This window comes from Gopherus evgoodei, chromosome 3 (assembly GCF_007399415.2).
Source record: "Gopherus evgoodei ecotype Sinaloan lineage chromosome 3, rGopEvg1_v1.p, whole genome shotgun sequence".
Lineage (NCBI taxonomy): Eukaryota > Metazoa > Chordata > Testudines > Testudinidae > Gopherus > Gopherus evgoodei.
In genome coordinates, this window is record NC_044324.1 from 90,336,511 (window position 1) to 90,438,686 (window position 102,176).

Genomic DNA, 102,176 nt, shown 5'->3' on the forward strand with positions numbered 1-102,176 from the left:
TATTAATACCAATTTTAATAAAAATAGCCTTATCTAAACTACATTCATTTTGCTGAAATTGCTTTGACTTCTGACTTTCCTCCTTCTGAAGGTATTTAATTAACTTTCCATCATCACTGACTCAAATACACACACACATATGGCCAAACTTTAGGCACCTGAATAAGTGGCCTGCTGAGCAGCCGCAACCCTCTGATGTCGGTGAAAGTTCTGAATGTTTAACAGCTCAAAAAAATTAGGCCACTTATTTGAATGCCTAAGTATCGATTTTGGTGCCTAACTTTGAAAACATTGGCCTAGGATGCTGTAGAATAGTACTATCTATCATGTCCTGTATGGTATGTCCACATGAAAGACTTGTTCCGCTTTAATTTTAGACAACATATTTAATACATATTTGCATATTAAGGGCCCAGTCCTGCAAACTTTTATGAGTTACGTTAGAATTGCAGAACATATTAATCGACTCTTCATATTTGCCGAGATACATCTAAGCATTGCATGCTGGTGCCTGATTTAGACAACACAACAAAAAACAAAAGAGACTATTAGAGGGCTAGGAAAAATGTAAAGGAGAAAAGAAACTTAGTGAACAATGGAGAGAGTTTTTTATTTTGTAATACAGTATATAGAAATGTTGCTCTTATTTCCTCAGTTGCTCCTCGTTCTGCACTTATTCCCTGGCTGGACAGAAAGATACCCCACCCCCACCTACCCAGCCCTGTTGTTTAATGAAGCATTTGCAAACTAGCAGAAGTAAGAATTACACTATGTGCATGGGATGGGGAAGGCAGGGCAGGCATATTCACCCCAAGAGTCTCAACCATTCTGCTGCCAAGCAGGCAAGATAAAAACGGTTTATCTACCTTTTGTAACTGTTGTTCTTTGAGATGTGTTGCTTATGTCAATTCCATTCTAGGTGTGCGCGCTCACATGCACAGTCACTGGAGATTTTTGCCTTAGCAATATCCACAGGGCCAGCTGTGGTGCCCTCTGGACTGCCCACTCATGTGTCGGTGTATCAGGTGTAGGGTCAGCTGTGGTGCCCTCTGGACTGTCCCACTCATACGTCGGTGTATCAGGTGCTACCAGCCCCACACCCTCTTAGTTCCTTCTTGCTGGCAGCTCTGACAGATGAGCAGGAGGGCAGGTAATAGAATGGACATGAGCAACACATCTTGAAGAACAAGTTACGAAAGGTAGGTAACCGTTTTTTCTTCAAGTGCTTGCTCATGTCAATGCCATTCTAGGTGACTCACAAGTAGTATCCCTGGAGGTGAGCAGCTTACAATACTGCTCTACCAAAACCAGTATTGTCTCATGCTGGCTGGGAAAGCACGTAGTGAGATGTGAACGTGTGAATGAATGACCGAATGGCGGCCCTGCAGATATCAGGAATTCGCACATGGGCCTGGAAGGCTGCTGAAGAGGCCTGCACCCTAGCTAAGCGGGTGGGTTAGGTATAATCGTCAGTGGAGGCGCATTCACCTGATCATAGCAAAACCGGATGCAGGTGGTGATCCATGATGAAATTCTCTGGGTTGACACCAGACAACCTTTCATCCTATCCACCACCGCAACAAACAGCTGCGTCAACTTACGGAACATTTTGGTCTTTTTGACGTAGAAGGCTAGTGCTCTCCTGACATCCAGGGAATGAAACCTCTGTTCCTCCTCAGACTTATGAGGCTTTGGGAAAAAGACTGACAAGAATATGTCCTGGCTCATGTGAAATTGTGAAACCACCTTTGGCAGGAAAGCTGGACCTTGTCCTTGAAAAACACCGTATAGGGCGGCTCCAAGGTAAGTGCCGTAAGCTCAGAGACCCCTCGGGCAGACGTTATCACCACCAGGAATGACACCTTCCAGGAGAGCAGAAGAAGGGAACAGGAAGCCAAGGGTCCAAATGGAGCTCTCATGGGCCGTGTGAGCACTGTTGAGGAACGTTCTGGCGGTCTAGATGACTGCAATGGATGTCATGGACAAGGTCAGTAGGAGGATGACTGGTGCCGACAATACAGCGACCAGCACCTCCCTCTGGGTGAGTCTTTTTCGAGAGAGCAGAGACCAGGAGCACAGTGCCAGTGATCTGAAGTGGTAAACTGATGTGGAGACCAGGGGCCTGGCAACAAAGCTCTCTGCCTCGGCTGTGGAGACTGGTAACATTCACTCACCTTTTGGGGGCTTTCACAGTTGGCTTGCCCTCGTAGGGAGCCTTTGCCAGGTCCATCACAGCATGCGGTGCTGGCTGTGATGGGAAAGCCCTTTGCTTTCTAGGTGCTGGGAGGGGCTCGGAAAGCGTTGACTCCACCATGAGTTTAGGTCCCCTATTGCTCCCTGGATTCGATGGCAGATCCATTGGGGAGGGTAGGAGGGCCCCTTGGGAATGCATGCCCCTATGCCTCCAGGGTGGGTGGGAGGCCCAAACAGGGTCCTTTACCCAATGCCCCTTGGTCCTTCTTGCTTGGTGATGGGCCCTGCTTTTTTTACTTTTTCTTGGGCATCGGAGAAGAGGATTGGTGCCAGAGAGAGCCCAGTGCTGGTGGTGTGCCTCACTGAGGCCGAAGTACAGGCAGTAGAGTCCAGGCAGAATGGCTCTGAGCCTGGATAGAGAGCAGCCTCCAAGAGGAGGGCTCTCAAATGGATGTTGTGTTCTTTGTGTGTCCTGAGATGAAAGTTCTTCCAGATGTGATACTTTTCTTTTACATGAGTGTGACACACTGTACCTCAGGGGAACACCCTGCACTCCCATGTTCATCCTTATAACACGATTGTGTGGTATCCAATGCAAAGTTTACCATGTTGGGTGTCTTTGGAAGGTTCACGATGCACTGAGCATTGTTATTATAGTATGTTATAGGTTGTAATTTCATGAAGATAGTCATGAGGCTGAAAATGTATCCTCATAGCTTAAAACAAGCCCAGGCAAAACTCTCCAGGAACAGAGGGGAAGGACACACCTCATCAGGGCATGTATGAGACAAACCCAGCCTCACAGGAACAAAGAACACTGGCTTAGGCAGGAAAAAAGGATCTACTGGACTCTGGAGTGAGTCACCTCCCATTCCCTTGGCCAGTTTGGGACTGCGATGAGGTAATGCTCACCTGACCCTGAAGGGCGGGGCGAGGAGGGGGCAAAGCCAAGAGGAAAGAAAGAACATGATAAAAGCAAGAGACATTTGCCATGCTCTTCCTCACTCTTCCACTTCCATCTTCAGAGATCACCACCAAGCGACTGAACCGCTGATCAAAGGGGAGAACCTGGCTGAAGGGCAACCAGCCAGCCTGTGCTAAGAAGCATCTAAGTTGGTAAGCGCACTGAAAATGTTAAGATCAGCTTAGAATGCATTTTGGTTTTATTTCATTTGACCAAATCTGACTTCTTGTGCTTTGACTTATAATCACTTAAAATCTATCATTTGTAGTTAATAAATTTGTTTGTTTATTCTACCTGAAGTAGTGCGTTTGGTTTGAAGTGTGTCAGAGACTCCATTTGGGATGACAAGCCTGGTACACATCAATTTCTTTGTTAAATTGATGAACTCATATAAGCTTGCAGCTTAACTGGACACTGCAAGATGGAGGTTCCTAGGGTTGTGTCTGGGACTGGAGATATTGGCTAGTGTCATTCGGTTGCACAATACAATCAGTGGCTGGCCAAAAGTGCTCACTCATGTAGCTGGGAGCAGCTTACATGCTAGAGGCTGTGTGTGAACAGCCCAGGAGTGGGGCTTCTCACAGCAGAGCAGGGTAAGGCTGGCTCCCAGAGTCAAGGACTGGCGTGACCTAGCAGATCACCAATCCAGATAACACCAGGAGAATGTCATAATGAGATTCCCCCAAGGACTTCGGATAGCTGCCATGGGGGTCACTAACAGGCATAGGCCTGTTACAGTCAGCGCAGGGTTTAAAACCTGGAAACTGGGGCATGCCCTGCTTGGGGCAAAGTCCCTGGCAGGACCTTAACTTACTAACTACAGTGCTTAACAATTACAACTACAGTAAACAAAACTATTTACAGCTCTAATACACAAAGCGAAGAAGGAAACCACTGACCACTTGCTAGGCAAGGAAGAGGCTCTCCGACTACTCACCAAAGGCAGTAAGTAGGAACTGAGAAGGTGTAGAGCCAGCAACGCCTGATCTTCCATGGCAAAGGCACTCCAGAGGGCACCACAACTGACCCAATGGATAACGCTAAGGCAAAAATCTCCAACTGTGCATGCTGGCACGCACACATCTAGAATGGAATTGACATGAGCAACAAATCTTGAAGAAGAATCTCCTTCCTCCCTGGCAAAGTGCCCATCCTCCCAGTGGCCCCAAACCAACCCTAGGAAGTTAGCCAGTCCCCACGTGATGTTCATATGAGGATTTGACAGTTTTTCTACGGGTTAAAGCAATTTTTGTGGAAGATGGGAAAGGGCTCTTCCCTTTTAGCCCTGCCCCTCAAAGCTCATGTGGCCTGGGGATCCCTCCTCTGGCTGAGGAGAGCTGGAGACATTTTTATCCAGAGGAGTCACTTAAACATGAAAGACATGACTTCCCACTGAGGAGGCTGACCCTGCTACTGGCCAGTGTTTCCCAGCTCACAAGCAAGCTCAGCATCTGAACCCCAATCCCTAACTCCTTCTTCAGTTGACTGCATAGCTGCTGGACAACCAAACCAACTGAAAGAAATCTCAAAAACAAAGATAAAAAGGGTGGATAAAATATTTGTGTTTATTGAGACTGGCTGTATTTTAAGCTAAGAACATCAAAGTTCTGGATACCATCAAATTCTTGAGATCATTCATATTCATTTTCGGTGCACCATCCCTGCTGTACTTAAAGTCTCTAGCAGCATTTCCACCCAAACTTTTCTCTGAAAATTTCCTATAAAAGTTTGTGCTAGACAAACTTTTTTTTTTGTAATTTCTACACACCAAAATAACCTAATCCCCACCCAATCCTCCCAATTTAGTATAAGTGCAAAAATTTAGGAGTTACAAATTTCAAATGCTCCTTTAACTCTCACATTTTTATTGTTTAGAAAATAAATGTTGCAGTCTTGTCCCTAACATATATCAAGTCCTCTGGCTATCTACAGTATTTTCTTTTAAGAAGGTAATGCTGTCCAGTTATTGACATTTGACAATAAGCTACCATAAAACTGGCATAATGTTTTTCATGTCTTTAAGTTTGTCTTGATTGCTGATATTGCTAGTACAGGGGTCAGCAACCTCTGGCACATGGCTCGCCAGGGTAAGCACCTTGGCGTGCCGGGCCACTTTGTTTACCTGCCACATTGGCAGGTTCGGCCGATCATGGCTCCCACTGGCTGTGGCTCGCCGCTCCAGGTCAATGGGGGCTGTGGGAAGCCACAGCCAGCACATCCCTCATCCTGCACCGCTTCCTGCAGCCCCTTGGCCTGGAGCGGTGAACTGCGGCCAGTGGGAGCTGCGATCAGCTGAACCTGCCAACACGGCAGGTAAACAAACTGGCCCGGCCTGCCAGGGTGCTTACCCTGGCGAGTCACATGCCAGAGGTTGCCAACCCCTGTGCTAGTACCACACAACACTCATTGATCTTATACCTAGCAACGGTGATTTTATCAGATCTGTATCTTTATAACTGGTTTAAGTATTATACAAGAGATGGCAATGGGTCTAAAAGGAGCTCTTATTGTCTACAAGGTAAATAAAGGTTTTTACAAAATTCAAACAGTGAATTTATATGGTAAGTTATCTCCACTCCAAAAGGAGTCAGCGTGATTTACTGCATACATGATGAGATGTAAAATGTATTTAACATATATTTACATAAACTGGTAACTATGGCTCACTTCAATGAGAATTTTTAATATGCACAAAACAAAAACCACAAGACATACTGAAGTAGCATTAAAAATTGAATTTAAAACCACAAAAACAAGTGGTGTGCTTTGGCATTGCAAGAGCTTCAGAACAGTGTAAAAACAGATGATATACCATAGGCACAGGCTGATTCAAGGACACTCTTAGGCTTAACTTCACTGCCAATACTAGGACGATGATCACAGTAAAATGCACAGAGTGAGTTTAAGCCAGATTCCGACTGTTATCCAATCTCATTATTTGTCATATTCTAGTCTCCACATTCTGTCATCTTCAATTGTTACATAGAATGCTGTATCTGCCATTATGCTCATTGACAATGAATACAGTTTATTACTGTGTGACCAATACACTGATTTTATTTATTCATGTGCTCACACTATAGGTGGAGCTGGTAGTGCCACCTATTATTAAGGCTGCCCAACACTTTCCATTATGAGAGATCCTTTTTTCAGCTACTTATAATTTGGCCAAACTATAACTCTTTGGGCTGAAATTTCCCATACTAGGTGTCTCCCTCAGGAGAACTACTTTGGAAAACTTTAGCCAAAACGGTGCAGCTGTTTTCAAGAACAAAACTAGGGAAAAATACATTATTTTGGCCATGTTTAAAATTCTAGTGATTTTTTTTTTTAAGATGCTTTAGAATCCCCATGCATTAGAGCAGAGACTTGAAATTTGGCAGAAGGATGGCCTTTGTGTCAAATCTATACATTTTGCCAAACTCTTGTGGGAAACAGAATGTGATCATGTAATTAAAAATTGCATCATAATGCATACACATAAAGGGGCCAAATATAGGTTGCATGGGAAACTTAATTCTGGCCTTTCCTAACTTTTGAGTGCTTAACTTTGCAACTTTAATGTTCTTTTAAAATGGTTTTCTCTGTCTAAAATATAAGCACACACATTCATGCAGACACAAAAAACTATATGTATTAACTTCATTTTGAAATTACAAAATTAATAACTATGGTGTTGGGTACAAATGATATTGGGTCAAATTTTCAAACATTCCCATTCACTTTCGGTGGGACTTAGGCTCCTAAGTGGCTTAGAAAAATGGGACTTGGCTGATTTTGAAAATGGTACTCAATAAGCGAATAAAATTTCAGACTAGTCTGTTGCTTAAAACTGAATTTAACTTGAGAGAGAGCCAAAGTAAAAACACAACCATTCAAAATCCTGGCCAATAACTAAAACTACAATCTATGCCTTTTTTTTTTAAGGAGAATAAATAAAACTTGGCATCTTTATCTAGAAGCCACTAACACAGGTATATTGTGGTATAATTCTCTGAAAGTAAAGGGTGCTGATAGTTTTCAGAATTCCATCAAAATAAGCTTCTTGCTTTTGCCATGTCTACAGCGTCCCTGGATGTTCGAGACCGTCTATTCAAGGCAGTCACTGAACTTCAGGCTTAACAGCAGAGGGTAGTTCAAAGACATCATCTTCACCACTTTCTTCTATTGGTTTCATTTTTGCCGAAGTTCTCATATAAGGTGATGTGCGGCCTGACACAATTTCAAAGAGAAGAAAAAAGTTAAACTGAAGAATGCACCCCCGTGATACAGACTCATTGTGATAAGGACACAGCAAATCTGATGATTCTCCCAACTGTAAAGAATTTATATTTTCCCAGTTAAAGTCAATTAATTTGACATCTGTACTATAGCATCAGAAAATCATGGATGCCAGGTAAGGGGGACAGGAATCATTATAATATTTTAGGGCCAAATGCTACTGTCCATACTCAGGAAAAACTCCTTTTGTGTCAATGGGATTTTTCTGCACTTCCTACTCAGGGAACTGTGTTTCCGATAGGTATTTCTCTTATTGTTGTATTCATCCACAAATTGGTCCAAAGAAATAGAAGGCTGACTTAAGCACATAAGGTATCTTTGAGTACTAGCCTCAGGACACAAAGTCATGACAAAATTCTTAAGTTTACTCAGGCAGATCTCAGCTGGAGTAACTGATCATAGCTCCACACTGCCTCATAAGCAACAACATGGGATAAAACATACTGAGGGGTAAGATGTAACTCCCACTGCATAAACAACTGTAATGAAAAACAAGTATGTTATGTTATTAACAAATGTAGGGCTAAATAATATGCACCATGTAACCAATGACTGAAATTGGTTCACTGCTCTAGCAGTAGGTGGTAGCCTTCAGGCAAAGCAGCAATGAATAAAACCCTCTAAAGCAGAGCACACAGAAGAGCACACTCAGTTGGAAGTTAATGGGCACATTGCCTGAGAATGGACTTCGAGATTTGAGTCTATACGAGTACATATTGTGGAGGGGATTTAGTTTCATAACTCTCCTTAACACTTGTCTGACAGGTAAATCTCTGTCTTCCAATCTGAAAATTGTATTTAACTCCCTGTCATCTCTCAGGGTATGTCTACATCTACAATTTTGCAGCGCTGGTTGTTACAACTGTATTAGTACAGCTGTATAGGGCCAGCGCTGCAGAGTGGCCACACTTACAGCAACCAGCGCTGCAAGTGGTGTTAGATGTGGCCACACTGCAGCGCTGTTGGGTGGCTTCAAGGGGGGTTCGGGGAACGCGAGAGCAAACCGGGGAAGGAGACCAGCTTCGCCGCGGTTTGCTCTCGCGTTCCCCGAACCCCCTGCAAACCGCAGGGAAGGAGACCTGCTTGCTCAGGGATTCGGGGAACGCGAGAGCAAACCGCAGGGAAGGAGACCTGCTTGCTTGGGGATTCGGGGAACGCGAGAGCAAACAGCAGGGAAGGAGACCTGCTTGCACGGGGGTTCGGGGAACGCGAGAGCAAACCGGGGAAGGAGACCAGCTTCGCCGTGGTTTGCTCTCGCGTTCCCCAACCCCCCCTGCAAACCGCAGGGAAGGAGACCTGCTTGCACAGGGGTTCGGGGAACGCGAGAGCAAACCGGGGAAGGAGACCAGCTTCGCCGTGGTTTGCTCTCGCGTTCCCCAAACCCACCTGCAAGCAGGTCTTCTTCCCTGCGGTTTGCAGGGGGGTTCGGGGAACGCGAGAGCAAACCACGGCGAAGCTGGTCTCCTTCCCCGGTTTGCTCTCGCGTTCCCCGAACCCACCTGCAAACCGCAGGGAAGGAGACCTGCTTGCACGGGGGTTCGGGGAACGCGAGAGCAAACCGCAGGGAAGGAGACCTGCTTGCTCGGGGATTCGGGGAACGCGAGAGCAAACCGCAGGGAAGGAGACCTGCTTGCACGGGGGTTCGGGGAACGCGAGAGCAAACCGGGGAAGGAGACCAGCTTCGCCGCGGTTTGCTCTCGCGTTCCCCGAACCCCCCTGCAAACCGCAGGGAAGGAGACCTGCTTGCTCGGGGGTTCGGGGAACGCGAGAGCAAACCGGGGAAGGAGACCTGCTTGATTACCAGAGGCTTCCTCAGGTATGCTGGGATACCTGCTTATTCCACGGAGGTCAAGAAAAGCGCTGGTAAGTGTCTACACTTGATTACCAGCGCTGGATCACCAGCGCTGGATCCTCTACAACCGAGACAAAACGGGAGTACAGCCAGCGCTGCAAACAGGGAGTTGCAGCGCTGGTGATGCCCTGCAGATGTGTACACCTCCTAAGTTGCAGCGCTATAACCCCCTCACCAGCGCTGCAACTTTGTGATGTAGACAAGCCCTCAGTTCCCTAAGAGTTCAGCAGTCCTGCATTCATAACTGGTGCAGGCTTTGGACTGGCAGAGTTTATAAACAGCCTGCATATGATGACTGAAAACAGTATGAAAATCTTTGAAGTGTTAAAATATTATCCTAGAAGAAAAACAGTAAAAGACAAACAGTCATGCCAGCCAGATGCTATTTCTATATATGCAGATAAGAAAAACATTTCTCTTCAAGAATCTTTGCAGCCATAACATATGGTTAGTACACTGACTTTCTTATTACAAAAACTACTTAAACTTCAATCCATCATCTATGCAATAATTAATAATGTTTTACTTTTATTACCATGGCACCTAGGAGCCCTAGTCATGGACCAAGACTCCATGGTGCTTCGTGCTGTACAAAGTCAGAGGAGAAAGATGGTCTCTGTCCCGAGGAGCTTACAATTCAAGTATATGCTTTGCATTTCTGTATTCAGATTTAAAAATTACACTCATGCAAATACTGGAAGGTATTAATTAGCGCTTTTAGAATACCACATGAAGTAAATGTATTATGCAGTACTTCTTCTCTCCCAAGTATTTACAAACTATTTAAATTACTCAGCTGGCTTTATACAGAGATTAGTCTGTATATTATTAAAGACAGGGACTACAAAGGCCTTGTTTTCAGATACTTATTTTTGTGAATAAAAATTGCAAGTACAGGTTAGGCCACTTAGGATACATCTATACTGCAACGAAAACGCCACAGCAATAAGTCTCCAAGCCCAGGTCCACTGACAGGGACTGGCACGATGGGGCTAAAAATAGTAGTGTAGACATTACTGCTCAGGCTGCAACGCAAGCTCTGAGATCCTCACTCCTCACTGGGCTCCAGAGCCCAGGCTCCAGCCCAAGTGGGAACATCTACACTGCTATGCCAAGCCCTGTAGCATGACCCTGAGTCAGTTGACCTGAGGTCTGAGACTTGCTGCCTTTTTTTTTTTTTTTCAGTGTAGACATACCTTGAGATGTTTAAATCTAAGATTTGTGGGTGAAGTTATGGATTTAGATATCTAAATACCTAAATAGTGGGCACAAATTACACTCATTAAAATTGAGGCCTGAAAACATAGGCCTAAAGTTTCTAAAGTTTTTAGATGTTACTAGTAGTTGTTGTTAATTTTGAGGGTGATATGAGCAAAGATGACTTTCCTTTGTTCAGAAGAGCCCACGTCTCTTCATAGTAGTCAGAAGCATGGTGGCACAAGCCTGCTGAACAGAGTTGGCAGTATGCTCTCATACTGTAAATTTCTTCTGCACCACAGAAGATGACTTCTGAAAATGCCAGTGGATGCTTGACCCCCAGCTCTGTCCCAGGCCCCAACTCCACCCTTCCCCCAAGGCTCTACCCTGCCCTGCATCTTCCCACCCAGTTCTGCCCCCTCCCCAGAGTGTGCCACATCCTAGCTCCTGCCCCCTTTCTCCCTCAGCCTCCTTGCTTCCTCCAAATGGTGAAGAGTCATGTAGGTATGCCTCTATCCTTTGTTAGGAGGACATACAAAAGCCTGAATGAGCCTCAAACCTGGGCCTCCAATACAGTAGTCTATTGCACTGCCTCCAGTTCCTAAGTTCAAATGCTTATAAAAAAGGTATTTCTTGTGAAACCCAATCCTGCTTTTAACCACAAGCTGGGTATAACATTGAACATACTGAGTAACACCAACGAAAGCATTATTGAAAAGAAATCCTCAAACTATCTTCCTCCTTAGCTTAGACTTTAGAGCAGGGGTAGGCAACCTATAGCACGTGTGCCAAAGGCAGCACGCGAGCTGATTTTCAGTGGAACTCACACTGGCCAGGTCCTGGCCAACAGACCGGGGGGCTCTGCATTTTAACTTAATTTTAAATGAAGCTTCTTAAACATTTTAAAAGCCTTATTTACTTTACATACAACAATAGTTTAGTTATATATTATAGACTTATAGAAAGAGACCATCTAAAAACATTAAAATGTATTACTGGCACGCGAAACCTTAAATTAGAGTCAATAAATGGAAACTTGGCACACCACTTTTGAAAGGTTGCCATCCCCTGCTTTAGAGGGTTCAAATATAGAATTTGAAGAGACCAGCAACACTCTTGAGTGAGCTAAACCAGATACTTCTTTTTTTTTTTTTTAAAAGAGACTCCGTCACCCTGCATAATAATTACTGCTAACCATTAGGCTTATTTTACAGCAATAACACTGAAACATCATCCAAGATAAAATTAGCTGAAATTATTTGTCTGCTCCAACTCATCTTTTGCACTAACTTACATTTTAAAAAAAATTACTGCACAGTTTCATTTACTAATAACTTGTGCACAGATGCATTGTGTATTACAAGTACAAACCTGGCATAAGCAAACTTTATTTTAATACCTTTTTTGAGGATGTTGGGTTAATATGTGATGTTATCAACAGAAAACATCATGCTGCAAACGACCCACTCCGTAAGTATTATAGAAATCTTGTTGGTTATTTCCTTAATATAAAAGCAGACAGTTAGTTTTTTGTTTTTAGTTATTTAAACTTAAAACACAATTTATTAGTACATGAGCAGACTGGTTCTATTAGCAAGAATGTTTTCCCTCTTTCTGTTATAAAACTTTGATAAAGTCTTTATGTGGATTTCTTTTTAGAAATGTATTAGAGAATTTATATTTTTAGAGCACAGCAGCAAAGTCATAACTTACAAAAAAAAATTCCTTCAACTCATTCAAAAGATGAAGTTCTAGTTTTTACAAGTGTATTCCAGTAGGTTCATTAAACTTAGAAGAGTAGGATTTTTCTACATTATAGCAGCCAAAAATAATCAGATCTTTGTACTGGGAAGCATTTGTCTACACAAGAACTGGTCACCTAAGAGATTATAATTTACGCAGAGCCTTATCCAGATAAACGTCCTTTTCTTGTTTTCTGCTGTGGCAGAAGACACTTGCTTTTCACTTGATGCCTTTCTCTAGATAATCTGTTGGGGGTTTTGCAACTATTGTTTGTTTTTACGAAAAAAAATGTACATTGGTTTATGCTCTAGGCCACAGCTGGAAGGGGAACTCAATATTGGTACATTTATGCCACAATTGGAGGCATACTGCACTGGCATACATCATTGGACTAGTCTGAAAAGCAATTATTGAATATGCTGCATCTACGGGTGCGACAGGGCTATCTGAAACAGACATGAAAGCTAAATGTCCACCTTTTTGTTCAGATTGCTTTTGGGACCTGAGGAACAGAGAGCCATGGCTAAATCTTCTATCTCAATACCTACATTCAGGTAATGCTAACCTGTGACAGTGAAACTGTGTCATATAGACAGTGTTAGATAGGGGTAACAGACTGCCCAGCTATCTAGGCAAAGAATTTAATTCCATGGAAGCACTGCATATCAATGAGACAGCTAATCTCCTTCTATCAGTTTTGGAAGCTCAGACACTTTGTTAACTAACACAAAGAAATCTTATTGAGAGAAACAAAGAGATGGAATAGTAGGAATACAATAGAGAAGAGGACCAATTATTATTAAGCTCAGGTTTATCTTAAATGGATTATTATTTCTGAAAATTGCAAGCCTTCAGATTAGTTTCTCCCAATGCTGAAATACTGGAGTAAGTACTTTGAAGCTGTTAGCTGGAAGTGAGGTTCTCTTCCAAGCTGCCCATGGCTGTCTCTCAATTGCACACATATAATCAAGCAGTTTCCTACATAGGAGAGAGAGGAAGCTGTATGTGGGAGAGCTCAGACATTAATGTCCCCCAAAGTGACAGGACATTTCTGGAAAACCAGGACTTTCTGGAAAAAAGATCATAGGAAAATTAAGAAAATGAAACCTGACCGGCTGCTAACCCCCCAAAATGACATCCTGTCAGTCACCCTCTAACAATCAGGGTGAAACACTCCTAGGGCTTGTGCTCCTATAACTGTGATGACACTATATATCACTGGCAAAAAGTAGAAAGAAAAGGACTCTCCAAATCTGGAGGCTTGAATAAGAATTGTAAAGGAGACAGTGGAGAATGGATAATTAAGGTGGTGCCTTAGGGTTAAATAAAAATTATTAAGTCATCTGGTTTTTTTTGTACATATTAGAAAGAGATAATTTAGTATTGGTGGACCACTGACAAGTTCTTATATATTAAAATCCGAACAGCTAAACAGTGAGATCATGAGCGCCACAATAGTTAATTCTGTATGACCCTGTTAAACTAAGGCCTGGTCCACACTACAGCGTTTAAACCGATTTAACGCTGTACCCGTCCACACTACAAGGCACTTAAAATCGATTTTAAGGGGTCTTAAAATTGATTTCTGTACTCCTGCTCAACGAGAGGAGTAACCCTAAAATCGATATTACTATATCGATTTAGGGTTAGTGTGGATGGAAATCGAAGTTATTGGTCCCATTCTTTTACTGAGCTACCCAGAGTGCACCGCTCCAAAAATCGATGGTAGCCTGGGACCATGGACGCACACCACCGAAGTAATGTGCCCTAGTGTGGACGCGTAAAATCGATTTTACAAAACCTGTTTTATAAAATTGATTTTATTAATTTCGATTTTACTCTGTAGTGTGGACGTGGCCTAAGAGCCTGTGCTGGCTGGGTTAGGCACCTCTACTTTTTTTTTTTCCTAAAATCTGATTTCAGATTAAAATTATTACTAAAGTGGGAGACAAAAGGCAAGTATTGAAATGAACACATATAACCCAAGTAGACGTGATAAACTATTTTGGGTGAATGTAAATATTGCAGTATGAGAGGAGCCTATTTTACTAAACAAAATTGGTTAGATTCTGTATGTTGAAAACAAGTAATATAGTATGATCATGGAACCTGATGATTAAAAGAAATTATTCTTAATAAAAAAATCTGGATCTAAAGTGTGTATTTGGAAAAAAGCAAAGAAATTCTTGATTTGTGTGTGTGCCAGAGGAAGTGATCATCTATTCTGGTGCCCACATAATTTAGGGATTTGGGCTCTCCTGTGATAGTGAACGTGAATGTAACCACACAGTTGTGGGCAGGTCAGCATAACATAGTAAGACTTTGTGTCTTTAAAACAGCTCCAATAAATTTCCTATAGTTCTACATGTAACACAGAGAAAAAAGTCAAATTAAATTGAGTTTTTTAAAAGATTTCTATAAGGTATAAGATCCTGATGCAAAAACACAGAGCCTGATCCTGGCTTTCCCCATTCCACCTACTTTGTGCTGCTCTAGGGGTTCGGAGCAGATGGAAAAACAGTTTCCCATGTGGCACTTGGCAGGCATTGGTAGCTCTGTGTCACATCCCCCTCTAGCTGGCAAGAAAGGGTATGGCGGGAGGAAAGAGCAATACCAGAGTGCTGCTGTGCTCTGGCAATTCTTGGAGAGCAGAATTATCAGTAGTATTTAAATGCCTTAGGATATGTCTTCACTACAAAAAAAACCCAAACCCATTGGCAGCAAGACTCAGACCCTGGGTCAACTGACTCAGGCTCACGCTGTGAAGCAGTGTAAATGTTAATGCTCAAGCCGGAGCCTGAGATCCAAGACCCTCCCTTCCTGCTGGGCTTCAGAACCCTGGCTCCAGCCTTAGCCTGAATCTCTGCATTGCTATTTTTCATCCCACAGCACAAGCCCAAGTCAGTAGACCTGGGTTCTGAGGCTCGCTGCCTTGGGTGGACGAACCCTAGGAGACCTAATCATGGACCAGGGCCCCCTTGTTGTTAAGTGCTGGACAAACAGAGAACAAAAAGACGGTCCCTGACAATGACTCTTCATGGGCATTACCAGCCAGCACAATGTAGAACAGCCCTGAGGCTGCTCTAAATTGCACTGTGAGCCAAAGCAGCCCCAGCATCAAAGAGTTTGTAAAGGTAACATAAAACCACCATTGCCCAGGCTGCACCAAGTTCTGTCCAGTGCAGCTTAGATGCAGCTAGAGGCTGTAGCCCCTGTGTACATGATTCATGTATTATTTATACACTAGATTAAATTACTGAAACTTTCAGTGTTGTTTATACGTGATGCCTCCCTTTCTCAAATATTATATCTGTTTGATATTATAGATCTCAGACATTATAATATAGGTCATTATTTCTAGTATTAGTAACACTGCCTAATTTTTAAATGAAGTCGATTCGGTTGCCATCCAAAGCCACTATACAATGTCTCAACTTCTCTACAGCTTAGTACAAAAGCTCCTTTTATTTACAGCAACACACAAATGGCCCAAAACTTGCTCCCATTGAAGTCAATAGAAGTTTTGCAATTGTCCTTAATGGCTCACAAGGCTGGGCCCAAAATTTGCTTCACTTTTTTTGAGGACTCACGAAGAGAGGAAGCAGTGGAAGATCCACGAAGAAACTGCTGCAAGCCATCTTCACTGTCACTGGAACTAGCCATGCTGTTTCTCATCTGCATCACTGAGAGCTGTGAGCAAAGGCTGGGCTGCTGCTCCATTTTTTTGGAAGTCTGAAATAAAAAGTTTTACTATTACACCTACATTTTAAAGTAAGAAACAAAAGCGAATCTTCCTCCATCGCAGACTCTTTGGGCTAAAGTATGGCTATTAAAGTCAGAGTTGAGCTGAGGCAATGGGTTTCAGAGGTGCAGTTCCTATGCCTTATGGCCATGGCTACACTGGCGCTTTACAGCGCTGCAACTTTCGCGCTCATGGGTGTGAAAAAACACCCCCCGGAGTGCTGCAAGATACAGCGCTGTAAAGCCTCAGTGTAATCAGTGCCGCAGCGCTGGGAGCGCGGCTCCCAGAGCTGCACGCTACACCCGTAAGGGATGTGGTTTACATGCAGCGCTCCGACCACACTCACACTTCAAAGCGCTGCCGCGGCAGCACTTTGAAATGTCAAGTGTAGCCATACCCTATGCATTAGTGGCTGCGGGCAGTCCATGCAAGTGAGACTGAGGAAAGCATAATAATTCTCAGGGGCGGCTCTATGTATTTTGCAGCCTCAAGCACGGCAGGCAGGCAGCAGCTTTCGGCGGCATGCCTGCCAGAGGTCTGCCGGTCCCGTGCCTTCGGCGTACCCGCCGAATTGTCACTGAAACTGCAGGACCCACAGACCTCCTGCAGGCGTGCTGCCGAAAGCCGCCTGCCTGCTGCCCTCACAGCGACCAGCAGGCTGCCCCCCACAGCTTACAGCCCCAGGCACGCGCTTGGTGCGCTGGTGCCTGGAGCCGCCCCTGACGATTCTCCAGTGAAAGAAGTGAGCTTGATTCATTGCTCCAGAGGCAAAATGGGGAGTGAGCTTGGAAGAGACACTTACTATACTTTTAAAAACCATGGAAATACGACGTTAAAGAGAAGAGTATGCTGCATTCATTCATATTGCTCACACCGTTGTGAATAACACACTCTAACACTCCATTAAGATTTCAGTTCCATCTCCAACAGATAACAATAAAGCAGCCAATACCCCCAATTTTATCCAACTTGTACTCCAACATCAAACCTTAACAGCCACTTCATACACTCTCGTGGCTAGATAAGCACATTGGACTGTCACGTGCTGCAAATATTTGGAAAGAGAATTCATTCTGCCCCACAGTGCCACTATGAGAACCATGAGAAAGTCAAGAGCAACAAACTTTATCTATTATTTTATCCAGCATTCATACTGCCTTTTCAGTCTTAATGTGTATTCGTGTTGTCTATGGTCACTAGTGAGATGAACTTGTGTGAAGGAAGACTAAAGTAATCTCTGGATTTCTCATTATTATCAGGACGGCACTACAGGACAGAATTATTATGTAAACAACCATGACCCTAGATGTGCATTTGAATACTTTAAAATATTCTGGGAGTTTTCTGTAAAGCAGAATGTTAGTTGGAATTTCCTGGCTGACCTTTGCATTTGAGGCTACTGAAGTCTTCCCACTCCTCCCCCCTCCCACCACCTTTTGGCAGATATTAATGATACATTCAGTCAACCTTAACTCCAGGCTAATGAACTGCTGCACCTGGGAATATATTAGCCAGGTGTTACAATCTAGCTTTGGGGTTTATTGAATACAGATGAAGTATATGATCCCAGGACCTTCCCTTGCTTTGAGTACTCTTCTTGAGAAGGCTTTGGACTATAAGGTTTATATGAAATAATCACGCTCTAGCCTCTTTTAAATACTACTGTATGTCACAATGATATGTCAAGTGCATATGAGAGGTGGTAATCAGTGACAAAGATGTAATGGGGTGGCACTCTGTTCTATTGTACTTTAATATTTATGATTTAGTAACTCTCTCATAAAAAGGATAATGAATCACCATTTTCTGCACAAAAAACAAAAGGCACCTTTGAGAGAGAATAGGAATTTATAAATGTGAATTTGGCAGTGAATCCCATCCAGGTTGACACACATATCTAAGGCTGTGTGTCATATGGAAATGAAGACAAACTAATTGACTAATCATTTTGTTTTACAGCCCTCAGAATGGTTTACCCTCAAGGGGTTCAACTTTGAAGAATAAAAAGATTTTTTAAATTCCCCAAACCATACATTTGACTTTAATTTTTTGCTAATGTAATACATATTTGTATCAGTTGTACTAAAATATAGTAGTAGCAGCAGTTACAATAGATCTTAAATTCATATTAGTACTTCACTATCAAAAGAGACTATGAACAAAATTATACATAAATTTAAGTTTTTAAAAAATTCCCCTTTCTTTGGCAACAAATAAAACCTAATTCACATTATCAATATGATTCTAATCTTCTGACGTGACCTGGAAAACAACTATGAAATAAGCATCCATTGTATTAAATCAAAGGCTGTAAGATATAACCTCCAAAATGGGTATTAGCCAAAACACATTTACACTAATCTTTTCTCTTCATACTAAATGCATTTGTATTTAACATAGGTGTATTTGAACTAAGCAATGCTTGTTTACCATTTTCAATGTATCGGTGGGAAGGTGCAGAACTTGAAAAAGTCACTCTAGAGAATTATCTAGCCCTGCCTACAGTGCTGGGAGTCCAGTCAACACTCCCTTCCCATCAGTCACAAGGAGCATTTCAACAACAGACATTGCAATGTAGGCACAGTGATGAGAATGGTCCCAACACCGTGGGAAGCAGGAAGCCTAGTTAAGGATGGAGAGCTCATTACTCCAACGTACCCTTCAAGAAATATTGGATTATATACATTTGTATTATTATTAAGGTGATGTAGAAAAAAGCAGAAAGGATGGGAGGAGGAAGTAAAATGGGAAGGAAGGGAAGAGAGAATGGGAAAAGATGGTGGCCAAGATGAAAGAAAGAGGAGAGGAGGCAAATGAAAAGGGCGGGGGGGAGAGAGGAGAATCAAGATGGGAAAAATCCATATAATAAGATTTTCTAAAGTGCCCAGTAGTTTTGGGTACTCAGTTTTAGTTATATCCGATATCTTGTGAGGTCTGTTTTTAAGGAGGCAAGTGCTCTGCAATTTTTGAAAACAGAGTCCCATTAGAAGTGTCTCAAATGGGATGCCTGAAAACTAAAGGCATCCAAAAATCACAGGTCAATTTTGAAAATTGTGTCCAAAGTCACAAACAGGAGGCAGTTGTTCTCACTGCTTGAATCTGCTCTGCATGGGATAGAAGTACCAGAAGTAATAAGAACACGCTAATGCAAATGAACTAAGCTAGAAAAAAACCCGAAGAATGGAAATATGAGACAAAGAGCAAAATGAGATTTCTTTTAGCATTTAAGTGCTTTTAGATTGTGTCTAGGTTTAAGATTTTCGAGGGGATGGCCTGAACCTCAGATGAAGTGAAGCTCAAATCTTTCAGTAAATCAAACTTTCCCCTCTGATTTCTCCTGTAATTTGCAAATCCCATACAATGCAATTCCAGTTATAGCTTCCGACCAGATGTTTTTAGTTGGACCTCATTAGGGCCTAAGCAGCCAGACTACAATAACCATCTCTCTTGGATGTCCGTTTAAAATATCCCAGTAGGGAGAGTAAGAGCCACTTGACTTCCAAACACCAGCTACACAACTTGGAGCAAATGGACAAGTATTCCATGTAACATTTTACTTTTTATTTAAGAATGGTTGATACTAAGACTTTGATCCTACAAGTCCTTGCATGATGTACAACAGGAAGCACAAGCCAATTTCAAGTGAGGGCTGCAGTATGCACAGTACCCTACTCTGAACAGAAGTCAGCCTCAAATTCCTGCTTCCATGCTCTGAAGAGTGCACAAGAGAAAATGGGTTTGCCTGAGGGAACTTAGCATGCAAAGGAGGTGCTTAGATAGGTATTCTCTCCTTAGGCCACACTCCAGATAGGCAAAAAGCACTTGCTGGCTGTGCAGTACCATCCTCATTATTGCAATACAGAGTTCCCCTGTGTGCTCCCTGTCTCGTTCTTCACTTTTTTTTAACTCTGCTCTGATATGCCCAAAACACCAAACTGTCCTTACAGGATCAGGCCTATGTCTTATATTCTACTGACTTTTAGCAGCAGAAAGAGTTTGTATTTATGCATTTATTGGCCAGGTATAATGTAGCAGGGGACAGTATAGGCACTGCTACACTGGTAAAAAAATAAATACTATAATGTTATTTCTCGAATAATTCTTGCAGATCTGTCTGGAGGCAGAGAAGAAACTCAGTAGAATTACTGATGCTGAATTCCAGGGATGCTCTTGGAGTGAAATTTGTTGTATAGTATGAGTGGCAATTAATTCATTTTGGACTATTTTCCACTAAGTTCATAACTTTATTATAGCAGTTATAATATGACCTAGTTAGGAGATTTTTGATGAACAACCTGATAAGAAAGAATTTAGGGTTGATAAATCAGAGTGGATTAAAATCATGAAGCCAGAGCTAAAGTGACTAATTGAAGTTGCTGCTAAACCTACTAGTAATTGGGAGTTATTTAAGCGGTGCAGAAGAAGTCCACTATTACTAGAGTAAATGTTTATCAAAACTCTGAAGCCACTACATAAACAATAAGAACCATAAGCACAACATCACTCCTCTATCCAAACAATGCAAAGCCATGTAGCCATGTAAGGAGATATAATGAAAGTAACACAAGGTTACGTATATATTTGTCCTCACATAATACCTGAATCTACTGTATAAACTAAAATCCATGAAGACCTGTCTCCAAAAAGTCTAACAGTTGAATTTAGAGATGGTAAAGTCCCCCTAGTCACTTAGTCCAACCTCCTCCCAATAAAAAGATATACACCAACTTTTTTTGTATAGCTAGGGCCCTATCAAATTCATAGTCCATTTCAGTTAATCTCGCGGTCATACGATTTAAAAAAACACAAATTTAATGATTTCAGCTATTTAAATTTGAATTTTCACTGTGTTGTAATTGTAGGGGTCCTGACCCAAAAAGGAGTTGTGGGGCAGGGGGCACAAGGTTATTGTAGAGTGGGTTGCAGTACTGCTACCCTTACTTCTTGGCTACTGCTGGCAGCGGTGCTGCTTTCAGAGCTGGGCAGCTGGAGAGTGGCGGCTGCTGGCCAGGAGCTCAGCTCTGCAGGAAGAGCCGCCACCAGCAGCAGCTCAGAAGCAAGGGTGGCATGGTATGGTATTGTCACCCTTAGTTCCGTACTACTGCTGGCAGGACACTGTCTTCAGAGCTGGGTGCCCAGCTAACAGCTGCTGCTCTCCAGCTGCCCATATCTGAAGGCAGCGCAGAAGTAAGGGTGGCAATACTGCAACCCCATAAAATAACTTTGCGACCCTTCTGCAACTCCGTTTTGGGTCAGGACCCCCCATTTCAGAAACACTGGTCTCCCCCATGAAATCTGTATAATATAGGATAAAAGCACACAAAAGACCAGATTTCACAGTGGGAGACCAGAGTTCACCGTCTGTGATGCCTTTTTCATGGCTGTGAATTTGGTAGGGCCCTATGTATAGCAAAATACTATACATTGTATTTCTGCGGTATCTTTCTATCAGTGGTGATTGTTGGTTTCTTTAGAATAAATAAATGAAAAATCTAAAGAAATGACTAATCTGAATTGTGTTTATTATGGAAAAAAACAAGATTCAACCCGATATATGGTTAAAGACAAAGAACAGTGTATGTATATAGTTTTCACAGTGCACCAGGTACTTTAAAGACAAGGGTCCTGCCCTGAAGAGTTTATAGTGTGAATAGAAAAATAATGTACAAATGAAATACAAAAGGATGCAACAAAAAGCCATGTGATCCATCAGAGGAGAAGGCTAACTGGCTCCATGATCTTCTTTAAAGAGCTTTTTTGGGGGGGGGTAGGGGGATGCTCTAATATCTCTTTTTAGTACTTTGCTGAGGGGAAGGTTGGGGTAAATACACCCTTTGGGAGGAAATGTGCTCTAAGGAGGGCCTTGGTAAAGAGGGCGAGGAGCAGGATGGACTGGTTCAGGAAAGATGCACCAGGGTACATAGGTGCTGGAGCTAAGGGTGCTGTTGCATCCCCTGGCTTGAAGTAGTTTCCATCATATGCAGGATTCGCAATTTGGTTCAATGTCTCTCAGCGCCCCGACTATAAAAATTGTTCCTTCACCCCTGCCAGGGTAGGTGTTTACATAGAAGGATGGAGGCAAGAATGGGAGGACACCAATGGGGCAGGCTGTAATGTGGTTGGACAAAGTGAAAAGGACAAGCTGAGGAGCAAAAAGAGCAGAGTGAGAGGCATGATCTAAGTTGTGAAGGGCTTTGAAAGCTGGATGGGTTATTACCATTCCCACTTTAAAATGTGCCTAGGGAGGACTGGATGATGCAGGAAACAGGCAATGGGATACAGAACCTTCACCTCTAAATACATGGGTCAAATCCAGCCCAGATTGTCAAAGACAAAGTAATTACCAGCTGGTGGATCCACAAAAGGACTTGGTCACCTACAGCCCAGACTTAGGCACCTCAGTCAAAGTTTTGGCTCCACTGCAATCCACAAAACTCCCTGTAGTTGCCTAAACTCATTTGGCACCTAATTTTTTCAGTGTAGAAGTTCCCTAGGCACATATGTTCCTGCTTCTGGGTATGTGCACTGCTGCCTTCTAATAAGCGTCCAGACACCTCTCTCCTACCTAACCCCAGAGCAGTCCACGAACTGGTGGGAGAAAAACATTTAGCTGCCTCAGTTGGGCGAGGCCTAATCCAGAAGGTGTACTCACAGGGCACCATTCAAAAGTGAGCTAGAGGAAGAGGAGGTGGTGCCCATCTTATAACTTTTAGCCCAGTTGTTAATCACTGGGATGTGGGAGACCCAGGTTCAATAACCACCTGGAGTGGGAGAAGGGATTTGACCAGGGGTCTTACACCTTTCAGGAGAGTGCTATAAGCGTTAGACCACGTGATACTCTGATGTGGAGTTTCCCTTTCCTGTTGAAGCTGATACATTGATAATGAAAGAGTGATTGGAGCCAGGGGACTGTACTCAGGGTCTCCTACCTTCCAGAGGGGTCCTCTAACTACTGGGCTACCGAATCACATTCTCTCTGGCCCAGTGACTGTTCCACAGTGGCTAAATAATCCTGGTGGTAGGGCGAGAGAATGACTCCATATTCCAATGGTTAGGACACCTAGAAGGTAGGAGACCCATGGTCCCGTTTCCACTGGTCCAAATCACTCTTTCATTATTTATCCACAGTGGAACAGTTTCAACAGGAGGGAGGAGGCGGCACCTGCTGAGCCGGTAGTTGAATCTTTCCTTGGTGCTGTCGAGGTGGCTTCATAAGCGAGGGGAGCAAGAGTCATTTCAACATCACCAGTGGTAATCTGCCATTTGGGAAAGGAAGTCCAAGCTTGTAGCTTTCCGAACAGTCCTGTGTTCTTAAAGACAAGAGTGTTATGCACCTTCTCTGACCAGTCAGCACTGATGTCGGTGAAGTGTCCCTGGTGATCTACCAGTGCTTGCATTACAATTGAAAAGTAGCCCTTTTTGTTAATGTATTCTGTGGCAATGTGATCTGGTGCCAAAATAGGGATATGGGTGTTGTCTGTTGCTCCATAGAAGTTTGGGAACACTATTACTGCAAAGTTATCCACTGTCTCCTGCACACCAGAGTCACAGTCCTGAATAGCAGGACATGATTAATGGTCCTGCATAATTGCATGACAAAGGTCATCACAATGGATTTTCCAATTTAAAAATGATTTCCCACTGAATGGCACCAATATGGCATTGAAAATTTCCAAAGTACTATTGCCACTTGCTTCTCCACTGTCAAGGCAGCTCTCATCCTAGTGTCCCTGTACTGGAGGGCTGGGGTGAGCTCGGCACACAGATCCAGGAATGCGGCCTTGAACATGCAGAAGTCTGCAGCCACCACTCGCCATCCCAAGCCTCTATTACAATGTGATTCCCACCAGTCAGTGCTTGTTTCTTGGGTCCAGAATTGGTGCTCCACCATCTGTAGCTGCTCCAGAAATACCACTAACAATCTTGAATTGGCTCTTGCTATGGCCCACAGCTATGGCCCACTCCAAGAAATAGTCCTGTCCCCCAAAAATCAGTGGTTCTTCTTACGGCTCTGCAAGTACCAGAGGATCATGTGTCCTGTGCTTGCAACACTTATGACAATAGTGCAGAGCAGTGCAGGTTCCATGCTTCTGTCAGAGATAGTGGACAGTGAGGAGGGCTATGCTGTTTTGTGAGACTTTTAAATATGGCATGAAAATGATGGGATGTAGATGACATTATGGGATGGAGACAGTTGCATACTGGGAAGTTGACCCCTTGCGCCCAGTCACCCTGATGACTTGTTTCTGCCCCACCATGCACTGCCAAAACTTCCCAAAGTGTGTTGGGTGGTGGCGGGTTGTACACTGGGATCCCTACCCATGGTGCACCACACTGTGCATCAACACAAGCACTCCTGATGAGTATGCACAGCACCACTGCAAAGAGCCAAGCATGCATGGAAGCGATATACTAACTGCATCAGCTTTATGCCAATGTAACTTGCATTGGTGAAAGTTTGTAGTGCAGACATGGGTCTCAACCACACCTCTTTTTTCTTGAGCACTGACCTGACATTGATCAGCATCTTTACCATGCAAAAAACCCAAATATTCTGCATTAAGAACATTTTTGATACACAAAAAAAATTCTGTCTTTGGATGTGTGTGTGTGAATGTAATGGAATGGAATATATGAGCGGGATTAAGAGAATAAAATTAACTTGTCTTTACAGCATCTAACGATATAGCACAGGGAGGGGAACTCTCTCCAAAAACTCACCTTATCATTTAGTGTTGGATCATTCAATGAGTAGAGTTTGTTTGTAATATCTTTACCAATAAGATATCTAAATATTTCATATAGGAATGGTTCAGATTCCAGAAAGTAAGTCAGTCGTTCCCTGGACCAGCACAGGAACTTACAGTTGTCATCTGCAGTAATGGTGACCTAAGAAAACATATATACAGAATTATTGTTTGCAACCATTTTATTGTTTGAAAAACAGGCCACACCAGATTTTAATTTGGGGATGCAGCAAAAATAACTAGTGCAGTCATGACTCGACCCATGTATATCCCATAAGATGCATACCACCTACAAGTTTAAAGGTACCCAAGATGCTTCTTATTGTATTTTTAAAATTTCCATTATTTGTAAGTGCAGTAAATGTTTTCAGCTGATTTTTTTCATTTGTTTAATGGACTGGTGGAAGTGTATGCCATGAGAATCCTTCCCTCACCAAACAGAGTTGTCTCTATATATACAGTTAAGATCAGCATTTGTAATCTAGAGATATATTTAGGAATAAAATGTAAGAAACACACCTTTTAATTCCATTGAAATTCATTGGACATAAAACAATCAAATTAAATCCAGTGACCTTAATGCAATTCTCATCTAATTACATGAGAGCTAAATTTGTTCTAGGAAGATTTTTGGAAGGATAGTGTGGAAAAAATCTCTCTTTTCTCATGTGAATAGTCCCACTGATGTTCTAAGACTACTTACGTAATTAGAATTATTCATAGTTACTACGTGTTGGCACAGCTGGTATAAGAAAAAGATATTATGAGTGATATTTTAATGGTCTGAAATCTCATACAAATTGTTACAGCTTGATTTGCCCTGTCTTCAGCTACAACAGAATTCATGACCTTTTCATAATGCAAGTGCCTTCGACACTTGTGCTAAACAATCAAATCAATTAGTTATCAGTAGTACTGCTATGGAAGTACAGGAAGACAGTTACAAACTTATAAACCAGGAGTCAGCAACCTTTCAGAAGTGGTGTGCTGAGTCTTCATTTATTCACTCTGATTTAAGGTTTTGCGTGCCGGTAATACATTTTAATGTTTTTAGAAGGTCTCTTTCTATAAGTCTATAATATATAACTAAACTATTGTTGTATGTGAAGTAAATAAGGTTTTTAAAATGTTTAAGAAGCTTCATTTAAAATTAAATTAAAATGCAGAGCCCCCCAGACTGGTGGCCAGGACACGGGCAGTGTGAGTGCCACTGAAAATGAGCTTGTGTGCCGCCTTCAGCACGCATGCCATAGGTTGCCTATCCCTGTTATAAACACTTGAGTAGGTCTCGCATTCTAGCCAGAAGAGGGCACTAGCACACAAAAACCACTATATCACAGTTTAGTACTGCTGTAGCCATATTTAAATCACTTATTTTACAAAAACAATTAAACAATTAAAAGTTGGAATCATATGACTACTTCTTTTCTAAGTTACTTGTAGCCTTTTTTCTCCTTAAAATAAATTAAAGAGGTTTAAGTCTCGAAGGTGAGGGAACACTGCCACATACTATATACAGGTTTTAAGTGATACATTTTAGTCTCTATTTTTTTAATAGTTCTTAAAAGTACAGGTTTGGGCAGAGTATTTGTTCATCAGCACTGCCAGCAGATGAAGCACAAAAGGTTCTATAGATCATTTGAATATAAGTTCTGCATGAACATTCCTGATGAGATTTTTTTATTTAACATCAGAGTATTGAGATTAAAAACAAAACAAAAACCTAGAAAGTGAAGGACATACCATACTAGATTATAGTAATTTTAAGGTAAGTGAAATTTGATGCTAAACTATATTTCCCTTCAATAGCATGAATCAATGTTTGATCATCTTTTAAAGGAGAGACTGCATGACAAGGACTGCAAGTGCAGAGGATTCCTTTAGTGAATATATCTTCACAGCCATCTCTCCTTGGCCCTATGCCGAGTTCTTGACTGGAACATATTATTATCTCAATCACTGACCGAGATGCCATACCAACCCTGCCTCCCTTCCTGGCATGATGAAAGTCACAGTCCAGTAACTATTCAACAATCATAGTTAGGAATAACAACATGTTAAGGAACTAGCCAAACAGCTGGTACTGATTTTAGTATTTTGGGTAGAAAACCTTCCCTCCTTAATATTTTGTTATTGGCAGCACACCAATGTATAATACTTTCAGCCATCTGTTCATCTTCCAAAGCTTCTAAAGCAACATAAGCTAACTGAGAAAAAAGCCACTGTTATTCTGCATAGGTGTCTGCATGGGGAATTATACCAGTAAAACTATAGTGGTACAATTATATTGGTATAGTAATTCTGGGAAATTTCCCCATGTAGCCAAGACCCTTAGAAACCATGATCACTGCACACAGCATGCAGATAGAAAGACAGGGAAGTTCTGAGACAACAGCATCGTTCTATAACGTGGCAGGAAAGGTTTGATCCAACTCCTACTGAAGTTATTGAGCATCTTTCCATTGACTGTAATGGGAATCAGATCAACCAGTAGGATCAAGTCCTAAGAGATGTTACAACCACACCGTTTTCCTTCAGAGGGCAAGGCCATCAAGTCAGTCATGTTAATCTCTGTTGGCGTTACTCTGGATTCATACCAATGTCATGAGACCAGATTGTAAACTCTTTGGGGCACGGACAGTCTTTGTGTTCTGCATTTGTACAGCGCCTAGTACAATGAGCTCCTGGTCATCTGTCCTAGATGATACAATAATAGTGTCGCTCTAGGTTATAGTATCAGATCGGCTAAACCTAAAAATGAGAATCCCTAAGATCACTCCCTGTCTCCAGTGTGGTACTCTATGGCATGTTATACTAGGCGTCAACGCCTGCAGCCCTCACTTATGTGATGCTCAGGGGTGAAAATAATATAAAAGACATACCTGGTATGGGGGCCTGGCTCTGGACCTCCAGAAGGGGAGGGGCCTTGGGCAGAAGGGCCAGGAATGGGGTCAGCCTCCCCCAGCCAGCCCTTCCACACTGCCTGGCCCATGCCGTTGGGGCTCTAGCAGTGATTTAAAGGGCCTGGGGCTCCAGCTCCTGCTGCGGTAGTGGTGGCGGTGGCCAGGAGCCCTGGGCCTTTTTAAATCGCCAGGCCCTGGTACAACTACCCCTTTTGCGCCCCTCAAACCCATCGATGGCCCCGGGGAGGGGGCAAAAGGGGCAGCGACGTTAAAGTCAGCTGTGTATGGACTGATACCAGCAGCCACTTCTTACTGGTACGCTGTACCGGCCCACTTTCACCTCTGGGTAAGGTGACTCCTGTTGAACTCACTGGGAGTTTTGTCTGAATATAGACTAAGTTTTGCACTTAATCATAAGGACGATTTTTGTGTGCATGTGTTCAAAAAGGAGGCCTGCTCCTTAAACACAATGTGTCATATAATAAATTAGATTTACATTTTTGGGAACACAAAAAGGAAATAAATGCATGAAGTGACTCAAATATAAGTAATTATTGCTGAATGACAACTGTAATATATGCACACATTAGCTTTTTTTTCATTGAACACATTTAAAGGGACACCAACTTCACACTTGTAATAGTTTTTTTTTTAAAGCAGATACAACTAATGCCTAAAATTACTGTAACTAAAAGAGTTTAAAGGGGGTAAAATATTTTTTCTGATTGTTTTTTTTGTGCATTTGACAACATGTTGCATACAGCCAGTTTCATACTTTCCCAGTAGAGTCAGTTAAGCCCAGAACCTGCAAACACCCACCCACAGGGACTACTCAGGTGCCTAAAGTATGTGCATATTTGCAGGATCACAGCCTTAATTGTGAGCGTGACACATAGAGCAATAGTAGAAAGGGGAAAAAATTGAAAATATAAAAAAGTGTGATTGTAAACCAGGGGAATCAGAGATAGATGTAGTACCTGAAATTCACTTTTTTTTTTTAAAAAAAACTTGCTAGATTTCAGTTCGATGGCATCTTTTTAACCTATACATATGTCACTCAACATTTTGTTGACAATTTCAAACCTCCTTCTAATTTATATGTCCTGCACAGGGAGTGCCGATCCTATTAAACAGAATTAAAGTATATGAACCGTAGGAGGGGAAAATAGCATAGAACAAGCCAATATTGAGGTTTGTCAGTGAAAAATCGAATACCATTTTGAAATGAACTACTAGTCAAGAGTATCTTTTAAATGGCCCAACATTAAATATTAAAAAAAACCCTAGCAAAACTGTGTAAGTCAATAAATTCACTGTTCATTACATTCATATCCAGTGACAGCCAAATAGAAACACACCTGGAATTTCTCACCCCGGTTCATCTGAGTTGATCGAAATTCAGGAGAATCTATAAAGGCACAGGGGTAAATATTATGCAGAAAATGCCCTCGATAGGAGACCTTCATTCTGATGATAAAAATATTTATTAGAACAACATATAAAAACCATAAGGTAGAATAACAATCTAAATTTGAATATGATTATTGACAATGATAATACAGAACTCAAAGTCACTGCATCCATGTCTCCGGGAATTTTCACCAAGCATCTGACCTAGTTCTCAGCCAAATAAACTAAGTTTTGTCAAAACTCTCATTGATTCTAAAGGGAGCAGTATCACTCCTTAAACCAGGCAACATGGTTTGAAATAATAAGAAGCTATGTGAATAATGGATTTTGTTTTGTTTTGTTTTGCTACTAATTCCAAACAAACAGCACTGTTGTGGGTCAAACAGAAAACAATTTTTTGGACATTTTTGGTGAATATTTTGTCTCAGTTTCAGCCATTTTAAAAAGCTTTTTATTTTTTTCATCAAAATTAAAGAGAAGCAATTGTCCAAAGAAAAATTTTGAAATGAAATTGTTTTGAAATGAAAAATTGAAACACTGTTGAGAAAAATGTCAAAATGAAAAGGTTTGGGTTATTTATTTATTTACTTGTTAGGGTTTATTTCTACTCCAACAACTCAACAAAGCCTACACAAATTCACTACACATTCCAGTGTTGTCGAATCTGCATATTTCACTGAAAAAAAGTTTTGGCCAAAAAAATTGCCCAGGTCTACCCGGAAGGCAGCTCCCAGTAGGCAGAATACTACATTTATCAGATGTCCTCTGAATACCTTGGGTTTGATCCACCCGTAAAGTGACATAGGGTGGATCAAACCCTAGGGAAAGAGGATTGATGTTGGTACCACAACTTACAAGGGAATATCAGCTTTAAACTCCAGCTAGAACTTATGAATCTAGCTAGAATTTATGAAGTTATGAATCAGTGCATCTCCAATCAGTTCCTGGCCAATGGGAGCTGCAGGGGCGGAGCCTGGGGGTGGAGGCAGCATGCAGAGCTGCTTATCCACATCTCCGCCTAGAAGCAACAGGCACAGGTCACCACTTGGAGGGAGCCACTTGAGGTGAGCGTCCCCCCTGGATCTGGTACCCCAAAACCCCTTCCGTGCCCAACCTCTAACCCTCCTGCACTCTGAACCCCTCATGGCCCTTCCTCCCCATGTCACCGCTTCCAGGGAGCCACACAGAGCCAGGTAGGAAGCCTGGCGGCCCCGTGCCAACCGGACTATAAACCTGACTTTCTATGAAGATTAGAAATGTCAGTTTATAGTGCTTTCCAGCTGGTACAGGGCTGGATAACACAGCTTTTACTGTATATTGTGAACAATTATTTTTAAAATGATCTTCCTTTGAATTTGTTTTTTCATTCCACCATCATGCAATACACAAGACTTTCCCAAACTTTATGCAGCACATACTTTCCCTTTAGCAGGATACTTAGTCGATCATCAACTGAAGTTTTGTCCTCTGCAGCATATGCTTGACCTGTTTTTAAAGTCTGAATGTTGCAGAATTGTCCAGTTAATCTCTTGAACAGTTCTGGAGGTACATGGAGTGGTTCAAACATTCTCTTGTACAGACTACTGAACTCCTTCTCTATCTTGATCTGGAATGCAACAACAGTTATCATAAAGGAGAATGGGTCAAAGAAGAAACAGAAGTGCAAGATTATTTTTCAGTTCCACAGGTTCCTATGAAAGTTCACCATTTGCCAAAATGGTTGTAACTGAGATACTTCAGGTTTTGTCTAAATATAGGGCAGGAAAGAACTGGCATCTGTCCACAAAGCTTGACTCTTAGATGGTGACCACAGCACTCATTTATGCAGAGCTAAAATTGGGTCAAGATGTTATGCTGGCACTTTAAGCATCTTTTCCATACCAGTAGAACTTGAATTGATTTAAACAGTCACTTGGATTTACACTGCCGTAAGAGCAAACGGAGTTTGGCCAGAAAGGCATCTGGAACATCAGGACCCCTGTGTCTTTCACTATGCATCCCTGCTTCAGGACAGAATGAGGGAGCACCTTTGATCCTTCATATTCATGGCTTGTAAGCAGAGGGAGAGCAGGCCTGCAAGCCCTGAAAACAGAGCCAGCATGCCGAAATCCACCATAAGTATGTCATGAATAAGGAAGAAGTCATTGCCAGATGAACATCCCACTCTTGGGAGACCACCCAAACTTCAGCTGCAGGGAAGAGGGAAAGGAAGCTGGCTGAAATCCTAAGCCTGAAAGTATTTCCTGAATGAAAGCAACTGGGAAGGAGATAGCAGTTAGTGCTTTGGGTCCTTGTCTACCCCAAAACACAGGAAAGCTTGAGCAGAAGTCTGCTTGGTGGTGGAGCAGGACACACAGATGAAGGGTGTGGACATGAGAGAATAAAAAAAGGAAGTAAATATATTCAGAATGAAAAATAAAGAAAAAATTATCAATAAAATTATAGGTGGGGCTGGTAGCACCACCTATTATTAATGTTGCCCAATTTCAGTCACTAATAACTTTGCCAAACTTTGTTGTGGAAAATTTCATCAAAAACAGGTCAGTCATTTCCAAGAATGAGACTAAGGAAAATAAAATTATTTTTCAATGTTAAAAATATTCCAGTGACCTTTTCATTGGAAAGGTCCCTATGCTTTGGAATAGGGACTTTAAATTTGACACAGAGGTGGCCTTTGTGTTAGGGATGCGTTTTTTGCCATCACTGTGAAAATCCGTCCAAATTTGGTCACGTTATATTTCTGAAAGTCACATTTGCACATGTTCAGTTGAAATTTTCTACAGCTTAACAGCAAAAAGTCTTGAAAGATTCTGTCCTCCCTGAGCGTGCTCGAGGCCTGTCACAGCTCCTTGTGCTGACCAGATAACACATGTGCCAGCCCCACAAAGCAATGGAGCATGTTCCAGTCCAGGGGCAAAGCTAGGCTTTTAGCTACGGCTGCTAGGGTTTGTCCAGGCACTGGCACTGAGAACAGGGAAGTGGTCTCTCCTGTGCTCTCAGTGACCCCCACCCCCTACTCTATTGGCACCCAGGCAACATAGTGGAAGGAATAGTCTGATTCTAATGCAGAGGGGACAACAGCCAGACATAGGATATTGTGAGTGAGAGCCAGGGAGTAGACTGGGACATGGAGCAGGATGGAGACTGGGACTGGCTGGGCAATGAGCCCGAGAACCTGTAGGGATGGGAAGGAATAAGGATGCTGGTGAGAAAGATTGGACAAGAAATCAGGATGTATCTGACTGGGCAAAGCAACCAGGACAAGGAACCAGGGGAGATGAGGACACTGAGAATGGATAAGAACCCTGGGGAGGGAGATTGGGACTGGGAGCATTGAGTCCTATGGAGGCATGGGGAACACAGGCAGGGGAGTACTGGAGAAACACAGAGACAGACTGTGGGGGAGAAGAGAAATCTGGGACCGGATGGACGAGGAGACTAGGAATGGGAAAACGGGGGGACCTGGGGCTGGGACCAGAAGCCTCTTAGAAGCGGAGACTGGAACTGACTAGATGAGGAGAATGAAACTGGGATACAGAAGACTGGGGCAGAGACAAGGGGAGGAGGATTCATGGAGGTGATGGGACAGAAGGGACAAAAGAGATCAAGCTTGGGGGGAAATGAGCAGAAGTGCCAGTGCCCACTGCAGCACACATTCCTCCAGAGTCTGCAACGGAACCCATGATCCCTATCCCTGAGTCTTACCATGACTATGCTGTCAGCAAATATCTTTGAAACCCACTGGCAAAGTGTCCCATCCCCCTCTACTGCTAGTCCACATAGAGGATAACAACCAAGTACTGCTATCAGTTATTCTGTTTGCTCAAGCAGCAGAGGTCTGTGCTAATGATCCATGTGGGTGTCAATATAATGCCACATGAAAGAACTTCCATTTTTCAGTTTGCTTTTTTAAATATCTAGAAAATTACACATAAAAATTATGTTAAAACAACTTTATTAAGGATGCAAAGTCAGGCCCTGAAAAGTTAAGAAAGGCCAGAATTAACATTGCCTGTGCACCTTTAATCTGGCCTCCTTGGCATATGCATTATGATACAGCTATTAAATTCCTGAAAGAGGGTGCTGGAATGGAAACGCGCAGGCAAGATTAACAATAAGGTTGTTAGCACTCAAGCTACAGTAACTATATTTGTATGAGACTCAGATTTTCAATTCCCCCGGCCCTGCTGCACATTGTAGTTCTTAACAACTAAAAGGGGCCTACGCACAGGCAAAGCAAAGCTTCAATTTAAACATACGTGGTAGGGAGAAGCGTGCTAGGGATCATAACAGATCATCAATCACAGAATCCCCGAAAGTTGCTAATATCTGCATATAGGTTCTGTGCAACTATGAGGTTAGATAGACTGATTGCAATCGACATATCTTCTCCAGTCAGTCCCTCCTCTGTGTCAGCAGTTCTAACTTAATGCTGTGTATCTCCCTGCATGTGATCTTACCAGTTTACAGACAGGGTCAAATTTTATTCTTAGATGTGTATGTGCAGCCACCGTGGGCTGAGTTGGGAATTACACAAGCATTTGTGAGGGCAAAACTGACTAAAGGAAAACAAAACGAAGTTTAGAGCTTTCATGATCTAATATGTAAATGACTAAGCAAAAAGCAGACCTAACTGAAGTGCTGTTTTTAAAACGAGTGATAAAGTGGGAGGTATTATTCTACTTTGCTAGCCCTCCCTTTCAAAGCAGTATTCACCCTAACCTAAGTTAAGCACCGTTGACTGCTTCAGCAGTCATCATTATGGGCCCTTTTCCAAATGAACCATATGGGTAGGTATAAGTTTTGCTCTGTGATAGATGAAGCATTCTGGAGTACTGCCAAAGCCTCGAGCCAGAGCGCTGCAGAGGCACTGATTAGAATCTTTTAGCTTCTGAATTAGAGTGAAGTTCTTAAAGGAACCATGTAGGTAAAGCCTCAATAAGCCAAAACCACAGAAGTCATATTTTGGTCAGGAAAGAATCCATTGTTTTTTCCACAGACTACATTTAATGAAATAAATATTTAACTGAAAATATCTATCAATTATTTATTCTGCAATACAGCTTGATTTTTAATTGTTTTTCCATTCTTTCTTCTTTCTAGATTATGTGATGTGTGAGGCTGAGGAAATAAAAAGGATTCTGGGTGGTGGTTGATACTTGCCGCTAGAAAGTCTCATTCAAAAATTATTTTCTAACATCTTCTTTGCTACCTTCTGTGGTGATGTTTAAAACCACCAATTTTCAGGTTCATAGTAAAAGCAAAGTTACATTCACAGCAACTACAAAGAGTGGAGTAAGCAGCAAATGTTGCATCTACAAGAAGGGTTATTGCTCATAATGTATAATGAAGACTACACATATATTGTCTGGCATATGTTTTCTTGTTTCCATTTAATTTTATGGTATTTTTAAAAATTCACATAATGGATGTGTTTATCACAAGGTATTTAGAATCTGATTTTCAGAGGCGCTGAGCATCCACTGCTCCCACTGACTACAACTGCAGTTATGGGTGCACAGAACTACTGAAAAATTGGACCCTTAGGGTCCAATTCCTCATTGTGCTATTGCCTCTCTTCACTTGCTAAGTTAACACAAAGGGGCAGGTGGGAAATTATCCTTTTACTGGGAGCTCCTTATGCTAGATGGAGAGTCAACTCTACCAGGTCTGTACCATCTCATTGGCAGCTCTGAGAATAGGGGAAGCAGGACCAGTGTGGCTCCCTTAACAAGACCACTGCAGCAGAGGCACAACTTTGGTATCCCTGACTACTGCCTCCACACATCAACCCCTGCAGCCCCTTTGACCCTATGCCAGTGCAGCAATAATTGCCCCATAATTAGCACATAAAAAATAAATAAAGCCACAGAGGAGAAATATATATTTTATTCCAGTTCACTCCTGATTTAATTCTACTGATTTTAATGGACTTGGATCAAGGATGACTCCATATATTCTATTCCCTCTTGCTTCCCCCCCGCCACTCCCCATCTCCTCTTTCCCTCCCCAATTTTTGCCATTACCATAAAGCAAACCCCGAACAATGCTGAGAAAACAAAATGAGTAGATATTAAAAAGGTATCTGTAACATTTTCTTAAGGCTCCTAAGTCACTAGAGCACTAGGTCCCACTGTTTTTCTTCCCAATATGACATTGTTGCTTTAGAAAGTTTAGCCAATGAGGTCGGGACAGCAAAGTCCACTTAAAATGCGCTGTGACCATGGGATCTCCCCACAAATTGACAGCAAACATCACAGCTGATTTTTAGGACTCTTCAAATTTGTTCTTAGGAGGTTGTACACTCAAATCCTGTGTACACCCTGCCAAAAGCCGCAGGTATCACAGGCCTGAGGAAGCTAAGCCTCCCTACACAGCTTGGTGTGGCCCCACCCCAGCTCTGCACCCAGTTCCCTGCCCGCTTCCAGTTCCCACTCTTCTAACGGGGCTCGGGCTGGATCCAGGACTTGGGGCATCTAGGGCCACACCGCCCACCCCGGTGCTGGAGCCACATCATCCACCCAGTGCTGCGGGTGGAGGTAGCTGAGGCTATGCAGCCCCCTTGGGACTGAGGGCCATGGTGGAGGTGCTCTGGGCTCATTTAGTGGGGGGAAGGGGCAAAAGATGTGGGACTTCAAACAGAATGGGAGGGGCTGGGGACTAGCTACCCACAATGAACAGTTCACACATGGCCCCTGGTCCTGCTGAATTATGTGGCATCTTCAGGTACAGATATTTTTATTGAATGAAGTTATAAAAAATCACTACAGTATTCCTGGAGGTAGTAGTGTAGATATTAAGTATGTTTTGTGCTGCTCCTACATTGGACTATTTCAATTTGCTGCAGAGTTTTATAGTGACAATACATTATGGTCCTGGGGAAGGTTTTGGTAGAAGGGATAAAGGAATTTGGGTCAGATTTTAGTCACTCAAGTCAGAGTTAAAGTTTTTACTGCTATTTTAATCCTGGCCCTTTGCATACATCTGTTGCAAGGAGGTCTTTTGTTACTTTATCATATAATACAGTGGTTCTCTGTGTTTTCAATACCAGGATCTACCACCCTCCCCCCACACCCTCTCTAATCTAATAGAAGGGTAAGATAGTCATGACATGCGTTAGTGACACCTCTGGGGGTTATGACATCCATGTTGGGAGCCTATAACATAATACATATGAAAATTATTTGTGTAGGTGCTTAGATACAGTAATGGGTGTGGCATAACAGACAGAATATCCGAGTTTATAGGCAAAGGTGCTGTTTTGTCATAGTATCATATCCTGAAGGCCATGTATAAACAGATCAATAAAGAAAGGTTTTCTAAAATAATTGTGCAAGCATCTCAGACAGAACAGTAAGAAACAAATATGCCTACTCCCTTTTTAAAAATCTCTTCAATTTTAAGGCAATGGGCAATTTAGGCTCATCTTGGATAGGCCAAATGGCTCAATATACTGCATGTAACTAAATGGACAGTTATCAGTAGAGCAATATATCTAGTTTTAAAATAGTGACTGATTATGCTTCTAGACAAAGCTAGATAAAGCTTTACTTTATCCCAAGTATATTCCTGTAATTTCTCTTTGATTGGACTTTATATTGTACAAAATCTACGTGAGCAAAAAAGAATTTTCCCTTTTTCTTTCTAAGTCTAAATGTTTCTGCAGTCAGGACTAGCTATTTAAAAATATAAAAATTTATGGTCACACACACAAAAAAAGGAAACATTCCTGTGGTCCACTGGAGCCATGGAATAGGCACATTTCAACCCTTAGCCCCACCCATCCATTGAATTTGTGTACATGCAGAATGGAAAGATATCAGGTGGCAGGATGGATAAAGGAATGGGGATTCCCAAGGATCCTGGCCTCCAACCTCAGTGGCTGTGCTCAAGTCTCTTGATTGACTCCTATTCTACACTACTCTGCAGACTCTTCAAGATTTATTGGCTCACCCCCCTGGCTGTTCCCTTTGATTCTATGGAGGGGAGTCACAGGGTGCACAGCAGAGTTTACGCAGCTTTAACTTTGCTGATTTGACCTGCAAATCATCCCCATGCTCCAAAACTGGTTAAAGGCAGGAATCATGTCACTGAATGCGGCTCTTCTGTCACCCTGCCCACTTTTTCCCCCGCCCATTCCTGGGCATCTCAGATATTTGATAGAGAAGGGAGTAGTATTTCGCTTATCACTTTTCCCCATCTGCAGGGTCTGACCATGAGGGTTTTTTGTGGAATTTACTTCCCTCTGCAAGGCAAGAGAGGACACAGGGTATTTTTATATGAATGGACTGCAAGAAGAACATTAAAGTTGTTTGTATATGGACACCTACACTTATTTCCATGTTTATAAAGAGCCAGAATATACTCTACATCTCCTCCGCACCAGTACACAAGATACTTCTGGGTTTAAACTAAGCAGGAGAAGTTTTATCCCCATAGAGGTCATGCCTTATTTTCCAGGAATGATTAGTTATGGATGTCCACCTTGAAATATGTGGACCTGATTTTCAGAAGTTTTGAGCACCTACCCTCTGAAAAATCTGGCCCCTTTGAAATGATCCAGTTGTGCATCCAAAAAACAAAAAAAAAATCACTAATCACTTTTGAAATTTATGTCCTTTTCATTTAGATAAAAAAGCCTGACCAAAAACAAAAAATGTTTTAAAATGGGAGAACTATATCAGACAGTGATACACAAACAATCAGGCTAACTTCATGCTAATGGTTGCTGGTACCTGCTGGGGTTGATAACTGACCCACCCGGGCAAAGCTCCAATAGAATTCAATGGGAGGCTTGCCTAAGGACAGCCACAAGACTTTGTAGTGACTATACTCTTTACATACCGGTCTTCTCTTGTACAGTAAATATACAAAATGCAAGAAGTTAAGAACCAAGAACACCGAATTCCAGATCATTATATCCAAGGCACAACGGTACAGCATAGCCCAGATGATAAAAAGTACACATCCTGTCAAAAATAAAATAGGAAGTTAAATGATACTGATCAATAATGTATAAAAATATTTCTCCCAGATTTTATATACACACTCACACTTCATTCTTTTAATATAGATCCCTATTTTAGATTACAGTGATTATGTTCAGAAGTGATGCATTTCCCAAGTTTCAGAGTTAGGTAATATGGATCAAGATAAGCAATGCTGTATTAAATGCAAGTGTAACAGTTAATTTTGTTTAGTTACAAGAAGCATTTTAACTAAAACACAACTGCTTCACATAGCTGGCATTACACTGATTTGAGACAAAAAATGATAAGCATTCATTTCTAAGGCTGAAGCTTGTAGACAGACAAGACGTGAATAAGCAAGCACTATTTGCCTGGAGCTCCCTAAATGTCATCCACAGAGATTTTCAGTTTTAAAAGAAACCACCATAACATGTTATGAATCTGGCTTCCTGCTATGAATTATGACATTGTTCAAGACATCATTGGTTAGGAAAATAGAATTTTCAAATACTAATTCCTCCTCTCTGATTAGTGAGAGCTGTTAAACAAGATAGAGTTCTTAATTATGCATCTCTTAGAAAGTTACTCTTTCAAGTTGCCATCTCAGCTTGAAAAATTCATACTCCACATGTCTGCCAGTTCACAATTCAAACTAGAGCCCAAATCAGTGAACCCTCCACATGCAGAACTCCTGTTGATTTTAATGAGAGTTCAACAGATAAAAGGTCTTGCAAAAATTGAGGTTCCTGGCCATTAGAGAAACTCATTTTGGTAAAATAGCCTTTTGTAAGTGTGAAAAAAGATATGGAACAATTATTGTAAAATTCTTAATACAAGCAACATAAAGGTCTGGTAATTGAAATCGATTTTCTCAAACACTGAACATGTTCTATTATACTTATGACCCTGTAAGGTGTATTTTTGAGAAATATCACTTTTGTTATTTTTACAATGTAGAACTTCTATACTGTAAAAATAACAAAAGTGATATTTCTCAAAAATACACCTTACAGGGTCATAACTTTTCACAACACTTCGTCAATGGGCCATGAAGACTTTGGTTCTACATACAGTACAATGGCATAGAGAAAGTTCAGGAACCTTGTAAGTGATTTAGGTTAAGACTTTACAAACATAGTTTGGCCCCACTCAAATCATGTTTGAACTCTTCCTAACAATGCAGCTGAAAACAAGGTTTTGGCATCACCTACTATCATGAGGTGCTTATAATACTTCAGTGGTAAAAACCTAGCCCTATTCAAGTCAATGGCAAAACTCCTTTTGACATCAGTGAGTCCTGGATTTCACCCTAGCTTTAAAGCTAACACTATTTCTAAACTAGCAGCAAATGAAAAGCTAGAACAAAGAGAAGCATCCATTTTTAATGCTTTCAGATAATGTAAGAGAGCAGGAGAACTCTACTTTCTCAGAGCACTTAAGATTGCCAAGTGTGTTGTACTGCATGGTTCTGAATCCAACTACATCTTTATTAAATACAATAGTCCAGATGTTAGTCAGGGCATTTAAGGTGATTAATAATGAATCAAGCCAAGACTCCAATCGTAAATTTCTTTGACTATCGGAAAAAGGAAATGCTAGTTAGCTCTTTGCATTACAGTAGTATTAGACTTGGAATATTATTAATTATTTGTATTTCCATAATGGCCTATCATGGAACAGAACCCCCTTCCACTAGGTGCTGTATGAACAGAATTGGGGGAAAAAATCCCTGTCCCAAAGAATTTACAATCTAAGTATAACATAAGAGTAAACATGTGGAGACTAACAGGGTGGTGTAAGGAAAGAATGAGACAATATTAGCCAGCACGATAGGCAGCAGTCTTAGCATATCCAGTTTTTTGCAGGCTTCATAGAAAAGGAGAGTTTTAAGGAGGCATTAGAAGGATAATGAGTTAGTTTTGCAGATGTTTAGAGGAAGCTCCTCCCAAGCAGGTGGGGCAGCATGGGAGAAAGCACAAAGATACTTGTTTGAAAATGTTGTAAGTGGGCAATGGAGGCTGGCATCACAGATAGATGGGACTGAATATTTCAGTAGAAAATGAAAGATGATAGGCAGGCTTTGATTAGCTATGTAGGGTCTTGAAAGTGACAAGTGGATTATCTTTGATGCAAAGTATGGTCAAAGCAACGGTCTAGGAAAATTATCTTTGCAGCATCACTTGAATGAATGAGTAGGGCAAGCCTGCACTTGTCAAGGCCAATGACAACTGCAGAGATGTTGCAGTAATCAAGAAGCAAGATAATAGCCTGGATGAGCGTTTTAGATGTGTGGGTGTATAGGAAAGACCATATCTTAGAAATGTTACACAAAATGAATCCGCAAGATTTAGACATAGCCTGGACATGAAGACCTAGAGAGAGGTTGGAGAGGATGCCACAGTATGGGCCAGAGTGACAGGCAGGATGGTGGTGTGATCTACAGTGACCAAGTAAGGAGGTAACGGGGTGGGAGCGGGAGTTAAGATGAAGAGATCTGTTTTAGTAATGTTCAGCTTGAGTGGAAAGCTAGTCCTCCTCAAGAAAATATATTTACTAATATGTTCACGCTTCACTCCCATGGTGTGTGAGGTCATCTCAGACCTCATATTTTAAAGAAGAATATTCAAGAAGAGCTGGGGCTAGTCACTACATGAAGCTCTCCAAAGAAAACTTAACTATTGTAGGTGTAGCTGGTATTTACTATTATATCAGTGGTCTGAGAGCGCAAGAGATTTATATTGTAGAAGGTACAAGCTTATCTTGCTATAATTTAAATTGAGCTCTACTTTTTTCCATTTACTCATAATAAAAAATTTGGGGGCCAATTTTTTTCCATATTTTGTCCAAGCATATATTTTTTTCTTATAAGTTAAGAGAGTGGAGAAAGACAAAGAAAGGGAAAACAAAACAAAATAGCCCACACCACATAAACAAACCCTACCCTTCCACACACAGGCAGATGTTTCAGGAACTGCATAGATGCTCAAAATTCTATATGCAGTTGTTGTGGAGTTTTATGAGACTGGGTCTGTATTACCTTATCCAAGTAAGTTCTGCAATGTCAGAGTGTTGACCAGGCCCCAAATCATGCTAAAACACACCTCCAACAAAATAAAACAAACAATTAAAATATGTTGAAATACCACCAAGGAAGACAAGTGAGTCCAGGACAAAACCTTCTATTAGGGCTGTCGATTAATCACAGTTAACTCATGCTATTAACTCAAAAAAATAATCAGTGTTTTAATTGCGCTGTTAAACAATAGACTACCAATTGAAATGTATTAAATATTCTGGATGTTTTTCTACATTTTCATATATATTGTATTGTGTGGTAATTAAAATCAAAGTGTATATTATTTTTATTACAAATATTTTCACAGTAAAAGATAAAAAATATTTTTCAATTCACCTCATCCAAATACTGTAGTGCAATCCTTGTTGTGAAAGTGCAATTTACAAATGTAGATTTTTGGTTACATAACTGCACTCAAAAAGAAAACATGTAGGCTCTGAAATTTTACAAGTCCACTCAGTCCTACTTCTTATTCAGCCAATCACTAAGACAAACAAGTTTGTTTACATTTACAGGCTATAATACTGCCCTCTTCTTATTTACAATGTCACCAGAATGTGAGAACAGGCATTTGCATGGCACTTTTATGGCTGGCATTGCAAGGTATTTAGGTGCCAGATATGCTAAACATTCATATGCCCCTTCCTGCTTTGGCCACCATTCCAGAGGACATGCCTCCATGCTGATGACTCTCATTAAAAAAAATAACGTGTTAATTAAATCTGTGACTGAACTCCTTGGGGGAGAATTGTACGTCTCCTGCTCTGTTTTACCTACATTCTGCCATATATTTCAAGCTATAGCAGTCTTGGATGATGACCCAGCACATGTTTATTTTAAGAACACATTCACTGAAGATTTCACAAAACACAAAGAAGGTACCAATGTGAGATTTCTAACCAATCCAAGATTTAAGAATCTGAAGTGCCTTCCAAAATTTGAGAAGGACAATGTGTGGAATATGCTTTGAGAAATCTTAAAAGAGCAACACTCCAATGTGGAAGCTACAGAACCCAAACCACCAGAAAAGAAAATCAACCTTCTGCTAGGGGGGAATCTGACTCAGATGATGAAAGTGAACATGCGTCAGTCTGCACTGCTTTGGATTGTTATTGAGCAGAACCCATCATCAGCATGGACTCACATCCTCTGGAATGGTGGTTGAAGTATGAAGGGACATATGAATCTTTAGTGCATCTGCCCGTAAACATCTTGCGACGCCAGCTAAAACAATGCCATTCAAACACCTGTTCTCACTTTCAGGTGACATTGAAAACAAGAGGTGGGCAGCATTTTCTCCTGCAAATGTAAACAAACTTGTTTGTCTTAGTGATTGGCTAAATAAGAAGTAGGACTGAGTGGACTTGCAGGCTCTAAAATTTTAGATTGCATTCAAAAATAAAATTTTTTGTACATAATTCTACATTTGTAAGTTCAAGTTTCACGATAAAGAGATTGCATGACAGTACTTTTATTAGGTGAATTGAAAAATACTCTCTCTTGTTTTTGAGAGTGCAAATACTTGTAATATAAATAGAGTACTGTACATTTTTTATTCTGTGCTGTAATTGAAATCAACATATTTGAAAATGTAGAAAACATCCAAAAATATTTAAATAAATAGTATTATTGTTTAATCGTGAGATTAATTTTCTTAATCGCTTGACAGACCTACTTTCTATTGGTTAGTAAATGGAATTTCAGCCACAATAAAGTTGTAAAAAGTAAATTTTGTTTGGCTTACCCGTAGCAAGCAAGCCTCGCAGGAAAATCATATGGAAATTCAAAGTGGTTGGAATAACCAATCCAACTGCAAAACAAATATTTGCCACATGAAAAACCAGATGATGAACCTCACTCCAGTTTTCACACGCAGTCTCATTGACAGGTACAAGGGTGGCATTTTTGAAATCTGGTATAAAACCTAATGGAGTCATGGTGAATGAATTGATTTCTGTAGTATTCATCTTGAAGAATCCTATAAAAATACAAAAGAGGCATTAAGAGTAATGAGCACCAATACAACGGAAAAACAAATGATTTGGTCATGGGACTTAGGGGTATATTCACTCCTTCATGGGCATACATATTTCTCCTGAATATGAACAAAAATTCTACATGTAATTCAAAAGTTAACCTAAGTCCCTACATACAGTTGCCAACATTCTAATGGCACAAAACTGAACACCCTTGCCCCACCGCTTTCCGTAGGCCCCGTCCCTTCCCTTCTACAAGGCCCCACCCCCTGCTCACTCCATCCCCCCTCCCTGTCGCTCGCTCTCCCTCACCCTCACACACTCACTCATTTTCACCAGGCTCGGGCAGGGGGTTAGGGTGCAGGAGGGGGTGAGGGCTCCAGCTGGGAATACAGGTTCTGGGGCGGGGCCAGAAATGAGGGCTGAGGGTGCAGGAGGGAGCTCTGGGTTGTGGGAGGGGGTTGGGTTGTGGGAAGGGATGAGGGTTGCATGCGCTGGGTGGTGCTTATCTCAGGTGGCGCTTATCTCAGGCGGCTCACAGAAGCAACCGGCATGTCCAGTTCCTAGGTTCAGGAGTGGCCAGGTTCAGGGGTGGCCAGGCAGCTCTACACCCTGTCGTTGCACACAGGTGCTGCTCCTGCAGCTCCCATTAGTCAAGGCTCCTGACCAATGGGAGCTGTGGATCCAGTGCTCGAGGTGTGAGCAGCATGCAGAGTGCACATCTGCCTAGGAGCCCAGGGACATGTTACCATTTCCGAGGAGCTGCGTGAAGCCAGGTAGGGAGTCTGCCAGCCACACCAACTTCACTTTTAACAGCCCGGTCAGCAGTGCTGACCAGATCCTCCAGGGTCCCTTGTCCACCAGGCCTTACAATCGAAAAACCGGACACCTGGCAACCCTGTCTCTACACATGAAAAACATTTTACAGTCACGTTTAGGTGAAAACTAAGGATTTGACGAAAGGATAAAGGTCAATATTCTGACAACCTGCACACACAGTGTATTATCAGATACATGCCCAGTGACTTTCATAAGATGTGAGAGTACAGGGTCCACTCACGCTAAGCAGCTTGCAGGATTGGCACAATAATGGTAACTTCTGCTGGTTGTTAAATGATCCTTAGGACAATCGAGGCATACTACTTCCACTCCCTCATAATCGGAAAATACATGTGCATACCAAGAGCAGTACATAGCTTTTGTATCTGTAGAACAGCAAAGCTAAATACAAATTCAGAGGAACCTGTTTTCATAATTTTTTGTTAAAGAAAGCTTGCCAAAAAAGCCAAAGAGGATTTAGGTCTTTTAATTCTTCTTTATAATGTACAAAGCTGTCCTGAAAGAATTTTATTTCTTTCAAAAGGAGGGAGGAGAATTGATATTTGTAAGGTTAAAGAAAAAAAGAAAAAGAAAAAGAAAACAAGCACCAAGTCTAATCTTCTCCAGTTTTGCTGTAGGACTCCCTAGCGATCAAAAATGTATGCCCAAAGCTCTCTCATTCCTACAGAAGTGTTAGAGTGAAGATTAATAAAAACTATTTCCCTTCTCAGTTAATCAGGTTTCACTTGCTTGGTGTTTCTGATAACAAATGCTCTAGCTCTGCAGTCATCCATAGTGTCTTTCAGGAAAATTGGGCAAAAAAGAACTGACTTTTTAACATAAAACACAGACTCAGATTCCAAGACCAGAACAGACCCATTGTTGTCCTGTAATCGTACCTCCTATGCAACACAAGCCATAGAACTTCCCATCAGAAATTATCAGAACATATATTTTAGAAAAACAAACAATCTTGATTTAAAAATTGCCAGTGATGGAGAATCCACCATGAACTTTGGTAAATTGTTCCCTTAGCTAATAACCTTCACTGTTTTCTTTAAATCTTTATTGCTTCTTTTTGTTGTATGAAAGGCCTAAAAGTTTGTTTCCCTTAGCCCACTGTTTCTCAAACTGGGGTCGCCGCTTATGTAGGGAAAGCCCCAGAGCAGTGAACTGCGGCCAGTGGGAGCTGCGATTGGCTGGACCTGCAGACAGGGCAGGTAAATAAACCGGCCCAGCCCGCCAGGGGCTTTCCCTACATAAACGGCGACCCCAGTTTGAGAAACACTGCCTTAGCCAATATCATTCCAAAACACAGTGAAATAACTCTGACTAAAGGGGTAACTAAAAAGGACTGGGATATATTACCTTTTTTGAAACCTATGTGGACAGTCTTTCCTCATCAAGATTGAGCACAACTTGATATACCTAATAAACAAAGATTCATTTTTCAATTGAAAAAAAAAGATCTATTTAATATTAAAAGAAAGTAAACTAATCTTGTTTTCAGCTAAGTATTTAGGACCCCTATTGGTTGCAATATAAAAGGTTATATGGAGTTCTGTTTGATTCCTATTAATGAACTACGTTTGCATCAGAGAGTGAACACTCTTTTCCCTTTACATATTATGGAGTATGCATTGTAACAAATCCTGTAGGAACATTCCCTCTCTCTTTCATACACCCTCCTGTGACATTATACTCCATATTCTTTAAGAAAATATGCTTGTGATAGGAATATGACATAACTAAGATGTACTTTAAGCAAGATTGGCCTCGTAAGATATCATTGGAAAGGTTATGATTTACTGGATATGATTATCCTATTGGTATGCATGTATCATTTCTGCATCTGAAATTAGGAATATTGACTATATTTCAACTATGTTATTTTGAGTGATGCCCCCTGCTAACAACTTCAGGTACAACAATGAAAAAGCTGGACAGTGCTGATGGCCCATCAGCAAGAGCCAATGGACCGTAAAAGAGCTTAGTCTTCCTGTGAACATGTGGGTCAGCCTGTGAAGAATGGCTGCAGGGGCCCTACAGAGGCATGTGACCATGTCACCGGGCACTGGAACCTATCTTGAATTCTGTACTTTACCACGAGAAGCTGGGCTGGGGGTCAAACTAGGAAACAAAGGACTCCCGCCTTATGCAAATCCTATTTAAGGGTGGGGAGTGAGGTAATCCTGGTCATCAGCTCTCCCCTGCTACCCCACCCAAGGTGACTGCTGGAAACAGCTAAGACTAAACTGGGGGAAAGAACTGGACCCAGGCAGGAAGGGTGTCTGGCCTGTGAAGAAGATTATTAGAACCACATTTAGGGTGAGAACTTACATGTAACCAATTTCTTTAGTGAAACTAGCTTAGTTTGCGAGCTGTTTTATTTTCTTAGTAATCTGCCTTGTTCTGTCTGCTACCTCCTTAACTACTAAAAATACACCTGTTATGGTTAATACATTTATTTCTGGTTTACAATATAACCCAGTTCATGTGATTTCTAACTGGGAGAGGAGGCAAGAAGTTGTGCTTTACCTCTTCCCTCAATGCGGAGGAGGGTAATGTCATACAATTTTGGGTTTGTACCCCGGGGGGGGGGCAGGGAGTGGACATCTGTGTGCTGTGGCAAGCTCCTTAAGCCGAGCCTTCTCAGAGCAGATCTCTGTCTCTCTGTGCAGCTGGGGGTGGCCCTGCCTGCGTGCTTGGCTGGAAAAGGCTGGGGAGCCTAGCCCAGGAAGACCAGGTAAAAGGGGGCCCAGGCTGGCAGAATAGTCTGACTCTGTGGCGTCCCAGCACACCAGGTGACATCCCGGGGTTAGGGTGAGGGAGGGTGTCATCCAACCCATCCCACCACTCCCCCACACTCATACATTCATTACATCCCATGTCTAGCCAGGTGCACATGTGGTGAGTGGGACCCCTTCACAGGTGCCTAAATATGGATTTAGGAACCTAACTTCTGGCTCAGTTTTCTTTTTAAAATCTTGCTCTCTAATCCTCTAAAGTTCAAGCTGACTTATTACTGACACACAAATATAGCAGCGCTACTGACAGATAGCAGAAGGCTGCACAACTTTTCTGATAAACAGACTTCTAAGTGCCTGCAGAAATAGATTTACTCTATCTACAAAGTGACAGATTGTGGTCACTGGGTCTTAAGCAAGACTGCACACTAATTTCAACTGGAGATACTAATTAAACTAGGTATGCAATCTGGATATTTATCCACAGATAGTTACAGGAAAGAAATTGTTAGACATAAGTCTGAAACTTATGCCTTTTCCTCTGGTCCTAGCTCAGACCCTTCAGTCCTAACTTGTTTATAACACAAACATGAAAAATTCTATTTCAGATCTTCAGTATTTCAATATACCAAAAGTTCATAGTAAGTGGGAAGCTAAGGAATATAGGATCAAGCTTCTAGTGGTTTCAATTCAGCTTACTTATAAGCAGGGATCCTAAAAATCCATTTGCCATGGAAAAAACGCTGAATTTGCCTTTTTTTAAAAAAACAGAGATGAGACTTGGGCTGTCAGCCCAGGGAGGTGGGGTTCAGGCTGTCAGATTTCATTTTAATTGCAGAAAAATGTGGATTTATATTTATAAGAGAATTTTGTTTTTTTTAAATCACAGAAAACTAGGATTTCAGCTTAAGAAAGATTACTACAATAGTGTAATTTAAAATATAACATGCTCTGTTAACATAAACTGTAATAAAGAATATATTATTTACAAAAAACCCCTCTAAAACTGATCTTTAAATAGAAGTCATAAAATTTCATCTTCAGAAACTGTTGTGTATTTGGAAAAAATGGATGGAATGCTGTCAACTTAATTCTGACACGTTTAAATGTTGTAAAATGATGCTTTTACAAAAAACTTAATAAAATGTTTGATACATTTTTAAAAATCAAAATTAAAACAATTGCTTTTAACACACACACACACACACACACACACACACACACACACACACACACACACACACACCTCCCAGTTTACAGCACTCAGAATCAGAGACTGAAAACTCAATTTGTTTATAATTAAAACAATTTCATTGTTTTTCCACTGTCAGAGCTAAGAGAAAAGCAAGTAGTAAATAAACAAACAGTGAAAGTAAATTGGATTTTTATCCTTAAATTGACAATGTCTCCCTATATCTACTACAAGATGCTATAATTAACAAGAAAACCTGTTTAAGTGTTGTCTGGAAAGTGGTCAGAATATTAATACCGATATTAAACTGACAAGAGTGAAGATATTTTGAATTAAATATGTTACACAAATATGTTAAAGGGATTAATTTTTAAAAGATATTTAGGCAGCAAGAGATGCAGATAATGAGATTTTCAGAAATGCCCAGGGACTAGACCCACAATGGGGATTTAGGCATTGCAACGCAGAGTATGAGACTTTTAGCTGCCCTGACACTTAGTGGACTCTATAGCTGTGAGTTAGGTGCCCAGGCTCCCTATACAATGCCTGGGAAAAGTTAGGTGCCTAAGGACAGGATCCACAAAAACCAACATTCTGAGCAGGAGCTGCTTTAAACTACTTGTTGGAAATGCCACGAGGGGTATGGACTCCCCTTGTCCCTCTAATGGACATAGGTGCCTAGATCTAGGCTGGATGGAGGCATCTCCTTCTGCTCAAGATTCACACCCATGAACTCTCCCTTGGAGTGAGATGCCTAAGCTCCTTCTCAGCAGAAGATGTGCTGCTACTGCCATCATCACTACCACCATCCTTATACGCAATAACCCAGTAGTTAGCGAATTTACCCGGCCCCAAATCCCACCTCTGCCTTATGTGAAGCAGGGATTTAAGCCCAGGTCTCCCACTCTCCAGGTGAGTGCCATGCCCTGCCCTACCACTGGGCTACTGGGTTTAAGGGTGTGCAAGACCTGATCCAGTAGCCCACTTACCAGATAGGCTGGGAACACTAGGTCTGAGGATTCTGCTGGGGTTTAGGGCACAAATCAGGTACTGGGCATCAGGGATTAGATGGCTTTAAATATAACCACTGACAGAAATTTAGGTGACTAGGGAATTTTACTGATGAAAACTTATGTACCTAGGGGCTTTAGGAGCCTACAGGGTTAGGTGGCAGCTGAGTGGGGATTTTGTGGATCTAAATTTTTGACTTAGGCACATGAAGTGGAAGTTAGATCCCCAAAGGGCTCTAGGTGACTAGCCCCTAGCCCCTAACTGCTACTGAAATCAATCTCATCTGAGTCTTTAGGTACTTAAATAGCTTTTAAAAATCTGGTCCTGCAACTGTATCCATACAGCTGGCTCCCCATGGATCTAATTACAGGACTGGACCTCAGGATTTTTTTTTAATCTAGCTCTAGAACTTTTCTTTAGTCTACTTTGCTATGGTCCTGCAGCACAAAGAGTTGGCAACAGAGCCTTGACTGTAACTATTAATTTTGAGAGCTGAAAACAGACCGCTAGTGCTATTATAATTAGGTGTGTTGTAGTGTAGTTTCCCAATTTTCTTTTACTACTGAAATAGAATTAAAGGGAGAAACAGAGGCACGTGAAGAAAATATGTATTTGGACATGCTATGCAAATGAAGCCCTGCACCCCTTTAGACTAAAATGTCTCTATACTGAAATATCTGTCAGCCTTGGGCTGCGCAATAATCTTGATACAAATTAACAGTACGTTCCTTCTATGTATTAAGAAAATGCATCAATGTTAAGTGAAATTCTTAATATGTGCTCACTGTATCAACAGTCATAAGGGTAGTCATGCGTGCTTGGAATAGTGTTAACTGCAGATACAAATTTGTAGTATGGTTACATAACACACAGATGCATGGATAAGATCCGTTAAGGGAAACATCTATAACTGTCACTTTCTAATCCTCAATGCCTCACAAAATAACAGAAGCTTAATTTTAATTCACAATATGGAAAAACTATAAATATATGTCTTAAATCAGAGCCAATAAAATTAAGATATTGAATATTTGCATTTATAATAATAAAATAATGTTCTTTCTAAAGTACCCGTCCTATCAAGCCACTCAGGGTGCTGCTCAACAATTGTGCACATGCACCCTCCCCGCCCCAAATAATAAGCTTAGGAATATCTAAAAGGTAAAAGCAGGGGGAAATATTCATACCTATATATTTAGAAAAAATTGCTTAAGGATGTTTAAAAGTGGGAAGGGATGAAGGGACTCTCATTTCAAGGATGTGTGTTCCACAATCTTAGCAAAGGCAGGGTTCCTTGCGAATGGAAAACACTATGGTGGAATCCCTAAAAGTTGAGTGGTGTCCAAACATACTAAATATTATCAGATTATGATGATGTTTCCTAGGCTGTTTAGCGTACTAAATTTAAATGCAAAGCCTATTTTACAAGAGTGGCAACCTTAAAAAATGTGCTAGTACTACATCAATGTTTTGAGTACCTCTATTTGAACCAATCCTACACCAAACGAATTTAAACAAGCTTCTACTGGGAAAAGAAAATGTGTTCTGAAGATGCTCAAAAGTCACTCAGCTGTCATCAAATGTTGACTAAATCCTGCAATCTCACGTGTGGTTTATACTCACTGTAGTGAGGTTCCATTTGAATACTGCAGCCTTTGCTTGTCTCTCTTGGCTTTAAATACAATTTGTTTTAAAGCCATTTCAGTAAGAGCTGACTTACTAAGAGCTACAACTTGCCCCAGGGGGAAAAAAATTTCAAATTTTTGAAGCTGTTATGTGAAATTAACTATTTTTCTTGTTTGCCTTAAAAATCACCATCTAGCTAAATTTAACGATCATTTTACTAAACAGAAATTCTTTCCAAAAGAGAGAGACGTGCATGAGAACAGGACAGTCAGGGAGGGTTGCAGAGCTCCATTTAAACTCCCTGGTTTGATTTGAAAATCCTCGAGTCTACGTACGCCTACAGGATTATTCTTACGCTAACATCATTACTTTCTGTGCCGTTTCAACCGCACCCGATACAACTGATGGCCCATTTGCGAGTTTGGGATGAGGAGGCTCTTGGAGAGTGGGGCTGTTATACTGTATGGGGACCTCTACGCTGGACGCTGCTTCTGAGAGAAGGGGAGTGAGGGGAAGAGCAAGAAAGCGGACCGCTCAGGCTCCCAACCCGCTGCTTCGGGGCCAGGACGCCGCCACGGGCGGGGTGCGGGTGCAGGGAGCGCGGAACCCGGCCGGGAGAAGAGCAGCGCTCGGCTCAGCCCGGCTCTCCGCGCGGCGGGACCCCGCAGCTGGCAGGGGACTCGGGGCGGGCGGTGACCCAGGAGCCGCAGCCGCTCCCGACACAGCCCCGCTCTGGCGGGCTCCGGGGGCAGCGAGCAGCTGGGGGTTATAGAGCGGGGCCGCCTGGGGCTCGGGGCCGCTGGGAGCGAAGGGCCGGGCGCGGGCTGCACCCAGCTGACCCGGCCCGGGCGCGTCTCCCCGGGGAAGTTTCTCCTGGTCGCTCCGGGCAAGCGGCGCCTCCGGCTCCGATTTCAGCCGCCCAGGCGGGGTGGGCAGTTCGTCTGCCCCGGTCCCTTACCTGTCCCCGGGGCAGCTGCTCCCCTCCCCGGCTGCCACCCGCGGCTGCTTGGACTGGAATAGGCAGGACGCTGCCAGGGGCAGGCAGCGAACGGCCGCAGAGCGCAGGCGCTTCCCACGAGCACCAGCCGCTGCCCGGCGGCGGAGACACTGAACAGCTGCGGGAGCGGGGAGCGGGGTAAGAGCGGACTAGGGCGGCGAGCAGACGGGACCCGCCAGGGGGCGCTGTCGCGGGGCTGCTCGCCACGGCGGCTCGGCGCCTGGGTGCAAAGGGGCAGAGAACGGTCTCGGCTCAGCCCCAGGCAAAGGCAGGGCAAGTACCAGTGCCCGGAGGCGAGGGGGTTTGCTGTGCTGCCCACCTCCCGCGATGGGTCGCCACAAGGGGCCCCAGACACTGACTACATACCCCAAGGCTCACAGTCCTATGAGACTAGAGCAACAACCCTTCTAGCTCTACAGCCAATGCACCCCCAAGGCAGGGGGCTGGGGGTGAGACATCACCCGCTGGCTTGAAGTGGCTGGCTCACTACAAAGGCAATTTTCCCTCTCTTGATATGGACACCTCCTCATCAATTATCCAGAGTGGAGTGGACCACATCCACCCTGACTGAATTGGCCCTGTCAACACTGGTTCTCCACTTGTAAGGTAATTCCCTTCTCTTCCTGTGTCAGTATAGTTATGCCTGTATCTGTAATTTTCACTCCATGCATCTGAAGAAGTGGGGTGGGGGTTTCTACTCACAAAAGCTTATGCCCAAATACATCTGTTAGTCTTTAAGGTGCCACCAGATTCCTCATTGTTTTTATCATATACAGAGTTTACAGTTTGGTTTAATGGCTTTCAGCATCCCCACTGTATAAATTCTTCCACCCACTGCCCCAAGAGCTCCCCCTCACCTCCCCCCCCCAAACAACAGTACAGAGCTGTGTAGAACTGAACTTGGCAGGATTCCATTGTCCTTTTTTATGACTTCCATGGAATAACATCCATGTTTATTTTCAAGCGTTTTTTTCTAATGTTTATTGATTTTAAATTTTTACAGTTGTGAGAGCTTGGAGGGGTGTCAAACAATGGAGGGGGGTCAGATAGTAATTGTTTAATAAAAGGAGATGGTTAAGAGTAAAAAAGCTAAAGCTTTATAAGCATCAAAACACAAAAGGTCGACATCACATATCAAAATACACAAAGTAAATAGTACATCAAATTCTAAACAAGTTCTAAGCTGCATTTTTCTCATTTTGCCTATCTTATAAATTGCAAGTATTATCCACAGAAAAAATGTTTCTGTGGTTTATGGGTGTGCAGTGAAATTAGAGTGACAAAGTGGGTGAGGTCATATCTTTTATTGGACCAACTTCTCTTGGTGAGAAAGCTTGTCTCTCTCACCGAGAAGTTGGTACAGTAAAAGACACGACCTCACCCCCCCTTGTCTCTCTAATATCCTGGGGGCAACTGCACTATAACAACACTGCATAAAGTGAAATTGACATTTATCAACATTTATAAATAAAAATCTATCCTTCCAAGTCTCTCAATATATAACAATCTCTTTTAGCTATACTGTATAGACAACAGTCTCCCCAGCTAACTAGAAAGCATTCTCTTAAACTGGCCTTGTCTAGTCTAGAAAAGTGCACCAGTTTAACTACATTGATTTAAAACCGAACTAGTTAAACCAGTATGAAGCCTTAATATAGGCACATTTAAATTGGTTTAACCCTTGTTCATATTTATTTAAAAAAATATTGTCAGTGCAAGCTAAACAGCTATAGGAAAGGACTAAAGCAGGACTATCTCAGGGGGTTATGCCAGTTTAGCCAGATTAATTTAGTTGAATTGGTGCACTTTTCTAGTAGAGACGGGCCTAAGAGTCTGTATAGCTGCCTACTGATATATAACCTCTCTTGCATATCTCTTTAGCTATAAAAGTCTATGTAGCTCTCTAGCAAATAGTTTCTTAAATTCTCTAGCTCAGGGGTGGGCAAACTACTAGTCGTGGGCTGGATCCAGCCCATCAGGGCTTTGGGTCTGGCCCATGGCATTGCTACCACCCTGGCACTCCTGGAAGCAGCCGGTACCACGTGCAGGGTGACCACGTCCCGATTTTATAGGGACAGTCTCAATATTCAGGTCTTTTTCTTATGTAGGTGCCTATTACCCTGCACCCCCATCCCAATTTTTCACACTTTCTATCTGGTCACCCTAACCATGTCCCTGCAACCTCTGGGGGAAAGGGAAGGGCAGAGGGCTTCATGCGCTGCCCTCATCTGCAGGCACCACCCCCCGCAGCTCCCATTGGCCAGGAACTGGGAAGCATGGCCAATGGGAGCTTTGGGAGAGGTACCTGCAGGCAAGGGCAATGCACGGAGCCCTCTGCCCCTCCCCCCTGCAGGGCCACAGGGACGTAGTGCTGGCCGCTTCCGGGAGCAGCTCGGCACGGGGCCAAAGCAGGCAGGGAGTCTGCCTTAGCCCCGCTGTGCACTGCTGCCACCTTGGAGCCGCTTCAGGAAAGCGGACCAGGACGGAGCCCACACCTCAACCCCCTGCCGCACCTCTCCTGCACCCCATCCCCTGCCCTGAGCCCCCTGCCACACCCTGCGCCATTTCTGCACCCCAACCCATGCCCTGAGTCCCCTCGTGCAGCCCACACTCCTCCTGTGCCCCAATCCCTTGCCCTGAGCTCCTTCCTGCATACCATACCCCCTCCCACACCCCACACTCCCTCCCACACTCCAAACCCCTGCCCCAGTCCTACATTCATGGTCCTGCATGCAATTTCCCCACCCAGATGTGGCCCTCAGGCCAAAAAATTTGCCCATCCCTGCTCTAGCTGATAGTCTCTACAACTAGTGGTCTATGGCAGAAAATGTGGCCTCATAGTTAAAACAAATGATTTGGCTCTGTTCTTACCTTTGCTGAGCTGCTTTGTAACTTTGGCAGAGTCACCTAAAGTCTTTGTTTCTTTGTTTCCTCATATGTATAGGAAATAATAGTATGTACATATTTATATTACCAGTAGTTCCTAGAAATCCCAACTGAGATCTGTATCCCATTGTTCTAGACACTGTGCAAACAGTCACCACTGCAAAAAACTTATGTAACTTTAGCACCCTCGTGGCCAAGATGGAGTCTGCTCTGCAAGTAGCTGGCCAAGAGAAGACATGCACAGGAATGCAGCAGGGAACGTTGATTCCATCCCAGGGGCAACTGTTCCCCTCCATAGTGAACATGAACACACACACACACACACACACACACACACACACACACACACACAGGTACAATGAATATAGGAAAGGAAAATATTTATTAACAGAGGGATGAAAGGAGAAAAGCAATAGGGGAAAATATAGGGGGAGTGGTAAAACAGGGTTGCATTCAACTCAAGGCCTCACAGGCCTAGTGGTAGCACAGTCTGAAAGGGCAGACACCGAGCAATGTGTCTGCACACAGCGTTCAGGAGGCCTGAGCAAAGTTCCAGTCCAGTGGTGAGTCTTGAGTGCTCCTGGTCGTCTTCGGCACCACTGAACTTTCCGCAACAAACCACTCTGGTGCCCTCTTTTGCCGCTCTCTGCAAAGCCACACAGAGCGACAACCTCCCCACTTAACTAGCTAGCAGCCTCCCTCCTTATTCCCAGTGCAGAGTCAGAAGCGCCAGTATGCATGGCCCCATACAGCTCTGGGCAGCAGCAATACTGGATCCAGCTCTGATTTGTTCTTCTCGGGTGATTCCTCCCTGGCACAGTGCTCCTCCTGGCTCCTGTCCTGGGGTGTCTGCAATCAGCTGCTCTGTACCTCCCAGGCTTCAGGCAGGTTTTTGGCTGCTTCACTCTGTGAGGGCCTGCTTGCTGCAGTTGTTCTGCCTCACCCACCCCCTGCTCTCCCCTTTCCACCAATAGCACTAACTCCTTCTGGAACAATCAGCACTCCCCCACTCAGAAAATATATTTAAAGGGCTCATGCTCTCTAAACCCTAAAGGGGTTACACTTACAGTTGAAATAGACAAGACAGACGAGTGGAGAGTGGAAACAAAGGCAAGGAGAAATTAAGTCTCTTGAAAAGGTCACGTAGCAAGTTGGTGGCAGATCTGGGGACAGAACGAAGATCTCTTGGCTCATAGTCCAGTACACCTAATTAGAGGGGTGTTGAGGAGCATATTCATGTGTATAAACATAATACAAAGTAATTTCCCCAGATTTATTTGGGACATATATTATATTGCTGTTCTGTATAAGAGGCTATAATGGAGCCAATCCTGCAGTTATTTTGGAGCAAAATTCCCATTAAAGTGAATGGGCAATTTGCAAGTGGAGTTGTTGCAACACTGGACACTAAATGTTTTACACAGGACACAATAATGTATAACAGTAGCAACATTTGTAAATGTAACCAGTGTTTCCTCCGGTTTTAAGAAAGAATGGTCAGGACAAGGTAGGAAGGGAGCAATCATTTAGTGGTGTTATGTGCCATATAGCCAGGAAACATCTATCTATTTACTATTTGGATTTATCAAAAAGTATCCTGTAGGTATTATTATTAGAAGGAAATTTGTCTGGGAAAAGATTGCATGGGGGTGAAAAATAATACTGCAACCTTGGAAGAGTTGGAGGAACTATGCTAATTGTAAAAGCATGCACTGGGATGCAATTTGATCTTTCCTCAAGAAGTGGAATAGAGAAATTGCCAAACCACATACAGTGGCTAGTAGGAGTCTGAAGGAATGGTATTTTCTGTGCACTAGAAAATGACCACTTGTGCTTCTGTAATCATGTTCTGAATAGGAGATATAAAACACTGTGTAATAGATTCAGGATCCTGCTCTTTTCCAAAGCCTGACTGATACAAAGTAAGGGTCAGGGCTGAATTTTAATCTCAAAGAAACTTAACAGGTCCACTAGCTTTGACAATAGTATGATAGTACAGTGGTTTTCAACTGGGGTCCAGGGCCCCTAGGTTTCAGGGGGTCCTCCAAGCAGGGCCAGAATTAGACTCGCTGGGGCCCAGGGCAGAAAGCCAAAGCCCCACTGCATGGGGCTGAAGTCTGGGGCCCTGAGCCCCACCACCCAGGGCTAAAGCTGAAGCCTGAAGAGTGTAGCTTTTTGGGGCCTCCTGTGGCATGGGGCCCCTAAAGCAGTTGTTATGGCACTGGCGGGCCGTGGCGGGGGGGGAGGGGAGGGCTCACAAAGAAAAAGGTTGCCAACCCCTCTGATGGTACATAGATTAGGTAGATATGTAATCTGAAGGGTTCACAGAGTCATGGGGCTATAAGGGCAGGGGAAGGTTGTTTGGTATTAGAGCTGTGCAAACTAATCACAGCAGACAATTTATTTAATTAACTAAGCCCCTTTTTCTGTTCATGAATTATCTGTGAACCATCTGATTTATACAGATTTGTTCATTATTTGAAATTGAATTTCTGCAACTATTGCTTCAAGTTTTTGCTATTCGTTCCCAACAATTGGTCACCTAAATCACATGGTTGCAATGCTAGCTCAAGAAAAAAGACAGTTACCCTTTTCCGTAACTGGTGTTCTTCGAGACATGTTGCTCATGTCCATTCCATATTAGGTGCATGTGCTCGCCACATGCACTGGTGCCGGAAGATTTTCCCTTAGCAGTATCCGTAGGGGACTGACTCTGGCGCCCTCTGGAGTGGCACCCATGTGGCATGGTATAAGGGGTGCCGCCGGCTCCCCCCACCCTCAGTTCCTTCTTGCTGGGAACTCTGACAGTGGGGAAGGAGGGTGGGTCATGGAATGGACATGAGCAACACATCTTGAAGAACACCAGTTACAGAAAAAGGTAACTGTCTTTTCCTCTTAGAGTGCTTGCTCATGTCCATTCCATATTAGGTGACTCCCAAGCAGTACCAACAGAGACAGATAGGAGTTCACCGACGTGTAGATTGCAACACAGCTCTGCTGAACCCAGCGTCGTCTCTGGCCTGCTGAGCGATGGAATAATGCACCATGAATGTGTGGAGAGAGGACAACATCGCGGCTCTACAGATGTCCTGGATAGGGATGTGTGCCAGGAAGCCTGCCGAGGACACCTGAGCACTAGACGAGTGGGCTGTAACAATCAGCGGTGGCGGGACTCCCGCCAGATCGTAACAGGTCCTTATGCAAGAGGTGATCCAGTTGGAAATCCTCTGCGAGGACACCAGAAAGCCCTTCATCCTATCCACTGTGGCGATGAAGAGCTGAGTTGATTTACGGAAAGGCTTGTTGTGCTCTACCTAAAAAGCCAAGGCCCTTCGGATGTCCAGTGCATGAAGATGCCTCTCTTCACTGGTCTTGTGCATTTTGGGACAGAGCACCAGGATGAAGATGTCCTAATTCATATGAAACATAGATACCACCTTCAGCAGGAAGGCCAGGTGAAGTCTCAGCTGAACTTTGTCGTTGTAGAAGACTGTATATGGCAGTTCTGAGGTCAAGGCTTTAATATCAGAGACTTGTCTCACTGGTGTCACACCACCAGGAAAGCAACCTTCCACGACAGGTGGGAAAGGGAGCGGGAGCCCCACGGCTCAAAGGGTAGGCCAGTGAACCTAGAGAGTACCAAGTTAAAATCTCACTGTGGGACAGGGGTCCGAACCTGTGAGAAGAACCTCTCAAGGCCTCTCAAGAATTTGACTGTCACGTCATGAGCAAACACCATCTGGCTCTGCATTGGTGGGTGAAAAGCGGAGATGGCCGTGAGATGCACTGTAATGGAAGAGTGTGCCAGGCTCAGGTTCCTCAGAGGAAGCAGGTAGTCTAAGAGCAGAAGAGGAAGAGCGGGAGGGAGAGATGCCATGCTCGGACTCCCAGCAGGAAAACCACATTCACTTGGCCAGGTGGGTCAGTCTGGTTGAGGGCTTTGTACTCCCCAAGAGGACCAGCTGGACCTCATCCGAGCAGGTTCACTTCTCTGGGTTCAGCCACACAGCAACCACACCAAGAGGTGGAGGCACTAGATTGGGGTGCAAGAGCCGACCATGGTCCTGTGACAGCAGGTCTGGTTGGTTGGGCAGGGGCCAGGGAAGGGCCACTGCCAGATTCATGGGTGTGCCGAACCAGTGCTGGTGAGGCTACACCGGGGCAATCATCATAAACTGTGCCTTGTCTCTCTTGATCTTTGCCAGGACCCTGCTGATGTGTGGAATCAGAGGGAACACATCAGGCTTCCTGACCATGACAAGAGAAAGGCATCAGAGAGGGAGTGCTTGCCCAGACCTTTTTGAGAAAGCCAGTGGTATTTTCTGGTTTTCCTGGTGGCAAATAGGTCCAGCTGGGGAGCTCCCCTCCTCTGGAAGATCATACAGGCTACCTCTGGGTGGAGCGATCACTTATGGTGAGAGAAGTCGTCCCTGATGAGGTGATCCGCTAGTGTGTTCTTGACACCAGGGAGGTGACAAGTTTCCAGATGGATCTCGTGGATGATGCAGAAGTCCCAGAGACGGAGTGCATCTTGGCAGAGAGTTGACGAGCAAACTCCCCCTTTCCTGTTGATGTATAACATTGAGGCTGTGTTGTCCATCAGGACTCTCCTCATCACCTTGCCCAACAGATGAGGTAGGAAGACTCCACATGCCAAGCAGACTGCCCTAAGTTCTTTGACATTTACGTGTAACGTCATCTTTTCCAGGGACCACATACCCTGGGTCTGGAGATCTCCAAGGTGTGCACCCCAGCCGAGGTCCGAGGCATCTGATACCAACTTGATGGAGTGAGGTGGAGTGTCAAACAGAACTACCTCTAGGACTGTCCTGCGATTGGTCCACCACTGCAGTGAGGTAAGTATTGTTGGGGGGATGGTAATAATCTTTTCTAGGTGATCCCTGGACTGGGAATAGACCATCATCAACCATTGCTGCAGAGGCCGCATCTGGAGCCCTGGCATGGTGGACAGCATATGTGCATGCCGCCATGTGGCCCAGGAGGCGCAGACAAACCCTGGCTATAGTCAGGGGGAACACAGAGACTTCCGTGATGAGGTCCACCAATGTCTGGAACTTTTCTAGCAGCAGGAACGCTCTGGCGCAAGTCAAGTTGAGCACCACTCTGATGAACTCTATCCTCTGCACTGGAACTAATGTAGACTTTTTTTCATTTACCAGAAGGCCCCGGGAGCAACACATGGCTTGCAGCACTGCTATATCCTTTTGGACTTGAGACCTAGAGCTGCCTTTGACCATCCAGTCATCGAGGTATGAGTAGATCTGGATTCCCTGATGCCTCAGGTAAGAGCCACCACCACCATGTACTTGATAAACACCCTCGGTGCTGTCACCAGGCCAAATGGGAGGACCACAAACTGGTAATGGTTGGGTCCCATTGTAAATTGGAGGAAGTGTCTGTGTCCTTGAAAGATCTCTATGTGGAAGTATGCGTCCTTCAAGTCGAGGGTGGTATACCAGTCTCCTGGATCCAGGGAAGGGATGATAGAGACCAGGGAGACCATGTGGAACTTCAGCTTCTTTAGGTCTCTCAGGTCCAGAGTAGAATGCAGACCACCTCTGGCCTGTGGGATTAAAAAGTATCAGGAATAAACCCCCTTGTTCCTGTACTCGAGAGGAATCTCCTCCATCACACCCAGCCGCAGTAACCCTTGAACCTCCTGCACGAGGAGACTTTCGTGAGAAGGGTCCCTGAAGAGGGACAGGGTAGAGGGAGTTGGGGGGGAGTAGAAAGAAACTGGAGGGTATAGCCCTGCACCACCTTGTTCAGGACCCAGCGGACCGAGGTTATAGCAGTCCATGCAAGGAGGAAAGGCGGCTGGAAAAAAATGGGGAAGGTGGATCCGGTGAATAGTCTGGTAGGTTGCCCTCGGGCGCACCCTCAAAATGATTGCTTGGCACCCTGCTTGTTTCAGGTGGAGCCCAACTGAGTGGAAGGTGGAGGAGGGTGGCTCCGGTGGCATTTGTAGTCCTTGACCTTCTTATGAGGCAGGTCCTGATGAGGCTGGCTCCCTTGGCCTTGAGGCTATTGCAGTTTGAACTGATTACATGCCAGGCCTGGGATGTAAAGCCCCAGAGTTTTCAGGGTGGTATGGGAGTCCTTTAAACTGTGCAGCTTGTTGTCTGTCTGCTTTGCAAATAGGACCTGGCTGTCGAAGCGAAGGTCCTTCATCGACCGCTGAGCCTTGGTAGACAAGCTCGAAAGAAGCAGCCAGGAAGCTCGCTGCATAGAGATGGTGGAGGCCATGGTGAAGACGGCAGAATCTGCCGTGTCTAAAGTTGCCTGGAGGGCCGATCTGGCCACAGCCATGCCCTCCTCGAGGATTGCCCGGAATTCCTTCCTGGAGCCTTTGAGGAGTGAAGCCTCAAACTTGGCCATGGCTTGCCACATGTTGTAATCGTAGTGGCCAAGTGATTGGCCACTCTCAACTGCAGGCTGGAAGATGAATAAACTTTGCATCCAAAATGATCCAGCCTCCTTGAGTCTTTGTTTCTGGAGTTTGCCCTGGGTTGTCCTTGCCTCTCTCTGTGGTTAACTGCCTCAATCACCAGGGAATTGGGGGCTGGGTGGGAATATAAGTATTCATGCCCATTGGTTGGCATGAAGTACTTGCACTCGGCCCTTTTGGAGACTGGAGGCAAGGAGGAGGGAGTCTGTCACAGGGCAGTGGTAATTTTCGATACCCCCTCATGAAGGGGTAAATCAAGGGCTGATGAGCAGAGAACATCAAACAGGGAGTCCAAGGCTCCTCCAATTCCTCTGCCTGAAGCCCCGGGCTAGATGTGACCCTCTTCAATTGTTCCTGGTGCACCTTAGCATCATCCTGAGGAAATAGTGAGGGGGCTCCATGATAGCCTCATCAAGTGACAAGGACGATGCGGTACCCCGGAATCCTCGATGACCATTGGTGGTCCAGCAGACTGCTCCCCTGGGTATTTCTGGACTAGTGAGGTCTTTCTCCTGAAGTCTTGAGCACTGGAGGGAGCCGGGATGTCAAGGCCACTGGCCTGTCTGAGGCTCCCAACACTGAACAGGCAGCCTGAGAAGGCTGGGTGAACCCCCAAGGGTTCCTAGGGTACCATGGTGCCAGCCACTGTGCCTGGGGCCATGGGACAGGTTTTGGTGCTGATGATGTAGATGGCACTGCAGGCATTGGAGGCTGTCCCGCTGTCAGGGAACTCTGTTCCATGCCAGAGCTATAGCCAGATCGGTTGCTTGCAGGTGACCAGAATCAGGTGGAGCAGCAGTTCCTATCTGACTGGTGCTGGTTGCTGAGCCTGGAGGTAGACTTGTCCGAGCGAGATGAACGTCTTGGTCGAGGTCTCGGGGAACTATGGCATTTGGTGAATTGGCATTGGAAACCTGGCAATGTATGCCTTACGCTGCTGAACTGATACCAGGACATTGAGCAGGACCGGGAGCTATCACGAGCCAGTTGCCGGGAGGATCTTCGTGAATACAGCGATCCCTGTCTCAGAGACTGATGATGGCAGGCTGGTGACCAGTGGCTTCGGTCCCCCAATTGGTCCCAGGATCTATACCGAGCTCTTGGTGACACGAGGGGTCGGTCTCGGTGCTCCTGCCAGGGGGCGAGTGCCCCGGATGGTCTACGCCTGGCTACTGGCAAGGTATGCCTCGAATCCTGCTTTCAATGCCCAAGGTCCATGGACCAAAAAGGGCTCCACTGAGCCTGTCTTTCTGGCTCTGAGGCATGATGGCTTCAGGCAGGATGGTGGTGGGACATCTCTTGCGATGAGAAATGGTGCCACTGAGGCAGGGACATACGTGGAGGTCCCAAGGTGGGTTTCTCCCAAGACCTGAGTACCACCGGAGATGGTGTGGGTGGCACCGAGAGCGTCAGGATCTCCTGAGCTGTCTGCAGAGCTTCGGGCGTCGATGGCACCTGAAACTGACAGAGGTCGGTGTCACTATCTGGGGACGCAGGCAAGGGATAGGATGGGCTGCACTGCTCAGCTTGAGCTGGGGCCTGACTTCCCAGAGTGGGTATTGAGCTGTCCAGCATGGGTCTTGGCTTGCCTCCAGCCCTCTCCTTTCTCTTGCGGGAAGTAGGAAATCATCCGTTCACAGTCCTCTTCGGCTTGAAGGGGGAATGGTGCTGGCCCATGGACGGTGGTGCTGGCAGGACATTCCCCACCGCTGCTGCGGTGCTCCGTGCCAAGTCGGCTCTTTGCTCTGGAGCCAGAGTGACTGATGACTTCATCAGGAGTGCTCTAAGGCATTTGTCACGCTTCTTTTTAGTCCTGGGTATGAAGGACTTGCAAACATGACACTTATGTCACTTATAAGCCCTTCATTCAAGCACCTAAGACAGCTACTATGGGGATTGCTGATGGGCATGGGCCATTTGCAGCAATCACAGGGCTTGAAGCCTGGGGACCAGAGCATGCCCTGTCCCCAGGCTTAGTCCCGTTTGGGACTAAGGAAGGCTTTAAGAACTACTACTATGGTTAACTAATTCAACTACTAACTGTATACAACTAAATTATAGGTTTTGCAAAGTTTGCAAGAACGGAGAACAATTTACTCTAGCCGAAGGAGCAGACATTTCAGCACCATCACTGGTGGCAAGAAGGAACTGAGGGTGGGGGAAGCCAGTGGTGCTCCTTATACCATGCCAGGAGGGTGCCACTCCAGAGGGTGCCAGAGCCAGTCCCCTACGGATACTGTTAAGGGAAAAACTTCCAGGACCAGTGCATGTGGCAAGCACACACACCTAATATTGAATGGACATAAGCAAGCACTCAAAGAGGAACTAAAACTCTCTATCAAAAACTATTGAAGCCAACAAGGCCAGGATTCAGCATACAGTCTTCACTACCTGTTGCTAGCTTGGTAATAAGGGTGGGGAAACAATAGCGAATCTGTCCAGAGTTTGTATGCATGTTTCTGGAGTTAGGGAATATTGGATAAAGATTTTCAAGAAGGGTATTTTTGACATGTCTCAATTAGGGCTGAGAAGCCAGGGGAAACATCCCAGTTGCCAGAGACTCAGGTTATTATTACCACGTTGCTTTGAGTCAGCATGAAGCAGCTCTTACTTCACACTGCACAACACTGTGACATGAGCAGTAAAATAAAATATTAGCATTTCAACTTGTTTCTGGTTGAGTAAGGTCACATTCCTGAACGGTCATTCTGAGATGCTGGAACAATTTGTATGGTGGGGTGCTGAGAGCCAATGAACCAAACTCTAAACCCTGTATATGATGGAAACCACTTCAAGCCAGAGGGTACAGCAGCACCCTTAGTTCCAGCTCCTATGGGGTCATTGCAGCCGCAGATTTGGCAGCATTTTTTGAACGAATCCTGATCTTTCTGCTCCCTTGTTGGATGACTGCCAAACCCAAAGAGTTTTTAAGATGACCACACAAACACTTGGTGCTAATCCTCACACAAATCCATATTAATGACCATCCACAATAGTTTATCTTTCTGCACACATTTTTGTGAACAAAAATGAATGCGTAGAACAAAGCAACTATGAAAACGGTCAAAGTGAATTTTTGGGATTCTGTTGGAACAAATATTTGTGAATACTTTATTACCCCATTAGGCTTATTTTAATTCTGCATTTCCTTACTTTCCAGTGTTTATTGGGAAGTGTAACTTTAGTTGTGAATTTTCTGGCCTCTAGGTATTTGTGTCCTTTAAAATTACAATGTTCTATTAAGGATTTTCTCCCTTACATAATAAAATGCATTTAACTTTAATTCCAATATAACACGGTTCCCTTCCCCTCCCCAAATATTTAATCAGGCTCTTGGTACAGATAACCAGAGGTGGTGATTTGCTGGAGGATGCTTGACCCCCACTTCACCCCAGACCCCGACCTCACTCCGAAAGAGGTAGGAGAGAAGTGTGACAGAGATGGGAAAGACAAGAAATACCAGGGAAGGTTAATAACTAGAATAATACATTCTGGGGAGAGAGGGTCAAGAGCAAGTGTCTGTCCAACCTGTGAGTGCGCACAGTCCTCTCCCAGCACACAGGAAAGAATCTGTGGAGCCTGGAGACCAAGTGTAAGTATTTCACGTGTTTGTTCAGAGCAGGAGTCTAAAACAAGAGACTTCAAGATACCATCTGCCTTGAGCATTAACTTGGGCTAAGGGGATCCTAACCTAACTAGTCTATTCCTTAGCTCGATTAACTACTAAAGTAATGTACTGTGTGATCACTTAAAAAGATAAAACAATTGACATTAAGAGTCTGATCCTACATTCCCTGTGCGTTCAAAACTCTCACAATGCAGGATTATAGAATCAGAAACATTTTAAGCCCGATTCTGATCTCATGTACTCCCTTTATTTAAAAAACAACAAGGAGTTCTTGTGGCACCTTAGAGACTAACACATTTATTTGGCATAAGCTTTCGTGGGCTAGAACCACTTCATCAGATGCATGGAGTGGAAAATACAGGAGCAGATATAAATACATGAACAGATGTGAGTTGCCTCACCAAGTGTGAGGTCAGTCTAATGAGACAATTCAATTAACAGCTGGATACCAAGGGAGGAAAAATAACTTTGAAATGGTAATGAGTGTGGCCCATTTCAGACAGTAGACAAGAAGGTGTGAGTAACAGTAGGGGGAAATTAGTATTGGGGAAATTAGGTTTATTTAAACTCACTACAGCAGAATGCATGCCGATATATATTATGAACTACTTTAATCCTTGCCAGAAGAATCAGGATAAAATATTCCTGCAGAAATTTTGAATGATCTTTCCAATCATAGACAAACAATGAATCATTTAAAATATTTTCCCCAGATTTCATTGAAGATTGCTAAAGACCAGTCTGATGCATTACATTGATTATAGCTCTTTGCTCTGTAAAGTAAACCTATTATACTGAGCCCTTAAAAGTAGACACTGCAGTGCACACACCCACACACACATTTGCAGTATGTCTATTTTTTTTGCACCTAATGCTATTTTCAATAAATCCATAAAGCACTGTGTATACAATGCTGTTCTGACCTAAAATACCTATTCAAATAACTATGACTACAGTATTTATATATTGCTAAGTTCTTACCATTTATAATGACTCTCCAAATTGTTTTATATATGCCAAATGGACTCTAATTGTATTGAAAAACTATAACTGAGTTGGGACTGGAAAATGGAGACTCAGCCAAAAAACAGTATGGGCTGTATCCTGGTATTGATTTTTGAGCACTGATTTCACTGGGGAGTTCTGCTTAAAAACATAGGACGAGATTTCTAGAAACTAAAATAAGACAATTATGAAGTTTGAAAAAATATAAAATGTTTCTCAGATAAATCTCTTAGCAAAATATAATACAAAGTTACATCAAAATTAGATATAGTTATGAATAAAAACTATGTTAAAGGAACATTAAAGTTGCAGAGTTAAATAAATACTCAGAAGTTAGGCAAGTTAGGAATTAAAGTTGCCTCTGCAACCTTATTTCAGCCTTCTTCTGCATACACTACTCTTGGGGGGAATTCTGCACCAAAAATTAAAAAATGCTCTGCCAAAAAAATTTGTGCACTATATTTTAAAATTCTGCATATTTTATTTGTCAAAACAACACTATATAATCCTGTTTTAATTATTTTGGTAATTTATTTCTAAATACCCATCAGCAAGTATTTCTGTAATAATACAGACAACAAAATAGATTCTAGAAATGTTTTTGGACAAATAGATTCCTTACTAGACATATTAATACAGAACTTTGAGTAATAATTCATTTAAACTGCAGTACAGAACCATATTTCCTGCACCCCTCAGAAGCAGTGCAAAGGTTTGAGGGAGTTAGGGGTAATGGAGGAGCTGAGGGATAGGGAATTGCTGGGAAAGAGCTGGAAAGTGAACCTGGAGGGTTGTTGGATGTGGGTGGGAGAAGTAGGGAACAGTTTTTGGGGGATGGAGGAGGGATAGTTAGGAAGTTGGAAAGCCTCTCCCATGCAGACCCTGACTGACCCCTCACCTTTCCCGGTCAGGGTACATCTCCCCTGTACCCTCCTGCCCCCCATCCCCATGTGTCCCTGCAACCCCACTTGCACCTACCCTCTAGTCCAGACTGTCCCTCCTGCTAGCCCTTCTGAACCCCAGCCTATATGACCCCTAGCAGCTCCATGTGGCCTGGCTGTGTGTCCTCTCCACCCTGCCCCTCCCCCCATATCCCAGGCCTCCTCACCTGGCTCTGCAAGCAGGGTGCTGTGAGGAATGAGCCTCTGCTCTCTCCCTCTTGGCTGCTGACTGCTAGGGCTGGTGAGTGGTGAGCTGGCTGCTGTATTGTAGCACCCCATCATTCCCTTGTGGGAGAGTCTATGAGAGAGGCAGAACTGCAGCACCTGTCCGACAATGTATTTTCTGCAGCGGAAAAAAATCTGCAGGGCACATGAATTCTGCACATATGCAGTGGTGCAGAATTTCCCCAGGAATAATATGCATTATGATTAAGGATAATATTTAGTCATGGAGGTCACAGATTCCATGACTTTACTGGAGCTTTGTGAGTTCTTTGGCTTCAGCTGTCAGCAGCTGCAGTTGGGGCCAGAGCCAGGGTTGTGCACCTCAGGCCATCCCCAGCTGTGGCTGTGCCTGCCCCCCATGGCTGTGGCAAGAACTGGAGCCAGGGCTGTATATCCCCCCCAACCGGGGCTCCTACCCTCGCCCGGGGCTCTGCACCTCCCCCCATGCCACCATGGCTGGGATTGGGGCTATGCCCGCATGGCGGTGGGGCTCAGGCTCTCAGTTCCCCCATACGGGGCCCAACTGTCATTCATGCCTCCCCGCTCAGCCCTTCCCTTCAACCCCCACCCCCCCAGTTATTTTTTAGTAAAAATCAGACAGGTTGTAGGCATCTGTGAATTTTTGTTTATTGGCTGTGATCTGTATGTGACTTCTGACACAAACTCTTAACCTTAATTATGATACAGTCTTTAATTACATGATCACCTACTATTTTTCCAAAGGACCCCTGCCTCACTGAATGAATAGGTAGCTATTCAACATTTCTTTTTATCCCTCACATTCAATGTGCGGTTCCATGCCTTATGTACCACACACCATTCCAATGCTGCACTGAATACAGAATAAGTAATTTCTTCATAATTGTTTAGTTTCTTTGACCTAGAGCCTCAAAGATATTTAGGCACCTAACTGCCATTGATTTCAATGTGAGTTTGGTGCCTAAATACCTCTGAAGAGCTAGGCCTCACTTCTTCACATATTAATCAATTTTCAAAACACTCCTTTGAGATTAAATGGTATTACCACCCTCATTTTAGAGCTGGCATTCAACATCTTTAGACACAGGACCATATTTCACTTCAGGGCTGCCCAGAGGATTCAGGGGTCCTGGGGCAAAGCGGGGAAGCAGCAGCAGTCTGGGTCTTCGGTGGCGAGGGGCCCTTTAGTCGCTCCGCGTCTTCAGCAGCATTGAAGGGCCCCCGCTGCCGAAATGCTGCCGAAGACCTGGACTGCCACTAGGCCAGGGCTCACGGGGTATTTTGGCAGCAGGGAACCCTTCAGTCGCTTCTGTGTCTTCGGCAGCACTGAAGGGCCCCCCACTGCCGAAATGCTGACTGAAGACCTAGACCTGGGGCAAATTGCCCCACTTGCTCCCCCCGGTCAGCCCTGTTTCAATTCCTTCACTACAAACCTTCCATCTTCTGCAACAAATGAAACAGGGGTCCTACAAACAGTATCTTCATTCCCCACACAGCCCAGAGTCATTCCCAGAGCACAGTTCATCCTCTACACTGTAAGAATTTTGTGTGTGTGTGTGTGTGGTATAAAGGTTTTATGAGCAGGAATTGAGAATGGTTGCACAATTAAGTAACTTGACAAGTAATGCAAGTTATTCCAAATAAATGTTAATGAAACTTCATACCATCTTATTACATATATGCCATATGTACTATGGAAAAAAACTATTTTAAGACTGCTTTAGAGAAATTTTAATATTTTTCACTGAGATTTCCTTTTGTATTCTTCTACCTGTAAAATCAGGAGCCTTTCGATTTGTCTATACTTGGCATTTTCAGTCAGTGGTAGCCAGCAACTGGTGTTAGCTGCACCAGTGCAAGTCCCAACTGTAGACAAGGAAAGCCAGGATTTCAGGCAGCAGTATACTCAACTAATGCAAATTGCAGCTTTTTTAAAGTATACCTGGGGTTTGTATTAGTGCAGTTACACTGGGAGTTGGGCCCCCGATGGCATAATCTCAATTCAACAAGACTTCAGCTACCAGGAGCCCACATTGTACCGAAAAGAAAAAATAATTGTGCAAATATCTAAACTGATCAAAAATAGCTTTTTGTGTATAAAAGTCTCATGATTTTGAAGTTTGGTATTTGAAGATCTTCCAGGGCTAGAAGTGAGTGCCAGCACTGAGAGAAGCAAACATTATTCACTCTATTATTTTATCGCAACTGCTTATTGTGCTTATATGGCCCCTATCATTAGCTTCTGAGTACATCACAATCTTTAATGTGCTGACTCACAAAACTGCTGTGAGGTAAGGAAGCACCATTTCACAGATGAGAAACTTAGGCTGAGTGATTTACTGAAGGTCATGCAACAAGTCAATGATAGAACAGGGATTTAAAATCCAGAACGCCAGAACCCCAGGTAGCGCTTTAGTTGCTGGAACATCTTCCTCTACTCCCTCAAGCTCTTAGAAGCTTCTTACCTTCTCCATGGGTGATGTCTGTATGCTGCCTTTGTAGGTAAAAATCTGCCAGCAGGTTTTTGACCTTAAGCACAATCCTGCAAATCCTTACTCATGCAGTTAGTCCCACTGAAGTCATAGCTGCTGCTTAAGCCTCCCGGAGCAGCCGGGTAGGTCACATGCCTCACTTGTGTAGGAGAAAATCAGCACATTTGTATTTATGAAGCTCCACCTACACTCTTTGATTCACCAAGATGATGTGGCTTTATTTACATGTTACGTTACCAGGCTAAATTGCTAATTTGCATGTTAAGTTTCATTAATTCCTTTGATTCACAATGGGACACGAGTATGCATAGAACAGACGTGAAGACTTTGAAAGTTAAAATAACAAAGTGGGTTATGTACAACACTTGTCTTCTTGAGCACCTCTGTGCTGGATTACTACCACCATAAAATTCAAACATCAGTGTTTACACGGCCAGGTTCTGTGAATGGTATACTAAAACAATCTGTCCAAACCATGCAAGACCCATTACAGCTTTTACTGCATCTACAACTAGACAGAAAATTAAGCAGAAACTGCAGACACACACAGAACTCTACAACAAGAAACAAGTTAGTATGAATTATGCAGATAAAAAATTGAAGCACTCCCTCTGGAATCATGAACCCATTATGGTACTTATATTTTTCATGCATATTAATATAATCAAAATAAACATTTTCAAAAGGTAGGCTAAGGAATCATTTGACAGTGTGTCTATTCAACTACCTCAGAGTATTTCAGAAATATTCCCATTTTTTTAATATAAATTCAACTATTACAGCAGTAGAGTAATTAATCTATTTTTACACCCCTGAGCTCAGTGTAGTTTTTTTTCTTCATGTTATGTACCTAAATAATTACGAATGGTTTTTAATTAACAGATGGTCTTGCAAGACCAGTTCACATCAGTGGCAAAATACTTTATTGTAATGTTTCATGTTGGTTGAGAATATAATGGTAGGCAATGCATTGTGTCACAATAATTTCATATTATCAAACTTTTTTCTAGAAAGTGGTATCAACATCATTTCATAATTGTAAGAGTACACAGCTTCATCGGAGTGGAAAGTTTATAGCATTATTATTTTTGCTCGTTTCCCATTTTTCTTGAAAACAGGCTGAATCTTGTGTGCTATGTACCATAATCTACTCTATGATCAAGCCTTCTTTGATCAGATTGAGCCACAGTTTCTGTTTTGGTCCAAGGAAAATAATTCTTGATTAGAAGTTGCACCATGTATTATAATAAATAGAGCTAAGTTCTCCCTGGTTGTTACCCCAGGCAGTGGAGTAGAATATAAGGCTTGGTCTACACTACGCATTTAAACCGATTTTAGCAGCGTTAAACCGATTTAATGCTGTACCCGTCCACACTACAAGGCCCTTTATATCGATATAAAGGGCTCTTTAAATCGGTTTCTGTACTCCTCCCCGACGAGAGGAGTAGCGCTAAAATCGGTATTACCATATTGGATTAGGGTTAGTGTGGCCACAAATCGATGGTATTGGGCTCCAGGCGGTATCCCACAGTGCACCACTGTGACCACTCTGGACTGCAATCTGAACTTGGATGCAGTGGCCAGGTAAACAGGAAAAGCCCTGCAAAATTTTGATTTTCATTTCCTGTTTGCCCAGCGTGGAGCTCTGATCAGCACAAGTGGCAATGCAGTCCCAAATCCAAAAAGAGCTCCAGCATGGACCGTACGGGAGATACTGGATCTGATCGCTGTATGGGGAAACAAATCTGTTCTATCAAAGCTCCGTTACAGAAGACGAAATGCCAAAGCATTTGAAAAAAAAAAATCTACAGGCTACACAGTGCTGCGTGACAAGCATAACGGGAAGCCAGAGACTCAAATGGACACTCGTGGAAGGAGGGAGAGGGAACTAAGGACTCCAGCTATCCCACAGTCCCCAGCAGTCTCCGAAAAGTATTTGCATTCTTGGCTGAGCTCCCAATACCTGTAGGTTCAAACACATTGTCCGGCGTGGTTCAGAGAATAGATCGTCAATTTACTCCCCCCCCCATGTGAAAAAAGGGAAAGAAATCGTTTCTTGACTTCTTTCAATGACACCCTATGTCTACTGAATGCTGCTGGTAGACGCGATGCTGCAGCAGTGAAGAGCAGTATCCGCTCCTCTCCCCTGCCTGGTGGCAGACGGTGCAGTAGGACTGGTAGCCGTCCTTATTATCAACCCGTGAGTGCTCCTGGCTGGCTTCAGGTGAGGCTGGCCAGGGGCGCCTGGGTGAAAATAGGAATGATTCTCGGTCATTCCCAGTAGATGGTACAGAACGGCTGGTAACCGTCCTCATCATAGCAACTGGGGGCTGAGCTCCATCAGCCCCCTCCCTTTCCTGTGTAAAGAAAAGATTCTGTCCTGCCTGGACTGTCATAGCACTGGGAGCTGCCTGCCCCTCATTTTATCTCACTAACAAGTCATTGTTTCTTATTCCTGCATTCTTTATAACTGCATGACACAAATGAGGGGGGGGGGCACTGCCACAGTAGCCCAGGAAGGTTGGGGGAGGAGGGAAGCAATGGGTGGGGTTGTAGCAGAGGCACCCCCCGTGAATGGCATGTAGCTCATCATTTCTGCGGGATCTGACACGGAGCAGCTGTGCTCTCTGATACACTGGTTCTCTAGTACACTTGCCCCATATTTTAGACAGGACTGACTATTTTTAGAAACCATAAAGGAGGGATTGACTCGGGGAGTCATTCCCAGTTTTGCCTTTGCGCCCCTGGCCGATCTCAGCCGGGGCACCCATGATAGCAGCAGACAGCACAGAAGGACAGATAACCGTCATCTCATTGCCAATTTACACCAGCAGCAGACGGTACAGAACGACTGATAACCGTCTCTGCTATCATGCAAAAGCAAATGAATGCTGCTGTGTAGCGCTGGAGTATCGCCTCTGTCCGCGACATCCAGTACACATACGGTGACTGTAAAAAAAAAAAAAAAAAAAAGCTGAACGGGCTCCATGGTTGCTGTGCTATGGCGTCTGCCAGGGCAATCAAGGGAAAAAGGGCGCGAAATGATTGTCTGCCGTTGCTTTCCCGGAGGAAGGAATGACTGACGACATTTACCCAGAACCACCCGCGACAATGATTTTTGCCCCATCAGCCACTGGGCTGTCAACCCAGAATTCTAAAGGGCGGAGGAGACTGCAGGAACTATGGGATACCTATGGAATAGCTACCCACAGTGCAACGCTCCGGAAATCGACGCTAGCCTCGGACCATGGACGCACACCGCCGAATTAATGTGCTTACTGTGGCCACGTGCACTCCACTTTATACAATCTGTTTTATAAAACCGGTTTATGTAAAATCAGAATAATCCCGTAGTGTAGACGTACTCTAAGTCTTGCGCTTTACACAAGACTAAATTCTGCCACCCATACTAGGGGAACCCCTGAGAATGCTAGTGGTGCAAACACCATCTTCTCTCTTTGAGCTGAATTCTTCCTGGGGCACAGTTATCTTGCTGGTTGGTGGCATGAAATTTGCAATTCAGAAGGGGGATTCCTGCTTGACATGTTCAAAAATGCTGGAAGCACTAATCAGTTGATAGACTGATGCATAGATGAAAGGGCAAACAGCTGCTTTTAAAATAGTCACATTGTCCAGATTCTACCACCCTTACTTATAATAGTACCCAACTACATCAGTAGCCCGACAATGCATCTCGCCAAAGAGCGAGGTGCTACTCAAGCAGAGTCATTATAGTCCAAGTAAGGGATTCACAATATGGACCTCTGTGCTTCATAGAGCAGCACTGACATGATTACCCTGTCACTTAAACCAGTAAGACCTCACTGATGAATGACATTATTCCTGATTTACATAGTCGGGTGAGACTAGAATCAGGCCCAAAGTCTATATCTGTCTCTCTGTACATATTCACACTGACAGTTAGGACCTTACTAAATTCAAAGTCAACTTTGGTCAATTTCATGGTCACAGAATTATAAAGGGGAGTTTTGTCACTGACTTCAAAAGTGGACCAGAATTTTACCCCATATATCCGATAATACAAGCAAGGGAAATTAGTACTAGTAAGTTTTGTAAAACTTCTATTACTTAAAATTAGCCTTCTTTAAAAAAAGTCAGGATGTCTTGATTTTAATGTCTAACAGAGCAATAAATCAACACTTTGTCAATGTCAAAGCTAGAATACTAGCTTTCTAATGGCATTTCTAGTCCTACGGGTTCATAAAATATTGTAAGACCTCTTATTGGTCCAAAACAAATTATATAGCAAAGGACATGTTCAATCCTGGGTTTTTATCTATGTCAGATTTGGTGAGGAAAAAATAATTTGGGGGTACCATTTAAAAAAAAAAAGATGCTGAAAGTTTATCTGAAGAGTGAGATATTTGATAATTGTGGGTCAGATGGTTGAGTTGGCAGAACACAAGTGAGAAGTCAACAGAGCAATAAGAGAACTGGAACAGGTTCAGAGACGGGCTACTAGGATGATCCGAGGAATGGAAAATTGTCATATGAAAGGAGACTCAAAGAGCTTGGCTTGTTTAGTCTAGCCAAAAGAAGGCTGAAGGGGGATATGCTTGCTCTTTATAAATATATCAGAGGGATTAATATTAGGGAGGGAGAGGAATTATTTAAGCTTAGTACCAATGTAGACACAAGAACGAATGGGTATAAACTGGACACTAGGAAGTTTAGACTTGAAATTAGATGAAGGTTTCTAACCATTAGAGGAATGAAGTTCTGGAACAGCCTTCCAAGGGGAGTAGTGGGGGCAAAAGACATATCTGGCTTTAAGATTAAGCTTGATAAGTTTATGGAAGGGATGGTATGATGGGATAGCCTAATTTTGGCAACTGATCTTTGATTATCAGCAGAAAAGTATGCCCAGTGGTCGGTGATGGGATGTTGGATGGGATGGGATCTGAGTTACTGCAGAGAATTCTTTTCTGAGTGCTGGCTGGTGAGTCTTGCCCACATGCTCAGGGTTTAGCTGATCGCCAAATTTGGAGTCGGGAAGGAATTTTCCTCCGGGGCAGACTGGCAGAGGCCCTGGAGGTTTTTCGCCTTCCTCTGCAGCGTGGGGCATAGGTCACTTGCTGGTGGATTCTCTGCAGCTTGAGGTCTTCAAACCACAATTTGAAGACTTCAGTAACTCAGACATAGGTTAAGGGTTTGTTATAGAAGTGGATGGGTAGGGTTCTGTGGCCTGCTTTGTGCAGGGGGTCGGACTAGATGATCACATTGGTCCCTTCTGATCCTAGAATCTATGAGTCTATGAGAACTCAATTATATGAGGTGCAAGCCCATCTCCTGTCAAATGGTGTACAGCCTCAGCTCCAAAATTAATTTAGGGGCTCAGCATCTTTCAGTTAATTAAATGGCTGCAGGTATTGCCACAGGGTTACAGAAACAAAGTCATTTGTGGACTGTGACATCATGTGGTATAACATAGGGACATCAGTGTGGACATTGTGACATCATGTGGTATAACATAGGGACTACATAATAAAGAGGCTTTTATTAGCATGAATTTGGGATTACCCCATTATACACGAGTAGCTCTGCAATATCACATGGCACCACTACATATCTATCTCCCTAGAAAATGGACAAAGCTAAAAGCAGAATGTGTTCTTGCATTGTACAATACTACTTTTATTTGTATTGAGTGATGTACAATATATATGTTTTACATCACTTGTAATAACTTTGTTAAAATACATGGATTTATTTGGTTTGTTCTGTAAAGCCACTCTTACTGAAAACCACTTGACTCAGGCTCCAGGATGAATGTGTTTTTGAAAGAGTTTTTCCTCTTACACAGTAAGATTACCTTCAAGGAAGAGACTGTGGCAACTGCTTTAAATCTCCACCAATGACTCTAAGATCTAGTTTTAAAAAAAAAAAAAAAAAAAGGCAGGCAGGCACTAACTTTTCCTCCCAAACCCTAGAGCAATTTTTAAGTTTTAAATATTAAAAAGGCAATCTACCTTGATATGTATCAAGCATTAATATTGTCTCATAAAATAGTAATGGTTCTGCCTTTTTGATTACAGGCATGCATCAAGCATAGAGCAAGGTAGTAAGTTAGGAAAGACATTCAAACACCTCTTCCCCAAAGGCACAATGTCCTCAAAATCAATTGGAAAAGGTGTAAAACTAGGTTTCTCCAACCAAATCTTGATCTTGAATCCCCATAAACTATTAAAGACACCCACACTAGAGAGAAGATGTATTTTAAATTAAAACATTTATAGGTACAGAGAAGTGACTTTGCAAGCTAAACAGGAGTACTTCACTAAGAATACTTTGCTGTTTTATGTTGGTAGCCCTACATATTTACTGATTTGTGTCGCTTTATGACAAACCTGACTGAAAGGGTTTCTGTAAAGTATGGACTTAAGTGTGTTAATGATTGATTGATGTACAGTATTTATTGTACATTATGACTGGCATTTACACTTTTGAAGATTAGGTACTGTAGCATCACATTCTATTAAAAGCACTACACAACCTTTTTCCTATTATATACTTTGCAGCAATTATACTGATTGCTTTACTTTTTTTCACGTCGGCAATTACACTAGTGTTTTTTGTTTCCGTGTAATGCCTCTTTCCTATAGCCTGAGAGAAATCAACTGTTTATGCACTGAATGGAAAAAATGTTTTACTGTGCATTTCACATTGTCATTTCCTGTCTTTTAAAAAGAAAACAAGACAATCTGAGTTTAAAAAAAGTTAAAATGTAATCTTCTCTAAGATTCTGATGTTTAAAAAAGATCAGGTTCACATATTGTAATTATGAATGTAACAAGCAACTCAGAATAAGATACAATAACTTGCTTTTTGCATTTCACTATGATGAAATGGATTCCATAATTCATTATGACAAGCAAGTTGGAATAAATATGATCAAGAGCACTATGCAAATATCTTTAAAAAAAAAACCCACAGAAGGCACCACAATTACAATAAAGTTGCATCCCATCATGATTCATTTCTCCCCCTAAAAGTAATAAGACCAACGAAAGAAATTAATCATAATGCATAATTAGTCAAGATGTACAAGCCAACCAGCTGGCTCTGCAGGGAGAAAAGGAAGGCAAGCTATTTTAACTAAAGTAAATGGCACTTTCAATCAAGTTTGGCTTTACTAGGTATTGTTTAGCTTGATTTTCCTGTTATTAACTTGTATTTCCCTATTTAATTTAGTATATCTTTTCATTTGTTATTTTTTAGAAGAGTCACAGTTTGCAATGTTAGAGAACTTATGTCTTGAATTGCTCACAAGTTGTTCTGCAGGTTGCACTTTGGGTGTCCCTGGTACTGCCACTTGGTAGAAGTTTGGTAACCGGATGTCGTATCGAAGTCCTTTCCCTACGTGCACTCTGTCATTCAAGGCATATAGTTTATCAGCAATGTCACTCCCAATTAAAATTGAAAACAGACGTGAGATGAAACGGTGTTTAGCAAACAGCAAATACAGTTTCTTTCTCCTCCAAGCCACATATCGACAGTCCGTCTCTGCTGTAAGAGTTACCTGAAAATGAGATTAAAAATAGCTAAATTCTGATGTGCTGATGTTGACTATGCAATTGTATGAAGGGCTCAGGTCTGTTCTTCTTACTCAGAAGAAACTCCCATGGGCTTCAATAGGAAATGTGCACAAGTAAAAACTGCAGAATCAGGCTTTTATGACAATTGGCCACAGAAATCCTACAGATAGGCCTCTGAAAGTGCCACTAGTGCTCCTTGGATTGCTGCCTGCGCATGTGCCTTATTCTTTCTGCTCTGTATATACAACAGTTGAAGTTAACTGAGCTATGTCAATTTAAGCCAGCTGAGAATATGACCCAAGACTCATTGCAGAGAGAAGACAGGTCGGGAAGAAGACCAAGAATTTCTAGTTTCCTTGGATCCAGAAGTTCTCTAGGTGTATGCCCAGACGAAATGTAAAAAGACCATTACATAATACAAAGGCAGTCTATTTCTGAAATACCAAATAGGGTCATTTTTTCTAAGCAATCATATTTTGCAGCAACAATATAAAACTAAATAAAAATGAAATACCACCAACAGAATATAGATATAACCAATCAACTGAGTAACCAGACCTCCCTCTCCTATATACCCAAGTCTGGCATTTTCAATAACAAAAATAATACAGTACATTCATTTCTAAAGTGATTAACTATGCAACAGTTTAAAGAAGTACACAAAAACCGTGCATGTTTTACCTGGAAAATACCCTCTTCTGTGGGTCTTAGGGAATCCCATTCAGGAGAATCCAGAAATTGAAGGGGGAAAATATAATGCAGAAACTCTCCATCAACTGTCACTCTGATCCTACCAAAATACAGTGGATATGTCAATATTGCACTCATAAAAGTAGACAGAATAGTAAGTTACTTATAATATTAAACAGCAGCCGGATGTGAGGTACTTTAATACTCAGTACACGGTGCTGAGGTCAGTGAGGTCTATGCTTATTTATTCAGACTGTTTTAATTTTTTATATGCAGTTGGAACAAGCACACACAAAACAGCAAGCAAGCAACTAAGGTTCAAATCTTATAGTCCTTAGTCAAGGCAAGATCATTCTATAGATGACTGGCATGTGGAAGGACTGAATGTTAGGCATACGGTGGCCCGATATGGCGGATATACATAGAGATAGCATGATTCACCTTCTTCTTCTAAGACCAATAGAACCCCCTTTGTTATTTTGTGCTCTGCATTTTAGAGGGCTGAGGTGAAAGGGAGGCATGGTAACTGAGGAGACATCCCTCATGTAACAAATATGGTTTTCCCATGCAAGGTAATGCCGTTTCAGGAGCTGTGACTGAGGCCAGGGGAATAGCATGGAGACATTGGGTCTCTGTATGAATGGCCTAGCCCTCCGCAGACCAAGATTTTCATGAGTTAAAAAATTATCTAGGACTCAACTGCACCTTGTATGCCATTCTGAGGGCTACCCAGCAGGGCCACCCAGAGGATTCAGGGGGCCTGGAGTCAGGGCCGGTGCAACCATTTAGGCGACCTAAGCGGTCACTTAGGGTGCTGGGATTTGAGGAGCATTATTTTCTTCGGCAGCGACCGTGGCAGCCGGATCTTCGGCCGCCTCGGTCGCTGCCGGCATTTATGTGGAGGGAGCTGGGGCAGGGGACCACAGGGAGGGCCGCCTGCAGCAAGTAAGGTGGGGAGGGGTAGCACGCCCCAGCTCACCCCTGCCCTGCCTGATTCCCGAGCACGCTGTGGCTGCTTCATTTCTCTCGCCTCCCAGGCTTGCAGCGCCTAAGCTGATTGGCGCTGCAAGCCTGGGAGGCGGGAGAAGTGAAGCAGCGACGGCATGCTCGGGGTGCTCGTGTGTGGAGCATGGGTGAGGTGCGTCAGGGTGGAGGGTGGGGCGCAAGGTTGAAGTTTCGCCTAGGGCGCGAAACATCCTTGCACCGGCCCTGCATGGGGTCTTTGGCAGTGGGGGGACCCCGCTGCCGAATTGCCACCGAAGACCCGGCACTTCAGCGGTGGGTTCTGGGGCGGAAGGACCCCCCACCGCCGAATTGCCACCGAAGATCTGGAGTGGAAGAAATTCTGGGGGCCCAGGCCCCGCGAGAGTTTTCCGGGGCCCCGGCAGTGAGTGAAGGACCCCGCTCCAGGGCCCCAAAAAACTCTCATGGGGGCCCCATTTGCCCTCCCTCGGACGGCCCTGCTACTCAAGACGGGGCTTAATGCTCTCATCTCCCATGCGCAGGGGAGTGGAAGTCTTTTGTCTCACCCCAGGAAGAAGTGTAACATGCACTTCCCTGCATGTTTGGCCAATGTGGAGGGATGGACACTACTCCTGCAGCATAGCTAGCACTCAGGTGGACATTAGCAGGGACTGTGGTTGTGCCCAGCTGTCGTGGAGGGAGGCTGTTTGTTTCTTATGCCTTTTCCACTCCTTGGACACTCATGAAGCACGCAGGTACAATCTAGGATATAATGTAGCGATAAGCTATTAAAACAAACATAGCATTCACTGCTATACGGTGTAGCACAATTTTATTTCCCACATTAGTCAGGTTATACTAATAGAGAACACTTCTAAACGATTCTTATGTTATTAAAATAATAGATGGGTAACAAATACAGTGTACACATTGATGAATGCACTTATGCTCCCTTTATTTGAATTTCTTAACGAAAAATGGAAGTGGTATAATACAACAGTCTGGAAAAAATATTAGTCTCCTTGTTCTTTAAGCTGTTATGGCTTTTGTGCTCAAAGTGTTCTCATGCTGGAGACTTCCTGGACATGTTTACAGTTTTTAAACTGTCAGCCTATTTAATCTCTGAGCAAACAATATACAAATAAGGAATTACTGTTTACTTTTATATTTGGAAGGAGGAAAAAATACCCACCCCGTAAATAGGTAAGAACAAACTGATACAAACCTTCCAGACACAAGCATAGAGAGTTTATCAATAGGTGTTTTGCCTTGCATAGCATAACAATGCTCCTTCTCCAAAGTAATAACTTCTGCATCACAACACAAGACAATCTTCCTAAAAACAGTCAAGGAGATTCCCAGAGGCTGAAAAAGAGAACTGTAGAGTTCCTGGAATTCTTTTTCAAAGGAAACACTCCGAACTTGGTAGGTAACATAAATAAATTGTATGAAGCATATCACAAAAAGGACAAAATTCCAGGAGAAGATATCAGCAGCACATACATCCAGCCAAGCCCATATAGAAGAGCAGAGAAAGCCCAATCCAAGCAAACTGAAGACGTACATTAGCCCAAAGAATCCACTTCCTCCCATGAAGCCAACAACAAATAGAATACTAGCTAGTTGGTAGATCGATCCCTCTTGCTCTTGCTTCCAGGCTACACAGGTAGGATGTGCATATATCAAGCTCTCCCAAAAACTTTCATTTTCTCCCATGGCTGAAATAATTATTTGGTTCAGTTTAAGTTCTCTCTGCCTTCTAAAACTTTATTTATATAGGTACAGATAGAGGGGTTCATTGCTTTTCCATCTTTGTAGCCGTTGGTAACTGATTACCATAATCCCATGCTCTTCCGTTTTAAGCATCTAGGAAGTTAGTGTTCTCTCTCATCAGCTCATGTATCCTTCCAATTTGGTTGGATCCATAACATGATCTGATCTAAGTGAAGAAAAGAGAGGAACGTTAATACAAATATTTGTATAAGTTAGCTCAGACAAGATTTCACAGATTTTAATGCCAGAAATGGGCAATATGTTCACCTAATCTGACTTCTTACGTAATACAAGTCATAGAATTTCACCAAGTGGCTCCAGCCTCAAGCTCATCATACTTCTAGCTTAAAGACTTCAGGTGAGGGGGAAGTCCACCCTACATGTTATTCTAATGGTTAATTACTCTCACTGTTAAAAATTTGCACACCTTATTTCTAGCCAAAAATAAATTAAAAATAAAAATCTTTCCTTGTCTTAGATATCTTTCTTAATAATATATTGTCAATAGGTCTGTCAAGCAATTAAAAATGTATTGTGATTAATCGCAGTGTTAAACAATAATAGAATACTATTTATTTAAATATTTCTGGATGTTTTCTACATTTTAAAATATATTGATTTCAATTACAACATAGAATACAAAGTGTACAGTGTTCACTTTATATTTATTTTTATTACAAATATTTGCACTGTAAAAATATTTGCATTTTGTCTGTAGTCAAAGTGTTCTTAAAATGAACAACATGTGCGAGGTCATCACCGAGACTGCTGTAACATGGAATATATGGTAGAATGCAAGTAAAACAGAACAGGGGACAGACAATTCTCCTCCAAAGAGTTGTCACAAATTTAATTAACACTTCTTTTTAAAAACGAGTGTCATCAGCATGGAAGCATGTCCTCTGGAATGGTGGCTGAAGCATGAAGCTGCATACGAATGTTTAGCATATCTGGCACATAAATACCTTGCAATGCCAGCTACAAAAGTGCCATGCAAATACCTGTTCTCACTTTCTGGTGACATTGTAAATAAGAAGAGGGCAGCATTATCTCCTGTAAATGTAAACAAACTTGTTTGTCTTAGCAACTGACTGAACAAGAAGTAGGACTGAGTGGACTAGTAGGCTCTGAAATTTTACATGTTAAAAAAAATCTACATTTGTAAGTTGCACTTTCACAACAAAGATTGCACTACAGTACTTGGATGAGGTGAATTAAAAATATTTTTTCTCTCTTTTACTGTGCAAATATTTGTAATAAAAATATACACTTTGATTTCAATTACTACACAATACAATATATATGAAAATGTAGAAAAATATCCAAAGTATTTAATAAATTTCAATTGGTATTCTATTGTTTAACAGTACAATTAAAACTGAGATTAATTGCAATTAATTTTTTAAATTGCGATTAATTTTTTTGAGTTAATTGCAAGTTAGCTGCGATTAATTGACAGCCCTAATTGTCAGATTTTCAGCAATAGTCCTTTTAGGGCACTGAAGGAATGATAAGTTTGGCATGAAAGATGAGATTGCATTGATTCCTTACTCAAATTAAAAAGAGATTGTGTGTGGTGAGGGTTATTTTATAGCTATATCAATAGCCTTACTAATTATATGCCAACAATCAGGAACACTGCTTATTCATTTTTTGAACTATGGACCATGTATAAACAAAAAAGTCAAAAGAAAATTTAAGGAGCAAAATTCAATATTGTAAGGATGATATCACTGCAATACAAGTTTCATTAACACCAAAATAGGAGGAAGTAACAAAATATTCTTGTTAATATTTTAATAGGATAATCAGTTGGGGTTGAATTTCAATTCAAATTTCCAAGTGTATTCTATGTATCTACGGCCTCCCATCACTGTAGTACTGGTAATCCTCCAAGTATTTACAAGAAGAAATAAGAACAAAACTCCCCCAGTCAGTTGGAGCAATAGCTTAATTAATTTGTATTTTGGGGGATTTTGTTCACAGAGTATGAGAGAGGAGAACTGATTGAGAGAAAGCTAAGAAAAACAAATGAGTTTTACATTTAACCCCAAGATCTGGGGGTCACTCCTATTTTTTGAGGGCATGGGTTCCACAGGCTAGGTCCACCTCCTGTGAAAGCTGTCTCCTGTTCTCATGAGCCTCCCTCTGTTGACTGGCAGTTTCATTGTTCCAACTGAATATAGCTGCCCTGGGAAGTCATGTTTGCAGAGTGAGAGGCAATGTCTTGGATAGACAGAGCCAAACCAATGGAGGGTTTTGAAGATTAGGGCAGAGATCTAAACAGGACACTGTATTCTATGGGGAGCCAGTAGAGAGAGTAGAGCACCACAGTGATGCGTTCATATTTAAGAAAATAAAACACAGTCATCCACATTGATGTTAAACAAGTTTTAACCTATGTACACAGCATCTTTAGTTGACTTGTCTTAACTTTCTTGAATATTCCCATGTAGACTTGGCCCAACATTATACCACTATGTAAACACTGCTTCGCTATGAAACCTCCCCTAAAACATTACTAACTTTACATTATAGATAAACATGTAAAATTTCTTTTACTATATGGCCAACAGAAATATGTTCTAGTATACATTCTGTGTCCTGAGACATCTGAAAGGGCACGTTTAATAAGTGTAACATAATCAACAAATGTGATTTATAAAATGTAGTTGAAAACAGATAGTATGACTAATGCAAGTCCTAATATCTGGTATCACTTAACAAACAGTGCTGCTATTTCTACTATTATTCCACCAAAAGCAGAGTATTGATGATAAGTTTGACTTATAGTCAAACCCTATCAAATCTCACATATCAAGTAGTAACTTTTTAAATGAGGGCTACAAATACTAAAAGAAAGAAGCTACGAGTTGGGAAGGCCTCCTCTGTAAACAACATGTGTTGAGGCTGGTCTGTTGGAAATGGAACTTGGGGAGGAGGGAATGTCTGTTGGCAGCCAAGTGGATACATCCAAGGAACACGCTAGATCAGTGGTTCTCAAACTTCAATTTTTTTCCACGGACCACTTGAAAATTGCCTAGGGTCTCAGCAGACCACTTAATGATCTTTTCAAAGGTTGTTTGTACCGTTAGCTAACTATTGTAAAGCGCTTTGGATAAAAGCGCTATATACACACACACACACACACACATACATACACACATATACAAAAACCACAACATTAACTTTTTTGGTTCTACAAATAAAAGCACACAACTCACATTTTAATATCAGTAATCTTACCTTTCTAATGCAATGGATGTGCCCTCTCTCCCCCCGTTGCGGCAGCCCCTGAGCTGGGGTTGGGAAGGAGGGGGGTCTCCCCCACCACAGCAGCCACATAGCTGGGGTTGGGAAGGGGAGGGGGTGTCTCTCCCCAACAGCAGCAGCCCTAGAGCTGGGGAAAGTTGCCTCTTTCTCTGACCACTGCAACCCTGCATGTCCCAAATTCCCCCCACTGTCTCTTCTCACCCCACTGCCCCCTCTCCCTACCCCCTCTCGCCCCCACTCTCAGGCCACCACCTCACCTTACATGTGCATCTTCTCCAGGGTCCAGGCACTTTATTAGTGGAGCCATGCTTGCGCAGCTCCACTAATAAGGTAGGTGGCCCTTCATTCGCTTGTGTGTGGCTACCCAGGCACGCACCTTAGAGGGAACTATCTGCGGACCACTTGAATGGAGCTAGCGGACCACCTCTGTGCTAAATGGCATGATTCTCTGGTGTAGGGAGTTCAACTCTGATATAATCTCACAGAGGTAAATGCTGGTTCATGCCAGAATTAACAACCTGCAGAAGTCTGAATATGCAGCCAGAGGGCGTGATCCAAAGCCCACTGAAGTAAATGGAAAGACTCATTCACTTCAGTGCACTCTGGATCATGCTCATAAGCAAGGGAAACAGTAGCAGCTTAAGAACTGCTGGTTAAGACACGGTGGAGCCTTTCAGTCACACGCAAAGTCTTCAAGCATGGTCAGGGCGGAGGGGGAGGGGAATCTCCAGAGTTTCTCAAGGATCTCCAGCCTAGTTGTATAATGTAGGAACTATGGCTAGCCACCCTCTCTGACTCACTGAGTGGATGACCCTGCAGAGATAGAAATTTTCCCTACCTAGGAAGGGCATGATCTAGCTTTTTTTGTTTGCTTTTTTATTTTTATTTTTTAAATTTACAAATAACTTTTCCCAACATGGTAAGGATTACTTCTTAATATTTGAAATTTTATTGGCACAAACTAGGTCACATGCTTCTGTACTCTCTGAATTCAGTGGCAAAGCATCTCCTGACTGCAGAGGTGAAGGATCTGGCCCGAATGAGTCAATATGGAACATAAGCGTAGCGCAGGGTGTTCCTTTTTCATCACAAGTAAAATGACACTTTTCAGCTATGACATGCAGAAAACCTGTCAAGTGTAAGTAAAGCTGCACAGTTTAAGGGTGCCTCTGTATACACCAAGTACAAAGGAACTTGCTCTTATACTACAAGTATGAAAATACAGAAAGAATTTCTCAAAAGCAACCACAAAGAGAACAATATATAACAAAGCTTTAGAGTTATAGCCTACATGTTATAATATACACGATGCTGTTTAACACTTGCAGTACTCATTTTGCACATTTTGATTTATTCCCAGGAAAAGCCACTAAATATCTGAGCTCCGTGAGATCACCAGTATTTAAAAACATATTGGCTTCTGTGTCAGATTTTAAAACAAAATATACTTATCCAAAAGGAGCCTAGCATCGGTAGGAAGTGTAAAATCAAAATTAACAGTGGTGTAATTAAAAGTGAAAAATACCCAACTTTAAATGTCAGTTCCACTGCTGTTTTACTGGAAAAAAGAGAAACCTACTGCAAACACTAGATTTCTTGGAACATCAAATGGAACTGATTTTCCAGGAACCACTGAAGTCAATACTTAGAGGAAGTGCTACTGGTGTGCTGAGTGGGTCCAGCAGTCCAGAAGTACCATTCATAGAGGTGCATGGAATACATCAATAGCACATTTATTAGCTGCTAAGCTTTAATTCCTTTAGTTTACTAAAAAAGGAACATTAGCTGCAAGATTCCAAGACATGGTTGCTAAAATGATGAAATCTAGAAGAGTTGAGAGAAATATAGTGGGGCAGTACTGATCAGAAGTTTTGGAGGTCTGGCCCTCTCTGAGTACTAAGATCTGCAAGAGAGTGTGTGTGCGTGCACGCGGGGGGGGAGGGTAATGATCTTTTTTCCATAGCACACTTTTTTTTTTTAATTAAAAGAGGGGAACCATGGGGCACTATTGGACCCTAAATCCTGTAGAAGAGATATCCTGGAGCTTTAAGATAAGCTGTTCTCCAAATTCTATTCTCAATCACACTAATGTGAATCTTGGAATCAATGGAGTTACTACAGAAATATAACTAAATGCAGAATTTGGCACTTTGACCAAGTGAGCTGGATAAGAGCCATGTCTGCTGCAAATAAAAATTCTTAAGTTACTTAGATGGAGAGATCATTAGGCACTACAAGTAGGGTCAAAATTGTTGAACTCAAAGCAACAGAATTGACAGATGCACATGGCTATTAAGTCTTCTATTCTGAAATTCATTGGCAGTGAAGTGAGAATGCTGCTAGTCAACTGCAGAACAAAAAATCCTTTAAAAATCACTTAAGACAACCTGGTCCTATGTTGTTCTTTACTTTTGATAACACAGCTGTTTCTAGCTTAGTGTCAACGATACCCCGTCCACCAATTGTCAAATTAATACAATACCAATTCCTATGAAGTAAACTGCTGCGTTTTGAATGAGATTGTGGTCAAAATATTATGGGGGACTCTGCCTGTATGATGTAAATAAGATCATAGATCAGTACTACTACCACCTAGTTCACACAACATGGAGCATTATGTTATACAACTGAAATTGACACAATGCAGCCTTAGAATTCCAGTGGCTTGGGATAGCCAATACCAGTTAACTCAAAGCTTTTGTAACTCCTGTATTTCAACTCATGTAAACACAGATGGTCTATCTTTTAATGAACCTAAGCCAAAATCTCTATAGTAAAGCAGTACATTGTTAAGACATAGAACTATATATGGGGATATCAAGATTAATACACAGGGCCAAACACCACAAATCCAGTGTCACTTGTACTACTTCCACTCGATAAAGAAGGTCAGTTCCTGACCTTAAATTTCTTAGTCTCGAAGCGTTACTGAAGTCAGAGTTTCCTCCTATTTCAGTTTGGCTAAAAATGTTTATGAAAATGTTCCACAAAATGACAAGCATTAAAAATACCTCATAACCTTATAAAACCCTCAAATCATCTCTCTTCTGCATAGTCAATTTACTTCCTATTTATACCAGAATTTACCAACTTATCAAATGGAATCTCAGACTCAACAAAGAGTCCTGTAGCACCTTACAGACTAACAGACGTATTGGAGCATAAGCTTTTGTGGGTGAATACCCACTTCATCAGATGCACGTGGTGGAAATTTCCAGAAGCAGATATAAATATGAAGGCCAGAATCAGTCTAGAGATAACAAGGTTAGTTCTGTTAGGGAGGATGAGGCCCTCTACTACCACCTGAGGTGTGAACACCAAGGGAAGAGAAACTGCTTTGTAGTTGGCTAGCCATTCACAGTCTTCGTTTAATCCTGAGCTGATGGTGTATATTTGCAAATGAACTGAAGCTCAGCAGTTCCTCTTTGGAGTCTGGTCCTGAAGTTTTTTTGCTGCAGGATGGTTACCTTTTAAATCTGCTATTGTGTGTCCAGGGAAGTTGAAGTGTTCTCCTACAGGTTTCTGTATATTGCCATTCCCAATGTCTGACTTGTGTCCATTTATACTTTTACGGAGGGATTGTCCAGTTTGTCCGATGTACATAGCAGAGGGGCAATGACTGATTCTTGGAGCAGCTAGTCCTGAAACCCATAAGAGGAGAGGCAATTCTTGATTTAGTCTTAAGTGCAGCACAGGATCTGAGGTGACTATAGCTGGACCGCTTGGTAATAGTAACCATAATAAAATTAAATTTAAAATCCCTCTGGTAGGGAAAACACCACAGCATACGAACACTAAGGCCATGGCTACACTGGCACTTTACAGCGCTGCAACTTTCTCACTCAGGGGTGTGAAAAAAAACACCCCCCTGAGCGCTGCAAGATACACTGAGGCTTGACAGCGCTGTAAACAGTGCCGCAGAGCTGGGAGCCTGGCTCCCAGCGCTGCAAGCTAAACCTCATGAGGATGTGGAGTACGTGCAGCGCTGGGAGAGCTCTCTCCCAGCGCTGGCGCTGCGACTACACTCACACTTCAAAGCACTGTCGCAGCAGCGCTTTGAAGTTTCGAGTGTAGCCATACCCTAACATTTAATTTCAGAAAGGGGAATGACACAAAAATGAGGATATTAGTTAAAACAGAAATTAAAAGGTACAGTGCCAAAAGTGAAATCCCTGGAAACTTTTTAAAGACACCATAATAGAGGCTCAACTTAAATGTATATCCCTAAATTAAAAAACACACAGTAAGAGAACCAAAAAGAAGTGCCACTTTGGCTAAACAACAAAGTAAAAGAAGCAGTGAGACAAAAAGGCATCCTTTAAAAAGTGGAAGTTAAATCCTAGTGAGGAAAACAGAAAGGAGCATAAACTCTGACAAATGAAGTGTAAAAATTAAGAAGGCTAAAAAGGCTAAAAAAGAATTTGAAGAACAGGTAGCCAAAGACTCAAAAAGTAATAGCAAACATTTTTTAAGTGCTGTATATACTCAGTCATTAGCCCATTCATTTATAAGCCAAGTCCCCAAGACGGTTAGGTAAAAATAGCAAAAACTGTATGACCCTTTCATAAGCCGACCCTATTTTTCAGGGATTGGAAAGCTTTTGCTCCTGGCCCATTAGGATAAGCTGCTAGCAGGCCTGAATATTTTGTTTACTTGGATCGTTCACAGGCATGGAGCCCCTCGGCTCCCAGTGGCCGCGGTTTGCTGTGCGGGAGTTCTGCAGATCCCATTGGCTGGGAACGGCAAACTGCGGCCACTGGGAGCTAAGGGGCTTCATGCCTGTGAATGCTTCAGGTAAATAAAACATCCCAACCTGCCAGCGACTTACCCTGACAGGCTGGGAGCCAAAGTTTACGAACCCTTGCTATATTTTAAAAGCTGGCATCACAAGAAACACTCAAAAGTTTTACTAGAATTATTTTAATGTAATTTAATGAAAAATATGTTGTTATAATAACTGAACAAATATGTATTCACCTTCAAAATTAGTCAATATTTAAAACCAGTAAATGGATATTTAAAACAAGTAACTTAGAACAATGAGACTTTAAAAAGTCTTAAAATCCTTCAGTCTGAATCAGTCTCTGATTCACCAAACAGTTCATTAAACTTGGTTTTAGTCACAGCTGCACCTGCATTGTCATCGTAGATGTCGGCATTGTCGTCTTCAGACTCAGATTCCTTCTCGTCATCAGCCTCTGTTGTGACATCATCAAGTATGGCATCATCTTCTGACCCATCAAGTGCATTGCTGATGCAGCATTTCCTAAATGATTTTTCTACCATTTCTGAGGGAATGGACACCCACGCATCCTTGATCCACTGGGTGACCAGATTGATTTCAGACTTCATAAGATTCCTGCTTTTTGTCAACTTGGCCATGCCTGAGCACATCCATTCAGACCACATTTTGCGTAGCCTGTCTTTAAAGGGTTTGTTCAGGCAGACATCAAGTGGTTGTAGAATTGAAGTTAAGCCTCCAGGTATTACAGCCAAAGTAGTTTTCACATTTTTGGCCATATTTTTCACCTCATCCGTCTTGCGTGCCCTGAACATGTACCAAACGAGCATAGCAGGTTTCTTGAAAAGTGCTTCTGGTCTCTTATGCCACACTTTTTCTAGCCATTCAATAGTGCCACTTTCATCCATCCATCGCTTTTCATGTGCATGTACGATGACACCAGCAGGAAATTTCATGTTTTAGGCAAGGTTTTTCTTTTAAAAACAAAACAACAACAACAACAGGAGGGAGCTTTGATCCATTTGCCAAACATGATAAAACCACTGTAAAATGGATTTTTTCATGGCCACAGGTTTTAATTAAAACTGTTTTTTCCACCAACACTAGTTATTGTTATGTTGCTCGGGAGATCGAACGTCATCGGTGCTTCATCCATATTTCCTATTTGTGACAGTTCAAATGCATATTCCTTTTGGTATTTTATAATAAACCTTTGGAAAGATTCATTTTTTCTTCCAGATCTCTCAGCAGCTTTTGCGCTTTCTTTGTTTGCTGATGAAGACAGAGACCATGACGGGTCATGAACCAAGTACACCAACCCGCTGATGCAACAACACTGACGCCTTTACTGACTTGTATTTGTTGTCTTTCGACATTTGCAGAGCACGCAGACAAATTCAAGTTCCAGTGACAATGTACCAGCTCAGGAAATGAAGTGCACCTTGTTGGACATTTTTTCTTGATTCTTGGCAGGTATTTTAGTGTTGTTTTATTTTTTTTGCCATTCTCTTACTTGCTTCTCCTTGATACAGAATTCATGAATAGAGGCACAATTATTGTTTGCTTCTGCATATTCAACAACTTTAAGTTTGAACGCTGTATGATAAGCAGACCTTTTTCTTTTGATTTCACCCTTGTTCATTTTAAATACTAGTATGAAAATAGATTATTATTGTAGTTATAGATTTTGTAGGTCTTTATATAGGAATGTCACTTGCTTTATCACTGTCAAATTATGATTGTTCTTTGTTTATTTCAAAGCAGCCCTGTAGATTGGCATATCTGTGGGGATAACAGGCTATTTCAATTTTATTAGAGATTCCATTGATTCTGCACATTACATTTTCATATTAACTCAAGACTTACAAAGTCCAATGGCAGAAATGCACAAGATCAAATTACACAGTAGCGGACTGACACTACTGCTATAGTACTATTGTTCATCGTATTTTTCTGATTGGCTTGTAAGGCATAGCATTTTGTGAAATGCATGGGTCAAATGTCATGCAGATCTGCAGCACTGGGAATGGCGAGCTGTGGCCACAGGGAGTTGAGAGGCTCCATGCCTGCAGATGCTCCAAGTAAACAAAACGACAATGTATTAGATATTCAATTCAATGATTCCACAGAGTTTAAAATCATCACATTTTGGTGTAGACCCATTTACAAGCCAACCCTCGCTCTTTAATGCATCACTTTTTTACCAAAAATATTCAGCTTATGAACGAGTATATATGGTACATGAGAAGCAGGAAGCCTTCTAAACAACCAGCCACTGGACGATCGAGATTCTAAAGGAGCACTCTAGAACAATAAGTCAATTGTGGAGAAACTAAATGAATTCTTTGCATTGGTCTTCACGGCTGAGAATGTGAAGGAAATTCCCAAACCTGAGCCATTCTTTTTAGGCAACAAATCTGAGTAACTGTCACAGATTGAAGTGTCATTAGAGGAGGTTTTGGAACAAATCGATAAACTGAACAGTAATAAGTCACCAAGACCAGATGGTATTAATCCAAGAGTTCTGAAGGAACTCAAATATGAAAATGCAGAACTACTAACTGTAGTTTGTAACCTATCATTTAAATCAGTTTCTGTAGCTAATGACTGGAGGAAAGCTAATGTGATGCCAATTTTTAAAAAGGGCTCCAGAGGCGATCCTGGCAATTACAGGCCAGTAAGCCTGACTTCAGTACCGGGCAAACTCATTAACACTATAGTAAAGAACAAAATTGTCAGACACATAGATGAACATAGATGTATTGGGGAAAGAGTCAACTTGGTTTTTGTAAAGGGAAATCATGCCTCACCAATCTACTAGAATTCTTTGAGAGGAGTCAACAAGCACGTGGACAAGGGGGATCCAGTGCATATAGTGTACTTGGATTTTCAGAAAGCCTTTGACAAGGTCCCTCACCAAAGGCTCTTAAGCAAAGTAAGCGGTCATGGAAAAAGAGGGAAGGTCCTCTCATGGACTGGTAACTGGTTAAAAGATAGGAAACAAAGAGTAGGAATAAATGGTCAGTTTTCAGAATGGAGAAAGGTAAATAGTGGTGTCTCCCAAGGGGCTGTACTGGGCCCAGTCCTATTCAACATATTCATAAATTATCTGGAAAAAGGAGTAAGCAGTGAAGTGACAAAATTTGCAGACAAAACAAAACTACTCAAGGTAGTTAAGTCCCAGGCAGACTGCGAAGAGATACAAAATGATCTCTCAAAACCGGGTGACTTAGCAACTAAATGGCAGATGAAATTCAGTGTTGATAAATGAGAAGTAATGCATATTGGAAAACATAATCCCAACTATGCATATGAAATGATGTGGTCTAAATTAGCTGTTACCAATCAAGAAAGAGATCTTGGAGTCATTGTGGATAGTTCTCTGAAAACATCCATTCAATATGCAGCAGTCATCAAAAAAAAGGAACAATGTTGGGAATCATTAAGAAAGGGATAGATAATAAGAAAGAAAATACCATATTGCCTCAATATAAATCCATGGTACACCCACATCTGGAATTCTGCATGCAGATGTGGTCACTCTATCTCAAAAAAAGATATATAGAACTTGGAAAAGGTTCAGAAAAGGGCAACAAAAATGATTAGGGACATGGAATGGCTGCCATATGAGAAGTGATTAATAAGATTGGGACTCTTCAGCTTGGAAAAGGGACAACTAAGGGATGATATGCTAGAGGTCTATAAAATCATGACTGGTGTGAAGAAAATAAATAAGGAAGTGTTGTTTACTTCTTCTCAGAACATGACTGGTGTGCAGAAAACACTTGCTTATTTCCTATTTACTCCTTCTCATAACACAAGAACTAGAGGTCACCAAATTAAATGAATAAGCAGCAGGTTTAAAACAAACAAAAGGAAGTTCCACACAATGCACAAGTCAACCTGTGGAACTCTTTGCCAGAGGATGTTGTGAAAGCAAATATTATAACAGAGTTCAAAAAAAGAACTAGATAAATGTATGGAGGATAGGTCCATCAATGGCTATTAGCCAGGATGGACAGGGATGGACAGCCTGTTTGCCAGAAGCTGGGAATGGGTGACGGGATGGATCACTTGATGATTATCTATTCTGTTCATTCCCTCTGGGGCACCTGGCATTAGCCACTGTTGAAAAACAGGATATTGGGCTAGGTGGACCTTTGGTCTAATCCAGTATGGTCGTTCCTATGTACACAACCATGGCAATGGAACCCATTTTCTCAGGAAGATTTATAGGCTCCAAGACCATGGAAAAAATTCTCTGCATTTATAGCTGGACATGTTCACAATGAACCCAGTCCTCCAAAACCTACCACATGCAAAATTCTCATTGACTTCAATGGGAATTCTGCACAGAGAGAACGTGCAGGATCAAGCCCCAAAATCAGAGTTGCTTTTGCCATTATTTTGGGAGAAATATTCCTAGGAGGTCAAGAATAGTTGGTAATTTTTGCCACAAGGGTATTGAGACTAATGGAACAAAATACTTGGCAGAGCAGAGCAAACAGTGTGTGTGTTCCTTGATATTTCCTTACTTGACAGTTCCTCTAAGTCAGGAGCGGGCAAACTTTTTGGCCTGAGGACCACATTGGGTTTTGGAAATTGTATGGAAGGCCAGTTGCGGGGGGTTGTGGCCCACCCCCCCTCCGCCCCCAGGATTACTGGCCTATCCAACCCCCCTGTTCCCTGACAGCCCCCCCGGACTCTTGTCCCATCCACCCCTCCCCCGCTCCCTGTCCCCTGACCACCCCCAGAACCCCTGCCTCTGACTTCCCCCCGCCACCCCATCCAACCCCTCCTCTCATTCTTGACGCCCTCCCCCCCGAGACCCCTACCCCATCCAATCACCCCTTCTCTCTGTCCCCTGTCCCGGGAACCCCTGCCTCTGACTGCCCCCCACCACCCCATCCAACCCTTCCTCTCATTTCTGGCTGCCCCCTGGGTAACCCCTGCCCCCATTCAACCCCCCATTCCCCACCCTCTGACTGCCCCAACCCTTGCCCCCCCCGAACTCCTCTGCCCTCTGTCCACCCCCCCTGCTCCCTGTCCCCTTACTGCGCTGCTTGGAGCACCGGTGGTTGGTGGCGCTAAAGCTGCGCCACCCGGCTGGAGCCAGCCACACAGTCACCACTGCGCAGCATAGGGCACTGGGTCAGGCTGGGCTCTGCGCTGTGCTGCCCCAGAAGCTCGCAGCCCACTGCTCAGAGCATTGAGTTGCCAGCGGAGGAGGGGGAACAGCAGGGGAGGGACCAGGGCCTAGCCTCCCAGGCCAGGAGCTCAGGGGCCGGGCAGGAGGGTCCCACAGGCCAGATGTGGCCCGTGGGCCATAGTTTGCCCACCTCTGCTCTAGGTGCAGGACATACAGCTCCATGGGGTACACAACGGCCACTATACAGACACCATTCAGTTTATCCTCAGTACAGGGAAATCAACAGTGCTATTAATTGCAAAGCTTCTGCCATTTAGTACCACTCTCACAAGGACCTAGTACTAGTTTATCCAATTTTATAAATACATTGGAACACCACAACTTCATTGAGATTTTTCCATTCTCATAGTCAAAATTTCCATTAGAAGATGAATATTTTGTTTATTATTAAACGAAAAATTTAAGATTTGATTTCCTAAGTATGAAAAGTTTAGTTTAAGGGTTCATGTTGCTTCCTGTAACGTAAACAGCAAAATTTCCATTGTCTTCAACAGAACCAGATCAGTTAGTGAGATCAACATATCTGACATAAGAGCTGTGATCACATAGCAATACAGTATTTTTTAAAAACAAACAACAGTATTTCTGCAGGTACTGAACTGGCTTTGTGGAAGTGTTTTGAGGAGGGCTTTAAGAAATAATTAAAATCAGAAAAAAATATTAAAAATTAATAAATAGAATGGCAATATTCCATTAATCCTCCCCCCAAACAAGGAAATATTAAGCCAAAATTGTGATGCAATATGTGTGTGCATATCAAAGATTAATCAGCTAAAATGTAAATTTTATTTGAAACAACCATATGCAGAAAAGTGTGTGTTTGGGGAGAGGGATGTTCCCTGTACATTGCGGGTTCATACAGAACATTTATTTCTTATGTAAATAAGTGTTTTCATAACAGTATTATATCTCCATATATTTGTCACTGAATACTTTAGCTGTGGTATTCTTTGAATATTAATGATTCACCTGCATAGAATACTGGGAACACTAATTTCTGAAAAACTTAAGGTGTGATCTATTTGCTCTACTATTAAGTCAAGAGGCAAAACAATTGCACACTGTGGTTATTCAGGCTTCAAGGAAACTGCCCTTTAGTTGGAGCATATTAAGTATTCAGAGGGAAAGAGCTGTGGGTTTCTGCACTAGTTAAAACTGCATGGGTTAGCTGGATTTAGCTCTCACTTATACCCTTCATTTATATTTTGCATTTCTCTCAGTTTGAACAAATCAGTCAACTCAGCTTCACTTTTGTTTATGTCAGGTTCACTTTCAGACCCTTAGCGCATTTAAGTTTGTGTTTTAAACACTGCTCATTTGTTTAAGAGCAAATGTTTTCACTGGATTTTAACAGTTGTGGAAATGCTTCCATTAGTGGTAAGCTTTATAAAAGCTTGTTTTTACAAAATGTAACCTGTTTCAAGTTTAAGTTGCCCTTTTCTGTATATGTAGGTCAACTTTGCTGAGGGAAAAATAATATATTATAGCACTGGATGTCAGAAGCGTACTACAGCAAGGATGGACAGAATAGTTTGGATAGTCATACAAGTTCCTAAACAAACATGTGTAGGTGTTCGTTCAGGAACAAATTTAAGTGTACTCTGACTCAGCACTCTCAGTTCACTGAGCTTAGTTGAATTTGTATGTGCAACAAGGTCAACGATACTATTTTTAATTGTATCATTCCTTTTCTAACTTGTTAAACTGCCGCCGCATTTAAAAAATGGATAGAATAATTTATTTAAGGTTTATCAAAAGTGTCATCATGTACAGTGAAAACTTTTGATATTACAAATATTTTGTCTTTGATATTTTAGCAATTTACTGTAGATTAACATTTAGGTAAGTTACAACAATTGAATAATTGCTTCTTTATTACTGTAAAACATACCAGACAATAGCCTATATTGGCAATATCTAAATATTTTATTTTAAAAACCATTGCAGCTTCTTTTCCAATTTGGATGGGGACTAATAATCCGTAGAAAGCACATAGTTCTCTTGCAGAAATCTGAGTTATAGACAACAGGCTAGTTGGCATCTTTTCTTTAGTTCTTTCAGATCCGGGGAACACTGTGCATGAAGCCTATTGGTACAGAATGAAGCAATCCAGATCTTTTATTTTCAAGTATGGTGGATTACTTGCACTTGGGGAAGCTTGAATAAAATGCACGATATGTTAAACATGATTAACACTGTGTTGGTCAAACAATGTAACGATTTGGATTTATTGCATTTGCAAAGAAAACAGTAATGTGAAATCAAACGTCATTCCTGTTTACACATTATAGCTTTTAAACTGTTTTAAAGGAATCTACTTAGCAGTGACAGTGCATATTTTAAAAACTGTTTTACTGCTGCGTTAATGAATGCACCTGAACCTTGCAAACACAGTTCAGTTTAAGATTAATTAGTTTGTATGTTGCATAACCATATGAGCTCCTCCTGGCAATCCTACAATTGGTGCATCAACAAATTAAGTGCATGCAGCATGGTTAGTTATTACCAAACCAAGAAGCAAACACTGAGATTTGGTTCATCACAATGCACCAGTATGAAAGCCACACAACAAAAGAACAAAAATAGTTAGATACCAGTTCAAATGGATAAACGTGCTAAAACATGGGATACCACTTTACCTATCCCATGTGTTCCAAAACACATTCCAGTATGGTAACAAGGATACTTTAGTGCAGTGGTCACCAATCGGTTGATCACGATTGACTGGTCAATCCAAGAGGTTCTCCCAGTCAATCACGATCTCTAGTTGTGCAGTGTGGCTGCCGCTAAGGCAGACTCCCTGCCTACCCCGGCCCCATGCTGCTCCCAGAAGCGGCCAGTGTGGCCCCATGGGCAGGGGTCTCCCTCAGCGTGCTGCTCCTGCCTGCAAGCACTGCCCCCGCAGCTCCTATTGGCTGGAAGAGCTGCAGGGGTGGTGCTTGCAGAGAGGGGCAGCGCATTCAGCCACATACCCCCTGCCCTCTCCCAGGGGATGCAGGGGTATGTCGGCCCCTTCTGGGAGCAGTGTGGGGCTGGGGTAGGCAAGGAGGCTGCCTTAGCCTCGCCACTGATCGGGAGCCACTGGAGATAAGTGCTTCCTGGCAGAAGGCCGCACCCCAGCCCTGAGCTGCCTCCCAGATCCAGCACCCCATGCCCCCTCCTGCACCCCAAACCCCCTCCTATACTCCAAACCCCAGCCATGAACCCCTCCCAGAGCCATCACCCTGTACAGCCTCCTGCACCCCAACACTCTCCCAGCCCTGATCTCCCTCCTAGAGCTTGCACCCTCACCACCTACTGCACCCCAAACCCCTGCCCCAGCCCCAGCCCAAATCCTCCTCCCACACTGTGAACCCCTTGGTCCCAGCCCAGAGCCCACACCCCCTCTCAAACCTTAACCCCCTATCTTAGCATGGTGAAAGTGAGTGAGGGTTGGAGAGAGCGAGCAATGGAGAGTTGAAGTGAGTGGGGCGGGGCCTCGGGGAAAGGGTGGGGTAGAGCCTGGATTGCCCTTGGATTCAAAAAGTGATCTTGGGAGTAAAAAGGTTGGAGATCACTGCTTTAGTGGTTACTAAAATAGTTTAATTTGACTTGAGCATTCAGGTTTGAAAATACATCTCTAATTTGTGCTCAATTGGGACAGGGTGTTAGGTTTTTTTGGACAAGTGTCATATGGACTATCACAAAAGCAATGCCAAACTGAAGCATGCACCCCCAGAGAGAGACATCATTTAGTATCACTTTCAAGTACATTAATAGATTAATTTCTGCCTACCATTGTCAGAAGAGGCTTATAAATTCTTTATCCCAATACAATCAAACTACCAGGCTATTATTAATTATTATTTGTACTGTGGCAGCCTCTAGACATCATACACATTACAAAAAAGTGGTCTCTGCCCCAAGAATTTACAATCTAAACAAACAGATTAAAATTAGTTTCAGCTAACAGTCCTTTTCTCCTACTCCACTAAACTTCCTGCTGATCAAACTTTATCTTAAGAGATTTTAATACAACAAAACTTGTAAGAGAAAGGAAAAACTTGCTTTCTCCCTCAAAATTAAAAATGTTGTTATTATGCTTCCCTCTTTAATAGCATCTATCCTCCTTACTATTGGCACATGCAACTGAGGTGATACTGCACGAGTCACTGGCATACTTCATGAAGTACCTGCCTGAAGACTGTCTATACTACTTTGAGATCTGGCATCATACACAGTATGGTGTCATGCCTAGATAGCAACAACTCTACACAGCTGAAAGCCCTTTCTTACTTTCTTTTGGTCACTAGTCATTTTCACAAGAACATGGCCATACTGGGTCAGATCAAACGTCCACTTAGCCCAGTATCCTGTCTTCTAACAGTGGCCAATACCATGTGACCCAGAGGGAATGAACAGAACAGGTAATCATCAAGTGATCCATCCTGTCACCCATTCCCAGCTTCTGGCAAACAGAGCTAGGGACACCATCCCTGTCCATCCTGGCTAATAGCCCTTGATGGACCTATCCTCCATGAACTTATCTAGTTCTTCTTTTGAATCTGTTATAGTTTTGGCCTTCATAAAATCCTCTGGCAAGGAGTTCCACAGGTTGACTTGTGCATTGTGTAGAACTTCCTTTTGTTTGTCTTAAACCTGCTGCCTATCCATTTAATTTGGTGACCCCTAGTTCTTGTGTTATGAGAAGTAGTAAATAGGAAATAAGGAAGTGTTATTTACTCCTTCTCAGAACATGACTGGTGTGGACAAAATACTTGCTTATTTACTTTCTCCACACCAGTCATGATTTTATATACCTCTATCATATCGCCCCTTAGTCTTCTCTTTTCCAACCTGAAAAGTCCCAATCTTATCAATTGCTTCTCATATGGCAGCTGTTCCATTCCCCTAATCATTTTTGTTGCCCTTTTCTGAACCTTTTCCAAATCCAATATATCATTTTTGAAATGGGGCAACCACCATGGATTTATATAGAGGCAATATGATATTTTATTTCATATTATCTATCCCTTTCTTAATCATTCCCAACATTCTGTTAGCTTTTTTGACTGCCGCATATGTTTCCCTTGGATGTATATAGCTAAACTCCCATGAATCCACAGAATGGGAAGAAAACTAATTTCTGGAAGCCAGATTTCATCAATGACATCTTTATGACATTACCAGGTGGTTCTATGATTCAATATTATAAGAGAGCAACTAAATAAAATATTTGCCTATAAAGTGATTGGCAGGTTAAATGTAAACAAAGCTTTAAGGAACAGCTGGTGGCTTGTGGAAGATTTTGTAAAACAGCCTATTTAGAAAAAAGGCTCATGTTTTGTGTTACTCTCCCTTTGTTTCTTTGCAAAAGAGCAAATATAAAGACCAGGTCTTAATGTAAGAGCTGAATTTCTCTTGCTGTTTCTTACTCAATTAAGATATAATTCTTTGGTGGTGGCAAGGGAAAGTCAAAGCAGTGAAGTCAATGGGACTACTTACCAGAGTAAAGGGAGAAGGATTTGGCCCCAGTCGGTTCTTGTGAAAAGACTATTACACAGAAAACCTATTCCTCTATGTGCTCCATGTGCAAAAGGAGTTCTACACATGGAAAACTTGCAGGGTCAGGTACAGAGATTATTTTCCAGCTGGGAAAATAAACTCTGAATTCTTACAAAACAAAGATTTTCATTTTGCATGCATATCTTTACTAATCAAGGAGGAAAGGTAGCTATAGAGCAAGTGTCAGGCAAGCAATATTGTCTAAATGGAACATTTTATGAGGCAGCACAAAGCTGTTCAACCTTTAAGTGTTCTCAAAACATTTCAGACAAAATTACTGCATTTCACTACTGTACTACTTTTAAAGTAAAGCTTTTTACAGAGGAATGTAGATGTAATGTGGAAAGCACCTGTTTCAATGAAATCCGTTATTTCAACAATTAATATGGACTGTTTACATTTGTCCTTAGTTCCTAACAAAGCATTTCCCGCGGCTAATGTTTAATATCTGTGATACCACAACTTGATTTTCCATTTGGAATGCGGTCCTCGTTCTGGATTCGTGTAACCCAGCCAATGTTGCAAAGTTACTTTGTACAACGCCTAAAGACAGCCACAAACACAACACTGCCGCTTCCCGTTCACAGGAGCTGCCACCAGCAGCTGACTGAGTGCCGGGAGGAGAAAGGACCTTCGGGGCCAGGACGCCGCCACGGGCAGGGTGCGGGTGCAGGGAGCGCGGAACCCGGCGGGGAGAAGAGCAGCGCTCGGCTCAGCCCGGCTCTCCGCGCGGCGGGATCCCGCAGCTGGCAGGGGGCTCGGGGCGGGCGGTGACCCCGGGAGCCGCAGCCGCTCCCGACACAGCCCCGCTCTGGCGGGCTCTGGGGGGCACCGAGCAGCTGGGGGTTATAGAGCGGGGCCGCCTGGGGCTCGGGGCCGCTGGGAGTGAAGGGCCGGGCGCGGGCTGCACCCAGCTGACCCGGCCCGGGCGCGTCTCCCCGGGGAAGTTTCTCCTGGTCGCTCCGGGCAAGCGGCGCCTCCGGCTCCGATTTCAGCCGCTGCCCGGGGACGCCCCAGAGCAGCCGCCCCGGCGGGGTGGGAGTGTGTCCGTGCGCCGGGAGGCTGCCCACGCCCCAGCGCCCCCCTTACCTGGCCCTTAGCCCCCTGCCGGGCGCCTCAGGAAAAGTTTCCCGGCTCCAGGGTTGAGGCGCCGGGGACGTCGCTGCCGCTTCCTCGGGGCCTAGCGCCGCCAGCGAGCTGCCGCTTGGACTAAAATAGGCGGGGAGCCGCCAGGGGGCTGCGGGCGGCGCCAGCTCCGGGGCAGGCAGCGAGCAGCCGCAGCGCGCAAGCGCTGCCCGGTGGTGGAGACACGGGCGGGCTCCGGCCACGTGCCGCTCTCAACCCTCGTCCCCCAGGGTGCCCGCTCCCCCGCCCTCCAGCTGGCAGCGGGCCAGCGCTGGGCAGGCTCGCACTGAGGTTGAAGCGGGCCAGCTCCTGTGCCGCGGTTCTAGCGGCAGGGGAAATGCGCCTTCCGTTCCGCCCTAGTGAGCTCTTGCAGGTCTTAATAGATGCGATTGCGAGCGAGCCAGGAGATAGTAGGTCCGTGGCTCCCAGCCGTGCTCCCCGGCATTGACTTTTTTGCTTTTGTTTTCTGCTGTGAACCAAAAAACACGCCCCCCCCGCAGCAAATACAAGCCTGCAGCGAATGGAATGTGAGGAGCAAAGCTTCGTGTCCTGGGATCGTCCCAGGTTAGCTTAGGCTGGGTGCATGAGCTATACCTCATATGCCCCCATTGCGGCTAGTGCTGTATTAATGGAGAATAAGCAAGTCTTTAAAAATAAATGTGACTGGATTTTTTTGTTAACATGAAGAGGCTCTTGTCCCCTTACTCACCTACAGTAGAACCAATAGAAAACACAGGTATTTGCAGACCAAGGTATTACCCCACCCGTGGAGCCGAATCTCCCCCCACAGTTACTAGGTGTACGTTGGGATACATCAATAGTCTTACCTAGCCCCAGCATTCTATAATCAGGAGCTGGGTTCCCCAAGAAAATAATGAGATATTTTAAAGTAATACATTTTATGGATTCTTCTGGTTTGCCTACTGCTGTTGGACCACCTCGGGTTCACATTTTCAAGCTTTTCTCTGCATTCATGAGGGTGTTTTTCTTTTTAAAGGAAAGCTTAGATAAGAACATACTTCCTGCAGGTGAGGCTTTAAGAAAAACAGCAAATATCACAAGACTCAGGATAAAATCATGAGAATTAGCAATTGCATCACAGAGGTAGCTAAGATCAGATAATTAAAACAATGACAATACACATTGCCTACCATTTGTTAACTTCTCTATTTTCCCCTCCCCATTTTATGATTCTTCTTAATAGGGTAAGAGAACTGTAATAATACCTTACGTTCATCACACCATGCGAGGCTCATTGTTGTCCACCACTTCTTCAGTGGCACTGTTGTGGAGGGAAGACAGTAGCCTCCCCTGGGGACAGAGTTCAGTTTCTTTTGAGAGCATCAGCAAGGAATTGCCCCTAATTAACAGTCAAAACCACAGTTCAGAATAAATAAATAAGCAGTTAACTTTTATTGCCAAAATACAGAACAGAGGAAAGAAATAAAAACAATCTTTAGAAAATGTATACCTGTTATGGATTTGGGGCTAGATCCTGAACATCTTACCTTGGCAAACTCCTTATTCAGGCCCAATGTGAAAAGCACTTACAGACTAGCCCTGAAGTGGAAGAGCCAGAATATTGCAGATTTTACTATGGTTTTGGCAGTTCAGAACTCTGTCATGTTTTTTCCTGACCTGACATAGCTGCAGCACTGCCAGCTGTGACAGATCGCTTCAGAGCCTGCTTAGCCAAAGAGCTCCTCATATAAACTCCTCTATCTTAAAAGTAATGTAAAGTGTCATCTATCTATCTCCTCCCTGGACAATCTAGGAACTTATATGCAGCTTCTATCACAGACTGCCGCTCAGGTGTTTAAAAACAGAACAACAATAGAATCAACTAGAATTGCATCTTCCTTTAAACTGTTACCTTAGAAATGAATAGTTCTAGTGGACATAGTCTATCTAAACTAAAATGTAATTTCCTTCTGTTTTTCTAGTTACCCAGCATCTATTGCTCTATGAAATGCACTATGAAAATTATACTTCTTCGTTACATGATTGTAATGCTTCTGTTTGTACCATCTTCAGTTGTGACACATGTTTATTCTAAAACAAGACAAGATCTAATGTATATCTCTTTTAGTATGTTAATTGCAAATTCTAGTGGCCACTTTGTGGAAATATAGTTTAGGGATTGACATAGACAGTCTTGTAATTCCAAGTTAATACATAAAAATTTCAGATATAAAATGCACAGTTCCAGTTGTTACAGAAGCCAACCCTCAG

At 42.9% G+C, this 102,176-nt stretch overlaps 2 protein-coding genes and 1 long non-coding RNA gene across 5 annotated transcripts; 1 reads left to right on the forward strand and 2 right to left on the reverse strand.

Moving 5' to 3' along the window:
- Positions 1–5,469: 5,469 nt before the first annotated feature.
- BVES (blood vessel epicardial substance) lies at positions 5,470–51,570 on the reverse strand. Of its 2 annotated transcripts, none has more exons than XM_030556019.1 (8): positions 51,407–51,570; positions 42,822–43,055; positions 37,877–38,001; positions 30,451–30,638; positions 28,981–29,089; positions 24,694–24,861; positions 15,821–15,962; positions 5,470–7,369 (listed from the first exon to the last, which is right to left on the reverse strand). In XM_030556019.1, the coding sequence occupies exons 2-8, from the start codon at positions 43,042–43,044 to the stop codon at positions 7,260–7,262; spliced, it is 1,065 nt and encodes a 354-aa protein (XP_030411879.1). In that variant the 5' UTR covers positions 43,045–43,055; positions 51,407–51,570; the 3' UTR covers positions 5,470–7,259. The 2 variants fall into 2 exon arrangements, with proteins under 2 accessions (XP_030411879.1, XP_030411880.1); XM_030556020.1 differs by lacking the exon at positions 5,470–7,369 and adding an exon at positions 11,900–11,989.
- A 439-nt stretch (positions 51,571–52,009) lies between these two features.
- Positions 52,010–60,782, forward strand: LOC115648425. 2 transcript variants are annotated; one of them, XR_003999552.1, is made up of 4 exons: positions 52,010–52,051; positions 59,040–59,187; positions 59,512–59,634; positions 60,494–60,782. It is a non-coding gene; the product is annotated as an uncharacterized LOC115648425 (long non-coding RNA). The 2 variants fall into 2 exon arrangements; XR_003999553.1 differs by lacking the exon at positions 52,010–52,051 and adding an exon at positions 58,806–58,966.
- Positions 60,783–75,485: 14,703 nt separating this feature from the next.
- POPDC3 (popeye domain containing 3) lies at positions 75,486–100,004 on the reverse strand. Its single transcript, XM_030556021.1, has 4 exons — positions 99,909–100,004; positions 79,505–80,218; positions 77,308–77,416; positions 75,486–76,610 (listed from the first exon to the last, which is right to left on the reverse strand). The coding sequence occupies exons 2-4, from the start codon at positions 79,993–79,995 to the stop codon at positions 76,299–76,301; spliced, it is 912 nt and encodes a 303-aa protein (XP_030411881.1). The 5' UTR covers positions 79,996–80,218; positions 99,909–100,004; the 3' UTR covers positions 75,486–76,298.
- Between the last annotated feature and the right edge of the window lie 2,172 nt (positions 100,005–102,176).

Bases quoted from the DNA above. Each gene is read 5' to 3' on its own strand.
- POPDC3 (XM_030556021.1), bottom strand. From the start codon at position 79,995: ATGGGAGAAAATGAAAGTTTTTGGGAGAGCTTGATATATGCACATCCT. The intron at 77,417-79,504 runs GTTTGTATCAGT...GTATTTTGGTAG, and splicing joins TCTATGCTTGTGTCTGGAAG to GATCAGAGTGACAGTTGATG. The intron at 76,611-77,307 runs GTAAAACATGCA...TCTCATTTTCAG, and splicing joins CAGAAGAGGGTATTTTCCAG to GTAACTCTTACAGCAGAGAC.
- BVES (XM_030556019.1), bottom strand. From the start codon at position 43,044: ATGAATACTACAGAAATCAATTCATTCACCATGACTCCATTAGGTTTT. The intron at 38,002-42,821 runs GTAAGCCAAACA...TATTTTTGACAG, and splicing joins GCGAGGCTTGCTTGCTACGG to GATGTGTACTTTTTATCATC. The intron at 30,639-37,876 runs GTATGTAAAGAG...GTTGCATTCCAG, and splicing joins TACTGTACAAGAGAAGACCG to ATCAAGATAGAGAAGGAGTT.